Source organism: Enhydra lutris, unplaced genomic scaffold (genome assembly GCF_002288905.1).
Source record: "Enhydra lutris kenyoni isolate GAN:26980312 unplaced genomic scaffold, ASM228890v2 scaffoldscaffold24, whole genome shotgun sequence".
Taxonomy (NCBI): domain Eukaryota; kingdom Metazoa; phylum Chordata; class Mammalia; order Carnivora; family Mustelidae; genus Enhydra; species Enhydra lutris.
This window is the reverse complement of record NW_019154108.1, coordinates 28880352-29019118: the sequence shown is the minus strand read 5'-3', so window position 1 is coordinate 29019118 and position 138767 is coordinate 28880352. Positions and strand designations below refer to the sequence as shown.

General features: G+C 54.9%; 3 protein-coding genes across 3 annotated transcripts in view; 2 read left to right on the top strand and 1 right to left on the bottom strand.

Moving 5' to 3' along the window:
• The window catches only part of LOC111150917 (stum, mechanosensory transduction mediator homolog), a 48400-nt gene extending 36753 nt beyond the window's left edge, over positions 1-11647 (top strand). Inside the window, exons 2-4 of the mRNA XM_022508604.1 lie at positions 6806-6985; positions 10283-10291; positions 11284-11647. Coding sequence (XP_022364312.1) covers positions 6806-6985; positions 10283-10291; positions 11284-11318 — 224 coding nt within the window. The 3' untranslated portion in view covers positions 11319-11647. The remainder of the gene's footprint in view (positions 1-6805; positions 6986-10282; positions 10292-11283) is intronic.
• Positions 11648-27727: 16080 nt separating this feature from the next.
• LOC111150765 (inositol-trisphosphate 3-kinase B) lies at positions 27728-115391 on the bottom strand. Its single transcript, XM_022508356.1, has 8 exons — positions 115328-115391; positions 111886-114019; positions 40874-40973; positions 39436-39649; positions 35489-35693; positions 34216-34317; positions 32862-32933; positions 27728-30905 (listed from the first exon to the last, which is right to left on the bottom strand). Exons 2-8 carry the CDS (start codon positions 113809-113811, stop codon positions 30690-30692), a joined length of 2835 nt encoding a protein of 944 aa, XP_022364064.1. The 5' UTR covers positions 113812-114019; positions 115328-115391; the 3' UTR covers positions 27728-30689.
• On the top strand, positions 113945-115418 carry LOC111150701 (translation initiation factor IF-2-like). Its single transcript, XM_022508245.1, has 4 exons — positions 113945-113960; positions 114512-114622; positions 114790-115257; positions 115342-115418. Exons 1-4 carry the CDS (start codon positions 113945-113947, stop codon positions 115404-115406), a joined length of 660 nt encoding a protein of 219 aa, XP_022363953.1. The 3' UTR covers positions 115407-115418.
• Positions 115419-138767: the final 23349 nt, after the last annotated feature.

Here is a 138767-nt window from a genome sequence, read left to right as displayed (position 1 = left end):
CCCCGTCCCTGCCACTGGCTGTCTCTGCGGAAGGGGTCAGTCCCCCGTCCCTGCCACTGGCTGTCTCTGCGGAAGGGGTCAGTCCCCCGCCCCTGCCACTGGCTGTCTCTGCGGAAGGGGTCAGTCCCCCGCCCCTGCCACTGGCTGTCTCTGCGGAAGGGGTCAGTCCCCCGTCCCTGCCACTGGCTGTCTCTGCGGAAGGGGTCAGTCCCCCGCCCCTGCCACTGGCTGTCTCTGCGGAAGGGGTCAGTCCCCCGCCCCTGCCACTGGCTGTCTCTGCGGAAGGGGTCAGTCCCCCGTCCCTGCCACTGGCTGTCTCTGCGGAAGGGGTCAGTCCCTGGCTTCTCTTCCCTGAGTCGGCCTCCTGTGTTCAGGACCTCAAGCCTCACCCCTCTGACCTGTTCCTGCACCTTTGCGCCCTCGTCCCTTATACCCTCTGTCCTTGCTACCCAAAGATCTTGATGTCCCCCTGGCTCTGGCCTTGACCTTTCTTCCTTGAATTCTGTGCCCTCCCGGGTGATTTCCACAGCCTGCAGCCCACCCTCCCAAGTCGCCATTCATACTCTCCTGGCCCATGATCCCTGGGTTCCCCCCATTTCTTGGCTCCACCTTTAGGGTGTCGTGGGGGAAACCAGGAGCCCGCAGCTATCAGGGCCCCCTCCCTGCACCTTCTGCACCCTGCAGCCGACCGCCCAGTCCTGGGGACACTACTCTAACTCCTTGGGCTCCTTCCTACCTCGTCCCCGCCGCCACTCCTCCCTTCCCACCTCTGACTTGTCATGGGATCTTGGCCATGTCTCTCCTCCCAGCCTCATGCCTCAGCTGTTCCGCCCTGTCCTCTCCTTGGGAGTCACAGCGTTTGTTCTAAAATTAAAACCCGACCGTGTAATTTCCCCCATTGAATCCCTTCCCAGGAGCTGCCATCGCCTGGAGAGGGAAGCCTGACTCCATAGCAAGGCCCTTGGGGCCTTTCCGGTGTGACCATGGCCCACCTTGGCCCCATTCTTTTAATTTATGAAGGTGGTTTATTTTTCTTTATTATATATTTATTAATTTGTTAGAGAGGAGGAGGGGCAGAAGGAGAGAGAATCCTGAGCAGGCTCCATATGCAGCTTCGAGCCCGATGCGGGACTCGATCTCACGACCCTGGAATCACAACCTGAGCCAAAATCAAGTCAGATGCTTCACTGACTGAGCCACCCACACACCCCAATTTATTATTATTATTATTGTTATTATTATTATTATTTTTTTTTACCAAAGCAGGAGCCAGCCTTGTTTTCCTCGCTCCCCTCTATGTGCCCAGCTGCCCTGTGCCACCCTCTGGGCCACCGGACAGACTTGCTGGGTCGTATCTGGGATCCTCTCCCTTTCTTTCTTCCCTGGACCATCTCCGTCTGCTTCCAGACCTTTCCCCACCATCACGTACTCCTCTGTGAAATTCTCCCTGAATCAACCAAACAGAATTTGTCACTGTTCCTTTTGTGACCCTGGGATGCCCGCCGGAGCCCAAGCTCCCGAGCTGGGGGTGCCCCCCCGAACCTGCCTGATCGGGCTCTGTCCTGGACCTGGCATGGGCACAAGGTTGGTGCTCAGTGGGGTGAATTAGAACTAACACGGGGCTGGCCAGGGCTCTTTATTTAGCGGGTAAGACTCATTTGAAACAATTAACACCTCTTCACATGCAAATGTGCTAAAATCATTCTTTAAATTTACTGCTGAAAAAATTAAAATGATGTTTTTATAGTATAAACCCATCCACTCAGGCCTTACTTTCTGTGGCACGTGTAATCTTATACAGCAAAAGGGACCTGTTACCAACATTTCCTACTTAGTGAAATTATTGATCCTAATTAATATTAATTGATGTTTAATTTATCGAAGTGAATGCAGCTGCTGGTAACATCTGTACATATACATGTTGTACAAATCACTCAGGGTATGAGGTGCTTGTGTTTCTGTGCGTGTCCCAGAGTTACGCTGAGCATGTCCATGTGTACGAAGGAAAGGGGTGACCAGAAGTCCCCCCAACTCACACCTGTAAGTGTGCCCCCCTTTCTTTCCCTCCCTCCCTCCCTTCCCTCCCTTCGTTTTCTTTCTTTCTTTCTCTCTCTCCCTTCCTTCCTTCCTCCCTACTTTCCTTCCCTTCCCTTTCCTTTCCTTTCCTTCCTTCTTTCTTTTCCTTCCTTCCTTCCCTCCCTCCTTCCTTCCTTCAAAAGATTTTATGTATTTGAGGGACAGTGAACGGGAGGGAGAGGGAGAGAGAATCTGAAGCAGACTCTGCTGAGCTCCGAGCCTGATGTGGGGCTCGATCCCACGATGGTGAGATCACAACCTGAGCTGAAACTAACAGTCAGACGCTCAACCAACCGAGCCACCCAGGTGCCCCGAGTTTGTCTCCTCTTTCGAACACACCATGGGCAGGCCCGTCTCCTCCCAGCAGACGGGCCTGGGTCTTTGCTGGCGTCGCCATGTTGTGAGGCGCCATGTGTCCGCAGAGCGGCCGGTGCGTTGAGCTGTCCTCTCCCCTTGGCGGGCGGACAGGTGCGTGTAGATGCCTGGCGCCCTCTATTCAGTTTGGGGATTCTGGCGAGGGGGTTCTGGTGAGGGGATTCTGGTGAGGGTCCGTCTTTTGATGGTTGACGGACCAGATGGCTTTGTAACTGAGAGCTTGGAGCTCAGGATGGAGTTTCTCAGGCCCCCAGTGTCCGTCTACGCAGCAGGCCGAGCCGTAGCCTGACCCGCAGAGATGGGCACTTCGTGTGGCTCAGCCGAACGGACGTGGGCAGGCAGGCTGGCGTTCGGCCATAGGTCAGGGCCTCACTGCTCCATGGCCTCCCAAGGTTGACTCTGGCCGGAGGAGGTGGAGGTCCTCAGGGGTCTTTTGAAAATCATAAAGGATGATGTTTCTTTACTTACGTATTGCATCTTTTTTTTTTATTGTGGTAACATGTGCGTAACAAGAAATGGGTGTGAAGTCCACTCGCCCTGTCCTGCCGCCACCTTCAGCATCCATCTCTAGAATAACTGTCTTGCGAAATGGAAACTCTGTCCCCATGAAACTCTAGGTCCCCATCCCCCCCCCCCGCCCTCCCAGCCCCTGGCCATCACCTTCCTACTCTCTGTCCTTATGAATGCGACCCCTCGGGCGCTTCGCATAGACGGAATCATGAAGTATCGTTTTTGTGACTGGCTTCTTTCACTCGGCATAATGTCCTCAAGGGTCATCCTGGCGGTGGCAGGGGTCAGGATCTCCTTACTTTTGTGGGCTGAAGAACATTCCGGTGTGTGTATACACCATCTTTTGTTCATCCTCTCGTCCACCTGTCGGCACTCAGGGCGCTCTCATGCTTTAGCCGTTAGGAACAACACTGCTGTGAACGTGGGGGTGCACAGAGCTTGCCAAGGCTCTGCTTTCTGTTTCACAAACTCGGAAGTGAAACTGCTGGGCTAGCTGGGGATTCTAATTTTTTTTTTTTAAGATTTTATTTATTTGACAGAGATCACAAGTACCTTCTCTGGGCATTCAGAGCCCCTGGCTAGTGCCCCAGCAGCCTGCCACCCCTGCCCAGGTCACCAGTCCTACCCCCACAGCAACCTCTCTCTCCCCAGGGGAGGAGGCTGGGTTCAAATATCATCTCCATCATCCCCTCCTCTGTGAACTGGGGCACACCCCTAGCCCCTTCCTCCTCCGTCAGGTGGGGATAAGCAGCTTCCTCACTCATCTGGGGGTTCTGCAGGGCAGGCACCGCGTCAGGTGTCTGGGTGAGCCGCTGAGAGACTCCAGCCAGCCACAGCCTCCAGGAAAGAGGGTCCAGCCCTGCTCTGCGCCGCTGGCCCGGCTGTCCGTGGGTGTGAGAGGAGAACCACCTTCGGCTCCCAAGTCTCCCTGCTCTGTGCTGGTAACATGGAGGGGCCGCTTCCTCCTCACACTTGAGTGGGCATTTGTGTGGAGGGAAGAACTTTCCTAGAAATGTATATTCTTGCCCCCCCCCCGCCGCCCTGCTTCCTGCCCAGTGATCTAAATTTGGATTAGGTGGGACTTGGGCATCTGCATTGTTTTCAGCTTTCCTGAGAAGTCGTTGAGACCCACTGAGGTTCGAGGTTGAGGCGTGCAGCGTGATGGTTTGGCAGACGTCTGCTGTGAAGTGATCAGCACGGGAGGCTCTGCTAGCATCCAGTTGCTCCTACAGATACGACACAAAGACACAAAGCCCTTGTCTCCATGTGGCGAGAACTCAGGATTTTTCCGTCCCTCCAAGTCCCTCTAAGGGGCTACGAGACACCCCCTGGTGCTTCCTTCCCTTGCACGTGGGGTTTGGACCCTCTGACCCCCCCTCCTCCAGCTCTTCCATCCCCCTATAACCACACGTCTGATCTCTTTTCTTGAGTTTGTTTGTTGTTTTTGTTTGAGATCCCACGTATCAGTGAGATCCTGCAGTGTTTGCCTTTCTCCATCTGGCTTATCTCACCTAGCAAGATGAAGGCATCATGTCACGAGTGGTAGGGTTTCCTTGGTTTTTATGGCTGAATAATATTCCATTGTGCACACATGCACCACGATGTCTCTATCCATCCCTCCATCCATAGCCATGTCTTGGCTACTGTAAATAATGCTGCAGTGAACTTGGGAAGCAGATATCTCTTTGAATTAATGTTTTCATTTTCCCCAGAACAGGATTGCTGGACCATATTGTCATTGTGTGTTTCATTTTTGAGGACCGTCCATGCTGTAAATGGCTGTACCCATTTACAATCCCAGCAGCAGAGCACGAGGGTTCCTTTTCCTCCGCATCCTCGACAACACTGGGAATCTCTCGTCTGTGTCTTTTGATGGTGGCCATTCTGACGGGTGGGAGGAGGTAACATCTCGTTGTGGTTTTGATTGGCATTTCCCTGAGCATCTTCTCATGTGTCTGTTGGCCGTCTGGGTGTCTTCTTTGGAGAAGCATCTGCTCAGGTCCTTTGCCCATGTTTTAATTGGGTGGTTTTTCTGCTACTGAGTTGGATGAATTCTCTCTGTATTTTGGAGATTAACCTGTTATCAAACACACGGTTTGCAGGTATTTTCTCCCATTCCACGGGTTGTCTTTTCACTCTGTGGATGGTTTCCTTTGCTCTGCAGAAGGTTGTCCCACGTGTTTATTTTTTGCTTCAGTTGCTTGAACTTTAGGTATCACATCCGAGAAACCATCACTAGGACCAACGTCAGGGGAGCTTTGTGTCTGTGTTTCCTTCCAGAAATTCCGTGGTTTCAGGTCTTACATTTAAGTCTTTGATCCACGTCAGGTTAATTTTTGTGAGTGGCGTGAGGTCGGGGTCCAGCTCCATTGTTTCGCATGTGAATATCCAGTTATCCTGGCACCACTGATCAAGAGACCATCTTCTCTCCTGTTCAGCATCCTTGTCAAAGACTAGTTGACTGTACATCCCTGGGTTTATTTCCAGGCTCTCAGTTCTGTTCCACTGGTCTGTTTTTTGCCAATACGATATTTGTTTGCTTATTGTAGCTCTCTGTATATCTTTTAAAAAATTATTTATTTGAGAGAGAGAGAGATCGAGCGCACACAGGAGCTCTTCTGGGCAGACGGGGCTGTCTCATCCCTTGTCTGGGTGAGGGTAGGAGGCTGCTCTGGGCAACTCTCACTTCCCCAGACTCTCCATTTGGGAGGGGCCAGGAGCTACCCTCAGCCTCGGCCAGGAATTCATCCTCTTGCCTCTGTGGACCAGAGAGACCGTCCACAGCAGGCACAGGCTTTGCCCTGGGGGTAATCAGCTTGCCTGCCTGCCTCGGCACATGTTCCTTCCTGCCCTCTGGTCACACATGGCTGGGAGACCCTCTCTGGGAGACCGTCTCTGGGTGTCCAGTGTCTGGAGATTAGGGTGGGGAGCCAGTGACCTAGAGGGTGAGAACCTGTAAAGGAGGTGGTTGGGGGGTGGGCTCTGGACTGGGGGGGTCAAGTGCTAGCTCTAGGGACAGTTTGTCCGGGAGCAGCATGGGAGACAGGTACGGACGGGGGGTGGGGAGCAGACTAGCTTTTCTGCAGGGTGGCCGCAGGGCTCAGAGCCCACGGAGGACAGAGGCTGGCTCCGGGAAGATGTCACTAAGTGCAGCACTAGCACGTGCAGGGATCTGGGAAGTCCTACTGGCTAAGGGACCTGGACACACATGCTACGTTGCTTTGTGGCTTGTGGCTATTCAGCAAGTCTTGGGCCCCCTGTCCCTCCCTTTGCAGGTCTGGGGTGTCTAGGGGAACCCCGTCGGAGATGGGTCTCTAAACACGGGCACCGGCCTGCGCCTTCTCCACCCTGCAGGAACCTGGGGTCTCTGCTTCTGTCCCTTTGCAATTAGTGAGTGTGCTGGGGGTCACTTCCTGAATTTGCCTCCGTGGGTGGCTTCCGTGTCACCCCAGGGACTCTGGTTCCTACCTCCCAGCTGCTAGACCTTTACAACTTCTGCCACACAAGGTGGACGTCCTTCCCCCAGGCTGTTCACTGTCCTCACAGGGAGCTGCACTGTGGCTCCCTCATGGCAGGGATGGCTTATCATGGTTTCAGGACTGTGCTGGGCCCCAGGACTGTGCTGGGCCTGGGCCCACACATCCCAGGGCTGGTGCCTCGGCTCCCCCAGCATAGGGACCAGAGGCGAGCCGGGTCTGAGTGGGAAGGAGCTGGACACGGGCCACCCCTCTCCTAGCTCCCTGGGGGTGGCGTTGGATAGCGGGGCCCCCGGCTCGCTGGAAGCATGCGTGTGGCTGTTAACCCCCAGTGCACTCAGAAGGCTGTCCCCTCCGGCCTCTCACAGGCACATTTGTCTCAGCCTTCGCGGTGCTGTGCGGAGCCCGCACTGACCTCCCGGACAGGCATGTATGCTGTGTCTTCTGGCTCAACATCGCAGCGGCCCTCATCCAGACCCTCACGGCCATCGTCATGGTGGGCTGGATCATGAGCATCTTCTGGGGCATGGACATGGTCATCCTCGCCAGTGAGTAGCCACCCGTGCGTCGGGGGCTGGGCTGGAGGAGGGGCCGGTGCTGGATGGTCTGGGCCGTGTGGTCCCGCCAGGGGTAGCACCTTGCCGGGAGGTCTCCTCCTCCCCGGGGCCGGGCGCTCAGGAAGGCACACCTGTGTGCTGGTTACGGGAGTCTGCAGCTGCCTGGCAGAGGGGACCCTTCCCCTGTCCTATGACCCTGACCCTCCGCATGCCCAGCCCCATGCCTGCAGGGAGTCCTGAGCCCGAAGGTGTGAACGAGACAGGATGGAGCTTCTGATCAGCTCAAACACCTTGGGCATCCTCCTTGTTGAGGGAACAGCCCCGGCCCACCCTGGTTAGCCGGGGTGCGGTCCGTGTGCCTGGTGGTCCCAGTTTCCAGAAAGAAGGAGAACCCACGTGGCCTCCCTGCCCACGGGAAACCCTGTAACTGTGGGTTGTTGTGTTGTTGTGTTCAGTTTTTATAGCCAGACAGCACGGTTTTCTCCTTCCTTTGACCTAAGTGTGGCTCCTTCTTGAGGGCACCTTCGCCCGTCATTTAGCACAAACTTGAGTCAGACACGAAACTGTTTTGAGAAAGTGCCTAACGTTACAAGCTCACCGGATGGACATAACATCTGTGAAGTAACCTTGAGCTCTTAGAGTAGACACTGCACGTGGCCGGCGTTTTCACAAGTTCTGTCCACGCCACCGTGGACTCCCATGGGCAGGGACCGCATCCCCTCAGGCACGGCGTTGCCCTCTCTTCACGCCCCAGGCTCCTCCTGGTGTCCGGTGCAGCAAAGCCCCTCCTGGGCTGGCCTGTCAGTGCCAGAGGGTGGATGGGAGTTATGGGGACTGAGCTAGAACGATCTAGAATGACCTGTAGCTGACTCCCTCTGGGTTCAGGGTCCTCAGGGGAGGCAGGGCACACACAGCTGCCAGGCCAGGCCAGGCCTCCGGTCAGTGACCAGTCAAGCCACAGGCCAGAAAAAAATGCAGGACCCAGAGCCCAACTGGGGTCCCTTGGAGCCAGTTGATTGGGCAGACTGGCCACCTGGAAGCAGGACATCCAGCAACAGAGGTCCGGGAGGCAGTGGCAGACCCTGGGAGGCAGGGGCCAGCCAGAAGAACAGGAGGGGACCAGCAGGCCTGGCTAGGAGCTCCGGGGGTGGGTGGGTTGGCCCCGGGGAGGCTGCAGAGGGCTGCTCTCAGGGCAGGCACAGGGAGGCTCTCAGGGAGGACCGGGACCCTGGGAGGGGAGCAGGCAGAAGAGTCAGAGACCCAGGTAGGCCTGCCATGGGCGCCTCACCCTGTGCCCGGGACCAGGGACTGCAGAGCCCGAGGCTTCCCTGGGGGCCTGTGCGATGGCCTGCTGCCTCCTGACCCTTTCCCATTTGGGACCTGGGGGCCTTGCTGTGGGACACGTCCTCAGCCGTAGTCAGAAGGCCTGACCCTGAACGAGGCCTGACCCCTTTGACGTCTTCCTCCCGTGTGACCCCAGTGTCTGGCCCGGCGCTTGGGCACCTGAAGGAGGAGACTTTCCCCTTAAGTGGAACGCACCTGTGTCACCCAGCCCCCTTTCAGTGAATGGGTGCCTTGTTCCTAGAGCTTTCTGGTTGTTTTTATCTTGGTCTCCCTTAAAACCCAGGGGTTTTAAACACCACAGGGTCTGTGTCTTAGAGATAACTGGAAGGGCCCCCCCATCAGGTCCTAGACTAGGAAGCATGGACCCCGACAAGTCAGATGGGGCCTATTCCTCTTCCTCTCTTTGCATCACCCCAGACTGTGGGCTCAGCCAGGAAGCCTGGCCCTGTGGCTGGCGCTGAGAGTGTGGCCAGGATGCTTGGTGTGAGAAGCCGGGTTCCCACCCCGCCCCCGGGCCCCGGGCATTCGCTGTGGCCACTCAGCTTCTTGGATGTCTGCACGCTGGCTCCAGGGATGCTGGTTTTTTGCACCAGACTTTTCAGACTTGGCTGCAGGAGAAAACCCACCGCACCTCACCCCTGCCCCCCGGCTGGGCCGCCCACTGGACTCAGCCACATATCTCGGCAGGGGTGACTCGTTCCAGAAAGTAAACCTGCCCCGGAAGGGTGTGTAATCACTGCTGTTGAGAGGCCGCTGCAGGCTGGGGTGGCTCTGAGGGACAGTGGAGCACACACGTCCCGTAGGGGGTGGTGACTTTGCCAGGACGTCCAACAAGGGACTCTTCTGTCCTAACCGATAGTTGGATGGGGGCCGTTCTTTCTGGGTTCACTCCAGCCCCTTGCCGCAAAAATGAAGGAAACCTCTCAGCTGGAACAGTAGAGGATGATTAAAAAAAAAAAAGGGGTTTTACTTATTTATTTGAGAGAGAGAGAGAGACAGAGAGAACACAAGCAGGGGGAGTGGCAGGCAGAGGAAGAAGGAGAAGCAGACTCCTCGCTGAGCAGGGGGGCTTTATCCCAGGACCCTAGGATCATGACTTGAGCGGAAGGCAGACACTTAACGACTGAGCCCCCCAGGTGCCCCGAGGATGACCTTCCACACAGCACTGGCCAGGGGCTCATCAACACATACACCGACCAGAAAAGCCGCTAAGAGGGCGAGCAGGGAATTCCAGACCTCAGCAGACGTTAAAGTCCAGGACATAAGCAAGCCACTCTGTTGATAATAACAACGAGCCCACCACAGTCTGTCCTGGTCGAGGGTGGAGAAATATGGGGTAGTTCCCCACGCTCTCTGCCCCATGTCCACCCCAACACGACACCGTCTGCTTACCCATCTGCGTGTTCTCCACACGGGACTTCGGCGTCTCTGCCGGTCCATTGGGGTATCTGCAGAAGGAGATCTGTTTGCCTCTGTCTGTCCCCAGGCATTAGGTTGTATGTACAGGACTCCTGTCTCTATACGGGGTGACCACACAGAGCCCAGCTGGGGCCGGGAGGGAGCATCTTAACCTCCTGAGCATGTCCCGCAGCCGTCCCCCTGCAGGTGCACCTAGCACACTGAGCCCCTCGGGGTCCTGTGGCCGGCTTCTCCAGGCAGGTGGGGGTGAGCCCAGAGTGAGGGTCAGCAGGTGGCCCCAGGGGAGGAGTGGGCTCGGCTGAGTTGTGGGGCTGCAGGCTGTGAACCTGGGGTGGGGAGAGCTCTGGCCACACGCCCCTGCCCCAGCACCCACCTGCCGGTCCCCAGGACCCGGGCAGAGCGCTTACACATCCTGATGCTTTTTAGACTTCCGCCAGTTCCTCTGGTCTCTGTTTTCACCCTGTTTTCTTTTTCTCTTTTCCTCCTCTCCCTCCTGCGGCCTCACATCCCTGTGTTGCCCCCAAGTTTCCCAAGGTGAGTCTGCTGGTGGGCGCGGGGCCCCCAGCCTGGGCTGCCGTCCCGCTGCACACCACCCTCCCCAACACGTTCACCCCAGCAGGCCGCCGGGCTTTCGTCTTGTTTTTTATTTTTATCTATTTTCTTTTATTTCTGTGCTTCTGTATATCCTCTTTGTGTTTTTGTTTGGTGGGATTTCTAGCTGTAGTGTGGAAAGTGTTGAAGTGTAGACAGAAGTCTGGGGCCTAGCACACTGAGACCCTCAGGGCCTGCAGTGGCTTCAACAACACATGGTCACTCCTGTGTCATCTGTGACGTCATCTTTTTTCTGCATTTCCCGCATATGATTCGGACTTAAAATTGGTGAATAATTTGGTAAATAATGAGAGAAAACAACCGTTAGGTCCTCAGAAACTCCTCTGGGGCTAAGTTGCCAGCTCTCAGTGGGGTGGGAGGCATTTCGCCAATCCCAAACTCATAACTTCATCCATAAATGTTTCAGTGGCTCAGTTTCCCCAGTGGTCTTGTGACGGTCAACAGTGTTTTAAAGGCTCGGAGTCCTCGGTCATGTTTGTCTGTGTCCCAGACGTCCGGCTGATTGAACAGACACATGGTGACGGTCTTCTGTGTCCTGTCTTGCTGTTTTTCTTTCCGTCCTCCTCTCTGTCCACACGTCCCAGGTGCCTGACACTCGGGGATGGAGGCCCACCCGGCAGTCTCCTGGGCAGTGGTTTTGGGGCATGTCGATCACCGTGTCCCCCACCCCCTATCCCAGATGCCCTCCTGTCCCATAACCCCACTAAACCCGAAGTTCCACAGTTCTCCCTGCATCTTTCTGTTCTGGTTAAAAAGCCCATGCCCTCCAGAAAAGGTGGACCCTGAGTATAGCAGCCATTCACACTTTAGTGTGAATAACATTTCATGACCATATTGCAGTTTACAGGCACCTCCTGGAGAAATCCTGTAGGAAGTGCGCATCTCATTGTCTCTCCTCTTCTTCTTCCACACAGGCTACAAGGAGCAGGGCATCCCACAGCAGCTGTGAGTCGAAGGCACTGCCGAGAATTCCAGGGTCGTCCCATGAGGGCTGCGCCAGGCTGCAGCGGGCACCGGGACCTCACTTGCTCTTCTGCCATCTCCCGGGGTTGGAGTGGAAGAGGGGGATTTAAAAAACATTATTTATTTTGAAAACGCATCTGCTGTTCTTGGCAGGCTGCGAGGCTGCCAGCCCCTCCTCCTGCTCCAGAAAGACGCAGGCCCCCAGAGCATCTCAGGTGGGGTGGAGGGTGGGGAGTGGGGGGCGGGATCGCGGACAGCGAGGCTGGGATGCTCGGCTTGCCCCTGCCCTGCACGTCTCCCTGCCCCCTGCCAGGGTGCCCCAGAGCTGCCAGGCAGGGGCAGGGTTCAGTGGACCCTTCCTCTGGGTCCCCAGCCCCCATCTGAGTGTTTGGTCTCCCTGGGGCCGTGCCAGGGCAGGAGTGAGCCAGGGCAGGAGTGAGCACTCAGCCCGGTGTGGAAAAGTCTGCTGTGCCCACCGCCATCCCAGGGCTGCCTGGGGACGGGTCCCCAAAAGTCTCTCCTGGCCCTGAGCTCCCTTACTGCAGCCTACCGTTCACCCACCCCTGCTCCTCGCCACTGAAATCTCTGGACCTGGGTGTGTTTTGACCTTTGTTTCCCTAGACGGCGGCTGGCAACTCCATCCCTGGGCAAAACGGCTTGCCAGGTGTGTAGACGCAGGCTCCCCAGTGCAGGTGTGGGCGAGCACAGGCCTGCTGAGCCTTCACATTATACATAATACCACGCCTAGTCCATAGTCCTCCTAAAATCCTTGGGGCTGGATGGGTCTCCGAGTTCAGAAAACGTGTATCTGAGATGGAGTAAGACCCATTTACCATGCGTTTCCTAACACCCCTGCAGTCCGGGGCACCTCCCGACTGCCAAGCGCATGACTGATTTTGCAGAGAACCCTGTGAAAAGTCAGACTAATTGGGATTAATAAAAACCACGAATAGCCTCAGCTTGCTTGGTTCAGGTCAGATCTTGGCCTAAATAAGTTATGGAAGAAAACTTAGCATTCGAGAGCTTTTGGGGGATTTAGAATTGAAAAAAAAATTGGGGTGGCGGACTTGTTTCTGAAAATCCCTCTTGCAGGGCCTGGGACTCCTGCTGGGGTCACGCGGGGATTCCTCCCTTTGCAAAGGGGTGGTGGGGGCCTTCACAGCGCCTGCCTGCGTGGTTGTTGGGGAGTTGGACCCTGGTGGGGGAGGGACTCACGGGAGGTGTTGGGGCCACTGCAGGTTGGGGATTGCTCTGAAGTGAAGAGAGAGGCAAAGTCACGGTGGATGTCTACACGTCTGTTTTCATTTGCTTCCTAACATGGGAATGGCGAAACTGGGGGACTGGCCCAAAGCTGTTTACAGAACCCCTTAGACTCCCCGGGGGAGGGCTTTTCTTGTCACTCAGAGTGTGGCCAGGGCTGGCGAGGTGCCCTGACTGGCCTTTTCCTGTCGCTGGGTGGGTGTGCTTGGGGAGCCTGCCGCTGGACAGGCCTCCTTGCTCCCTAAGCCCACTCACCTCCCCCGCTGGGCTTTCTGATTCTCGTCCTGCCAGGGACGTGGGCCTTGGGCTCCCTGTGGGTTGGGTAGCTCTGGGCCACTGTGGAGACCCAAATCCCCTGCCCGGAGCTCGGCTGCACTCTCTGAACAGCTGGCTGTGTCTTTCTTCCTGCCCCCCTTGCCCCCCGACCCCAGCCAGGCCTCTGCTGCCGCTGCTGCTTCTTTTGTGCTTGGAATCCTGTGTGTTTTCAAGGCATGGGACCAGCTTTGGTTTCATCCAGAAAGCCAGAGCCTTTTAGAGTGTGAAGATGGCATCCCCTGCCCGGTAGACAGCAGGTGGCTGCTGGTGGCCCCCAGGAGGCTGTGTCAGTGTGGGAGCCTCCCCTGTAACCAGGTCGGAGGAGCAGCACCCCGCTGCCTTCAGCCCCCACATGCTTGAAGGGACCACAGGGAGGGACCATGGGCCTCGGGCACAGCCCCCGCGGTGGAAGCAAGGATCTTGCATTCCTTGCTTGGGTGGCTGCTGAGGGGGACAGAAGAGAGAGCAATTTATGGGGCGTGCTTAATGGTGATCCAGACCCAGGTGGGGGTTTCTTGAGTGAACTCTGGTGTGGGATGGGTAATACAAGGGTTTGTGGGCTCGGAAGGACGGCTCCCTTCGGCTGCCAGCTGCTTCCGAACTCGAGGGGATGTCAGCCTCTGGAGGAAGCCCTTCCCGTGGAGCTGATGTGTGTGAGGATGGGGGCACCCCCGTCCTCTGAACCCCCAGTCTGTGAGAACAGCTGCGCGGGAGAGCGGCTCGAGACAGCAGCTCTCTACATGAGACTGTGGCCTTGGTGTCACCGGCTGAGATGAGGGACAGGGGAGGTGAGGAAGGGTCCTGTAGAAGGGTGCCTTCCCTCTGCCACCCCCGAACCACGTGTCAGCCCCGACGACAAGGACAGCCTCCAGGTGTTGGGCCCTTGCCAGGCTCGTTGTGGCTCCTTGGACCGCCTATGACCCTTACCAACAATCCTGGCAGGGGGGACGTGAGTATGCAGAACTTCCAGAGGGCAGAGCTGAGGCGTTGGGAGAACAAGGCCCCGAACACGCAGCTCATGGCCTGTGGCAAAGCCTTGCTGCAGAGGGGATGGGATCTCTGGGCCAGAGGGGCCTCTGGATGGCCTTGCCACGCGGAAGGAGCAGGTGACAGGAAAAGCCTCCTCAGCAAGGACTGGATGGCTCCACCACACACTGTCCTGGGCAGTCTGCCAACCCACAGCCCAGAGCAGGAGTGGGAGCGGGCAGAGGATTGCTCCCAGCCCTCTGACCCCCCACGTCCCAGATGCTTGGCGGGGACTTCAGCCTTGTGCAGACGCCACGAGGACCGAGGAGCAGTGGGGAGCACACGAACTCAAGAGGGTCGAGGAAGCCACGCAGTCCGAATTTCCCCAGGAAGGACAGGGACCTCAGGAAAACCGAACACTGAGCCCCGAGGCCCCAGAGAACGCCTTCCAGAGTCCTGAGGTGCTGGAGGAGGAATCCTGGGATCCACAGAGGTGGTCCTTCTGCACCAGCCCAGCTTTTTATTTATTTTTTATTTTTATTTTTTTTAAAGATTTTATTTATTTATTTGACAGAGATCACAAGTAGGCAGAGAAAGGAAGGAAGCAGGCTCCCCGCTGAGCAGAGAGCCCGACGCGGGGCTCGATCCCAGGACCTTGGGATCACGACCTGAGCTGAAAGCAGAGGCCTTAACCCACTGAGCCACCCAGGCGCCCCCCAGCCCAGCTTTTTAAACCGCCCCCAAAATCTACTATGTTTTCTTTAGTGAACCCCATCCCCGCGCAGATGGGGGCGAGTTTGCGAAGGACACTTGGGGGGTGGGGCGGGGCCAGCATGGGGCGGGTCCGATGTGGGGCCCCATCCTGCCCCCAGCCCAGAGGCCTTCATGAGCTGGAAGGTTTTCTTCGGTGGTGATGTGGGCTGCCTGGGCCTATGGAATTGGCTTAGGGATGACTGACCTTGATGTGTCCCCTGGTGGGTGGCGCAGGCCCTTGTTGGCTCCTGTGGTTGGTTTGTTTGGGAGGCTTTCAACAGAGGGACTGGAGGTGGATGGGCACCCTCAGAGGTTCCCCAGCTGCGTTGACTGTCCCCAGAGACTGGGACCTTGCAGGGGCGGGGGTGCCGTGTGAGCTGCTCTCCATGAACCCGCCCGAGGCTGAACGGAGCCAGGGCTCCTTCTACTCAGGGGTCCCCCAGGCTGGCGCCAGGTAGCTCTTGCAGGCGGGGCCCTGTGTTCCTTTGTGTATGCAGCAAGCACTCAGCGGGCCTGCTGCGGCCTGAGGGGGGCTTCCAGGGGGCAGCTCCGGGGCCGCGCAAGTGTGGAACAGCAAGGTGAGCGGAGGCAGGAGGCCGGGCTGTGGGAGGGGAGGCTGGGGGCTGCCTGAGCTGGAGGGGTGCTGCTTGGGGTCCCGCGATTCTCACCTGTTGGGCTCTGAGAAGTTTTGAATGTCCGCGGGACACGGAGGCATGCAAGTGCGGCGGGACTCGCCAATTTGCCCTAATCTAATCCCTGTGCTGATGGGGAGCCCCGCGCCCCAAACACTAGGGCGAATTCCAGCTCAGTGCTTTCTCTCCTCCCGTTTTGTGCCTCAGCGGGACCATCTGTACGCCAGGCAGCCAACGCCAGTCCCGTTTCTGTCAGAGCAGAGGCCTTGGAGGATGGCCCCAGGGCCCGCAGAGGCAGAGGCTGAGGCCACGGGCCCCATGGACTGGGAAATGGCCACACCGGAGCTGGGACTCTTCCTAGTGACAGACACTGCGCTCTCTCCCCTCCTGATTCTGTCGCACGGGCAGGCGGATGACAGGGCCGTCTTTGCAGGTGTCCTGAGTTTCCAGTACAAGTTGTCTCTCTGGACTTAATCCCCAGTTCTGTCCCTGCCTGCCTGGATTTGCCAGCATGCCAGCCACCCCCAGGCCAGGCCACTGGCACCCTAGGCAGGCAGAAGCACAGACATATGCACACTCCCTTACACATGTGTATGTACTCCCCTCTGCCCCCTGCCAATGCATGTTCACAGCCCTTCCAGCTGCTGGGTGAGGGCAGGACTCAGGGTTGGGACCTTGACATCCACAGAGGGTTCCCTCACACTGCCCAGGAGCCGTCCCTCCAGCGTGGGCCCTGGCAGGTGGCACTTGTCCTTATCACCCAACACAGGGCCCAGAAGCACACAGTTCCCTTGATCCCGAAGGGCCCCTGTGCCTGGAGCCCTTCCTCCCAAGGTCCATAGCTCCACACCCCCAGACACCAAATCCGGCTGGCCTTCGTGGGAGGAACGACAGGGGTCTCCCAGAGAGGAGGGGATCATGATCCCTTTCTGGGCTCTTCTGTGGCTGCAGATAGTCCTCCCCACCGTCCCCACCGCCCCCCCTGCCCTGGCCTCAGGATGTGAAGCAGTGAGGAGAGACAGGCAAGGTCATACCCACCCCACTTTCTGGGTGAGCATCTGGCTAGTATTCCAACCAGGGAGCTGTCGGCAGTGGCCATAAGTGACCAGGGCGTGCCATGGGAACACTTGTTTGGCCCTTTGCACGGGCTAAGGTAAACGTGCCATTGTAAATGGTGCCAAATTTTTGAAAACAAAGTACATTAAAAAAAAAAAAAACACTGATTCTGTGCATATTAGCTGAATTTATATTTGGATGAGTGTTGTGCTGTGATTTATAGTTTTCAATACGTGAGTGACTTTGAGTTTCTCTTCCTCCTGTTGAAAGAATCGCTGTCCATTTCTCTTGTTCTCTGCCAAGATCCTCTCCCAAACCTCCCAGGGCTTCCTCATTTTACCTCTGTCCAGACCCATGGGGGTCACCCCCCACCCCCAGCCGCTGCCCCTGGGATCCTCGCCGGCCAAGGGGTTCTTCAGCCCATCCCAGTGACTGGAGCCTCCATCGGTTATACAAGAGGAAGAAATTCTCCAGCTGGGGACCTAGAGAAGCTTCCAGACTTGCAGTCTGGGGCCTAGGCCAGTCTGTGGCTCGACCTTCCCCGCACCCTCAGAACCCAGCCCCCCCAGTCCCCCCTCCCGACTGCCACTGGCCAGGTCCTCACAGCCCCTGGAGGCGCAGGGCAGGGTCCCGACCTCCCCGGCGCCCCACCAGCTTCAGAAGTCCCAGCTCAAGCCCCGTGGTCATCCGTGTAATGAGAAACAGCGTGCATGACCGTCTAAACCTGTGTGTACATATCTCCGTGTACATATTTATATTCTGATTATAAATATACAAAGCATGGCATCTCTTTGGCATTCCAAGTTTGTGTTTTTTTAAATCCTGGAAATACGGCTTTAGGAACTTTTTCTTCCTTTCCCTCTTTTCTATGTAATAAACATTCATGTGACCTTTCTGGTGGCTTCTCAAAGCCCCCGCGTGCTCTTTTTTCCAGGTGGTTGGACCTTGACTTACGTCCTCTCTCTGTGACATCTGCTTGTACAGTGGTCTCAGCACGAAGAATGTCCTTCCCCGGGGTCTCCTGGGGACCCCCATGTTCGGCGATCATATCCCTCTGCCGGTGGGAATCTGCCCACTCAGGCATCAGCCCCCCCCCCCCCCGGGTTTACCAGGAAGGCGGGGCAGAGTCTCCCCTCCAGCTCCACCGTGGACCAGCTGGGAGGGAAGCAGGTGGAAGCGTTAGGAAGGTTAGGAGGACTTGCAAGGAGCAGGTTGGCTGTAACTGGCGGACCTCAAGGGAGCTGGGAGGGAGGTGCGGGGCTCAGTCCTCGGCCGGGCTGGCATTTGCTAACGGGCCGGGACCCGCAGAGTTTGTGGAATCCGTGGATGAAGACAGTGGCTAGATCAGATGAGCACGGGGGAGCTGAGAGCTCCTGACAGGAGGCGGTAATCCAACCAGATGAAATCTGTGAGCCAAGGAGACAGCCGCCCTGGGCCGTCCTCACGCCCGCGAGTCAGGGGTGCACTACACTGCGTTCTAGAAGCCTCAGTCTGCAGAGAGGTGCACCCCAGGGGGCCCTTTCTTGATCCAGAGACTCAGATCATGGTGGGAACGCTGTCTGACAAGGAATGCTTTCCGCAGGCTGTGTGGCCGCAGAAGTGCCCCTTCCGGGGGTGGGGGGGAAGTTGGGCATCTACTCCCCAGAACCCCAGGCTCAGGGACAGTCTCAGACCTGCCTGTCTCCTCCTGCGGAGGAGGTGCCTGGAGGGCCGCAATTGGGTCCATGGACTGGTCATGGCCTTCAGAGAAGACCCTCCAGCCAGGTCGCTAAAGGCTTCTTACATAGTGACAGAAGCCAGGAGTTACTGAGGAGAAGAGGGGAGCCCCAGAGAAAGAGGAGACAGCGTGAGGGCCGCTCGTGTGAAAGGGGTGCGGGTTCACGGCTCGGGGTGGCTGGATAGCCTGGGCCCAGGGCCCCTTGAGACAGACCTGCAGGCCTGGCTGGCCCTGGAGAGGGGGCGGGCCTCTTCATCCCACCCTGGGTTCAGACCCCCAGAAGCTGGCTCTGTGGGGAGTTACCGGACCAGCAGGAGCCTGCAGCTGTCTTTCCCGTCAGAGCCATGGGGATTTTCATGTCAGGCAAAGAAACTTTCAAAACTGGGAGTGTCATTGGTGGAGGAAATAAGCCCTTCGAGAGCATTTGGACGCTGTCCACATCTCCTGAGGTTCTGGGTCAGGAAGGGGAGCCCAGAGGGCAGGGGCTGGGGGTCTTGCCTCTGCTCTTGGCTTCTGGGGAACCTCAAAACATATCCGGGATCTTTCAAAGAAGCTGAGGTGGGATGAATGGATTTTATCACCAAGAAACCCATGTCACTGCTTTGAGCATTGGGGGTCCCCAGGATCTGCACCTGCTCTCACCCCCCCATTCAAATCCTGGCTGAGCTCAAGAACAGCACCCCTGGGGTACCCTCTCACCCCGGGGAGAGACAGACTGCTCTTGCTTGCTCTACCCTCCACCCCTCTGCTTTGCTGGGGGGACGCTGCCCGTGGCTCCACTCACCCCATCCCAGCCCAGCCAGTAGCTCATCCCGCTCACTGAGTGAGCCTGTGAAGATGGAGAGCTTTCCTGAGACCTTGGGGATCGTCCTCTTCGGTCCTGGGGCTGTAGTTTATAAGCCTGAAGGCATCTCTGGCCACGGTTCCTGCCTCTTGGAGACGCCAGACAAGATACCGGCGTGCGGAGATGCAGAGAAGGTCTCAGTCCTGCCTCCCGGAGGCCAGTCTTCACCTTGCCCCTCCCACCACCAGCCATCTGTGCTCCCCGCCCTCCTGCCTCCTGTGCTCCTCCCTTCCTATCCGCAAACTGGTTCAAAGGGAACTGCTCTCGCTAATAGCAAAAAGCCCTAAAGCTATCTTTGCTCCAGAGAGTCTCCTCTGACCCTCTGTCTTCGCTGACACAGTCCCGGCTTTTGCACAAGACAAACACACCCACATGGGCACGCACCAGACCTGGGCATGTGTGCACTTGCTATCCACAGGTGACCAGCGAGGGACTGGGCCCTTAGACATGGCCAGCTTTCCTCCCCAGTCCCGGCCTCCCACCTTCCCTCTCCACCTGCCCCCTCCTGTAATGGGGCACAGTATTTAAAGAAAAAATTGTAGGGGCACCCGGCTGGCTCGGTTGGTGGCTCTTCATCTCCGGGTTGTGAGTTTGGGCCCCGCGATGACTTAAAAATAAACAAAACTAAAAAAAAAAATTATATACTTGCACAACAGTGCAAATTAAAACTTTTTTTTTTTTCCATATAAAGAGTTCCAGAACAGGTTAGCACACATGTAGAAATCCTTTCTCCTCCCATCACCCTGATGGCAGGCGTGGATGCCCGAGGAACATGCAGGGACAGCCAGGACCCCTGGAGCACGCTGGGAGTTGCTCTCTGGTTAGAACATTAGAAAGTCCCAGGACCGAGACCGAACGTCCACTCTGAGCCCATGCCAAAACCAAACCCCGAGGCTGGCGTCGCAAAGCCCTGGGGGGCGTTTTTCCACCATCCTGCCCCCTTGGTGGTGTCCTGCTATCCAGCCCTGCTGGGCTGCCCACCAAGCAAGGACCAGGCCCCAAGTCTCTTCGCAGAGGGAACCGGGGTTCTCAGACATGAAGCGCTCCCCCAGACGGTGCCAGGTCCTAGAATAGCTTTATATCCCTTGTGCCACCTGGCCCCGCTCCAGGCACACTTCGCCGCACAGGAAAGGTGGAATTAGGAGCGGTCAGTTGCCAAATGAACACACCTGCCCCCTTCTCCCGAAAATGGAAACTATTTTCTGCAGAGTCCTCTCTGTACCTACTATAGAAACAGGATTTGTTTCCATTGGCTTCCTGCCCGTCCGAAGTGTTGGTTACTTAGCCATGCAAATAAGCATGAGCTAACAGGCCTATGGGCTCAAAGAATTTTAGGTCTCAGAGAAGCCAGCCAGACAGAAAGAGAGCAAACATTTGGAAGAAGATGAACAGCCAAGCCTCAGGAAAGGTGGTGGAATTGGAGGCTCGACAGGATTTCCAAAACATCTCGCAATTTCAGTGAAAGCATTTCACATATGAGCTTTGCCCTGGCTTCCTTGTGAGACCCCAGGGGCGTCCTTCAATGGGGCCCCGTAGGGCCCCAGGTCATTTGGGGGCAGGGCTGGCAGCCACAACTGAGCTGCACCTTGCAGAAATGGGGAGAGCTGTGTGCCGGTCCTCATTGCTGCCGCGGCTCGGGGTCACCAAACTGCAAAGATTTCCCAGGGCCTGGAGCTGTGGGAATTGGGGTGGCTTGTGCTGTGGAGGGGGGCCACCCCAAGCGTGCGGTCAGAGTCCATCTCAGACTCTTTCTCCAGCTGACAGGAGTCTGGATTGGAGACTCCTGTACCGGTGGAGAAGGGGACACCCTCCAGCCCAAGACTCGCCTCCCCAGATTGCTTTCAGATTCACTCCTTGCCAATTATGCGCCCTCTATCCTCCTCCAGACCCAGGTGGTCCCCTGGATTTTGCAGAATTCGATTCGGTGAACTTGAGCTAGTAAATGTATCTTTTCCACCACAATAGCTATATATATTCATTAAAACATTTTGGAAGATTAAAAAAAGTTGTTGAAATAAAAGTGTATTTGTTGGCTGAAAATTACTTTCTAAATGGACGGCGGCTCGTCTGATGAACTACAAAATCTCAGGAGCATGGCGCCCTCTACCGTCTACCTTTTCTGTGAAATCCTCCACCATCTTCCAGGTAAATGGTCACAAGTTTCCGTGAAAGTCCCCCAAGACAGGGGCTCCCCACCTTCTCCCCACAGTCCTCTGCAGGATGTGAAGAACTCTCAGAGACACGTTGCCTGGGCCATGCCCTACTTTACAGCCACTTGTACTTGTTAGTCCCTGCGGATCTCGCCAGAACTCAGGACAGAGGGTAAGACAGGGGTGTGGGAAGTGCTCTCTGTCCCCCTCAGGACAATCAGCCCGTCTGCCATCCACCTCCCCTTCTCTTCTGCTCAGGAAACACCTGTGGCCCTTTCCACCACCACTCAGGAGGCCTGGCTTCCAGACGTGTCCTGTTCTGATGGAGGAATCCCAGCGTACACATTTTGGTTGTCAAAGAGTGTGTGTGTGTGTGTGTGTGTGTGTGTGTGTAGGGGTGCAGCATGGAAGGTCAGCACCCCGCACGCTGGGGATGAGGAAAGGGGCCTACGAGCTGGCTGAGCAGGAGTGTGGGAGGATATGGGGAGAACACTGAAGTGGCTGGACCCCACTCCTTCCTTACACATGCACAGAGTTCTGATCCGAAAGCATGCCGGTGGAGAATAGTTTGAAGACACAGAAAACAATAACTAAGAGAGAAAGGAAAACAGCTCGCAGGACTCTGAAGTTGACTTTGTCACTGAATGGGGTACTGTGAGCACTGTCCCACTTGGGCTCCCGGGGACTCGCTCTGGGACTCCAGGCTGCCCATCCGTCCTCCCCCAACCTTCCCGTGGGGCTGTCCGCTCTAGCCGGCTGGCAGTTGGGAGCTAAGCTCTCCTGCCCCAGCCCCCGCCCCAGCCTACAGCGGCTCAGACTGGGTGTCCCCAGGTGTCCCTCCCCACCATACAGCCATAGCCAGCACAGAGGGGTACCCACAAACCCCTTCACACCCTTGCAGCCCACGGCCTGACCTTGTGCTCCTCTGGCCAAGCCTCCTCACTGAGTCTCACCCTCCCCCTGGCTGTTGGCTGCCAGGGGGTTCCTCCCACATGCCCCCTTCTCGTGCCCTGCTGGGAGAGCCTTTGAGGACAGCTGCATGCCCCACCCTGGCACCCTGGTCTGTGGGGTGACCCTGTCCACCCCTCCAGCCTCACATCCACAGGGACCCCACACGGAGCCTCCTCTGACCACCTGCAGCGATGGCAGACCCTGCGTCCTACTAGTGCCGGCAGCATGTGATTCCCTCTACCCCTCAGCCCTTCTGGATAATTCTGGATAAATTGACCTTGGGGGACACCTCCTCTGCAAAGCCTCTCTGAAGGGTCCTCGTCCCTCTTGGGGGTCAGGTGCCCTGCCCTGTGCTGCCACCCCCAACATGACCCTCTTCCCAGTGCTGGGCACAAGCCCACTCACTGGTCCACCCACACCAGCCTCACACTGGGGCTCTGATCCCGACTCTGGTTCTGCCAGCAGCATGACCTTGCTCCTGTCTCTGAATTTACACCACACAGGTGATGGCACCAACCATATGCACACCCGCCAGTGGTGAGGGTTGGGAGGTACGGTGTGTGCGCTGGCTGTCGGGGACTCTGATGTCATTGCCAAGGCCACTGTGTCCCTGCAGGACCGAGACACCACAGTCTGGGGGTAGCCAGGAAGGTGAGGGAAATTCTGGGGGATGTTCTGGGGGCATTTCTGGGGGGCCTGGACAAGGCCGCAGAGCGACCTGTCCCGTGAATGAACTCCTGCCCCTCTTCCTTTCCTCCCGGAGGGCTGTCCTGCTCAAGGCTGTCCAGAAGGGGGCCCTTTCCCCCACAGCCGCGCAGCCGCCTCTGTGGGCGGCAGGCCTGACTTCCCTCCAGCACGTGTGCTCAGAAAGCATGACTAAAATTGGGCACTTGTTTTCCATTGAAGTAAAACAGGGTTGCTGCCGACAGCAAATTGTCCCAGTGAGATACTGTTTGCCCATGATTTGCAGAAACTATTTTTAAAATAACCCAAATACGTGTCGCCACATTGAAAACCACAGAGCTGAGCGATGCACTACCCCCACCCCCACAGCCCCAAACCGCTCTTTACTCATTCACAAGTTTGGAAGGTTCGGGATGGAAGGTGGAGCTGGAAACAGTCTGCCATGTTAGTGCACAACAGGGGCGGGGGCTGCCTTGTGTCCCGTCCCCCCCTCCCCACCACCACCCCATTCTCGTGCAGTGGGACTGTGTCTGGAGCAGAGCTGGCCACGTGAGGGTGTAGTGGAGCACCCTGCTCAGACGGGTGGGGGCCCCTGCGTGAGCTGGCCGTGGCAGAGCTCGCCCTTGGCCTTGGGCAATCAGTAGGAAGCCTGGAACGGGCCCTCCCCAGAAACCAACCCGCCAGACCTTGAGCTTGGACATCCAGCTTCCAGAACTGTGAGAAAATAAATTTGTGCTGGGGGAAGCGCTTCCCATCTCATGTTTTTACTGTCAGTATTATATCAGACTAGTTTTTTTCTTGTTGAAAAAAACCCAGAACTGCAAGCCTTCACATCCAGCTGAGGTGTGAAATCTCTCTTCTTGCTGGATTTTCTGCTCCCGCCTCCCTGCTCGGGCCCATCTGTGCCTGGCGCACGAACGACCAGGGGCTGGCCTCGGCCGTGGTGGCAAAGAGAGAAAGGACATGCACATGTGTCTTGGTGGCTGTGAGAATAGGATGCAGCTTCTGTCTTTCACTGGAAGGGCGTGTGAGCTGGCCTGCAAACTGGCAGTCCGTGGGGGGTGTCAGGGGACAATAATGACTCTGTATGTCTGTGTACAAGGGTCTCTGGGGGAAGGGAGGCTGCGGGGGGCTGTGCTCGCTTACAGGGTCACCTGGAGTCTAGAATAGACGGCGCTTCCCAGAGAGCTCCTGAGCCAGGCCGTCACACCCCCAGCTCAAATCCTCTGGGGCTAGTGGAAGTCCGGGTCCTGCCTGTTGTGGGGGCCAGAGCCAGAGCCTGGGCTCTGCAGCTCAGCCCTCACCCCACTGAGGGCCATGCTTGGGACCAACATGGCCTGGGCCTTGTCAGCTTTCTAGTCACCAGGACCCATGGCTTGACCACAGGCCACTCCCAAAATCCTGCGATGCAGCCGTGTGCCTGCACCAACCCTGCTGCTCGGTGGGGAGACTCAGTTGCATGGGGTCGTGGAAAAGGCTTGAGTCGGTCGCTTACCAGCTGTGTGTTCTTAAATAAGTTCCTCACCCTCTCTGTGTCTCTGCTTTCTCATGTACAAATGGGTTTAAAGCAGCTCCAGAGTTCTTATAAAAATTGCACTAACAGTCATGAATCCCTTAGCATGGTGCCAGGTAGGGAGTCATTCTTTCCATGGCTGTGGTTGGCGTGAGGTAGGGATTGGAGGACTTTCCCGTAAAAGGGCAGACAGTGAGTATTTCAGGCTTTGCGTCCACGGAATGCCTCGGGCACCTACTCAGCTCTGATGTTGTGGTGTGAAAGCAGCTATAGACAGTACATAAAAAAGTGCATGGCTATTTCCAATAAAGATTTATTTACAAAAATAGGTGGGCCGTAGTTCTAAGGTGATGCCTTTCAGAAGTCTGGATCGTTAAGGGAGGGGGAAAAGGGGGACAGCTGCCAGGCTGGCCTCTGATGACAGAGACGCCCTTGCAGGGAGGGGGTTGGGGAGCGTTCCCCTACCGGGAAGGGCTGTGACAAATCAAGCATTCTTTTTTTTTTTTTTTTTTAAGATTTTATTTATTTATTTGACAGAGAGAGAGAGCACAAGCAGGCAGAGTGGCAGGCAGAGGGAGAGGGAGAAGCAGGCTCCCCACCAAGCAAGGAGCCTGATGCGGGACTTGATCCCAGGAGCCCGGGATCATGACCTGAGCCGAACAAAGCTGCTTGACTGACTGAGCCACCCGGGTGTCCCAAACCAAGCATTCTTAAGTCAGGCCTGCCCACCACCTGGGGATCTATCCAGGGGCTGGTGGGGGAAGGGAGTGTCCAGGAGTCCCTGAATTCCTATATAACTTTGTGTGTATGCTTATGGGCATTTTTCTGGGAAAAGGGTTCATTGCTTCCTTTAAATTACCTGAGGCATATCATATCTGTGATCCCCAACGGTGAGAAACCACTGTGTTAAGCCAGGCGACCCCCCAAGACTTCAGTGAAGAACCTCAGTGACCTTGGGGCCCTGCCACGGCTCAGAGGCAGGCTTGGGTCTCCTGGCTCCCCTCCCCCACCCCAGCAAGCTTCCCACCAACTACCGGTTTTCAAGCTGGTTCTGGGAGGCTTTCTTGGGGGTCCCTGGCCTGAAGACAGCCCAGGCACGCCCCTGCCAACCCTGGGCAGACCCGCAGGGAGCTTCCTTATTTCCAGTTTCTCGTTCCTCCCCAGACTTCGCAGGTTGATGAGAACCCAACTTCCTGTCCAACTGGGTAAGGGGGTGAGATCATCAATCAGGGAAGTGCAAGGGACAGAATGGAGGACTGGCCAGCGGGGGCAGGATGGGCACTGCCCTCTGGTGTTTACTGGAAAAGCCTGGTCAACCTTGGTTCCCAGAGCACCCCAGACCAGAGGAGCCCAGCAAAGGCCTGTGTTGTTCCCATGGTCAGAGCCTCGGCTGCTGCCCTCACCATCACCGAGCTGACCCACACGGGCACCCGAGTAGCAGTGCCGCCCACCTGAGATGAGGTCCTGTGGACAGGGTAGCCAGTGGGAGGCAGAGCTGGGGGTGCTGGGAGAGTGGCTTACGCTTGCTGACTCTGCCCCTTGCTTTGTCCCAACCTTGTTCCACACACCACCCTCCACCCCCCACCATGCCGGGCCCCTTGGGATCGCTCTCCCTGATAAAAGCCAGCTTTTACCTGGTTTCTAGGGAACCCAGGTTGAGCTGGTTGGTGCCAGAGGAGACGTGGAAAAGCAATAGGGTGACTGGCCATCAGGTGTCCTAGGGCTCGGGATGGTCCTAGCACAACTGCTCACCGTAGACAGTAGAACCTTGGAGTGGGAGTTGGAAGTTGGCTAGCCTGTGGCTCTGAATGCAATGGGGCCCCATTGCTGGTGGAAGTAAGAGGGTGGTATCCCCATACCCGAGGCTTTCCTCTGACATTAATGGGAATGAGGTGCCAGGGGAGGGGAGGTGTGGGCAGGCCTTTGGTCCCTGTGGCGTCTTGTCTATGACTTAGTTCTGGAAGGGACTGCACTTCCCACTACAGCCGCAAGGGGCAGTCTTCTTGGGTCTGTGCAGATGCTGCTGTCCAAAATGCCACCGGAGATGCCACCAGGGCCCTCTGCTTACGGAGTCCATGAAATAAGAGTTTTGACCCAAGTCCCCTTCCCAGAGAGCCCAGTAGGTCCACAGAGCCACCTATGGTTGGTGCCCTGGTTCCCAGGAACATCACTGGGCTGGGTTTACCTGATGGGGCACAGACCTTCGATCCTCACTCGAGGAGAACAGACTCACACTTTCCAGGAATCCTGGTGAGAACCACCACAACAAGAGGGAGAGGAGCCCCACCCCCTCCCCTGCCCTGCTGGAGTGCCTTGTCCCCCCACTCCCACCCCAGACTACTGGGGGACCTGTGGGCAGCAGACCCTGAACTCTCTCTGGGCCAGCAAGCAGCCTGGCCAGGGGAGTTTGTCCAAAGCAGGCAGAAAGACCCAAGACCCCATTAAGTGAGCAAGGACAACTCTTTCCCCCCACAGTGGATGTCCATGTGTCCTGGCAGTGCCCAGGCTCCCCTCCACCCCTCCGCCACAGCCTGGGGTCCTTTTTCTAGGGTTGGACCTCTGGGGGATGTGGGGTCTGCTCCAGGTTGGCAGGAGGAGGGGGGCAGAAGCTGAGAGGGCCCAGATGCCCCTGGTCCCACTGATGACTGTGCTGGAGGAGACCAGGCTGCGAAGTCCTGGCTCAGGAAGAGCGGCAGGCCTGGGACACAGGTGTGCAGGGTTTCACATTGGAGGGGCTGGGGTGGGGGGGCGATCACCAAGCCCTGGGGGGGGTGCCGCAGAGGACAGAGTTGAGAGTAGAAGGGGGGACCAACGCTTACGCCTTCCAGCAAGCATTTGCGGGGTGCTCTGCTGACCAGTCAGGGCAATGACAAGGTCTAGATTAAGACCCAGAGGAGAGAGGGCCACAGGGGGCGCAAACCCAGGGGCCAGGGAGCCCACGCCAGCCAACCGTGAGTCTTTCTGCAGAAGGAAGGGCATCCACGCATCTGACCGCTGTGGTCACTGACAGTGCTCAAGGTCCCCCCCCCCCCCCCGTCAGCAGACATTGGCTAAGCACTTGTCTTGGGCCCGGCGAGACGCTGAAGAAACACCAGTCCCCAGGGGTAAGCCCCCGTCTTCAGGGTGACATCCCTCTGGTGTGGACACAGTGTAAATCCCGCGGGCGGCTGCAAACATTGAGAAGGTGAGGGTGGGACCGTTGCTGTGGGAGACGGTGGCTGGGGTGTCTCACTCTTTCCCGGAGCCCTCACCCCTCTCCAAGGGGCCAATATTGGAGCCAAGACTGTACTTTCTGTTCAGGTTCTCCAGGAAGCAACCTGGAGGAGAGGCGTATTTCCTACTGCTTTCTGAGAGCAAGCAGGCTGAAAAGACTGGATCTGAAGCCTGTTTTAAATCGTTTGCAGATCGAAACGTTACCCAATCTGAGCCCCATTCCTGAGGGGATTCTTGGGGCCCCAGCGCGATCTTCCAGTTTCCAAAGAGCGCAGTCCCCCACCCACCCCGAGGCGCTTCTCCAAGGCTCTGGGCGGAAAGGACCGCAAGGAGGCCAGTACTGTGGTGTCTCCGGCCTTTATTCAGGAAGGTACAGAGCGACGCGGTCTGTTCGACAGGCACTGCGCAGGTGGGTGGTTTGTAACAGTTTTCTCCAAGGGGTCACGGAGAAAGGGGTGCAGAGGGAAGGAGAACCCTCTGAGGAGTCGTCTCCTCTAGGAGAAAGGCACTGGGGGTGGGCAGGGAACCCCTGGCCTCTTCCCAAACCGGCGGCCTGGGTTCTCTACACATGGGGGAGGTGTAGGGGACGGGGTGGACTGGATGCGGGCAAACTCAAAGCTAGATACAGCGAACAGGGGAAAGAGTCCATGGGCGGGGGGGGGGGGGGGGGGGGCAGTGCTGTGTCCGGGCTCTTTCCACCGAGTGGGAAAAGAAGTTGAGGAAGAAGGCACAGCTTTAAAGGACACACAGAATCCAGCCTCCCAGTCTTAGTGTTTTGTGCAATTAAAAAAACCGGAAAAAATAAATATAACTTAAAAACTTCTTACACGACACTAAAGGCAAGAGAAACCTTCCGCTAACACGTGAAGCATGCTGCTCTCCGAGAACCCCCCCGGGGCACCGTGAAGACCGGGCAGGAAGGCCGCTCGTGCACCTGTGCGCATGCCCAAGCGCCTCGCTCGCCCCGCCCTCCCAGCACCTGCGCGGCCAGAATCCGAGGTGTCCCTGTGGGGACCAGGGCTGGGCAGGGAAGGGTTCCGGGAAATTCCACTCAGGATCCATCTACTCCTTTAGGACAAAGAGGAGGCAGGGAAGGGGGCACGCCAGTTGGAGAGAAGAGGTGCGGGAGAGGAGAGCTATTTAGTACGTACAGAACCCCAAGCCCTAAGGAAGAGAATAACACCGCAAAGATACCACTTTCGCTGATAGAACGTGCCCCAAAGCAACCTGTAGCCGACTTATCAGCAGTGCAGACCTCCTCTGATAAACACGTCCCTTGTATTTCAGCACATCGTTCGCAAACAATTGGTGCCTGTTTTAAAGTGCTTGGAAATTTTGTTCTCTTAAGTAGCTCAAGCTGGTCCCCTGCACTTCCTGTTCAGAGCATTCATTTGCTTTAGGAAACTTTCTACATAGATCGAGGGAGGGCGACTTCTGGCCAGCCTACAGCGCTGGGATCTGGAATCTGGAGGTCTGAAAGGACGATGTCCCTCCCCCAGCAGACTGCCAAGGCACAGATCACCAGGCGCCTTCTGAGCCACAGGTGACTCCAGCTCCAGAGGGAGGCCCAGAGCTGGCTGTGGTGCTCCTGCCTTCAGAGGGTCACATGCTGTCACGAGACCTCTTGCACTCAGCTGGGGCGGGGGTGACCTTTAGCATACCCCACATGGGAGCTCACCACTGTTTTCAACAAAAGCCAGGAAGTTTAAAAGGGATTTCCTTTAAAAAAAAAATCTGTACTTAAACATCCTCCTGCGACCCGCCCTCCGCCCCCACCAACCGTCACTCACCCAGCACGAAAAGGGGAAATGCTGGTGTCCTAGGGGGAGATCGGAGGTCCCTCCAGAGACCCTGGGGTGACAGGCGGCAGCCCAGGAAACTTCTGGACTGGTCCCTCTGGAGGAACTGACCCCAGCACCTGCTGCCTGTCAAGAGCTCAATTCTGGGCCCTCCTGTACCTCCATGGGCGAAGGAGGGCACCTGGGGAGCGCAGCTCTGCATGGCCAGAGAGCTGATAGTTTTGTTCTTACAAAGTCAGGCCAATTTTACATTCTTCTCCATAAGAGAGACGTTGCTTGAAAGTTAAAACAGTTTAGGGGCTCCTCAGTCATGTTCAAGCAACCTGGAGACTCCAGGGAGAGATGCCACCCCGTCTCCCATCCCCTATGCTGGGGGTTGCTCGCACCACATTTGGGAAATGTAGGTCTAACCCCTTCAGGCACTAAGAGTTACTTTAGTGGGGAGAGGAGGCCAGTAAGCCAGGAAACTGCTTCCTCCCTGCCCAGCACTGCCCCAGAGCCTACCTGAACTTTCTGGGGGCCTGATCTCATGAAAGAAGCCCAGGGAGATTGTGAGGGTGTTTATGTGAAGGGATGTACAGGGAGTGTGCTCTGTAGGTTCTGTCTTCTCCCTCCGGGGCTGGTTGTGTCCCAGCCCACCCCACCCGGGACCCCTGACCTTGCTACTGCAAGGCAGGGAGCTGGAGGCACAAGTGGCTCTAGGGGGTTAGGGGACATCCCTGGAAGCTCAGGTGTGTGGAGTGTCCTCTGAACTCAGAGGATGAGAATCATATGGAAGAATACAGCTCCTGCCTGCCCCCTCCTGTGAAGGCCTGGGTCGGAGAACATCTCCTGACTCCCAGGTCTGGCCCAAAGCTGGAGGATTTCAATACCAGATGGGTGGGGTGCCTATAGAAGGCCAACACCATCTGTGCGCGCCCCTGGGCTGTTAACGGCCGACACGCAGTTCCCAGTGGCTTGGTGCCCCAAGACCAGCAGCCCGCAGCCAGGCACCTGCCCAAGCCCAGATTCTTACAACGCCCCCCCATCCCTGCCCCCAGCAGGGGGAGGATGGCACACACACTGGCTGAGCTTGGCAGTGGCACTGACCGCATTGGCCACCAGGGGGCAGTAGGCCCCCGCAGGTGACCCATCCAGAGGCTGCACCTGGCTCCTGGGTTAGTGATCCACCAGTGAGTGCCACAGCTACCTGAGTCTGCTTCCAGACCTCAACCCACCAGAGCTGCCCTCCAGGCCGCCGAGCCCGGGTCTGGGCATTCCTCTTCTGCTGGGAGATCCTATGCACAGACAGATGTAGAAACCCCAGCTCCAAGCCCTTCATGAGGAAAGTGACCAGAAAAACTCTCATCTGCTCTTGGAACTCTCCATCTCGTCTCTACAAAGTGTCTTGTAGTGCAGTTCGGGAGGGTCGGCTCTGGGGCTCACACCCTGATAGACGCAAAGGGAAATGAAAGGAGAAAGGAAGCGGAGGAGTAGGAAGGGACGATGCGGGTGGTGTGGGGCCTCAGGCGAGTGGATTGTCCTGGCACATTTCTGTCAGGATGTCGATGAGGTTGTTCAGGCCCGAGAGGTAGCCATCCTCCCGGTTCCCCTCTTGCCAAGGCACATTGTGCTGCAGGGTCTGGCCCTCGGGCAGGGGCGTGGTTTTCCCGAAGTCGATCATCCACACCTTGGCCTGCTCCTTCTGGTCATGGATGAAGAGAAGCGAGCTGCCGATGACCTGTGGGGAGAGGGCAGTGAATGGGGAGCTGGGGAGGGCAGCGCTGGAGCCCCCAGAGCTCGCCCCCTGCAGCCAGAGTGCTGAGGAGCCCAGAGCTCGGAGCCCCATCCCACCTGGCAGAGCCCACCCAGGGTGGCGGAGCAGGGGGCAAAGGACGCCAGCCACCAGGACAGCCACCACCTTCCGTGTGGGCGGCGTCAGGGAGGACCTCTGGGGTGGCAGACCCTCGCCCCCACCATTCAGACCATGGCTAAAGCTTGGGGTCTCACCCTGCAATTCCTACCTCCTTATGGACCCGCCCAGTGCACAAACAGCCCCCCAGGAGGGTGGCAGGGAGGCCCAGACCACCCCCATTCCAGTAGCACGACCCAGGCAAAGCCTGAGCAGAGAGGCCCAGAGGGCCTCTGGGGCTGGTCTCTGCTATGGCCCCGCTCCGACAACTGTGGGCACCAAGGAGCCCTACCCTGTCCCGCACCCCCGCCACTCCCCCGCCCCAGCTCTGGGCCAGGTCAGAGCAATTGCATAGAGTGAGGCACTTTCCCAAATACAAATCCATCCCCCACACCCTCCCCCAGGTCACTGTGTGGGGCGGAAGGAAGTAAGAGAGTCTGGGGAGAGGGTGCGGGGTCCTTATAGCTCCCAGGACTGGGGCAGTGTGGTGCGGTCCCTCAGCCCAGTGGGCAGGTCCTGGCGTTCCGAGGCCCACGCACGGCCCGTGCCCTCTGGAGCAGGCAAGCAGGCTGAGGGGAAGGGAGGCTCCAGTGGGGCCGCACAAAGACCTTTTACTGAGCTGGAGATCCAGAGGCCCTGGGAGGGGCAGAGGGCTTGCACACCCTGGGCCTCAGTGTGGAGGAGGGGAGGAAAGGGCAACCTGGGGATGGCTAGGCCAGGGGCAGCTGCTCAGGGCAGAGCCCACCCTGTCTGCCCTCTGGGCACCCCAGTCCCTCCTCACGGGCAGTCCTACCCAGGCACCTGCCAGAGCCACCATGTGGGACAGGTGCACCCTGACCGAAGGACAAGTTAGGGATAAAATCGCAGGGAAAGCTGGGTTGTGTGCTTGGAAGCAGGGCCAGCTGTGTCACCTGCACCAAGATGCTGTGAGGCCTGGCAGGGCCTGCCCACCACCCCCCACCCCGCCCCCTGGGGAAGCTCCCACTGCCCTGGGGCCTGGGACCATCCATTTCCTGTTCCACCTGCTGCCCCCACTGTCCTCTCTGTTTTTCCGGGCTCAGGCTTAGGCTCAGGCTCAGGCTCAAGCTGAGGCTCCCTCTGTACAAGACCTTGAGAGGAGCTGCTTTTGGAAGGAGCTGCAAGGCTGTGGGGAGCGTGGGGTGCCTGCTTTGCCACGGCAGTAACCGTTTCTGGGGAGCGGCGTGCACAGGCGTGTGCATGTGGACATGTGTGTGTGCACACTCCAGCGGCCGGAGGCCTGGGATCTCTGACCCCACGGTCCTGCAGACCCCCCCAGGAAACCCTGTCTCGGGTGTCTGGGTTCCCTGGCTGCTGCCCCCGCAGACATACAGATGTGGAAGCAGTAACAGGTGGAAAGTTCCAGCCGGGCTCCCAGGGTGGTGCCCAAAGTTCTCTGGTGGTGATGGATGGCTGCTTCGGCAGCTCTGGGGGCTCTGCCCTGAGACCTGGGGGCCTGTGGGATGGAAGTCTCAGGAGCCAGGTGGGGCAGGAAGCAGTGGGAGGATGGATGACCATGGCCCTGAGGCAGGACAACCCTGCGTGGTCTGTCCAGGGAGCCTGGGGCAGACATGTGTGGACGGGGCTCCTGCCGGAAGTGAGTGGCCTGATCCCGGGCAGCCTGCCTCTCTGGCTGCGTGGTCCTAATATTTGCCCTCGGGTTTCCAGAACAAGCAGGCCCATGAGCGTGGGAGGTGTGCTCACCACTCAGGTGAGCAAACCCAAAGGTTGCAGCCACAACCCAGAGAAGGAAAGCCCGGTATTTACCTCGTGGCATTTGAAGAAGGGAGAAACTTCTAGAGTGGCCCGAATGTCTTTCAGCCGGTCCCGGTAGGCGATCTGGGGACAGAAAATGGCCAGAGTTCTAAACACTTGGGGGTGGAGTGGCTTTTTGCCAGGTGTCAGAGTGGAAGGGACCTTCCGCCTTGAGCATTTATTCCAAGCCCCAGGCTCAGGCGAGGCGGGCAGCCCAACTCCTGGTGCCACGCTTTGTCCATCCAGCACTCCTTTGTGAGCGGGAGGGGTGGGAGGGGAGGCCCCTGCTGAGCCGTGCAGCCCCTACGAGCTCTCACACAGTGGTGACATTCATTCAGCCCGGCCACCATGGGGCCTTCCAGAACACAGACCTCGTGCCCATGACCTTCCGAAGGGAAAGTGGGGAGCTTCTGCCAGGGGCCTCTCCGTGCAGCCCTCGGATGGGGACAGAGCTGCACCGGCCTCTGGGGTGCCTGCCATCCCGAGGCACTACGGAGAAGCCTGCTGTATGCAGGCTCCCACATCCCTTGATGCCCTCCTGCAGAAGGCCATGGCCCAGGCTTGGCACCACCAAGAGTGGGGCATGCGCTCTGTGGCAGGCAAACAGGGGGCTCGGGCCGTGGAGGAGCTCGGGGGTGCACCCCATGCCCAAAGCTTCCTTGCCAGGGGTTCAGGGAAGCCTATCCGGTCTGCAAAGGAGGGAGGGAGACCCTCGAGTCCAGCCAGCTCAGAGTCTGCTCAGAGATAACGCTGTCCGTGTCCACCCTGCTCAGAAGGAACCTGTCCCTGGGGGCTCCAGGGCCCATGTCCCCAAAGCACCTGGGTCTGTCCCAGGGCACCTTTCCCATGGGGTGCGGATGTTCAGTACACCCTACTTCTGCCTGGAGGGTCAAGGTCCTAACCCCAGAGGTCAGAGCCATATGTCCAGCTTGTCTACTGCTGCAGTGGCCTGCGTGTGAGTTCCCATTCTGTGCTTTTCTAGCTGGGCCTTTGACCCTCTCAGTCCCTCACCTGTGAAGTGGGGACAAGAAAGTCTCCCCACCCCAGCGGACTGCCCTGTGGATCTGGTGAGCCCACGATGGTTGGCAGGCACTGAGACTATAGTGACAGCAATCCTCTCATGGGAGGGAACTGTCCCCAGCGCCATTAGGGGATGGCAAGGGAGAGAGTGAGCCCACTGAGTGCCTCCAGTGACCCTCAAATGGGGCTGGCAACCGAGTCAACTTCCTCTGTACCTGCCCAGCGGGAGTTTGGGGCCGGTGTGTGGGCCTGGCAGCCCGGCTCCGTCCAGGGCTAGGCAAGCCTAGGGGGCCATGGGTGGTCCCTGTGCAGCCAGCCCCTCCCGGGGGGGGGGGGGCTGACTTACCAGGATGTTGCGGTTCCCCTTTGTGAACTCTCTGAAGGCCTCGGTGACCTGCTCCCTCGTTTTGGTCTTCTTGAAGTCCCGGTTCACGGAGCCGTCTTCTTTCTGAGAAGGACACGGACGCCCCGCAGGGGTGTCAGCAGAGGGCACAGGGGCTGACAGGGTGCTCAGCCACCTGGCAGCCCAAGGATGCCAGGCAGCTCACAGGGCTATGGACACCCCATGGTGCCCAGGTGCTGGGGAGGGAGGCAGGCGCCCGCACTATCACAGGGTCAGGGGAGGCCTGGGGTGTGCAGGCCGGGGATGGAGGGGTGGGGCCGTGGGCAGCAGGGGCTGGATGAGAAGGACGGGTTTCCACTTCACCCGGGGCTTTGCCCTCGGAACCTGAGTGCCCGCGGGTCCCTGCTGTCCATGCGGAAGACAGGGGCTCCCAACCCCAAGGTCAGCTAGGTTCCCTTTGTAATGTGAGATCCTTTATCGCAGGTTCCCTGGAGGCCAAGATGCTGTCTCTGCTCCCTGGCCCACTCCGGACAAGAGATGGCTCCCTCTTCTTATCCGGGCACTATGTCTATTCCAGGCTGTTCCAGGGAAGCACACGGAGCTTAGCTCCCCCAGGAGGAGCTCGCTCTTGGGGACAAAGGCTGAGGAAGGATGGCTCCATGCGGAGTCACCACACTTGGGGATCTGTGCACCATCAGGCCGGTCAGTGCAACGTGGTCACCTCGGAAAGGTTAAGCAGGACGCTGGGGTGGAGGAACAGCCAGCCAGGTGGACGGCCCATCTCTGGGGGACCCTTTCCTGGAGCAGGGGAGGGGTGAGGCAGGGAAGGTGCTGGTGGGGACGCTGGCCAGACAGTGACCAGAGGTCAGAACATCCAGGTGGAGAGGGAGAGGTGAGGGATTGGGGGGTCGTTTCACACAGATAAGGAGAGAAAAATGAGCACTATGGGAAGGGGGACGAGCATGAAATTTGTAGCCAGTCTGAGGGCTGGTTGCAGAAAGGAAAGAAAATGCTTGTTTCAGAGGACAGGGGGAAGGGCGAGTGGCTTTCTCACCCCAGAGCAGTGCCCAGGGGACCCTCTGCAGAGGTGCTCTCTGCCGTCAGGCAGCTGGTGGGCTGGGGGCTCCCAGCGAGCCAACCCCGACACTGGGGCCCAGAGTGCGCTGAGGGTGGAAACCCAGCCGTGCTGTGGGGACCACGACCTATGCACTCGTGACCCCACGGGGGCACGCTGGAACCCCTATCCCCTCCTCAGCCAGGCGCCTGCAGGACTCACCTTGATGCCCTCGATCCTAAAGCCGAGGGTGGCCGTGGAGCTGATGGTCTCCCTCCACTGCATGTACCGCGGCTTGGTCACAGCCCGCTGGGCCTTCTCCTCCTCGGTCGGGGCGTCAGGGTCCACCTCGATCATCTTCTGGTACATGTCCTTGCGGAGGCTGGGCTTCTTCCGGGCCTTGGTGAGCTCCTCCTCCAGGTAGGTCCTGTGTGGTGAGGCGGGTGATGAGGACCGCTGGTCAGACCGCAGCTCCAGCCTTGCCCGAGGGCAGCTCTCAGCTTAGCCCAGGCAGGTTGCCCAGAGGGACACACACGCACTCAAGCTGGGAGACCAGGGCTGCCTAGGGAATGGGGTACCCCACACCAGCCTCACTGGGGAAGCCTGGAGGAACCCAACGTCCCACCCTTCTAGGAAGGGTTTAGATGTCCTTGGCTCTCTCAACCCCCAGGCCAGAAGGTGGCCTCTGAAAGGCCCACAGTGGGGGAGGGGGAAGCCCATGGCCGGTACGGGGAGCCTGGGGGCCTCATGGCCAGTGTCGTATCGCAGACATACTGGCTCAGCCTGCCTCACCCACCCGTGCCCCCTCACACTGGAGCCCCCAGCCCGATGGGCCCCAGAAAACGTGGCCAACGCCTGCACATCGCCCTGCCATCTGCATGTGCGGGCTGGGGCTGCCGGCTCAACTGGCAGGGGTCCCCAGAACCTGGCGGGGTAATGGCAGTGGGGGCAGGACTGGCTGAATCCCTCACCCCCCTCGCCAGACTGAGGTGGACAGCCACCCCCACTGCACACGTAGGCGTACGCAGACGCACCCCTACGCCCCAATCACACCCCTCTCCCCCGCCCCCGGCTCCATGGCTGCCTGCGAGCCTTCCTGAAACGGAAGTCACAGCGCTGAGCTGCCGCGAGGGAGGTTTTCTGCGCGGGCCCCTTGTGGGTGGGGGCCCACAAGGTGGGCGGCTGTGACCGAGGTCCGGCCCCCCCACCCCTGGGCGTCCCAGGCCCTGCTCGGCCACTGCCCGTCACATCTGCTCCGAGCAGGACCAGAACAGATGGCCCATCCACTTGTGAGGTCTTTGAAGGATAAGGTTTCAGAAACCACTGTATCAGATACAAGAAAAGATCAAGTCCCGGGGTGTGAACATGGGCCTGGTCATTAAATGGCCTTCCGTTGTGCACACAGCCCATACATGCACTCTCACACACATACGCATGTGTGCACACTCACACCCACACGCCCACGCATGCATACACACCCCACACACTCACACCCACTCACCCACACACTCACGTGTGCACACTCACCTGCCCAACCACGCATGCACTCACACCTCTCACGCGTACACACCCCCGTGCACGCACACCCTCCTGCATGCATACTCACCCCCCACCATGCAGGCACATACACCCCCCATGCACGCGCACACACACCCCCCATGCATGCACACCCCGCTGGGCCTGCAGGGCCGGGCCGGTGATGTGTGGAGTCCCACTGGCCTGTGTGTGGCTGTGTGTGCATGCTGAGTGGCTGGAGCAGGCTGGCCATCCCCAGTGCTCCTGAGTGTCCTGTGGGGGCCTGCGGGGTGGGTGGGGGGCTCTACTTCTGCCAAGAGCTTTTATTAGTTCCTCAAACGGGAAGCTGCCTCAGCTCTCAGTCTCCTCTAACTGGGGCTTTCTTCCAAAGCAGACCCCACAGTCCACCCGGGGTGGAATTGCTCACCCTCTGGCAGAGGAAATGGTCAGCAGCTGGACAGTGGGGCCCATGCTCCCTGACACTGGCCCTGGGGGAAGGCGATACCTCCATCTTACAGGGGGGAGCAGAGGCCAGCTGCAGGGGGGACCGGCAACCATATGGAGGGCAGGGCGCCCCTCGGAAAGGCAGTGAGTCCGTGGGGAACCCACAGCTTCCATGCTAAGGCCACCAATGGCTTCAAAAGCTGCAGATGGTCCCAGTCTCCACCCGCCAGCCCCTGATTTGGATGTCAGAAGGGCGCTTCTGACTCTGCCTGGCAGGCCGCACAACACACAGGACCACAGGGTCGCATCTGAGAAAACTCGCCAGAGCCACATGAGCCTATGTCCATGTGGAACCCCAGCCCCATGAGGCCCCTGGTTTAGGACAGCAGGTGCCCAAGTCACCTGCTCCTTAGGCCCCCACCATGGCCAAGGCTATCTTTGCTGATCAGCCAGCCCGCTTCTTCCTTGTGGCAAGTCTCCACCTCTCAGGCCAGGGACTCACGCCTCTTCCCTCTGGCAAGAACGGGCCATACTTTGGGAGTGGCCACAGACTGCTGGTCTTAGGAGAGGTGGTGAGGTCAAGGATTCTGGATGGACAGAGCTGGGGAGGCAGCGCAGTCCCCGCAGAGACACAGGGCACCATGGAGCCCCCTCGGGGCCTGGTCTGGACACGCTGCCCTGCCTGCCCCTGCTGGGTCCCCTTCCCCTGTGGCATCAGTGACTCCTGCTCAGACTGGGCCAGGACCCTGCCTTCGAGAGGCAGGAATGCAGAGGAGCCCATCCCTGGCATCGTGAAGCAGGGAGGAGAAGCTGAGGCGGGACCCCTTCTGCGGAGACCCCCCCTCCCCTCCACGCGGACTCCGCTCCCACACCACGGCCGCTGCCTCGGGGCCGCCAATGGGGGGATTCAGGGAACAGGAGGCAGCCTCAGGTGGAGGAGGCCCTGTCCCCAGACAGGTCCACAGGGCAGCCTTTCGGGACCCACTAGCCGCAGGTTCTTCCCTCAGGCTATACTTTTTTGGCCACAGTTGAAGTGAACTCATCAGAATATTTATGCGTCTTCCCTGGAGGGGGTCCATCCTGGTGTACGCTGGGAGGGCCTCCCTGGGACAGAAATAAGACTCGGGGAGAGCAGTGGCCACGTGGTGCCTGGAGGGACAGTTTGTTTCCTCCTGTGGGCCAGAGCGGTGAGGGCCTTGGACAGAGGGAGGGAGGGTGGTCAGGACGCAGAAGAGCGGAGTGGGGCCTGGACCTCCCCCGCCTTGGTCCCTGCCTGGCAACAACGCAGAAGGAATGCAGCCCGCAGGGTCTGACTCGGTTGACAGTCCCAGGAAGGGTGAGGAGGGAAGGGAAACGGGGCTTCTTCCCTGGCGCCGGTCTCTATCACACACATAGAGACACACCCGTCTTTCGCATTCTCCCCTTGTAAGAAATAAATCTGCTTCCGCCACCCAAAGCAAACACAGGCCCCAGCCCAGACCTGCTTCCCAGGGCCCAGTCAGGCTCCCGGGAAGCAGGACGGGGCTTGCAGGACAGAAGGAGCCGCTCGGGGACTCCTGGGACAGAATGGTCCAAGTCTGAGAGGGACGAGGACACCATGCAGTCAAGACAGGACCCAGGCAGCAGACGGCATGGTCTCGGGCCCTCTCTGCTCCTGGCTGCTCCTCCTGTCTCCTTCCCTTCCAAGTCCTTGTCTCCCCGGGCAGACGCCAGGGCTTGGACCCGATTCCATGCACAGGCCCATTTGCAGCTTCTGTGCCTTACGTGGGTGCCCTGGAGTACCCCATGTCCGCCAAGGGAGCAGCTTCTGGGCTCCCCTTATACTCGAAGGGCAGGCGCACGTCTCTGCTGGCCATCCAGCACGTTCCCGTAACGGGCTCTCCCTACCCCAGGGTGTGGGCGCAGGAGTCACCAGGAAGGGCCTCTACCCCAGCCTCCCTATGCGGCCGCCCCCTTGCTACTCTGAGCAGCACCCCCACCCCTGCTGCCCAGAGAGGCAGGCAGTTCTCTCTGCCTTCCCCAGGGCAGCTCAGCACGGAGCCCACCCGTTCCTGGCCCCACAGCTATTGGCTCCAGAAAGGGGAGGAGACCGTGAGGGGCAAAGCCAGGGTCCCATCCCCTCTGCACGCCATGTGACAGGGCGGGGGCAGGGATGGGGTTCCCGTGGTCCCCGCAGACCCCCAAGCCTGCCCCGCACACGCTGGGCTCACCTGACACCCATCTTGCAGTCCATCACGCAGGGCGAGTCGAAGGCGGCCAGCAGGTCGTCCATCTGGTTGTAGCGCTCTCCGTCTTTCACCACGTCCCCGTGGTAGGCGGGCACGAAGGGCTTCAGCACGTCGGCCATCAGCCGGTCCAGGCAGCGCTGCTCACACTCGCAGTGCTTCTTCAGGATCCTGCCGTTGGCTGCCGCCTTGAAGCTCCCTGTGGGGTGAGGGAGGAGGCCCTTGGTCCCTGACCCCCCCCACCCCCAGCCCCCAGCCCCCCAGGGAGGTCTCCTGGGGCTGCCCCCAGGGTCCCCGCTTGTGGACCAAGCCTTTCCGGGGGCGTGGACGCAGGTCCTGGCGGCCAGCCAGTTCCCCGGCTTCCCTGACCGCAGGCTCGTCAGAAGAGGACCCAGGCATGTGCCGCTGGAGGGCCTGCATCGTACCTCTGGTGTTCCCGTGACCACCCCCAACCCATTGCTGGTCCTGCTTCTTGGGTGATGAAGCCGCCTCTGGTCTCAGGATGGAAGTCCTGGGAGGGCTGGCTTCAGTCTTGGGACAGGACACTGGCTGAGAAGCGGGGGTCCGAGGCACTGCCCACCTGCGCAGTGCTCCTCAGTCACACTGTCAAGGAGTGTTTATTTAGTATATGTGCTGCCGAAGCGAGCACAAGGAGTGTTTATTTAGGAAGGCGTCTGTCCAAGCACCTGGGCTGGGCCCAGGTGTTGGGGACATAAAGGAAATGTCAGATCCCGTGCTGGTCTGTGGTCGTGAAGGTCAAGTCTGGGGCAGCCGTCAAAACCTCCCCAGAGGATGATGCTCACCAAAGGCCCCCCACCTGTGGACTGGCCGGCTCTTGGGCTCTGGGGTGACAAGTCCTTCCTCCCTGGTTGCTGGCAGGTGCCCCAGCCAGCTACACCTAGGACCCTCCTTTGTTTGTGGGGTGACCTGCCTGCACCTTCCCCACTTACAAGATGGGGGACAGAGACTATGTTTCTAAGAACGTTGTGACCCCCAAGACTAAGGTGATTTGGGCATACAGTAGGCGCTCAATGAAGCGCTCGGTGTGGCCTCTTTGTCCAAGCTGATGCAGGAGTGGTTGAGCTGCAGGACTGATGATGTCACAGTTTTTATTGATGAGTCCAGGCAGAGGGGGAGAGAAAGCCCGAAGATGACAAGGATGGAGGAAGGGGGGATGTGCATGTGTTTGGGGAAGGGGCGGCACGGGCTCTGGACGGGGCAGCTGTCCCCAAGGCAGGGCTCAGGCCACACCTGGCAAGTCTGGCTGAGAATGCAGACACTGGGGTCTCAGAGAAGCTGTTCCAGACGCTTCCGTCCCCGAGAGTGTGCAGGACCAGACCCGTTCTGCCCACAGGCTCTGGGGGCCTCCCAGGGGAGCTGGCGGTCCGGCAGGAAAGCTGTGGGGCGAGGGGCGTGCCGCTACCTGCGTGTCCTGCCAGCTGGATCCAAGGGTACTTCTTCTTGAAAGACATGACAAAGGGAGACCAGTGAACCATGTTTTTTATTTTCCTCCATGATTTGCTCTAGAAACAAGCACACAGAAAAGTCTCCATTAGAAAGGGAACGAGTACTTTCCGGTTAGGATGAATTCAAAGCAAGGTAACTCACAGCCGGTGGCCCCCAGAGAAGCGGCACAGCCTCGGGGCAGGTGCCCTTGGCGGCTCCGAGGACCTTACCTCTGTCACCCACGCGGTGTGTGCGCCGTCAGAGGGAGCCTGGCAAGGCCTGCTGCCCAGCAGAAGGCCCAGATGCAAGGGCACCTTTAGGGCAAGGGTACAGGTACATTGTGGGAGCAGGAGGACACATGTCCCCTGTCCAGCGCCAACACCCCCTTTCCACTTCTCCAGCAGCGAACAACTAAACCCACCTCGTACCCTACCCTCCCTGCTCCTCTGGGGCCTCAGGCGCCTCCTCTGCCTAGTGAGGGGGGCAGCTGTTCCCCCAGGCTCCTTGCACAGCTGGACCCTCCAGGACTCCGGGAAATGGCCTCAGCGTCCCAGCAGGCAGAGGAGAGAGGGCTGTGTCACCTCACATTGTACCTGTGGGTGCGGCGGCAGAGGCACTGTTTGCCTGCAACAGACCTGAAGGGAGACTTTGCAGAGGGTCCCTGGGGAGAGCACCCTGCACCCCATGGCCGGGGCGCATAGGGGCGAATGTACCTGCAAGTCCCTGCTCTTCAACGTACTTCTCCTTCTTGGGTGTCTCTCAGGTAAAACCTGTGTGTGCACGCGTGCGCGGGTGTGTGTGTGCCCGTGGACAAGGAGCCGAGGGGCTCCTTGCACGAAAAGGAGAACTGACACTGATTTAGCGCCTTATTTTACTCTGCAAGAAGCATGCGGGGCCATCACTGTCCCATCCACGGGTAGAACCGGACCCTCGGAAGTCAGTGATGAATGAAGCTGGCCCGCAAACCTCCATGTCACACGCCCGCCTCACAAAAGTCCTCTCCTCCCCCAGCAATCCATGTTTCTCCAGAAACACACAGCCCCGCGTTCACTTTGGGACAGAATCGGAGATGGAGCGGGGAAGACCACGGGCCCCAAACACAGGCGTCCCTAGAGGGGGGTGGGAACCTGCGCTGAACAGTGCCACAGGTCCCTGAGAAAGCGGGTCCCCAGCCAGCAAGACCACAGCACGAAGCTACGGGGGGCTCCAGGGCTCTGTGCAGGGGAAGGAGAAGCTAGAGCTCTGTGGCGGGCGGGGGGCGAGGAGGAGGACTCCCACCTTGGCTGGGGGGACCCTGAAAATGAAATGTCCTGGTTCCCTGCCCCACAGCCGCCAGCTGTCACCCTGAGGACGGGGGCCGCATCCCTGCAGAGGCTGCGGGCGGCCAAGGTGGATTCAAGGTTAAATCAGCCGCCCCGGGGTTTTCTCTCTTTGCCGAGACTCAGCTGCTTCTGTCATCAGGCTTTCAAGTGAAAATCTGTTTAAGGAGAAGAATTCCTCCCCACTAAACCTGCCAGAAACCCTCACCCCGCCACCAAGACCTAGTCTATTCTTACGCCAGGCCATGTGACAAAAGGGCCGGGCCTCCACTGGCAAGGTTGATCTTCTAGATCCTTCTGATGGAGATCACCAAAGAAGGCTAAGAAAGGCAGAGGCGTGACTTATCTCAGCACCCAGAAGGTGGCACAGACAGCGCAGTGTGGGGGGAGCAACAACGGAAAAACCTCCTTTACAGGAGAGGAGCCGGGCAGTGGCCTGATGGGCCCGAGGGGGAGATGCTGAGGTCGGCCCCAAGCCAGAGCACACAGCCTGCCACCATGCAGGTGATGGGGGTGTGATAGGTGCAGCGTGGGAGCAGGAGGACACGTGTCCCCTGTCCAGGGCTGACCCACCCCACGCCACTTTCCCACCAAGGGACAACTAAACCCACCCTGCGCCACCCCTCCCTGCCCCTCTGGGGCCTTAGAGTCCTCCTCCGCCTACTGAGGGAGGGGCCGCTGGTCCCCCAGGCTCCTTGCACAGCTGGACCCTCAAGGGCTGGCGTCCCCCACAGGCAGTATGTCACCTCGCATTGTATCTGTAGGTGCAGTGGTGACAGATAACCCAGGGAGACCGGGTCCCATGGCTAGCAAGGGACATGCCAAGATGGGTGGGTGCTGGGAAGGAAGGCCTTCATGGAGGCTGTGACCGACAGAGGCAGGGTGGGGACAGACCTGGGGGAGAAGGCTCCTATAGGCCCATGGGATGGAACCTGGGTCTGGAACAGCTGGGTCCAGCAGGGGCTGAGGGTGAGCAGCCGACACCAGCTCTGGAGGCTGGGCCGGGAAGCCTGGAGCAGGGCAGCGTGACGGTGCAGGGGAGGCAGGTGGACCCCCCGCCCAGCCCGACCTGTCAGATGGGACCAGCACATGGGTTCCCCTGATAGCAGGAGCAAAAGTCACTCCATGAGGATGGGGTATGTGTGGGAGAGTCTGAGCCAGAGAGGAGGGGGGACTCGGGGGGGAGGGGGTCCTCAACAGTTCATGCTGAGCTCTTCTGCTCAGGCTCCTTCCCGGCATGAGGAAGCTGCCTCTCCCATGAAAAGGGCCAAGGCCACGAGAGTCCTCCCATGCCAAGTCTGCCCAGGGCGGTCGAGGGCGGTGGAACATTCTTGCCTGTGGGTTTGCATGCTGGGGGCACCCAGGCAGTGCTGAATGTGACTAGCACCACCCAGAGAAAGCACAGGCAGGTGGCAGTTGGGCCAGGAAAGGACCATGCAGGCCACAGCCGTGGGAGCGCCGGGAGATGGCGGGAATCAGCCCACCCCTGCCGCCACCGGGGGGTGGGTTTCCTCAAGATGGGTCCCCTGGGCGGTCAGGGAGCCACTCTGCTCAGGGTGAGTCTTTGGAGCCTCCTTTAGCAGAAGAGCCCAGAGCCTTCGGGAGACATGCCGTGCCTGGGCACCCAAACCCCAGATACCTCCCAGATCTGACCGGGGCTGGAGGGCTACGTTTGGGATGCTATTGGGAGCCCTTCACAGGAAAGGAAGAACCACGCAAGGCCCTCCCAGCCGAACAGGTGCAGTGCCCCAGGGCAGGCTTTCACCTGGACTCTGTGGTCAGCCGACCCAAGTGAGCTCTTTCAGGTAATGGTGCCAGTTTACTGAGGGGGGTGATACCCCGCGAAAAAGACCCCTCGCGGACCACCCCCCCGGGTCGAATAAGAATGATCTGGGTTTTGCTCTGTTTCCTCCATGAGTGCAGGGGACCTGCTGCAGGCTGTACTTCGCTCGGTGAATGCTGAGGCCTCGCTCTATGCTCCGGCTGCAATTTAGGAGGAAAGGACCCCAAACCAGCAGGACGGGGGAGGGGAGAGGTCTGGAGATGTCCGATGTTTGGAAATCATTCCAGGGAGTTCCGTCCCCTCGCACCTGACAGGCTGGGGAGAGGAAATGGGTCAGAGAATGTGGCACAATGTGTAGGGGGAGGAAAACCCTGAAAACAGACCCCTACCCTCTTGGTGCCTGAGCCTGGCCCAGCCCAGACGAGCCTTCCGCACCACAGCCAGCCTGTCCCAGCAGCTCAGACTTCGAGCACCTTGCATCACCAGCCGGCGGGAACCGGGATGTCTGGCACACGCGAAGCTGCTCTCTAGAGATGGGGGCCCACGCGGGCGGACGCCTTCATTGAGCCTCCAAGCACACAGGCTGCCCTAGCCCCAGAAGGGCCCGGAGCAGTCCAGAGCCCTCCAAGCGCCCAGGGCAGACATGGTCCCCTAGCCAGCGGGGCCACAGGTCCCTGGCCCGAGCCCAGGGGAGGCAGCCTGGCTAGCATCTGATGCGAGCCTCCCCGCGAGGCTTGTGGCTCCTGGGGAAACGCCATTCTCTGGCTGCTCCCCCAGAGGTCCCACTTACGCTGCAGGGGAGAACTGCCTCTGAAAGATGGAAGGGCTGACCAGGATCACCTCGGAGTCTGGCCTTCGTCTTCCACGAAGCAGACAAGGAAGATAGAGTGAGGAGGGGAGGAGGGGGCAGGGACCCAGAGCGGGACTGGGCGGCGAGGAGGAGCCAGGCCACCCACACAGGACCAAAGACATGACATATGGGATTCCTTGTCTAGAACTTCGTAAGACTGTCAACACGGGGATGGCAGAACCCGAAACAAGCGTGGGGCCTCTTCAAGGTGCTTTGTGGCCACCCAGCTCTCCCACTGGGGAAGCTGTCCCTGCCTCCTGTGGGGGCCAGTTGCTTGGCCGGTTGGCGGGAGCAGGTGACCTGCTGGGTCCCGACCTGCTCGGCCTTGGCCTATGACCATGGGCTGCACTTCAGTCCTGGGGGGAGGGGAGGGCTCCACTGTAGGTGCCTGAGACTCTCTTTGGGGCCTCACAGCAGCCTCCTCTGGAAAGGCTCTGCACAAGGGGCGAGGATGGTTACCAGTCAGCACTCCACTCATTCCCCTCCTGCCTGTTCTTTGGGTCCGGCCTTGCTCTCTCCTCCTTGGTGACCTCCTTCTCATGTGCTGGGAGGAGAGTGGACCTCATGGAGGTGTTCAAGCCCAGTGCCCAGCCTCCCTCACAGGAGCTGCCCACGCCGGGGCCCTCTGGGGCCTGCTCCTCGCAGCCAGCAACTGGGGTGGGGTGGGGAGAAAGGGCGGTGACACTGGAGGCAGACACTCCTTTTTCCAAGGACTGCCTCATGGGCTGCAGGACGTTCAGGCGGCCGGCACCCCTCCATCCCCCCATCCCCCCGTGGAAGTATGAGCAGCAGCTCACTAAATGTACTGTCCCCGGCCAGGGAGATCCTGCAGGCGAGCAGGGCTCCACACACCTCTCCCCACCCACCCACAGAAACCTGCAAGGGTGTCGGTCTCTGCCCTCAGGACTTCTCCCCAAGAATGACTGCGGAGGATTCTGCTAACCCAGCACAGATCGGACCCACCTTGCCCTGGAAGCCTGCCCTCTGGGTGTTTCCAGAAGCTCCTCCCTGTGCACGCATGCATACCAGCTCTTATCTGGACGAGGGTGAGCCTCCTGAGAGACAGACCCCTGACCCCTGGCCCCTGGCCCCACCAGGCTTTCCCTTGCAGGGGAGGGTCCCTGAGTGGACACCCTGGTCAGCCTGGCCTGCAGGCTGAGCCAAGCCCCACACGATTCCGGAGGAGGGAGACCAAATCCGACAGGCACGCGAGAGGCTGGGTCTGCCCCCTCGGGCCGTGGTCAGAGCCCCCCGATGCCAACTAAGGTTCCCAGGTAGCTGTGGACCTCCTAGCCGTGACAGCGAGCAAGCGTTTGAACCTGGACCCTTTGCCCCCGTCAGTGTTCTCATCTGCAAAGTGGGCTCAAGAACGTGACATGTGCCCTGCCTGCCCACACAGGGTGGCGGGGAGGACCAAGGACATGATAATACATGTATCTTTTTTTTTTTTTTTTTTTGTAATTGAACTAGTTTTCACTCCAAGGCAAGGCAGATGGGCAAGAACCCAGCTGGGCGCTTCCAGCAGGTCAAATCTTTGCCAGGGGGCAAGGAGAGAAGCTAACTATGTGACTCACTGCTCAAGAAGCTTCCCCCTGGGTGTTCCCGGCTGCTGGGAGCTCCCGGCCTCAGGGGACAGCCGGAGCCAGCCAGGTCCGGGCACCGACACCAGGTTCTGGGTCAGAAAATCAGCAAAGCTGCCAAATCACCCTATTTCACGTATGTAGACGTCTGCCAGGTGCCCTGAAGTACAGCATTTGAGGGGTAAGCAGTGAGATGGCTGCGCACGTTTCATTTTCTAACAAAAGGGGTTTTACAGACTTTTGTTAACTTTTTCCCACCGAATTGGTTCCCCCAATTTTCTGCTTTTTCCTCCAGCACTTCCCTTTTTATAGAAATAGTTTGGCCCGTTGGCTAACTTTTCTTTTTAGATAATTATACAGAGTCTCCATTTGTTTTTGTTCTAACGGTAAGAGAGACGAGGAGAAATCTCGAAGATGTCAGAAAAGGGGCTCTTCTCTGGACCCTGGGATTCTCCAAGACAACACTCCTGGAGACTGGGGGTTGGGGCATATGTGTGGGTACACGCGTGTTAGCGAGCGGTCCTAACCCAGCTGAGCACATCACTGATGTCTCCTCCCTCACCACACTGACCCAGCCATGTCTGTTCTGCACTGGAGGATAGGTGTTCAGAGAGGTTAAGGAACTTGCCCAAGGTCACACAGCTTCCTGGTTCCCACCATTTAATTCAGAGGATTTTGTTTTGTTCCAGCCAACAGGCTAACCAGCACCCACCCTGCTCCCCATCCTCTCTGCCTGTTCTGGGCCTATCAGCCGCTCCCTCAATTAACACAGCCTCAGATCAACAGCGAGGACTCTTGTCCCCAGAGCGACCTTGCAGGCAGGCCCACTGGGCCTCATTCTGAGCGCATTCCCAGCACCACCTCCCTGACACACACTTAGGAAAGGCCTGCTTCACAAAGTCCTGAGAGAGGAGAGCGAGAGACCACCCCCGCCCCCCAACCAGGGAAGGGCCCTCTCTGCCTCAGTGCCTTTGTTCTGCTCTTGCAAAAGGCTGAGCGAAAGTCACTGAGGTGTCCATGTTTGGAAGAATGCTTTCTTTCTTCCTTCTTCTTTTGGTCTCTCTGAAACAGCAGTTAGGGTTTCCCTGGTGATCCTTCCCTCCTTTGCTGGGGAAAACCCGCACTGCTCCCAGGCCCAGGCCAGCCAACTTTGTTCATTGTATTCACCCTGGCAGAGCCTCCGAGCAGGCAGCTGGCATGCCCGGGCAGGTAGGGGCCCCTGCCCCGACGGCTCTCTCCTGGAGCCCCGCTTAGAAACCTGGCTGGGGCCCCAAGCTAAAGCCGTCCCCTCCAGCAGTGAGCTGTGCGCCTGGGGGTGGAGGGGGGCTGGTGAGGGAAGATCTTCCAAAACCAAGACCCCGAGCGTCGGAAAAATTAAGCCCAAGGACTTGGCAGGGCAGTTAGCACCAGCTAAAAATAAGAGTCCGGGCTTTAAGACCAACCGTCATCCCCCACATTAACAAACAAGAAAATTCCCCTAAAAACCAAACGCAAAAAGACTTTTGCAAAAAGACCTGAGGAATGTTTTCTTTTATTCCCGCCTCCTCACGTGACGTTCTCCAGGCTGGGGGGTCAGAACACCTTCCCCAGAGGTCATGGCGGGGTATGGCTCTTCCTGCCTGCCCTTCCGAGAAGCCAGCAATGGAGGGTGGATTAAGTACCCGGAGTGCGGAATGGGTGGCTGGGCTGGGGCCGGACAGCAAGGACGGGCAGCCCTCTCTAGCCCCCGAGGCCTGCCACCTCGGCCGTTGCAGGTGTGAGAGGTGGGAGCTGGCCCAGGGTTCTCATCGTGAGGGCCGCTGAGCCCAGGGTCTGGGGTGGAAGGCCTAGTCGGGACCTCCAGCTCCTGCTTTAGAGCAGACGCTCCTGATGCGAGCTTGGCCCTGCTGACCCCGTGTGCGGGGGGCTGCCCCGGCCACTCAGTGCCTTCCAGCACATTCTGGCCGAAGCCAGGAGAACCCTGAATGGCTGCCCAGCTCCGCGCCCCTGGTGAGCTCCCTCCTTCCCGTGGCAACGAGAGGTCCTCGTCAGGGTGACTCTCTCAGATCTCAGCCAGGGGGCTGCCCTGGCCCAGCCAGTGAACGCCCCCTGCTGCCACAGGAGGGAGCTGGCCCCCCATAGACACGTAGCCACTCCCAGAAGCCTTTCCGGCCTCACGCCCGCACTCCTGCTCTCCGGCCCTCTCCCACCCTCTCCCATCCACTTGCTGGAGCCTGGATTTTTCCAGAAGCATCTCCACATGGGGTCTGGAGGAGCGCCCCCTCCCCTTCACTCAGGTCAGTCCACCCAGCAAAGAAAGCTCTCCTAACAGTGCACATTCCAGACCTACCCTCCTCCCCAGCTCCTAGCTTTGCAGGAGCTGGCATCCCAGGGACCTGCAATCTTGCCAGCTCAGCCTTGGTTGGCTAGCCAGGGATGGAGGTACCCTTCACTCAAAATGGAAATGTTCCTAACACTCCCTACCAGGCAGGGTCCATAAAGGCTCCATCTCTGGACTGGAAGGTCACTAACTTGGCTCCTCCTTCCTCCTCCCTCCTGGGCTTCATCCTCTTAAGAACTAAAAATAATAATGGAGGGCTAGAGGAAACACAGAGGAGTGGGGAGAAGTGGGGGATGGAGGGAGAAGGACACACAGAGGGAGACAGAGGAGGGAGGGAGGGGTAGAGGGAAACCTCTGAAGGCACAGAGGCCTAGTGCACCTCTCACACCAGGAGCCAGGGGGCCTCCAGGCTGTGGGACCTTGGGGGCTGGGAACCAACAATAGAAGGAAACTGGGAGAGGCCAGGCCAGGAAGGGCCCTGGGGTGGGGGAGGGCAGCCTCCAGTAGCTGACCTCCCAGTAGACAAAGCTCACAGGACAGAAGAGCTCAGCTTTTCCTCTGGGAAAGGGCACCCAGGGCTCTGCCCAGCTGGTGGGGGTGGGGGGGGCACACCCCTGTGACACGCACCAGGGCCCTTCCCTCCCTCAGCCTCACCCACCCCTCCCCAGAGACCTTATTTTCACTTTGGTAAAATGCAAAGACACAAAGCCCATTTACAGAGGGTGGAAATTTCCTGAAGGTCCTCGTTGCTCAGCAAGGAAGAGTAGGGCTACACAGCACCCCCCTCCCTGTGCCCCCTGGCGGGGGGCAATTCCTCACGGTGGGGGGGCCAGCCTGGCCCCACAAACTTGTTCCCACTTCTTCCCTGGCCTGGGGGCGCTGAAGGCCCTCAACCCCTCCTTCCCAGCTCCAGGAGACTAAGCGCAAGGCCCGGCAGGCCGCCCCCACGGCATGTGCACTGCGCCAGGAATGGAATAAGCAGCTAATAGGTACTGAGTATGAGGGCCAGACACCAGGCTCGGTAAGCATCATGGAGGTGGGACACCAGTGCCTCGATGCACCGCACAGGGACTCTAGTTCTCCTAGGTTATGGGTGGGGACACAGCTTGTCCAGGTTCCACAGTGGGTGAGTGGCAAAGGCAGGATCAGAACCCAGGCATCCTGGCTCCAGGGTCTGTGACCTCCCAGCTGCATAGAGCCAGGAGGAGAGGCTGACATTCCTGGCTGGCGGCATCTGGTGGGTCAGCAGCCTCTTGCTAGCTCAGATGCAGAACAGGAATCCTACCTGCCTGGCAGGATGGTTTTTAGGATGAAATTCCCTGCGCATAGCGCAGGCCCCAGACCCAGCACCCAGTAACCTAGTGATGTGATGACAGCACACCTCCGACGGGTCGAGTCTGGTCTCTGAGCCCCACAGGGGGTGCCTCTCTGGGGGATAAAACAACGGCAGGGGCTCCGTGTTGGCTCAGCAGATGTGATCCGCATGGCCTGGGCCCCTTCTCTTCTATCCCGCAGCACAGGCCTTCAGATCCCTCCTCCCACGAGGGACGTGCAGAGGGTGAAGGCCACGGCCGGCACGAAGTGGGTCCCCACAACGGTCCCATTCCCTGCCTCAAAATGAACCCTGGGGGAGCTTGGGCCGGCCTTCAACAGACTTTCTGGAAGTCCAGAAGGCCCGGGAGCTGTTCCTTCGGAAGCCTGGGGCTGGAGACAGCAGGTGAGAGGTGGCATGGCCTTCGAGCCACCAGCCTGTGTCCCCAGCAGACACTGCTCCCCGACCCCCCTCCCCCAGGGACCATGGTCTAAAAGAAGTCTCTTTGCTCCTTCCGGAAGCCTCCACTAGGCAACAGAGCTCAGCTGCCCGTTTTTGTCCCACACGGGGGTATGACATTTAGATGGCCAGGAAAATGCAGGGAGGTTTTCTGTACAATGTTGAGGGATCTAAAAGGTCATCGTCCGTCCCTGCAGTTCTCAGAAGCACAGTGCTGCTACCAACAGAGTCCTCCTGGCTTAGCAGCTCTCACACTCTCGGGAATTTGGAGATACCCTGAGATCGAAACTCTTTGGGTTATGAATCAGACCACTAGACAGAGCAGATGATTTCCTCAACCTTCAGCTTGCTAAAAGGTGACCTCACTGGGGGCATCTGCGGGGGCTCAGTAGGTTAAGCGTCTGCCTTTGGCTCAGGTTGTGATCCTGCGGTCCTGGGATCGAGCCCCAGTTGGGCTCCCTGCTCAGTGGGGGAGCCTGCCTCTCCCTATCCCTCTGCTCGTGTTCTCTGTCTCTCTGTCTCTCTCTCTCAAATAAATATATAACATCTTTAAAGGTTGCCCTCTCTGGGCCAAGAATGTTCACAGACACAATACTGCCTTCTAAGTAGCTTCTGAGCATCCAGAAGTGCTCGTAAGAGATTTGCAAAGGGGCTTAGTCTGGGCTAACTCCGAAGCCAGATTTTGGGAACTCCCACGTAAGGAATTTCTAACACAGGAAGAGCGCGAATGTCACACGAGAACTTCCACGCAGCATCAAATATCGAGCTGTATTTAGGAAGTATTTCCAAGCAAGCAAGATGTGTTGGTACAATTCATATTTCTGACAGAGCCCACGGATTTGCCTGGGGTTAAGCGGTGGTGAGCAAACGAGAATGTGGGCTTGCAGAGATGATGGTCAGAAACCCAGAGCTTGTTTCCAAAGCAGCACCCAGCCCTGGATCCCTCCTTGAGTCCCCCAGCCTCCTGCTCCCTCCTGGAGCCCATCAGGACAGAGCTGGGCTCCTTGGAGCCACAGTGCATCTGTTCACGCATTCGTCACTGCAGGCACAGGAAACAGGTTGCTGAAAAGACGCAGCAGCGAACCCCCAAGTATGAGCCAGACTCATCAGCTCTCAGAACACGGCTGTCCCCCGGGTCATCTTGACGTCTGTGCTGGTACGTGTGATTTTCATAAACAGACTGACTCATCGCCCTTCCCCGTGTGTCTCTGTCAACTGGGCCCCGAGTGCTTACTGAGCACTTTCCCCGCAGCCCGAGTCTGCGGGGAGAGGCAGGGAGTCCCCCGGACTCCCAGTGCCAGAGAAGCCCGAGGTCCAATCGGAGGGCACACTTGGGAGGTCCTGCCTCCAATCCCTCCCCTGGAGGCCTGCATGGGCCAACAGCAGCGGGGGGGCTCCCACCCTCCCCAAGCAGGGACATCCACAACCGTTGGCTTCACTTTTTGCTTTAAGCTACAGTGAGTTTGCATTTAGTTTATATGGAGATATCTTATAGCAGCTCGGATGGGTTTTCCCAAAGCTGCGGGGGCTCCTGCCTTCTACCCTAGCATCACAGAGCAGAGGGCCAAGAAACACAGCCCTTGCACCCTGAGCTACATGACAGCCCCCTGCAGAAAGTTTCTATTCCTCTCAGATTCCTCTCTCCTTCCTCCTGACTTGCGGGCAATAAAGCACGATTTCAGAGACGTGAGTGGGTCATCTGAAACATCAATTCTGGAAGGCCAGAGGCTGAGGACCGGGCTCTGAGTAAGTCCTTCCTGCCGAGGACTTTGGCCCTGAACCCGAGGAGCTAGAGAGGTGCTTGGAGGACGGGCTGCTCCGGGCAGACAGGGCGTGGTCTCCCCATGCTCTGGCCATAGGCAAGAGGCGGGAGCTGAGCAAGCGCAGAGCAGCCCTGGTGTGACCCGCACCTGCCATCCGCCGGGTGTCACGCGTGTCCTGGAGGAAGTCAGATAGAGTGGCCTCCATGAGGTGGGAAATCTGTCCTCCTGGCAATCAAGAGCCACCAGGAAGGACTCTGTCCCACAGAGAGGGACTCCGGAGGCTCACCATGGCCAAAGACCTCTGGCAGGCTCGGCTCCTCAGAGGCCTCTGGGGATGGCCCACATTTAGGAACTGTGACATCGCTTCTAGGGAACGGGACCAGCTGGCTGGCTTCTTCCCCTTAACTTTCAAGGCTATTATTAGGGCACATCTGTCTCTGAGCGAGGTCACTAAGGAAAAACCCGATTAAAGAAAATATTTTCAAGCAGTCGTCATTTCAATCTTGGGAAAAGGAAGCAAGGCACTAAACCAGCGAAGACCCCCAGAATTCAGGGTGACCCAGGAGGAGAATGGAGAGTATGTGGCCTGGGGATGTGGGTGGCTGGGCTCTGTACAGAGCTCTTGGCCAGCAGGTCGTGAACGGACCGGCAGCTTTGCAAACTCTTTCTTCCTTCCCTCCCCAAGCCAGGTCCGCTCCTTGCCCCGCCTGGGGGAGTCGGGTCAAATTCCCCTCAGCCCTCAGTCAGACCCAGAGTACAGCCACTTAGCAACACATGACCACATGATGTGGCCCAGAGATGCTAGCCAGTAGTCCTTTTCTTTGGCAACAATTTTTTTTTTTTCCGAAATTAGTTGCTGACACACACAAATGAGGACATTTCACACAAAAGCCCAGATCTCCAACCGTCTGTGTGATACGTGGTCTACCGTCCGGTGTGGCATCCCTTATGAGCTAGACCTCAGAGGACACCTTGAGATGGGTCACCAGACCCTCTTCCCACATTAGCAACTGCCCAGCGCCTGACAGCAGGTGTGTCGACCCGCTGGACTTTTTTTTTTTTTTTTTAAAGATTTTATTTATTTACTTGACAGAGAGAGATCATAAGCAGGCAGAGAGGCAGGCAGAGAGAGAGGAGGAAGCAGGCTCCCTGCTGAGCAGAGAGCCCGATGCGGGGCACGATCCCAGGACTCTGAGATCATGACCTGAGCTGAAGGCAGTGGCTTAACCCACTGAGCCACCCAGGCGCCCCTGACCCGCTGGATTTAAAGGCAAAGAGGAAGGGGACAAGCCGAGGATGGTCTCAGGACCTCTGCTGGTCCTAAGTAGTCCATTTGCCTGTCCCGTGAGTGTGGACAGACCCGTGACCTACTGCGCTGAGCTCTGTTTCTCCATCTGCACAAAGAAAGGAAACGCACAGCACTGTCCACGCCTCAGACCTCACGGAGGATGACGCAGGAAAGCAAGGGGACACTCTGAACACCTGACTGTACCATATGCAAAGTAGGACACTGGCCATTTGGGGCTAAAGGATCCAAGTATAATGCCCGAGGAAAATGCCTCTCTGGTTAGAAAGTCTGGGGAGAGGCAAGCGGGGCAGTGGAAGCCCACGACGCAGCTCAGTGGTCACCAAAGGGAGCTGAAATAGAAGCCGGGACTTCTGAGCCACCCGAGCATGCCGCCACGGTTGGGACTTCATTGTCTGCTTGCCAGAGAAGTGGAACAACACTGAGTCACGGCTGAGCAGCGCAGGCCCTCACTGGCCTCTGCCCCCCATCGGTAAGAGCAGAATTTAGAACTGGGGCGCCGGCCACTGGGGACTGCCAGCTGCGGCCCGGCCTGGGAGGGGAGACCCTATAGCGTCGAACTGGGCCAGGAAGCCCCGTGTTACATGTTGGCCATAAAACTCGACACTCAATGCCAGGGGCAAACTGGAGGGATCCATGCCTCTGAGTATCTACAGCCCAGCGGCCAACTCCACGGCTGACCCACGCCGCCAGGCAGGCCCTCTACATTTCAGCCTCAAAAACTTCCAAATTTAAATCTTAGCATGTCAATTCCAGGCGCCTCCCTGCTTTAAACCTTGCAGGCGGGGCGCCTGGGGGGCTCCGTTGGTAAAGCGTCTGCCTTTGGTTCAGGTTGTGATCCCTGGGTCCTGGGATGGAGTCCTACATTGGGGTCCCTGCTCAATGGGGAGCCTGCTTCTCCCCTTGCCTCTGCCTGCCTCTCTTGCTCTCTATCTCTCGTGAATAAACAAACAAACAAACAAACCTTTGCTGGCTTTGCTGGCTTCCCGAAAGCCTTCAGGATAAAGACCAGACTCCTACAGATGGTCCCAGAGGGCTCTTGCCTGCCCCCCCCGGCACCCCCCCCCCCCCCCCGCCATACTGAAGAAAAACCACCTGTTTGCTGAGACATATCAGACTGCTTAATGCTTCTGAGCCTTCTGGGCTGTTTGCTCTGGCAGAGACACCTCACGGAACGTGCCCAGAGAAGAAATCTTCATCCTTCAAAACCCCACCCAGGCATCACCTCCTCCTTGCGCTTTCCTCAGACCTCACGTCCCTTAGCCTGGTGCAGAAGCAAAGGGACCATATCCCCTCCATGGCCCCTGTGCCCCAGACCTCGCATGTCTGTGTGCTGCCCGTCTCAGAGCAGACTCACGTGACCGGGTTGTACCTTAGTGTCCCCTCCAGTGGAGGGAACCTGCCTTCAGGGCATCAAACGGCTAGTCCACCCCGAATCCCTCGGCCCCAGCACACTGCTTTCTCAGGCTCAGGAATCAACCAGTGCCTAGTAACTAAACCGCTGGGAGTCCCCCCGAGACTCAGCCTGGTCGGGAAGGCAGAAGCGGAGACTCACCAGAATCCCCAGCCCAACCCCGGAGTCTGACTTAAGGTTGGGGGGATGGGGTGAGGAGGGTGTTCCTGAGCCAGGGAAGGAAGGCTCACTTTTGCCCGGAGGTTAAGAGCTCAAGGCAGTGGCCTCCAAGGACCGGTACTTCAGGGAAAGAGGCAAATGCAGAGAGCAGGCAGCAGGGAGGAGCGGGGCTCGGGCACACAAGGAAGACAGAGCCCCCCAAAAGGCATCTAGGGAGATACTCTGCACATCAGAGCAAAAAGCAGCTGGAGTTTGCACCCCCATGCACCCAGACCACGGCTGAGCAGACAAGACTCAGGTCTCCCCACACCCAGGCTCACACTGGCCCCACAAACAGGCTACCTTCTTTCATGAGCCCTCCCTCCAGAGCTGCTGTGCCCTTCCCTGCCCCAGGTTCCCGGCCCTTTCCTGACGGAAGCAGGCCCTGGGACTCTCTCCTGAAACCCCAGATCTGCTGGCTCAGCTGCCTCCTCTTTGCACTTTGATGGTTCAAATCCCACATTCAAATCCCACAACGTATATGGTACGGGGTTCCGTGCTGTGTTCCGGGGAGCCACAGTCCACGGGGCTGAGTAACTATACAAGAGGGTCAGGACCATCAGTGACCTTACAGAGGCCCAGACATTGGGCCACAGGGACTTAGTTTCTTCGGGAGATGGGAACTAGATTAAGGAAGCCTTTGGGAAAAGGTGGCACTTAAGCTACACTGTGAAAGGCGAGGAAGAGGAGTGTGTGTGTGTGTGTGTGTGTGTGTGTGTGTAATTTGGGGCCTGGGGAAAAAACCTTGAGCAAAAAAACAGAGAAACAGAAAAGACCCATATAGAACAGCTCAGCTCAGCACCGTTTAACCTCAGAGGCAAGCAATGAAGAGGGCAAACAAAACTATAATGAAATGTTATCACCAGGAGCCGGCAACTGTGGACGAACACACGCCCACCTGCCTTCCCTCCCCATCCCCGAGCCTCCTGATTCTATACATCTGCTTCATTAACTATCTATATACATCTACTGTATTTATTTTAATAATACATGTAAGTTTCAAATTCCCAGCTATGTTAGCTATCCTTAATCACACCGCACGCCACCCCCCAGAAGGTCCTCCAGGAGCTCTCAGGTGTGAAGTCAGCCCCCCCACCCCCAAGATGCACATGGAGACTCCGTGCTTCGGGGCAAAGTCACAGGATTCGGAATTTGTTGTAGGGGACCCTGAGTGGGGCCAGCACGGCTGGCATCCCCTCCAGAGCCCCTCCAGAACGTCCAGAGCAGGCCAGAAATTGATGGTGAGAGCACAGAAAACAGACCGGGGCTCCCCCTCTCTGGCCTGTTGGTCAAGGACACTCTTGCAGCTTTAGGGACGTTTAAAATTTCTCATCAGCAGCAATGTTGCATCAATCCCGGAGAAACAGAGGCAAGGACAGTAGGATAATTTCCGGATTTACGGAAAGGGGCAACTGGTGAATTTCTGCCATGTTCATCTTCATGTTTAAGATGTTTTCTCTTTGTATTTCCCCTGCTTCTGTGGAAGGAAACTATTCAAAATTAAAATCAATAAGAGGTGCTCTGCAGTCCGCTATAAAGGAAGGCAGTCTGGCAAACCAGCTAGCTCTGTCCACCAAACATGGAACGAGCAGAGGAGATCAGGTCTTAGGAAGTCTGACAAATGTATAGGAGACTCAAAATAGAAACTAGAATGTTTCCCACAGACCCATATATAAGTGTGATTTCTCCCTTTCTCCTAAACATGCATTATGTATTTAACAAGTATTACACTGGGTGATGTAGAAAGTGTGGAATCGCTGTATTATATGCCCCAAAATAATATAAGCCTCTATGTTAACTAGACTGGAATTACAATAAAATTCAATTAAAAAAATAACAAGTACTAGATCCATTACCACCCTCCCCCACCACATACAGTTGTTTTGTTTTGTTTTACCAGCATGATTAAATATACAAAATTCAACAGAAGAAAATTTCACTGTCTGCAATCCTTTTCTGGCCTTCTTCATTATGTGGTTTATTTCTTGATTATTGCTGAAAATAATTTTGTCTTCCAGGAGAGAAGAGTGTTAGAAAAATCATCCACGCCAAGTGCCAGGTATGCAGGATAATACCACTGGTTCAACATCCCAGATGAGGTGTCAGGTGGAGAACAGAAGGTGAGGCTTCGGGAAAGAAAACCCAGCCAATTTCCTAAACTGACAGCCGGGCTAATGTCCTGGGGTCACAGTCCCTAGGTAAATGGGCAGAAACGAGGGAGCACAGTACTAGAGCTTTCTTGGACTATCCAAAATGTAAAACTTTTAAGGATCAAAGGCAAAAAAATCCACCAAACCAGAGTAAAAGCCAAATCAACTGGAGAAAGTATTTTATAAAATATATTACTGTAGAAGGGTTAATAACTTTTGTACATAACTCAAGCGAATGGGTGAAAAACCACTCAGATGCCAAGAGATAAACTTGGCAACCTACACATAGTGAAAACAACAGTGTGTTCTTTCCCTGTGAAATTAGCAAGAAACCAGAAAAATAGTAACAGGAGTGCTCGGGGGAGGGGAGGAGGACACACAGGAAGGACCAATACCTGCTGGTGACCCTCTGGAGGAAGCAGCCCAGGGATGTGTGTCAAAGGCCATCAAAATCCCTAAACCCTTCAGGAGCTATTTTCCCTCTGGAAATCTACTTAAGGAACTATGGAAAAAGTTACAAGCACCAAGATGTTAATGATGCCATTGTTTATTTCACAATAGCATTGAAAATAGCCTGACGCCAACAATAGAGGAATGATCAAGTAAATCTCAGGCACATCCTTGGTCTGATCATTAAAGTCCTTAGCGTTAGAAAGACACATGGAAAAGTCTGTATTAATATTCAGTGGGGAGAGGGGTGGGGAGAGTAGGAGGAAGCAGGATAGGCCATAAAACACGTACAGAGTTAATTTTTTAAAAAGATTTTATTTTTAAGTCACCCAACATGGGGCTCAAACTCACAACCCTGAGACCAAGAGTCAGCACACTCCACTGACTGAGCCAGCCAGGCATGCAGGGCACCCCGTCGGGTACATGCTTTTAAAAGGCTGGGAGGAAACACACCAATTTGTAAGAATAGCTATATTCATGTGCATTTCTACATACCATGTTTATACTGAGTTTGACAAAACTATTTGGTCTCTGGCTCTGATTTTTTAAGCTCTTTATTGTGCTATGCTGTACACAAATGGGGAAGCACCCTCAAATCTTTTTGAATTAAGACAGAATACATACTGACCGATTAATTAGTAATCGACAGAATCGTTACGTTTAGTTATGATGGTAGGATTACGATGATAGACACCCTACATTGTCTTTACATCGGAAACATCTACAACATGGTTAGTTTCCTTTATACAATTCACGGAATATACATAAAAAAAAACAACAACAGGTGACGTAAATAAATTCCTGCCCCCTCCTAAATGTCCCTTCATCTGAGGGAGAAGCAGGACTCTTTTCCCCTTTGTGCAGGTTCCATGAGGTCAGGATGGGACACTGTTCCTGAAAAGGAACCCTGCAGAATTCTAGGAGCCCAGGAACCTGAGCGGAGGGGCTAACAAAGCTGAAATCGTCATGTGGTGGCCCTCCCACTATTCACATAGCACCTGCAGGCCCTGGAGGGCTGAAAGGAATATGCAGAACCCTCCCACCGAGGAGAAGACAAAACTGAGCTCCTCCAGGGCAGAGCCAGTGGGATTCACCCTTGTCCCCGGCTGCAAACACGGGGTGAGAGAGAGCTGAGTAAATGCGTCTGCTAAGGGATCATTGTCCGCACTGCTGGACCAACGTACAGTGGGCACAGCAAAGTCCCTGACAGTCCTCCGTGGAAGGACAGACAGTCAAACATGGTCCATCTGGGGGCAGCAAGCATTTCAAAGAGCCTCGGCTCTTTCCGATCAAGGGATTTTCCAGAGCCCTATGCATGGGTGGGAAGCTCTGCAAGGCCTGCTGGAGCCTCTCGACACAGCCACAGGGCAACACGAAAGGCACTTCGTGTACATGATACGTGGCATATGTTTCAAATCTCTTGTCCTTTCCGCTCCATCCTCTCTATCCGCACAAAGTAGGAAGCACAACAAGCCTGTGTGCAATTTTGATTTCCAGCTCGGCTAGAGCTGTAGGGAGCTCCAGCTTCATCTGCCCAGCGAGCTCTGCCAGGCGGGCTTAGAGACCTGCTTTTCTATTGTTCTGTTTAATGATGTGTACAGCTGAGGCACAGACATAAAGAGGGGCTTTACTTCCCGTTCAGGCTCAGTCATGGTGTCAGGTGGAGAACAGAAGGGGAGGGAAAGGAAAATGCAGCCAATCTCCCAAGATGACCGCCGGGCTAATATCCTGGGGCCACAGTCTCTAGGTAAAAGAAACGAGGGAGCAGAGAGTCAGAGGTGGGATCTCCACATGTGCCTCAGCTCCACTGCTCCCTCCAGCTTACTGGCCAGCCCCCCAAAGCCAGGGACCCTCAGTTCTGGGCCACAAGAAGTTTGTCGTGCTGGAATCCATGTTTTCAAAGGCTCTGAGCAACACTGTGGGGGGCTGGTGGTAGGGGGGATTCAGAAATTCTTGTGACCCAAACCAGCCCTTATAAATAGGTCTTTAAAGCACTAAGGTATTTTTAAAGATATCTAAAATTAACAGCCTCTCTTGCAACTTTTTTACTCCCCCTGATCCCCCCCACCCCCGCTTGGCTTTCAGTTTCTTTAGAATCCCTGTTTGCTTCCTTCTCCTCATTACATGACCACCAAGTCCCGCTCTGCTCCCCTTGCTGCTTTCAGAAAACCCGCCGCAGTGTCCCCTGCGGGTCATGCCCAGGAGCCCACCCCGTCTGTACTCAGCGGTTCACCCACATGCCTCTGCCCCCACCCCCGCCGCCCCCACCCCACCAATGAATGACTCAGTAGTCCGACTAACTTGACTCCAACCCAGCTCCCCGCCAAAATGAAGCAGGTTGACAAAACACCTTGGTGAAAACCGCACCTGTCCCTATTTCCAGGGGGGCACTGCAGGGTACCCTGAAGTCTTTTTTTTTTTTAAGATTTTTTTTAAAGACTTTATTTATTTGACAGACAGAGATCACAGGTAGGCAGAGAGGCAGGCAGAGAGAGGAGGAAGCAGGCTCTCCGCCGAGCAGAGAGCCTGATGCGGGGCTCGATCCCAGGACCCTGAGATCATGACCTTATCTGAAGGCAGAGGCTTAACCCACTGAGCCACCCAGGCACCCCTACCCTGAAGTCTTTAAACCACAGAGACACAAGCCCAGTCCTTCAGAACCGTGTGTGTGTGTGTGTGTGTGTGTGTGTGTGCACTTAAAGACAAGAGAAAAAAAAAGGAACCCAGTGAGGCACTCAGAAGGGAATACTCAGCTGTAGCCGGTGTTTACCACGTTCCACTGGGTGCTGAGGAGGATGTGGTTACTGTAACCCCAGGAGGGGAAACGCTCACTTGAAACAGGAAAATGGAACTCTTACAATTTTCCACTAGCGGCGTGCAAGAAGCCACCACACTTGGAAATGCTTGCACAAACATTCCCCAGAGCCAAGTGCCCAAGACTCAGTGCAATTACCCCCAAGCCCCAAAGCACAGAGCAGGGCCTGGACACAGCTCTGCTCTTTTCCAGAGACATCTCAGCCCTTGGGAAAATGCTTAGCGTTGTTCCCCTCAGCCTGAGCCAACGGAGGGGCCAGGACCCTTTCTGGAAGAAAGGGTCAGAGGACCCAGGCTGGAGTCCCAGCCCAGCCATTTACTAGCTGTGGAAATTACTCAACCTTCCTGCTTCTGGGTTTCGACTTCCTCTCTACGAACGGTGATATTGTTAACCGCTCAGCTCACATCCTCGGTTGTTGTGAGAGTCATATGGAGGAATAAGGCATACAGTCGTTTCAGAAAGCTTTCTCAAGGGCTGGCCTCTGGCTCCCCGCTCATCCCTCAGCTCCGTCCCCGCCGGACTGCGTCCCCAGCTCAGCCTGCTGAGCCTTCTTCATAATTCAGCCCACAGTTCTGCAGAACGGCCAGCCGCCTATAGCGTGTGCTCAGCGGAGTGTGAGCACGAGCAGCGGGGAGCACTCAGTGACACGGGCCCCCCCGGTCCCACATGCTCTCCAATCCCAGGACCAACCAGCCTTCCCCTTCAATGACTAATTTGCCTGCTCGGAGGGTCAGGCCGGCTCTAGTTCTGAGTCATAGTTTCCATTTATTAAAATGAACATCTGGCTGCCTCCCTAATGCCTTGTGTACACAGACTTCTGGCCCTCGCTCACCTGCGAGGCAGTCTGATGTCTAAGGCAACGAGGACGGTGTAATCACGACTGCCCCGTGCTCTGACTCTGGCCCCTGACCCCGCATGACCTTGAGCAGCCTGCTCACCCTTCCCAGACCTTGGCTTCCTCATCCGTAACACGGGGATGACAACCAGACGGGCCCCGTCCGGCTCCCAAGGTTACAGTCACAACCACGGGAGGAGGACCCAGCTGTGAAAATGCTTTGTAAGCCACAGACAAGCACCAGGTGCTGGGTATCTTGCAAAAGTGCCTTGAGAATCAGCCCGGAACCTGAAGATAATTTAATTTAATCCATTCACGAATGGAGGTCCAACCTTGATTTAAAAAAAAAAAAACACATTAAGCTAACCGCCCAGAGACATTCTTAAACAATTTCTAAGTAAGTTTATCCAATCGAGTCACAAAAACAAGACCTTGGAGTGCTAAGTGCACTTTCAGACTTTTTTTTTAAATAGGGAAACTGTAATTCTTCCACTTTTCTTCCTCCATACATTTCTGCTTTAGAGCCTTGAAAAGGACAGATCGAGGCGTCCTGTGTTGTGTTGTAGGTAGAGCTGAAATAAATGCAGCTCCTTGGCCAAATATGCAAACCCTCCTTTCCTGGCCCCCGGGGGGCCACTTTGGAAACCCAGAGCTCTGTTTTCCCCAAGTCTCGAGGCCAAAGGCATCCCCATCATCCTTCCAGGAGGGTGTTACCCTTGGGGAGGGAGAGCAGGAGTTTCCAGGACACACAAAGGCCTATTCTGCTCACAAAGGATATTTACCAAGTCAGTCCCACAAGAGCTTGCCAGGATCCCGGTGCAAGAGCAGAACTGGGACGGGCCTTCTGATTCACGGCCTGGCAGATCTACCCTTGTCTATTATTAGCAGCCTAGGCAAGATGCCACCGGGCTGGGGAGAGACCTTTGTGTCAAGGTAGAGAAGGCAGAAGAGGTATGTGTGCAGGAGAGAACAACTCTCTGACATTTCCTCCAGAGTGAGGAAGGGGGAGAAAGTGTGTGTGGGGGGGTGGGGCTTCAAGTAGTCACTCCTTCCTTCTCTAACCTCATTTGAGCCTCAGACAAGCCCCCCAACCCCCGGACCAGAAACCCTGGAACTCAGCCCCACATCGCAGTGGCTCCAGGAGGCCAAGGCGTGGGCTCCCACTGTGCCTTTGGGCCCGGCTCCTCACGCGGTCGCCCACCTGCCCACCCCCCGTGGGCTCTGGGCCACCCCCGAGTCGTTAGGATGGAGGAGTAATGAGAAACAGTGGGAATGCTGAAGGAGCCCCTCCACACAGGGCAAAATCCAACCTACCGCAGCCCAAATGTGCACCCCCACATTGCCACCGCCATTTACAGAGCACCTGCTAGGTACACCGTCCTCTCTCCTTCATAGAAGGGGAGGTATCGTCCTCGAGTTACAGACTCGAAAACAATCCTGGGGCAGCTCAGCTGCCCAGGAAGAGAACACAGCTGGCGGGGATTAAGAGGGACGGGGTGGAGGAGTGGGTGATTAGCGTCACCTGCGTACATGTCCCCGCGGGGTATCCCACGTGTGCACCTGCTAGCCCAGGCGTGTACAGGCATTACTCGAATACTTGGGAAAACATCAAATGAAGGAATTAAAAAAAAAAAAAAAAGACATGCTGCCAGTCAGGAGGTGGGTGTCTATTTTAAAACGGATGGGTCCACCTCTACGCCTATCCAAAGCCGACACGGGGAATGGAAGTTGACAAAGGTTATTTAACTAACATTCTCCATACGAAAAATCTTGCAGAAGAACCAATCCTCCAGTGACTGTTACTCAGCATGACAAAAACAGCCGCTGGAAAACAAAACTGAACGACATAAAATGAAAGCTTGCCATCACATGGACTTCGGCCTGTGCATAGAAACCGACGCGGTGATGCAAGACCCCAGACTCCCACTCCAGAGGGAGTAAAGTATAAGCCGTGGGCGGATGCCTGTGGAGAAGGGAAGGGGCCAAGCCCTCGTGGGAAACCAGCTAGCCCAGTCTCCTGGTTAGAAACATGGAGACCTCAGGCGGGCTTGTCCCATCCATTTCCCCATCTATAGAATGAGCTTGGGACACTGTGAGACCCCATTAGATGGTTTGTAGGTGTTTCTTTTCTTAAAATCAGTATCTGTCTATTCCAAAATGAGCTAGGCCGGGCTAAGGCTTTGGTCAGGTTTTCACATGGTCTCCACACCTCACAATGCCCTTCTTCCAGGCTGCTATCCAGAAGGAGGTTTCCCATGTGACCCGTGAGGTCTCCCAGGAAGTGACAATGAAGGAGTCAATCCTCCCAGCAAGAGACAGACGACAGGCTCAGAGTGGATGCTGGAGAGAAGGGCATGCCAGGGGGCAAGTCCCAGGGGGAAGTAATATTGACAGACCAACAATTTGGAAAGGTGGCTGCCCAGAGGACAGACCAGCAGGAGCGGGCCCACGGGCAGGCCGAGGCTGCAGGCCAATTTCTTCAGGGATCCCTCCATGTGTCCCAAAGAACTGGGACAAGACAGAGCCCTCTGCCTCTCCATGCATTGACTTGCTGGTGTTTCCGACTAACAGGGGAGGGGGCTGTCAGGGGAGGGGGGTCAGCATCTACTTAGAATTTTACAAGATGTCGTTTTGTTGCCATTTGTAAAAAGAGTTTAGAATGTACCAAAATTCCAAATAAAACTGCCCCTTTGTAATGTAACCTCTCCCTTTCTCTGCCTTGCTTATTATAAATCTCCAATCGGAAGGGGCGGTCCTATTCTGTGCTCTTGGAGTTGGGGGAAGAGCCTGGCTTTGGGGAAGAGCCCGGGTTCTTCTGGGTCCCAGGTCTGCAGCTAATTCTGCACCCCCTAGCAAGTAATGTCACTTCTGAGAGTCAGTCCACAAAACGGAAGGATTAACCACATTAGCTCACAAATAATGGCTGGCCCAGAAATTCCATGGTTTGGGATAGTCTCAAAAAAGGCTGAATTGTAGGGACTGACCCGCATTCAGATTTTGCTTCCCTTTTGAAGTGGTTTTTAGGGAGAAAGTGGATCAGAGAATGAAGCTTTTCTTCCTTATCAGAATGACACAAAAGAGTATACTTAAAACTGCATTTTGACATGAAGAATTTTTTCAGTGCTTAGAAAAAATGCCTAACAGAGTATAGGTGATTTTTAGTTCTCTGTGGTTTTCTGGATTTATCCAATTATCTACAGTGGACATACAAAGCGTTTTGAACAAACTCACGAGTTATTGTGTTAAATTATATTTTGCTGCGGAGAGAATGAAGGAGAGGCTGATTTCTGATTTCTGAAATCCCTGTCTTCAACAGTGTCAAGTGTTCGTGCTCCAACCAGAGGAGGGTTCATCGAATCGATGCCGGAGGTGAAGGGGACATGCAGGAACCCCCAGATCTTGGTGCTTCCCACTGAGCTAGACACCTGGGCCCCGCGTCCGCGCCTGGGACCCGCTGGCTCCCGGTACCCACCACCTCCTGGCCTACGCAGGTAGCTGGAGGCACCAGGACCCCGCCGGAAACCGAATTCCAAGCAGGGGAAGGCGCCCAGCCCTGACCGCCGCCTTTCCCCGAAGCGGGGCGGGGCGAAGCACGAGGGGCGTGGCAGAGCGAAGGAAGGCGGGACGAAGCGGCGAGCAGGGGGCGTGGCAAGCTCGGGGAGGCGCGGCGCGGTGCGGGGGGCGTGGCGCGGTGCGGGGGGCGTGGCGAAGGACGGAGCGGAGCGTGAGGGGCGGGGCCCGCATCCTCGCGACCCCTGAGAGAGTACTCTGCTTCTTGAGATGTAAGTGGCATTTCTTGAGATCTGAGAGGCAGCACCGACGTTTTAAATCCCTTTTGGCAGCGGTGGAACGGAGGTAGGAAAGACTGAGGGCAGCCGAGTCTGGGCAGGAGGTACAGAAACTCTCCCCCGAAGAGAAAGATGGTGGTTTTAGGGTTCTTGTCCAGGAACAGCAAGTGAGCGCGCTCCTGCAGACTGGACTTCACCATGAGCCACTGTGCTAAGTTACTCACGATTCTTTGGCGTTAAAAAGGAAGCAAGATCTCACACTTTGGGGCAGGAGGACAAAGGGGGCCCAGGCCCTTGAGCAACGACGTTGGTAAAGCAGCCAGCACCGCGCTAGGAACTTTTCCCGGAACAGGCTCAGCTTGTTAAGATGCAGTCAAGCCCAAGAAAAGGCAGATGGAGGGAACCACTGTCCAAGAGATTTTTAGCGCCTTCTCTCCCTTGAGGATTCACGCTGCCCTCCTACCTTGAAACCTACTGGGCACCAGAGCTAGCCTGTCGGTGGGAGAAACAGAAAGGGAAGACGTTGCTCCTCGTGCTGGGTGAATGCAAGACCTCACCCCACCCACAACACACACACACGTGTACACACACACACACGTGTACACACACACACACACACGCCCCTTGCAAGTAGGCTAAGTGGGCGTGTTCCTCCATAGCCACAAGAAAAAAAATCCCCAGATAGAAAGTGGTCAGCCCAGGACTGAAGGTCTTGGACCTGTCACCAGAATTCGCCCAGGATGGCAGGATGATTTCACGCCTTGGTGGCCTCACAGCCGAGCACCTTGGTCCGAAAACTGACTGTCTGCCTCCTCTCCCCACCTTAGACCAGGGGTCTAGTGAGAAGACCAGGGCTCTAGTGAGAACCCCATGGGCTGTTGCTGGTTCCCCGGCAGAAGCTGGCTGGGTTTCTTCCCAGCCTGAGGATCGCGCTCTGGCCTAGACAGGGGCTTCTGCTGCTCAGGGGCGCTCCTTCACCATGAGCCTGGCAGCAAGTTTCCTACAGCAGAGCATCTTGAAAATGGGAAGGAAAGGAAAGGGCAGGAATGCCCGTTGTGTTGGGCACATATGGTGTGCCTGGCACTGTGCCAGAGCTTGAATCCAAGCTGTCTTTACACCCCCATGGGCAAAAGCGCAGAGCTGAAGTGTAGAAACGGATAAATCTGTAGCGAAGATCCAACCGAGGCCTCTGCCTGATGTCAAGCAGCCGTTCCCCAACTGCCTGCACCACACAGAGGAACTCCACCATCAAGGTGAAAGATTTGATTTAAAAATTACGCAGGCTTTTATTTTAAATACCAATTTGCACAGCTTTGCATCGTGTGCATCTGGGTCCGTGCTTTGCCCTTTCCCACCTGCAATATTTAAATGCCACAGCCTAGGCACTGAAAAAGGGTCAAGTGAGCACAGGGCTATTTGCAGACCGTCTTTTGGCAAGCCTGCAGAACTCAGCTCTCCTGACGATACCTCACTTCCCCCTTCAAAACAAATGTCCGTATCCTAGCCTCTGTCACCCAGGCCCCGGCTGGGAGTTCAGATACCGCTTGGAAACTCACAGGAAGAAAGACACCATCAAATAAGAACTCATTGCAGAGCTATCTGGAAACAGTTTGTAGCCAGGTAGGCAGGCCACCCAGAAGGCTGGCTGAAGGCTCCCAGGCAGGTGCCATCATCTTTGTTACTGAAAGGAGCCACAGGAACACCACCAGCTAGAGACGGGCGGGTGCACGCAGTGGTCCGTAACCTCCGCTACACACGAGCGTCACCTCTGGGCTTTCCGACCGCTGCTCCCTGGGTCCCGCTCTCAGATTTTCTGACTTAAGTGGTGGGGACTGCAATCTGGCGTAGGATTAGTGAAGGCCCCCACACTCCCACCCTTCCCAAGGTCCCACATGTTTCCTAGGGGAGAACCACTGGGCTGGTGTTTGGTCACAGTGGCCCCAAAAGAACCAGGAAAAAGTGAGTAAACATTCAACAAGCCACGCGGGGTTCTTGAGAACAGAGGAAGTCCCGAGGGACTGCTGTTGATTGGCAGTAACCGGCAAGGTAGCAAAGGAGAGCAAAGAAAGGTTTTTGGAGCCAAGGAAACGGAAGTTTCAATCCCGGCTGCAGCACTTGGCCAGTGTGTGAGTGAGGCCAAGCTGCTGAAAGGTTCTGAGCCTTACTTTCTTCATCTGTAAAATGGGGGCAATAAGATATCCCTCACCGGGGGCGCCTGGGTGGCTCAGTGGGTTGAGCCTCTGCCTTCGGCTCAGGTCATGATCTCAGGGTCCTGGGATCGAGTCCCGCATCGGGCTCTCTGCTCAGCGGAGAACCTGCTTCCTCCTCTATCTCTCTCTCTGCCTGCCTCTCTGCCTACTTGTGATCTCTCTCTGTGAAATAAATAAAAATAAAAAAATCTTAAAAAAAAAAAAAAGATATCCTTCACGGGACTGTTTGAAGAACTAGCCATCCCAGGATGCTGCCTGGCATGTACTACGTCCTTGGTGGATGCCGCCAAGGACTGTGAACAACTACATGCACTGGGGCTTAGCCCGTGTTTGATCTGAAGAGGAGGGAGGCCGAGGGCTACTGTGCCCTTTGGAGGGGACCCTGGGAGGGAGGGAGAGTCACACTTCCTTGGGGAGGAGCTGTGCAAACAACAAAAAGCCAAACGTGGTGTGGGAGATGGGCAGGGCAGGAACTCAGCCTGCACAACACTCCAGATGTGGTTCCCCACCCCCAGTCCCCTCTCCACGTCTAAGATCAGCCTCGGGAGGAGGTGTAGACTTAGAGAGAGAATATAAGTGCTTTTGGCCACAGCTCTACCTCCCAATGTGGTTGGTAATTAGACAGGATTGTGTCACCCCAAACAGCTCTGCCCAAGACAGGTCTGTCTACCCCGGGACTCACGCCCATGCTCTCCCCTCCCACTCAGCCGTGAGAGGCTCTGCTGGCAGCCCGGTTCCAGAGGGGCAGACACCACACGGCAGCCTGGCCCCTGTTCCCTACGAACACGGACAAATCTGGTGGTAGAGCTAGAACTTGGGAATCTGTGACAGGTGTCCCAAGGCAGAGAGGATGGGGAATCCCAACTCTGGAACATCAGCTCCCCATTGGTGCTCCGAGCAGCCCCAGCACAAAAGACCCAGATGCCAATGTGTGACTCTTTCTTTTCCTTTCTCTCTGTTCTCCTTTCACAGTGGTAGGCTTAGGGGATGCTCAAAAGGACCCAGTGAGGCAGGTGACGTCAGGGGCTGAGATGCCCCGACTCACCAATAAAAACACAGAGGCTCAGCAGATCTCCTGACTTGCTCAGGGTCACAGAATTCTCTGGAAGCATAAATGGGACTCGAATCCATATCTGCATGCCGAGAACCCATTGCTCTCCACCATGCTATGGCCCCTTGCCCTCTGCCCATTTCTTCCTTGTTTGTTGTGTGGTTTCCAAACTGGGAAATGGGGGGATGGAGGAAGAGGTGGCTGAGTGGATTCTCAGTCCTAAAAGTGTGCACTTGGGTCACACATCATTCCCTCTTTTCTGTGCCTCTCGCTTACCCTCACAGGAGAAATGGCAAGCCACCTGGTCAAGACCAGGGTGTAGGAGGACTACAGTCCAACCATCAAGCTCCTCACAAAGTCTATGCCCCCAAGGGCAGCTTTCATCTGAGCAACCTTCCTGCTGGAGGGTTTATACATCGCTGGTCCAAAGTGGAAAGTGTTCCACTCCAGCCCAAGAAGGCACGGGGATCCTGTTGATACCCTGTGGTGTGCTGAAAAACCACCTAGCTTTCTGGTCTCTGGGAAATTTCCAACAGAAAGAATAAAGGGACCCAGAGAGAGGTAGCCAGCCCTCAACTTTGGCAAAAGGTGCTGGCACCAGGGCTCTTAGGAACAGGACCAAGTGGAATGAAGGAGAACCAGCGTTAGTGTTTCCCAGGAAGGGAACGTGGACGGAGAACAGCATCCCCCCACATCTCCCCAAGGAAGTCATGGTGACAGAAAGTCCTGCTCATCTGTTACCAGGTGCTGTGTGGCAGGCCTGCCTGGCATGAGGCTCCCAGGAGGCGATGAGCCCCAGCCAGGGAGCAGAACAGCCAGCCTGGAGACCCCCGTCCTCTCTCCGAAGCCTGTATGGAGTCACATTTGGAGTCACAAAGCAGCCCAATGGTCAGCGAGCAGGGGAGGGGATGATAAAACGGAGCCGGTTTAGGTTTCTGTTTTGTTTTGTTATATTGTTTTTAACTTGACAGTGGTGCCTACAGATTCAATCCATACAAACCCGAAATCATTCCTGTCCCAGAACCGGGATCTGTATGAGCCCACCTCGGACAGAGAGTCCTTCTCACCACAGAGGAAGCTGGAAGCTATCCTCCCCGGGGACACAAGTGAATGCCTGAGGATGTTTTAAGAGCCTCATGCTCTTAAAAGGACATTGTCATAGGGCATTTCTTGTGCTCTTCTTGGAGCTTTCAGAAGGCAGGCATGGATCCAGAAAGAAGACGACCCAGGCACAGCTGTGGGGTCAGAGTCCAGAGGCCCCAGGGCTCCCGTGCCACCCATCAGGTTGCCCCGCCTTCCGCCCTCCACCCCCACACGCGGAGGTAGGTGCAGAGACCGCGCTGGAAGATAGGATTCAGCACCAGTCCTTCAATGGGAACAGCTTCGTAAGAGGTGCACCCCCAAGTCCCTGTCCTCAGTGATCACCTCTCTATGCCTAGATTTGCTGATGTTGCCTTCCAAACCTGACGTGTCCCCTTGTCATCCACAGGACGTTTTTGTTTCCCAGGAGTGCCGCCCTCCAAAGTCCATTCGCGCTGTGCTCCATTCAGGACACCAGCTCTGGTCCGCAGGCCCCAGCTCCCCACCCCCTTCCCACGGCTCTCCCACATCCCACTCACCACTTCCCGGTTCTGCCACATTGCCTTGACTTTGGGCTGTGCGGTCTTTCCACCTGGAATCTTATTTCCTTCCCTGTCCAGCCACAGGAGTCCAAGCCCACAGTGAACCCCCGGCTCGACCGTCCCAGCTTCTGGGACACAGTCTGGGATGGCTGCTGGGGAGCCTCCCTGCCCGCCCAGGGCAGGAGTCACCCCTCCCTGGCAGAGCCACGCCGCCCTGCCCCTGCCGCTCCCGGGGCCCCACCATCTGATTGCACAGCTCCCCGACGGCTACACCCCCAGCTCCTCCACAGCAGGTCCTGGGGCTCGCTCGGCTGGAACGTTTAGCATGTGCAAGGTATTTAGATCACTGTCTGTAAAATGAACCAACGAAAAGTCCAAACACACTGTAGAAGCTTAAAAAAAAAAAAAATCCCCTTCTGGCCATGAGGCTCTAGATCTGGGGAGTAAGGGGCTTGCTTCTGAGCACAAGGAGCGCGAGGGGCTGGCGGGCAGCCAGGGGGATGTGGTTCTCCCCTGTCAGATGAGCACGGGGTGAGGGGGCGCTGAGGATGGTGTTGGCAGCGGGCGAGGAGTGGGACAAGGATGGAGAGGCACCAGCTCCACATGGGCAAGGCTGCTGCTCCGGGCCGAGGGAGCAGTCTGGCCACGTGCTCCGGGAGGCCCACGTGCACCCCTCACCAGAGAACTTCTGGAGAACCCAAGGGAGAGCCAGGCCGCAGGCATCCTGACCGGTTTTGTCTGCCGGGATGGGGAGGCAGCAGAGACGGGCGACCAGGGGCCCAGTGTTCTCAGAAGCACCTGCCCTGGGATCAGCAGTGGCTCTGCCGGCTGAAGGTCTCCAATTCTCCAGCCGCCTAGAGAGTCTAATGTCATCTCCAGGCACCAGTGGTACTGACTAGAAAGGGGGTTGTGGTGAGTTATCCAGAGACGGGAAAATCCCTCTAGGTTCACAGAGACACAGTTACTGACCTCGGGGCCCCTATTGCATCTCCGAGCCGGAGCTGGGGGTCCACTTTGGGCTCCGGGGAACTGGGGACAGATTCTCAAGGTTCAGCCCATCCAGGCCTCCTTCAGCTTGGCGCAGAAACACAGAGCTTCCGCACCGCCCCTCCTTACCCTTTGAGAGGCCCAAGCCTCCTCCAGCCTGAGGTGTGACGTGCCCTCCGCCCAGCACAGACTGACACCAACGTTAAACCTCGTTAAACGCATTGGCCAGGGAACTCTCCCGGTGTGCGCCTTCTAACTAGCATTCCTTCTTGAAATGTAGCAGGTAGCTAGGCCCGGTGTCAGAGGAAGCCATCCCAAAGGGCCCGGGTGTGTGTCCAGCCCTCCCGAGGCTTGTCTTGGGGGGTGCTGGTGGCAGGTGTACACGGCGACGCCTGTCTGCTGTGTGCCACAATAAGGTCCCCCTGGAGCAGCCAGCCTCGGGCTGGGGTGCCAGAGTGTGAACCCGCAGGGAGCAGGAAGGCTTGGATGCAAAAAGGAATGACCTAAAAAAGGAATCTCTCCGTAAGGTCATTTGCACGTGGGTTGAAGTTAAGCTCAGCACGGAACAAACCACATTCTGCTCAAGAAGGGAAGGCAGAAACCAGGGCAGGGTGCTGCCCCAGACTTAGGCCACGGGCTGCAGAACCATGAGCTCTCTGTGAAGAGCGCTCATTCGGGGCCACGAGCATACGGCTCCCATCCTTGGATGAAAACAGACATTTCACCCCCTGCCCACACAGGGCTGCCAGAAGTGGGCCGAAGAGAGGGGCCAGGAGGGCCTGGGGTCTCCTCCGCCACCAGCGCGTCACTCCCAGCTGCCAGGTTTCTGTTCTCCAGCTCAGCTGCCAGCCTAGGGAGCAGACTGCCTGGTGCGCCTGGAACAGCTTTATGCATGGAAGCCACTGGCACACGAGTGAGCTCAGAGTTCCCTGAAGATGCGGCCCCAGCAGATCCATGCACCCGGGGGGCCTGGACAGCATGCCAGTCACTCCTCAGCTTCAAGGGCCCCCTGTATGTGGCCCTCTGCTCAAGGCAATGCAGACCTAGGTCTCAAGACACAGTCCCCGCACCAACCTGGGGCACTCACCGACTCCCACAGGCATCTGGGGACAGGGGAGAGTGCTCCCACGAACCAGGTGTCTGCCAGGACCAGCAAGGTGTTTTTGCAACGACCTTTCCCTGCCTCGTATAACAACAAACAGCAGAAAGCCCCCAACCCCCTAAGCTTTCCCTTGGATAAAGAGACCTAAAGTGGAACCGTATCAAGTCTGGCCCAAGTCCAAGGCCAGGAAGGAAAAACACGGGCTCAGTGCTTCGGAGAGTCTTAACTCTTCTGACAGCTCTAGGCAGTGAATCAGAGCCCCTCTGAAATGGCAGACGGGGCCAATGAGGTCACTGTCACAAAGACTCCTGCAACCCTTGGGGGGTCCCAGGCAAGAACGCACCCCCCTTCTGTGACAGGTGCACTGCTGTACAGAGCTACTCCTGGAGATCCCAGGTTCTGCCAGCCTAGTTCCACCTGTTTGGGATCCCCTGTAAGAGAAAGAGAAGAGCCCCCCTCCTTCGCCATATTTGATATAAGATGGTAATGAGCCACAAAGGGAAGAGAGGAAGGCTCTTCCTCAGCAACCCAGGGCTAATGAAGCCCCCCACCAAGGGCAGCTACCAGGGAGCCATGGGGCCACATGGGCCACGGAGCTGGTGTCATGTTCCTTGTGCCGCAGCGCCCGTCCAGTCTAGGCTGGAGCTTTTAGGCAGGAACATCTCCTCTGCCGTTCCAGCTGATGTTCAGAAACCCACCCACAGGCCTCATCCCTGTCCTTCTCTCCGCCTGAGCCACAGACTACCCACAGAGGCTGGGGTGATCCGCGGGTCCAATCACAGACACACGCCCTTGAGTGGACTGGGGATGGGGTCTGGAGGGAAAGGTCTGAATGCGCTTTGCTTCTGCGAGCAACCATTAAATCCCCCCCATACCCAAGGCCTCCCTACTTCAGGGACATGTGCATTCCAGGCCCCTGGCTCACGACCCCCCAACCCCCAGTCTGCGCTCCCACCTTCTCGGGGCACGTTTCTGTGACTCGATCCAAACAGCCCTCTCTGAGCAGAGAGGTTTAGCTCTATGAAGATTCCTAAAGCCATCGGGATAGGTTTTCTTGCCAAGACATCTGACAACTGGCCTATTTTTAAAGTGCCAACCAATAATTTTTAAAAAACACAGCCAAGGAGACAACGACCAAAAAAGTAATGGGGCCAAGATGAGGTTTCTGTTTTCCAAACAAGCCAGAGTCTACCCATCTGAATATATAATAGTTTCCTCAAAGCGGTCCCCTTCGGAGGTCTTGCCCTCCATCCACAGAGCTGTGTTTGCTCAATACAGGTTTGCAAAGTCCTGTAGAATAGACTTTGGTTGGCACAGAGCCTTGAGCATAATGTTCCCAAGTGTTCAAGTGGCAGCCCTACTGTGTGCTGGGTTCCCTTTAGGCCCCGGTGGTCTGGAGGTCAACTGAATATGACCTTTCCCGGCAACACGCTCTGGGCAGAGAAGGGAGGAGGAAAGAAACACTGGATTTTTTGAATACGCATCGACTGGCCTGTGGGCTTTCAATGTGTTGCCTTTGATACGCAGACGCACAAAAGTCCTCCTCAACACAGAGGCTGAGAGGCCGAGGGGCTGAACACTTAGCCAGAGTCACCCAAGCTGGAAATGACAGGGCTGGAGCTGGCCAGGGCTGCCGCCCCACCCCTAGCTGCCCACCTCAGCCGCCCTCCCGCCGATTGGCTCGGGGGGGCTCCATCCGCCTCTGGGACCCCGGGTAGGAGCCTGCCACGTGTGTGTCCTACTCTGAGTCTGACATCCAAGTGCCTCCTGTTTACCCTTTCGTCAAGAGCCTTTCTCAAGCCAGGCGGCAGGGAGAGCTTCTGCAGATATGAAACAGGCCTCTTCTGCCCTATTCACGTCAACGTCGACAGACATGCCCCCAAACACATCTGCACGTACCTCACTTAGTCATAAAGGAGATCGGCCACCGAGACCAGTTCTTACAGGAGCTGAAAGGCAGAAGCAGCCCAGGTGTCCTCGCAGAGAAGAGTGGGTGACCCGAGGGGGCCCACCCACACCCCGGAATATTACTCAGCCTCCAAGAGGAAGGAAGGGCCACTACTGCCGTAACACGGGGAAACCTCGAGGCCTTTGAACCAAAAGCAGTATAAGCCATTGTAAAAATAGATCCCGCGTGATCCCACCATGGGAGGCACGTGGAGTCAGCCACAGAGTCAGGAAGCAGAATGGTGGTTCTTGGCGGGGGAGGGGAGGGTGGCTGTTTCCCCCAGGGCCGGGTTTCTGTGGGGGGAGATGACAAGGTCCTAGGGGTTGATGGTGGTCAGGGTTACACAACACTGCGGACGCATGCAGTGCCACGGAAGTGCAGGTTAAAATGGCTAAAACGGTTAATTTTTTTTAAAAATTTATTTGACAGAGAGATAGAGAGCACAAGCAGGCAGAGCGGCAGGCAGAGAGAGAAGGAGACGCAGGCTCTCCGCTGAGCAGGGAGCCCGACGCAGGACTTGATCCCAGCAGTCTGGGATCATGACCTGAGCTGAAGGCAGCCACTCAACTGACTGAGCCACCCAGGTGCCCTAAAACGATTAATTTTAGGTTATGTATATTTTACGGTTTTTAAACCCTAGCTTCTTCTCTTTGGGGGGCAGGTTCTTGCCCCCAGAGTTACGGCAGACACTTTTGTACGATCGATTTTATCTACTCTCTTCCCAGCCTCAGGCCATAAGCCCTCTGATAACCTTCAGAGGACCTTCAGGACCCGCAGGCTGTGGCTGGGCGGATCTGGGGAGGGCCTGGTATGGGTGTGCTAAAACCAGCCCCAGGAAACCCCCGAGTGCTCACGAATACCTCAGCCTGGGCCTGAAATGAAGAATAGCAGACACCCCCCGCCCCCCGCAAAGCAGCACCTTGCCTGGCGCCTTTGGCCCAATGCAGAGCAGAGCCAAGAATTCTAATGGAGGAGGATGAACAGACACCTGCTCACCTGAAGGCCAGTGTCTTTCGGAAAACTGCTCTCGAGAATGACCCAACCCATAATAATGCCATCAGGCCAAACACCCTGTCTACACTGCTCCCTCTCTCCCCACCATGTCATTGTACTGAATGAGTTCAAGTCTCAAGGACCCCAAACCAAAAACCAAGCATGGAGCAGCAAGGGGAGCCGCCCTAGCTCTCAGGGGCCCCCATCCTGAAGGCCCAGCCCCCCTCCCCCACCGCCGGCCTCTGCAGCACTATGTTCTGGCCTCGAAGCCCCAGGGGGCTACTAACCAAAGGCCAGTGGGGAGCAGTAACAGCCCTGGGGAGACGGGGATAAAAGGCCTGCAAGGGGATTAGTGCTCATCGAGGACCTACTGTGCGCTAGGCGCTGTACCTTTATTCCTCACGGAGCCTTCACATCCTGGGATTGTCACATTTTTAAGAAGAAATTCGGCAATAGCTACCGGGCAGAGAGCTAGGATCCCCCATGAGTCACCTGACCCCGAAGTTTATACTCTTTCTAGGACGCTCAGTGGCCTCTCAGAATGAGCTGTTCTGGGGGTTTTTTGTTTGTTTTGTTGTTTTGTTTTGTTGGTTTGGGGCTTTTTGGAGGGGAAAATCCCAAAGTTCTCCAAGTTTTCCACAGACTGCGGCCCAGACCAGTTTTCCATGTGGGTAAAAAGAACATGATCATCTCAGGGCTGCGTCCCAAGTCATGTGCGGTGGTGGGAAGCGATCTCACAAACACAAGTCCCAAAGCCTCTTTAAATAAATAAGAAAGTGGAAATCACTTTTAAAGGGGTAAGCTTCAGCAGAAAGCGCTCTGGCTCCCCAGCCTGGAATCCTTAACGTAAACCAGTGCGGATGCTCCTCTCCCTGCACCCAGTGGCCGAGGCTGGGTTGGCTCCTCCGAAGCCTGCGACCTCGGGCCTCGTCCAGGGCTCCTCCCCGTGCTGGCCGTGTCCACTTGCAGCCTCCTCAAACCACCTCCTGGCTTACCCTCAGGAAAGAGAGCTGGAAATGCCTGTTGTTCAAGAGATTTATCCTTGACTGTAGAGTTATCGAAGCCCAAAGTAGCCACGGAAATCTTTAGGTTTCAGGAACATGTTAACTTCTTTAATTGGAGGGAAGGAAAGCAAGGAAGGAGGAAGGGAAGGAAGGAGTGAGGGAAGGAGGGAAGGAAGGAAGAGGGGAGAGAAGGAAGAAAGGAAGGAGGGGAGGAAGGAGGGAGGGAAGAAAGGAAGGAAGGAGGGAGGGAGGGAAGGGAAGATAGAGGGAGGGAAGGAAGGAGGGAGAGGGAAGGAAAGAAGGAAGGAAACAGTCTCCATGCAACAACGCTGTTTTACGTATTTTTATCAACATGAACACTCTTTCATGTCTCCTTTCCTCTTTTCCCAATGAACATCAGCAATCAGTAGACAATCAAGTCTCCACAGCTGGCTCCTGAGTCCACAGCTCTGGTCTTGACCTGGGCTGGGGTGGGGGTGGGGGGCTGGGGGGAGCACAGCAGCAAAATCCCTGATGAGCTGCTCCAGGCCCACCTGTCGCAGCGCCTGGCTGTTTGGGGAACAAAGCAGCGTCTAGTACTGATCTTGGCGCCGCTTCTTTGCGGGGACCTCGGAGCCCGTCACAGTGACACCCCGCATCAGACTCTTCTGGGGACCTTCTGGGGGCGGACAGTCCCAAGCCCTGTTTGCTCAGAAGGGGGCTGAATGGGTGCTGAGCATGGAGGTGGGAGACGCTGAGACTGGACAGCCTTGGGCTACTGGGGCCCCTCCACCAACCCCCCACCCAGAGGCCTCACCTGAGCATATTGGGAGTGCAGAGATGACCCACGTTGAGAGGCACGGTGGCAGTTTAATTTCTGCACTTGAGAACCACTTCCTATGTGGGTCTAGAGACCTCTGTCTGCTCTTACCCAGCCTTTCACCGGGACACACTGTAAGCAGTGATATCATGAGTTGCCCGTTATGCGCCCCAACACACTCATGCACACTCACGCACGCACACACACACACAAACTGGTAACTGAAGTCTCGCAAACCAGGACGTCGCACTGCTCTGTGCAAAGGCCCCTGAGAGGTCCATTCTGCGCTCCTGCATGATCGCCCACTGGCTATGACCACGGGATTCTGACCCCATTACAGGGTCACCATCTGTGGTTTCACCACTGCTTTGAAGGCTCCTGCAGCCAGTCCCACCTTTCCGAGCTAACCTTGTGGGCTGACAGCATGGGTCAGACCGAACGTACCCATCAGGGGGTTGGTTTCTAGCCCATTCCCCGGTTCTGGACAACTCCTACTTCCCCATAGAGCCCCACACCGGTGCTCTGAGAATTCACACCATCTGGAGGCCCTGTCCCCGTGGGTTCCCCCGGCACACACGGCTCCCTTTCTTTGTCTTCAAGGGCAGCCGTGAAAGACCTCAACTGTGTGTTCCCAGAACCATTGATAGCCGCCTTTAAGACAGTGCAGAGGATGGGAGAAGGGTCAGAAGACTAAAGACGGGTAAATATTTGTCTCCTGCTTTTTGCTACACTGGACTCTGGAAGTTTCTGCTGGTTAGATTATAGAACAAGTGATTTGTGAACATTTACAAGGAAGAGCAGAAGTCACTGACAGTCTAAATGGGTTCAGTAAGGAAACGTCTCAACAAATCAACCTCATTTCTTCTTCTGCAGCAAGCTATAAAACCAGAAAGAATACCACGGGGAACGTGTTTGGATCTCCTCGAGTTGCACGAGAAAACAGACATGATTCTGCATCAGAGTGGGGCTGCACAATTTTGAAGGAATCTGAGCTACACTCGGGAGGCAGCTGATTCCAGATCGTTCATTAGGAGCCTTGCGGAATGCTTCTTGGAGGATCCCAGAAGGTTCCTTGCTGAGTCTAATCCTGGTCACCCTCTCTGTTGCTGACTCCTCTGATGGGTGAATGAACAGCTGAAGTCCTGATTGGGGTGGAGTGCCTTTGATCATGACTGATAAGAGGCCTTCACAGTTCTTCCAAGGCCATTTATGTAGCTCACCTCATTCCAGCCTCCCAAGCCAGGGGGCCACGTCTCATTAAACTCAGGATTTCTCAGCGTCCGCCAGGTTGACATTCTGCAGGGAGGACTTCTTTGCTCCCCCACCTACTGTAAAAGGTTAGCATAGCTACACCCCTTGCCTTGCCCCACAAAATGCCAGCAGCGCTCCCCTTACAGCTGTGATGGAAAAAGAGGTCTCCAGATACTGTCAAATGCCCTGGGTGGGGGGGCAAAATCACCCTGGTTGAAACCCAAGGTCTTGGTCGAGGTCTAGAGTTCAAAAGGTGCTGGGCCAGTTTCTGAATCCAAGGCTCACTTCTTCCTACGCTCTCAAAAAAGCTGGGAGGAATGATGGATAAGACGAATCGTAGAAACCAAGACTCAGAATGATCTTGACTGAAGTGCCAGGCCAGTATCAATAAGAAAAGAGCGCGAAGGTGCTGGTGTGGTAGTAGTTAGGGACGGCTGACTGCAGGGGAAGGGACGGGGGTCAGACTCCAGCTCTTGGGCAGCAGTCCTGGCATCTCCCCCTACCCCCAACCCAGCCCCTCCTTGCCCACAGCAGCCAATCCCCAGACACTTGCAGACCCCTCACTTCCCCTGGAGAGCCTGCCTCTGCCCCAGCCTCGCCCCGCCCTTTTGAGGAGGCCGCTGGGCAGTAAACTGGCAGACAGATGGCAGGAAGGAAGAGAGGCGACAGGGAGGGAGGGGTCTGGGGAGAAGCGTGGGCGGGAAGTGGAGAACCCTGGGCAGGGCCCACAACAGTGGGTGAGGCCTGCAGGCACCCCAGGGAGGGTAAGGACGAAGCAAGGAAGAAGGCAGGGCAGAGGAAATGCAAAGGGGCCCAGACCAGGAAGAGGGGGACAGAAGGAAACAGCGCAGGGGGAGGGCTGGCCTCACCCCAGCCTCTCCCCAGCCCCCGATTCTCATTCCCACCTATACTGTTGCCCTCTCCCCTGCTCGTCCCGCTCCTCCTCCAGAGCACCTGCTGAGCCCAATACCCACCCAGGAACATCCCACCTGGGAGCCTTTGGAATCCAATACACTTGGTTAAAATCCTGGCTCTACCCATTAGTGGGATTTGGAGCCAATTATTTAATCTCTCAGAGCCCTAGTTTCCGTTTCTAGAAATGGAATACAATAATACCACCTTCCTAGTTCTGCTCATGGGATTAAATGAGAACTAGATCTGCTCTGGGCAAGTGTGCGCTGGTACCTAGCATCAGTTACAACGGGAGGCCCCGGTGGGCCAACCGGGACCATATGTCACTACCCTGAAAGTCAGTACCGCCTGGGACAAGGTGAAGGCTCGGAGAACGCAGGCCGGGCCCGTACTGTCTCTTCTCTTTCCCGAGGACACCATTTTCTCATTGGGAGCATACGCTGCTACTATGTCTCAGGGTCCCTTTGGTGACAAAGTGGCCATTAAAGATAACAGACTCCCTTCAAAGAATTCACGGCCGGCAACGGCAATGAGAAAAATCCACAACGCGAAAGGTTAACATCCGGTGAGGGCCCTGAAGAGTTTCTAAGTATTTGTCACACCGACTAAAGTCACAGAATCTCAGAGCTGAGACACCACAGAAACGAGGTGGCCTGGGCCTCCCCAGGAGAACTGAATACTGTTGGTGGCTTCCCCACCTCCTTCAGGGGGGCTGGACACCCCCTGTGCCCACTCCCAGGAAGATATCCCAGGCATGGATCACAGTCAGTGGTGCCAGTCTCCTACAGGAAGGGTGGGGACAATGTCCCCAATTAAAGAGAGGACATATCCTGATGTTCGTTCATCCAGGCCTCCTGGGAACAACCCATACACTAAACAAACTGGTTCACTCGAATTCGGAGGTGTTATTGTATGAGAGCAACTAAATACGGCCCATTGGACCAGAAGACACGGGCAAACACAACTCAAAGCTGGTAGGTCCAGGAACAAACCCGCTGAGTTCAGGCTGCGTGCCCGTCACAACTTACTTAACCTTTTGGGATCTGTTTCCTGGTCTGATAGATGACGGGGATCGACGCAAGGCATGATGCATTTAGTCTTTGGCCAACAGTCAACAAACATGAGGTGTCTTTCCTCTTTCCACCCCCCAAGAAGCAAATCTGAAAACATCCCAAGTACACAGTGCAGAAAACACGAGAAAGAGCACATCCCCCTTTCAGGCAAGTGAGCGCTGCAAAGGAGAGTTGGGTAGTGAGGGAGATGGTTTCCTCCTCTCGCCACCCCTCGGCCTGAAGTCATGTGGGGGGAATCCCTCTGCACCTGATTACCCAACTCAGCAAACCAGGGCTGCCATGACCACACCTGGAACCAGCCATGCCCCGTGCCAGGGTGCTAAGCAAGGGCTGGTGGGGGGGAGGGTCTCCCGGGTGACCTCACACAGCCCTAGGCGGTTAGGACAGAGAGGTGACGGGCTCCCCACTCTGAGCGCTCAAGAGGGAGAGTAACCCCCAAAACCAAGCCCCAAAGGGAAGGCAGAATTTGCCAATATGGCCAGCCCCTGCTACGCGCTCCCCTGCAAAAGTGCCTTCCCTGCACCCACGAGAGCTAAAGCATCTCTCCAGAGATTGCTCCGGGGAGGGTTCTCTGACTCTCTGTCAGGGCAAGCAAGAAGAGCCAGCAGATGTGCCTTCACCCCTGGCTGCTAAGGGATCTCCGAGAGGCAAGAGCCCCCTCTTGGGGCAGCCCCAGGGGCGGGGCTCAGGAACGACGCTCTGCAGACCACGCACCCGTGACGCTAGCCAGGGGCAGGCCAGCTCTGTGGGCTGAAAGCAACTTTGGGTTTGTCTGGACGATCCCCTAAATGTCACGGGGGTAACTGTCAAGGAGCCAGAGGGCCCACCCGCCTTGCCCACCAGCCAGAGCCCCCAGCACGGTGCCTGGCATATGGCGGGCAGCTGGGACATCTTGGCTGATGCAAAAGCTGAGAAAGGTCCCGGGCTCCTTAGGGCCCCTAAAGCAGTTACAGCTCCTTTCTGGAGTGAACACAGCTGACCCGAGGGCCCAGGGCCCAGGGGACGAGAGCCTCCGTTAAATGCACGTGGGCTCACCCTGGCAGGACCACCAGGCGGGAAGGTGCGTACCTCTGCATTTCCTTCTGCCTCTCCTGGACTCAGAGCGGGACCCAGCTAGAACTCGCCTGGAAAAGACAAGAGGCCTAGGGGACAGGCACTGCTCCCTCACAGGTGAATGGGTCATTACCAATCCACCAGCAGCTGGAGAAGAATGGCAAAGCAAGACTCTTCCTCTGGGAGGCCCAGCCCAATGCGAAGGAGCTGATTGAGGTCAGAGCAGGAAGAGGAAGAGCATCGCCGGCAGGCCGTTCTGGAAAGCAGCATCCCCGATGAGGCAGGCTTTCACTGCTCAGCTCTGGACCTGGCTTCTGCTCCGTTCAGCTGACTCAGGACTCACTCATCTGCTGACAGTCTGCAGCCAGAGCCCCAGGCTGCTGCCTTGTCCAGCCTGTCGCCCTTACTCGATGAAGAAGTCTGAGTTTGGCAGCTCAGGGAAAAGCTGGAAAGCCAGCATCAATCTGGAGTCGTCCGGAAGCTGCACTGGGGGAGGCCTAGGGAAGAGCGGATGGCCAGGAGCACTGCCTCCTGGTCTCCTCGGGCTCCGTGACCTCGGCACGGCCCTCCGGCCCCCTCTCCCACCCACCATCCCCTAGAAGGAACAGCCTTGGCTTTCTTCTTTTTTAAAAAAGATTTTATTTGAGAGAGAGAGGGAGAATGAGCAAGGGGGAGCAGAGGGAGAGGGAGAAGCAGGCTCCCCGCCGAGCAGGGAGCCCACCGCAGAACTCAATCCCAGAACCCTGATCATGACCTGAGCCAAGGGCAGACGCTTCACTGCCTGAGCCCCCCAGTCACCCCCACCCTTGGCTTTCTAACATGCTGACAGTAAGGACCCATGAGACCAGGAGGGCAGAAAAGTGTCAGCCAAAGGGCACGTACCCACGGGGCCATCTGTTGAGCAGTGTCCTGGTCAGAGTGACAGGAGGGCACAACAGGACACTGGGAACAGGACCTGAGGTTCCTGGCACCACCAGGGCCCTCATGCACCACTGATGACGCCCACTCCAGAATCTAACGGTCTGCCCTAGGAGGCACAGTAGGGCACAGCACTTAAGGGCCCAGACTCTGGTGCCAGGTGGCCTATGTTCACATTCTAGAATTTTCTCACACTTGAGAAGCTACTCAGCCTGCCTCTGTTTCCTCACTTGCAGAAGAGTTATGTGAACAATGCTTCCCTCACAAGGCCTTTGTGAGGACTGCAGAAGCTACAATGTTTGAGCACTTAGCATGCTGCCCAGCATGTAATGGGCACTCGACAGTTAGCCGTTCTCATCTGTTGGCTCTGAGAGATGCCCTTGCCGGGAGACTCCCCATGGTACCTGGTACAGCACAGTCTCCGTGTAAAAACAAAACAATCAGAACCACTTACCACGTGGGCGAGGCACTTTACACAGACCCAAGTCAGGACAGATTATCACAGAAGATGAGTATCTTGCCTAAAATGGTATTAGTAACTGCCCAGGCCAGGATGGAAACTCAGCCTCGGACTACAGAGCCTGCCTCTTCTTCCCATCGGCTAACCTGCCCTGCCTGCTGAACACAACCTCCTCTGCACAAGGCAGAGAGGGGCCCATACAGCAGCCAAGCAAGAGAGAACGAACACAAAAGGAGAAGCTGAGGGGCATCAGCAGAAATTCACTATCCTCTACAGGTCTGTGTCTTTCTTTGGACCTAGGTTAGTCACCTGCAGCTTACCCACTGCCCCTGGGTTTTTTTAAATTTTTTTATTTTTTAAAGATTGTATTTATTTATTTGAGAGAGAGAGAGAGAGAGAGAGAGATCACAAGTAGGCAAAGCAGCAGGCAGAGAGAGTGGGAAGCAAGCTCCCCGCTGAGCAGAGAGCCCAATGTGGGGCTCCATCCCAGGACCCTGAGATCATGACCTTAGCTGAAGGCAGAGGCTGAACCCACTGACCCACCCAGGCGCGCCCCCTCCCCCCCCGGGTTTTTAGATCACACAGGGCATCACAGGGTTGCACAGAGCACCTTTGAGAAGACACAGTGATGGAAACCACGGGGCAGCGGGGCAGTTGGAAACTGGGATTGTGGACATTAGAGGGGGATAAGCCTTCTCGAGAAGCCCCAGCTGATTCTTCACGTGAACACACCTCCAAGAACCTCATACGTTCTTGGCACTCCGATCGGAAGCCAGTCTCTGCAGGCCTGTGAGGCTTCCTGCTAGATCTGCCCAACTCCCGATGCTGGAAGAAGGATCACTTCTGTCAACAGAAGGGACCAGCCCAACAGGAGAACTCCGACCAGGCTCCGGATGCTCTATGGTCTTGCTAGTGGCTCTACTTCAAAAAAAGTTGACTTTTCCCATTTTCTCCGAGGACCTCAGGTCTTAAGATCCACAGATGTGGTAGACCCACTCAGTATAGTGTCCGCGTGGCCAAGATTAGTAGGGCTAGGGAACCTTGCCAAAACCCGCTGCTGGCCGGGCCTGAAACAAGCTCACCGCAGGGGCCCTCCCGGACTCACCCGCTTGGGATAACAGGGCTCAATGTCACAACCCACTGAACCCTGCCACCTGACTTCACAGCATCAGCACCGAAACACTCCCAAGTTCTGTTGGACAGTCAGTGCCAAAGAACCATTTCCGCTCACCTCACCAACTGCTCCTTTTATCAGAAATCTACCACTCCCCTCTCCTCTAACACTCCCTGCACACCCAGCGAGGCTCAGAAAAGGAGGGAAATACTTCCCTAAGACCAGAGAAAATACCTGGAAGCAGAAGGAAACAAGAACACCCGCACCTGGTGTACGTTAAGCAGGGAAACTACTTCCAAACAGAAAGACCCAGGCGATGGGCCCCCATTGCACCACAGTGAGGCACCCCCAGAACCACCTTGCTCTTCTTTGGGCCTCACGATCCGTCCCCCAAACAGGCAGGACAACTGGCGTCGCCGGCCACACTTACACGGAGACCACAGCCCAAGGGCCATCAGCGGACTCCAGGAAACCCAAGCGCTGCACTGGGGCTTGGGCAGTCGGCGGTAAAGCCCCCTGAGCGGGACCCTGCCCTCGGGGAGACTGGACAGGGGGCCGCGAGGAGGCTGGGTCACTGCAGCCAACGGGGAGCACATTTTGGGGGCGCATTTTCCTGTGACTGGCCCTTACCCCAGCCCCCGGTCTCAAGGGACCAGGACTGGAACGACCTTACTCCTTTCTAATCACTCCCCGCGGAGGGAGAAGCTGGTCCCTGCGAGAGGTGGTTTAATGTCACGACAGTAAAATCCCGCAGCCTAACATGCCCTGTTTCAGCAACTTCCACGCTGCGGTGTGACAGAGCCGAGGGCTGAGCGAGCACATCTGAGCCACAGGGAGCGGGCCGCGAAGACGCAGGGGGCAGTCCCGGGTAGGGGGCAGGTGCGCGCAGAGCCCCCGGCCCCGCCTGCACCTCAGCCCCTGCCCCAGAGCAGCGGCCTGCGGCCCTGCAGCCCTACAGCCCTCCGCGGGTCGGGGGTTCCGGAGTCGGGGGACGCGGGCCAACCAGCGCCACCAGGGCCTTCCGACCCGCGCGGTCCCCGCCCCTCCCTCTTCCCACCGCCCACGCGCGAAAGCCCAGCCCGCGCGGCGCCGCCGCCTCCCGGCATGCTCGGCGGCGGGGGCGCGCGCCCGCGTGGTCACGTGACGGGCGGGCGGCCGGCCGGCGACGCGCGGTCACGTGACAGGCCCGCCCACCGCCCCCTCCGAGGTCTGTAGGGTCGCGCAATGTTTGTAGTGTGCAGCAAAGATGTCTGTGGCGTCCCCACCGTCGGTGGGCTAGCAGCCCCCTCGTTTCAGGCCACGTGGGCCGAATTACTCAACGAGTCCCCGGGTCCTTCCCAGTGCCTCCGAGTCCCGGGGCCGCGCGGGTGGTGGGTCCCGCTACGAGCCCCAGTGAGGCCAGAGACGCGCACCCACAACCCTGATCCTGTCTCTTCGGGTCACACTGCCGTGCAAAGGCCTTGGGCTGCAGATTTGCGTTGCGGGGGGGAGGAATAAAGCTTGCTCACTGCCTGTCCCGACCCCTCCCACACACCCCATGATCTTGGGAGAAGCCCAGCTTAGGCTGAAGTCAACATTCTTTGCCGTGTAAAAAAAGGAGCCAGGAAACCAATGAGTAGAATAAACATTAACAGCACAAGCACCTCAGAAGAATCTGTTCAGCGTGCCCCAAGATACCAATGACCAATTATTAACTCCGCATATGTTAACTCTTAAAGATCATTGTGTCATCTGGGCTAGCCACACCCCAAGAGCCAGCAGAACTGGTCCAAGTGGTGCCCATATCCTTAGAGGAGTGAAGCTGGAGGAAAAAAACCCCTGCTAGTTTCCCCCCCTGGGTCATTATGAAAATGTGAATGAAATTCGTCTTCCTGAGAGGTTTTCTGGGGAAATGCAACATTTTGTCACTCTGGAGAAACAAACAGAAAGACTGTGACAAATGTCCTGGAGGCGAACAACAGGACCCGGAGACAGTTCACACTGGCTTGAAACAAAACAGTGCATCCTTCTGGCAACCTTAACCTCCAGCCTTTTTTTCCCAGAGACCGTTGGCTACTTAAACGTTCCCTGATGGATGGTCAGCAGCTTAGTGCCCAGGCCAGTGTGAGGGCCTCGGCCTTTGCAGGCCACACGGGACAGCCTGAGACTTCTCACAGTTTCAACCTCATTTGGAACCTGGAGTTGGAATACATTTTCTTGAAGTTGTTGACTCCTTTCGCACTGTGACCCAAACGCCTCATCAAACTTAAGAGTTGGGAAGGAGAGCTACCAAGCAGGACTGTTTGCAGGGCTCTTAAAAAGAATCACAGCCTGACTCCTGCTTGGTCCAAAGTGTTCCATGTTCAGAGAAACAGCACAACACCAGTCACTATGGTAAAAGCAGACCCACAGGCTCCCTGCACCCGGTTACTCTCCATACCGCAGAATCAGCCCAAAATTTCATAGAAGATTGATCAGTGAAGTCCTCTACTTCTCACCCCACCTTTTACAGAAACCTGGCAGTGAGAGGGAGGGAAGAGATTTCATAAACAGAAAACTAGGGTTTACAACTTTGATTTTCTCCCCCTGCCTTCTGTGTCCTGTCAACTTCCTGAGTGAAATCCAAATATTCCGAAGCACGTCTGTGCCTATATGTGCACATCCCTCCAGCCTCCGACCAGAAAGACCTGTATCTGTGACTGCCTCCACCCCTATTCCAAGAGGCTGGGCTGGCCTCGATGCTGGAGGCTGCGGGTATCTCCCCTCCAGCAACTGTGAAACGAGGCTGTGAGGTTTCTCTTGACCCTGAGAACAGATCTTTGAGCCGCTCCTTGCAACTCCCTCTCAAACAGATCATTTCAGGAATTTGAAAAGTCCTTGGAATTGAAGCAAAGCCTCTTAACCAAGCCCAGAAGTGCTGGGAAAATACTTTGATCAACCAGAAGAGATTTTCCACCCTTTCTCCCAACTCCTGAGCACCCATTCACTCACAAAACATCACCCTACTCGCCTGTTCTCTCTTGTTCCCAGCAGTTGAGGGCTAAGGCTGTTAGTGGCTGGGGCATCTGGGTAGATGTTCCCCCTCCCCCTTTCTGTGACTCCAAGGTCAAAAAGCATTCACAAGCTTCCCCCCCCCACCCCCACCCTCCCGCCCCACAAACCTGAAAGATTTCAATTGTTTCAGTCAGAGGGGGTGCAAATTTTTTAAAAAAGTCAGGTTCAGGGATACAACGCACTATCACAAAGTTAAACTCAACCCTGAAAAATAATAAACAGCTAACAAATAACAAATACCTGATAGTGAAACCCTTTGGGGGCTGGACAGCTGTTTCCTCCAAGTAAATACCAGTAGCTTCCTTTCCCCCGTTTCCATCCCTAGGTTCCTTGACTGGAAAGTTTCTACAGCTTGCTGAAAGGGAGTTCAGAGATCAACAAGTCTTTGGGTTCTAAGCCTACAGACTGTAGCTGGAGTTGAGATGGGCTTTCAGCCACAGATGTCCTAAAAGAGCCCACAGAATGGTCTGTGAAGTATGCATTTCTCTAGAGGGGAGGGTACACCACTCTCAACCACTTTCCAAAATGACACAAGAGCTGAAGGGGGTTTAAAACCACTGACCTGGTCTAGCTCTTGGGTTTCACAGAGGAGCCCCAGAAAGCTCTGTGGAGGGCTCCAGGTGACCGAGCAAATTATATGTCATCTCTAAAGCTGGTTGGGGCCCGTGGGAGGAGGAGGACACCACAGGAGCCAACAGGCCTTTTCCCTTACTAATTACAAGGATTCCAAGAAGTTTCCAGCCGCCACTCTGTCTGGCTTTCAGGACCTGGGTGTGTCGGTCGCTGCCCTGTTGCCAAGGTGTGCAGGAGACTGGGGGTGGCTGGATGTGGCTGCGAGCCCACTAGCTGACAACTAGGCACCTGCTTGGAGCCTGGTGCTTCCTGGGAATTCAAAGAGAAGTTTTTCAGAAAACCCTTTCTGAGGGCAAGGCCCAGTCCAGGCCTCTAAGAACCCATCCCAAAGGTTGGCTGCATAAGAAACATGAGTCAAAACCATCTCCCTCAAAGACTAGCGTGTCCCTACTTTCAGGCCAGCATCATTAAGACCAATTTCACGGGACGCCTGGGTGGCTCAGTTGGTTAAGCAGCTGCCTTCGGCTCAGGTCATGATCCCAGCGTCCTGGGATCGAGTCCCACATCGGGCTCCTTGCTCATCAGGGAGCCTGCTTCTCCCTCTGCCTCTGCCTGCCATTCTGTCTGCCTGTGCTTGCTCTCTCTCCCTCTCTCTCGCTGACAAATAAATAAATAAAATCTTTAAAAAAAAAAAAAAAAGACCAATTTCACAAGGGGCAAAACAAGGTCTATCAGAGTTAAGTCTGAACGGAAACACAGCCACCAATAAAGCAAGATTTTAAGAGCAAACCATAGAACAGAAAAATATTTGTAAACAGCAGTCGAGAGCTTGCTCTATTGAAACACTAGCAACTCACGCTGCTGCTACCGGAGGGCAGTGGCTTGGTGGGAAGCAGCAGGAGTTTACACAGGAATCATTAAAGGCCGTCATTGCAAGGAAGCATGGAGAGTCCCACTTGAAAACTCCAGAATTACACAAACTCGAAGGGACAATCAGACAGCAGCAGATACAGAGAAAAGCCAGTGGTGCTGGAAGAATGACTTTGCGTATGGGCCCGTCGTTGGTCCAGTCATTCCGGGGAGGACGGGGACACCAGGAGGCGGCTGCTCATTGTTCTTGGGTGCTGAGGACAACATCCCCAAGCGGAACACTTCCCAAGGAAGCAACCATGGGGAGAAGAGAAAGGTAACGTTTACGAAAATGCTCGTGGCTGCCCACGGCAACCGGGAGCTCGAGGACGTAACTGTAGCAGCAGAGGTTCAAGCCCCGGCTTGGGAACCAGACGGCACCGAGTTTCTGGATGCTCGACTGCCTTCTCTGAAAATGGGCAGCTACAAGATTAGGAAAAGTAATCCACAGAAAACACTCAGAGCTGTGCCTGGCACATAAGCACTTGGTAAAAATTTGGTGCTGGGGTGCCCAGGGGGCTCAGTTGGTGAAGCATCTGCCTTTGGCTCAGTTTGCAGTCCCAGGGTCCTAGGATCGAGCCCCACTTTGGGCTCCCTGCTCAGCGGGGGAGTCTGCTTCTCTCCCTCTCCCACTGCGCTCTCTCTCTAAAATAAATAAAATCTTAAAAAAAAAAAAAAAAAAGAACGGAGGGGGAAAAAAAATCAGTGAAACAGCCAGCCCTTTCTAGGACAAGGAGGGGGATGGAGGGAGGGATCTGATTTTGTTTGGGCACCTCTATCTCCCCCAAGGGAACTCAGAAAATGTGTGTCCTGAGCTACTGCTCAGTGCTAATGGTCTTGAGTCATTCTCCTGCCTGAGGCTGACTCGGGCACAGCGTGTGATACAGGGATGCCTCCCAGGGCATGCTCTGGGAAAGATGCTGAGACACGAGGAAGGGCCATCCCTTCCTCTTCCTCCACAGGATGCTCCAGTGTCCACACGGTCTAGACTAGCGGCGGCCATCCTGCGATCCCAAGAGCAGCTGAGGCAAAGGACATGGGCCCCTGAGTGACTCTGAGCAGCCCCGAATTACGCAGTGCTGGGGTGGGGGGGAACCTCTGCTGGGACTTACTCATGAAGGTGTAATAACACGTTTGCTTTGTTGTTCAAGATGGCAGAGTGGCAGTTTTCTGTTCTGTGCAGCTGGGTGCATCTTCACAAATGAGGCAGGGGTCCTAAGCAAGCCCCTCCAGTCTCTGGGCCTCACGGGTTCTGCCGGGACCGATCATCAGGTCCCATCCTGGGGGACAGCTGAGGGGCAGTGGAAGAAGGAAAGACACCGTATGTCCCCACTGTACCAGCCTAAGGACGACCTTGGATGGTATGGCGAGCTGGTGACAGCACTGGGCAGCAGGTCCCCAGACATCTGGCCCCCTCGTAGGGCACCTCCTAACCCCCAGCGCTCCCAGTTCTGGAGTCCCCCATTTCACAAAGGCTGTGACAACTGTCCTCCAGAGCGGGCTGCCGGGGAGAGCACGGGACACCTGGGGGAGTCTGAATTGCAGATGAACGATAAGGCCCTGCTGGGTACAAATGTGTCCCCCGTGGGAGGCTTTTTTGCCTCTGCTACAGCTGTCACTCTCTGCCAGGTACCTGCCTAGGGACAAAGGCCCCCTTGGCATCCAGGCTGTCCTGGGCCTGTGTAGCCTCGTGGGGTCTCCAATGTGTCAGAAGGGCTGGGATGCATTTGATAGCAATAAATAAGAAGTGGTTGATGCTGGAATTGAGAAGGGGCGGTGGGCGTCCCTGGGACCCTGGGAGGTTAGGGAACCATGCACAGTGGCCCCTGACATCCAGTGTCCCCCAAGAAGGTCCTAGATAAAGCATAAGACCTGATGTTACTCTGACCTTACCCTGTCTAGATGTGAAGCCCCCAAGTCTGTCCATGAGCCACAAAACGTGGCACTGGGTTTGGGGGTCCCTCACCCTCACCTGTCCCCCGACTGGGCTCAGTCTTTCTCCATGGTCTCCCAGGCCAAGGACAAGGTCTGTGTCATTTGCCTTGTATGGCACTATCCACCTGCTCACCAACAACTCCTGAATGGAGCTTGCCCGAGAGTCCAGCCTCGTTTCCTAGAACCTTGCTTTATGGTCCTGTCTGGGCTTCTTCTGGCAGCCTGGCCCGCGCCAGCCCCAGCCCACAGCTGGTCCACAGCAAGTACCTGCAAAGAAGCAGCTCACCGGCTACGGAAGATTCATGACCAACCGGCCCCCAAATGCAGCCACGTCCTGGGAAGGACAAATTTCCCAGCCCTGCCGCTCTCTGGCCACTGGCTCACAGGCTCCTGGAGAAGATGCTGTGCCAACAGGTGTGGCCAGGAAGGCAGCTGGGGCTGGGGCTGTCAGAACAGAAGGGACCCTCCTGTGGCGATCCCTTGCCGTCTCTTGCCTTTGTTCTGTCCAGAGACTCGGGGAAAACTAACCAGACGCTGCAGGTGTGAACGAGCTCCAGGCCGAGCAGAAATGCAGGAAAGAGCAGGCGATAGGGCCACGAGGGGCCGTCAAATAGAAATCGCTCTTCCGCAGGTTCTCACTCACCCTCATAGTGTTGCTCCTTTGCTATTTGATATTTCTGGGTGAATGCAGACCCTCAAGGGACCCATATGCCTTACCCCATCGGGGACCCTGGCCAGGGGCAGGGCATCTCCCCTTTCCCGCTGGAAACCTGGAGAGGGAATGACTGGAGGCTCATTTTATGGCTCTGCCAGCCTGGGGTGGGGCCGGCCAGCATGTCTCACCTGGGACACCAGCGGCAGGGACTCAGGAAGCTCTCACCCGGGCCCCTGGTGAGGCATCAGCAGCCGCTGGGCCAGCTGGGGCCTGAGCCCAGGGGCCTCCTTCCTGCTCCCCTGTGCCACTGGACTTCATTTATGAAACTCACACTCAAAGAATTATTAAGAGTTTCAAGGGACGCCTGAGTGGCTCAGTAGGTTAAGCGTCTGCCTTCGGCTCAGGTCATGATCTCTGGGTCCTGGGATGGAGTCCCACATTGGGCTCCCTGCTCAGTGGGGAGCCTGCTTCTCACTCTGCCCCTGCTCCTTCCCCACCCTGCTTGTGCACTCTCTCTCTCTGACAAATAAATAAAAGAATCTTAAAAAAAAAAAAAAAAAAAAAAAAAAGAATTTCAAGACGGTGACTTCACAGCATTAAACCCCAAGGGTTTGGCCCTGGACGAGAGGGGCCCACATTATGCCGGTCACATACAGGGAAGCAGCCCAGATGTGACCTTGCTCATTAGGAAAGAAGGAAGGAAAAGAAAGAAAAGGAAGGAAAAGGAAGGAAAGAAAGAAAACCAGCCCAAAACATTCTCTGGCAAACTGGTGGTGCTCCACAGCATTAAAAAATCAGGCCAACACCCTGTCCCAGGTATAAGACATTGCTCAGTCTGACCTCTCCCACCTCCCCCCGACCACCCCTTCAGGTCTCCCCTCTCTGCCTGCTATCCTCTCCAGATCCTGCCAACGTAAAGACTTCCTCGCTATGGCTGTTAACCAGAAACCGCCTGCCCAGCCTGAGAGGGTGTCTGGATGTTCAGGGAGGGGGGCACAGTGATGACGCACAGGTGCTGGGCAGCCCCAGTACAGAGCTCTCCTGCCCCAAATGCCAACAACGCCCTGCTTGGGAAAACTGCACGAGAAACACTGAAGCTTCACAGAGATCTACTCATGGGGACCTCCCCTCGCTTGTCAGGGAGGTGACAAGTGCCAACGGCAATCTTTCAGGACGACCGTCCATCTTCTCTTCAAGCGCTGAACTGAACCTACCCGGGTCTCTGCCACACCCCCCTTCCTACCCCTACCCCAGAGGCCAGAAGGGGAAGGTGGGGCTTCACCGCAGTCTGGGGCCACTCTGTTCCCCCAGATCAGTTACTGGGAGTTTCCTCGTGGGAGGATGGTGTTTTTCTAGAAAGTAGTGCCCCTCCCTCTTCCCAAGCAAGCCGTGCGACGGGCCTTCGGGGGGGGGCGGTGGGAGGGATGTTCAGTCTCAAGTGCCCCCCAGCCTGGCCCCAGGGGCCTGGGAGAAGGGCTTCAGGAAATTTCTGCGGTGATGTACAGTAAGCCGCCAGGGTGGAAATGTAGCAAGAGTGAGATAGTCGTCGTGGTTTTATATTTAGTACCTGTGTCTTCCGGAGACCTCAAAGCCCGGGGTAAGAGCAGGGTGAACCACCTTCCTGCCGCTCCGGGGGGGGGTGGGCAAGGCTTGGGAGGCAGCCCTTCTCAGAGCCTGATGCTGGGAACTGGGGGGCCCTGGGGAGGTCCACAGCAGTCCGGATCCCTGCTCTCCCAGCCGTCGCGGGCACAGTCCCAGCCCCAGGGGAAGTGAAGGGCAGGCGAGTGCTTGCGGTGGCCCCATGCAAAGTGGGCAGTGGGCAAAGAAGGTGAAGGAAGCCGAGCCACAATGCCACCTTGGGGGCCTTCTTGATGGAAACAAATTCCCAGAGCGGGCACATTTGCAAGCAGTTCCTGCTCAGCTGAAGCTGTGTGCCCATTTTGCAGCTGCAGAAGCAAAGGTGTGCAACGGACAGTGGTCTCGGTGGAGGGAGCACTGGTTTAGGAGGAGGGACAGCTGGCCTCACTCTGGCTGCCCTGGCCCTGTGTTCAGCTGTCACCTGTGCCTTTCAGCCCACCCGTCTGTTCAGGCTCCTTCCAGTCTTCCATTACCCAGTCCTGCTCAGCCTTTGGAAGCTTCTAGAAGGACAAGATTGCTTTGCCGCCCTCAGAGTGAGAGAAGAACAGTACAGACTGGGGGTGTGGAAAATGCCAGGGAGCCACGGCATCCTGGTGCCCTGGGGTCCCCGACGGAGGAGGGGGTAGTGCACACAACCTGCTTCGGACAGCAATCAACAAACCACAGGCAGGTCCTCTGCATACCTTTCACCGCAGCCCTTCCCTGGGGGACACATGCATCCACATCTAGGCCCACCCCCCCCACACACACACATATGCACATACCCACGTGCACGCTCCAGCAAGCCTCCCCCCCACTACGGGGGAGACTTGGGACCCAGCGGGCTGCTCCGGGCTCCTCCCGTCTCTGGAATGCCCCTAACCTCCCAATTCCCAGACAGTGGCTTCCTAATTTTGTCTCCCTTTGAATCAAGCCTGTGCCCACACCCGCCCCCACTTCTGTCCACCTCACTTGCCCTAGCTCCCTACACACCGTGGTGAAAACCAGTTCAGAAATTGAGTGGAAACCAGGTTTGGAGAGAGCGGGTCACTGGGGAGGGACATAGCCAACAGCTGGTATTTTTAGTTCTATTTTTCTAAGACCTCTGTGCCCCCTATCAAGGGGTGTCAAGGCCTGTGTCCTTCCCACAGGTTTCCGGTTTTATCCCATTTTAGATCCACCACAGCCAGGCTCTGTCTCTATCTCCATACTCCAGGGCCTGGGACCGAGTCACGGTCTGAATGAGTTTCCAACGAGGAAGATGCTTCCTGGTTTTATAAGGAATTTGTTCAGGCCTTCTGAAAGCATCCTGAAGGGCGTCGGTCACGTCTGCTCACGCCCAGCGTGTTCTACTATCTCAAAACAACCCGTAAATCTATGGTTCACGAAGGACACCATCTTGCTCAACCCTTGGCTTGGGTTGAAAGCCGCTCTGCTTCCTACAGTAACAGCCAGGGAAAGCATCTGGGGTCTAAGTAACCACGGATGTCCTGATCCACTACTCCCTCCTTATAGACACAGCCCACTGCATCCAGGCCCTGTTTACTTGAATACTTTCTCCCACGCCCAACATCGTAACTCTAAGAACGAGGGCTCACGACCTGGTCCTAACCCATGAGGATCTCTTTGACTTATTTGGAAAATCAAACTGTTTTGGAATCCTGATGGTCCACTTTTCTCTTTTTGCTCAGCAGTTTGTCACTGAGCCTGGAAACAGGCCATTCATTCTTTGACGCCAAGCTGGGAGTCTCTCAGAGCCAGGGCAAGTGGCCCACACTCCCACGGCTCAGGTACAGGCTTTGGACGTCAGGGCTGTCCACCAGATATTTCTAGCTCTTCTCTTGGGCAAATGGTAGGACTCAATGCCCCCATCCCCTTCAAGTTAGGTGAGGACACACACTTGCTTGTCCAACTTAATATGAGCAGAAGGGGGGCACCTGGGTAGCTCAGTTGGTTAAGCATCTGCTTTCGGCTTAGGTCATGATCTCAGGGTCCTGGGATCGAGTCCCGCTTAGGCTCCCTGCTCAGTGGGGAGTTTGCTTCTCCCTCTGCGTCCCCCACCCCAGATCATGCTTTCTCTCTGTCTCTCAAATAAATGACTAAAATCTTTTTTTTAAAAAAAAAGGAAAGAAAAAAATATGAGCAGAAGAAATGTGCCACTTCTCTGAGCTGAAGCTCTCTGAGGCAGCATGTGAATCCCCATCTTCTCACTCTCTCTGCCACGGTGACCAGCACTGCTCCAGACAGGGGCCGCACCGTCAGCCTAGTGTGCAGCATGAGGACGCAGCTGACCCGGACCAGGCATGCGGTATGAGCCAGAAGTAAACCCCTGCTGTTGGCAACCACTGACTGTGGGGCTGCTTCTTACTGCAGCAGAGCCTCGCCTGTCCTGACCGACACAGACCTGTGACTGGAAGAATTCTCTAGCTGCTGGGAACTGGCTCATGGCTTGAAAGGAGGGGATGAGAAAACAGCAAGAGGAGGGAAGCAGAGGGTCCACAGCAAACTATCTGCCATTCTGTAAAACTGCCTTGTCGGTCCTGCTTTTGTGCCTGTGGAGGGGTCGGTCCTTCTACTCCGGAGATAGTTCCCCTTTCTCTGCCCCAGTGAACTCCACCAAAATTCCACACAAATAACAACTTCCCTGCCATTTCTCTTCCTGGCAGCCCCGGAGAGAGAGGCCTCTGTCCTCTGTTTCCAGCAGGACCCTGGTCGGGGACCCTGGCTGGACTCCCCCCTCTGCACGCATGGACATGGTTCTGCAGCATCTGCCCTGGAAGGCAGTGTAGACTGCTTGTTACGGGACAAGCTCTAGAACCCCGGCTTTTGACCCATGACGATCTGCCCCTTGGGGCACCTCTGTCAATGCGTGGAGACACTTCTGGCCACTGCAATCAGGGGCAGAGGCTGCTGCTGAGGGAGGCCGTTAAACACCCTACGGTGTGCAGAATAGCTCCCCCAAACCAAAACGTGTCTGGCCCCAAATGTCCACAGGCTACATTTGAGAAACTCTTTGTTACAGTTAAAAGGCCTGAGTTTGGGTCCTGCTTGTTCTATCGCTGTGATTTTCGACATTTGCTTAACCCCTTGCTCAGTCTACCAGTCTACCAGTCTACCAGTCATAGATGCACCAGAGACGTGAGCTATTGCAATCTGCCTCCTCCCCGAGCTAAGATTCCCAGGAGGCAGGAGCTATGCTCCACTCACACACAGATCCCTACCTGCCACCATAATCCAGACTCAGCCAGCACCCAGTACATGTCTGTGGACTATTCGAGTCAAGAGCTGACCCTTTCCTCAAAGCTGCCTGGTTGCAGTTCGTGGATAAAACCTTCCTCTGGTCCCCAGAAGACAACGTCTGTGCATTTAGCAAAACCTCTGCTGGCTTGGGCATCCAGTATCTTCTAGTTCACTGCAAAGGACGAAGGCAATTTACAGTATCTCCCAGTTAACCAGAATATTTAAGAAATGAGACCGACACACCCCACTCCGGAAGACTGCAGGTTCACGGGAAATAAATTTTATAACTGTGATGTTATCTGCAGAAGTGACTTGAATCAGAATGAACGACTCCCCAAGAGCCATAATGCATTTTATTTATTTGACCTCAAACCAAACACAAATATCAAATTTTAATTCGAACCAGGACCATAACAAGGGTGTTTTTTTCTTCCTCCTCTTCCCTCAAGACTATCGAACCAGTTCAACCAGAATGAAACCTAGGCTTTCAGAAAGTACCAAACCAGAAAAAGATTCTGAACCAAACCATCATGTGATTCAGCTGCTTCTTTGATCTTGGGCCCCATCAAATGACTGCTGTGATGTGCCAGAACGTTCTAGTACGCCACAGGGACTGGGTGGAAAGCCTGTGATCACCTACCTACATGAGACCATCTCCCCCACCCCGGCTCAGAGCCTCCTGTAAAACTCCTCGCTTGTTCTCCATAACTCCTCTAAGCCCATGTGGAAAACAATTCCTTCTTTGGGACAGAGTGTTTGTACCAATTCACTGAAGGAGGGTTTGTAAATATTAGACTTCATTAGACCAAGGAAGAAACAGCCACGCCTTCTTGTTTTTTAGGAGTCACTAAAGGGATGATGAAGGATGAGCATTTCACACACTCCAAGTCCTTCTCGAGGCAGAAGAGCAAAGGCAAATATGTTCTTAAAGCACGACGACACCCGCCTCCCCCCCCACCCCGCCCTGCTTCCCCGTGGAGACAGAGACGGAACCCTCTAGCAGGCCCTCAAGCTGGCAGCCGCCCCATTAACACTCCAGGCCACTTCCTGCAGCCCCTCCCAGGTGGGAGGCGAAAGGCAGAAAACCAGCAACACTGCCCATCATCCCACAGTGCGGGCTGCGACTCCATGCTACTTCCATAGGGGAAAAGGGACTTTGCTCACCACTGTTTGGAACCGTTTGAAGGGATACATGCACTTTTTCTTTTCTGTTTCATGAACACAAAAAAGGAAGCATTTCTGGGACCTTCAGCACAACTGTGTTGCAAAACTAAACCCCAAGTGCAGGCCAAGCCGAAGAGACCCAAGGGGAAGCTTGGAGGGGAGGCTAAGCCTCAGCCCCATGTCCTCTCCTCGGGGAGGCCGGGAGAGAGGCCCAGCAGGTGCCCGGGAGACACTCCCTGCTGGTGCCTGCTGTTGCTTTACTTCAGTGAAACAACCCCAGGGGTGGCGTGGGGGGTGGATCCTGAGGCCCTGGGGCGGTGAGATGATGGTGTGAGTGGGGGCCGCTCAGAGGGGAGGCTACTGGGGGTCACCACTCTGTTCTGAGGTCAGAGAAGTTGGGCGCAGAACGGGACCTCGGGGGTGACCACGTGCCCTCCCTGGGGTGGGAAGAGGCACAGCTCCCTCGACAGGGTGGGTGCAGGTAACGAAGGCACAAGGCTTTACACACCCTGTCCGTGTTCTGCAGCACCTCTGGGGAATATTTTTTTTTAAGCCAAATCATTTCACTGAAGAGGATGTACTGGTGGCAGATACGCACACGAGAGGACGTTCATCACCGTTAGCCATCGGGGAGAAACCCACTAAAACCATAGGGAGGCAGCCCCACGCAGCTTCGGAGCAGCTAAAGTAGAAAACCACAGCCACTCTGCATGCTGGCACGATGCAGGGAACCAGGATCGCTGACACATGGTCGCTGGGAGCCACCGAGGCGCGGTCACTCTAGAAATGGTCTGGCAGACTCTTAAAAACTAAGCAAGTTCGTGACGACCCTATGGCCCAGCAGGTGCACTCATGGGCACCTATCACAGAGAAGCGAATGCCTACGGCTGCATAGGACCCTGGACACGCATGTCCGTAATGGCCACACGGCGCATGCAGCACAGAGTCCCTTCCTAAGAGGGACAGCTGCGTCAGAGTCTCCGAGGAGCGTGGGACGAGGCTGAACCATCCTGGGGCATGGTGCTCACTCTGCTGGGGCCGGACGTGGCCCATGGTGGCCGCTCGCTGCCCCTCGGGCACCTTCTCCGTGCTCACAGAGGCCACCACCCCGTGGTGACACTGCAGTCCCCTGTGTAAGTGCAGCCACGGCATCTGGAAGCTCACAAACTCAGACACAGCTCTGCCCACCGATGCCATGCAGAGCAGGTCTCTTCTGGCAGGGGAGGAACCCGGGGACGGCCACCTATGGCAGCGCAGGGCCCCCTGTCCTGCCTACTGGCCCCGCTGGAACAGACCTTCTCTTCTTTGGTCGTCCCGTGTCTCCTAACAGAAGTCTGCAGGCAGGAATCACCATGTGATGTTGCCTGTTCCAGCCCAGGTGCTACTGGCATGTCTGCAACTACCACGACAGGTGTTCACCTGTGTCACTGAGAAGGATCTGGAATGCTGGGGTGCCCTCCCCTGCTCCTCCATCAGGGGGTCGCTGCCCAGCTCCGGGCTTCTCTGCTTCCCTCCCCACCGGGCCTGGGAGCTTCGAGGCGGCTCCAGAAGCTCCCTTTTGCGGCTGTTCCATCAACTGAGTCTGTGTTTCTTGCACAAAGGCCCATTCATTGACAAGGAAAAGAATCCTCTCTTAGTTTCACCTCTGAGAATAGAAAATTGATCTTGAACTAGACTGAAGCATGACTCCAGGGCAGCGACGCGAAGCCAACTCTCTCACCCCACAGATGGGGTCTGTCCAAGGCACAGGTAACCGAATGCCCTCAGCGGCCCATCTCTAAGGCTTCTGCACTCGACACAGCCAGCCCCGATCCCCCTCCAGCCCAGGGCCCAGATCTGAACCGCGCCCTCCCCTCGCAGAGGACACCAGCCTCCTCCGTCCTCCTGGTGACAGACCACAGGTGGCAGGGAGGAAGAGCTGGGGGCCGAGGCCTGCCACTTACTAGCTGTGCTGCGGATCCGTGGTCCACCTGCCGTGGGAGAAGGAAAATAGAGACCTTATAGAAATTCAGTGAAGCAATTTATAGACTGAGCCTGGCACAGAACCGATAGGCCAGGAGTCATAGCTGCTCTTATTTTATTATTACTGTGTCTTCCAAGACAGCTCAGCACTTTTAACCACACAGTCAGTTTACAAGAATTTGTAGTAATGTTGTCACTCCCAGTGAATTTCCCAAGAAGTATAGAGAGCCACATTGCCTCCATCCTGTCCTTCATGGGCCGTTTTTTTTTTATTTTTTGTTTTTTGTTTTTTTAAGTAGGCTCACGCCCAGCATGGAGCCCGACACGAGGCTTGAACTCACGACCCTGAGATCAAGGCCTGAATCGAGATCAAGAGTCAGATGCTCCACAGACAGAGCCACCCAGGAGCCCCGAAGTGACTGACTTTTCGAAACCTCCGTTGAGGACTCCCATTCTCTTCTCTAACACCTGGTTATGGGGTCACAGTGAACTATTTCCTGAGGTTCTTAAAAATCCTCTTTCCGAAGTCAGTGTCCCGTGTCCCCAAAGGCCAGGCGGGAACACTCAGGGCACTTCCCTGTGGGCCAACCCATACAGACCCCAGGGCTCCCAGCCGGTGCAGCTCCTGGGTGAGCCTCTCCTGCCTCCCCCTGCCCCTCCCTGCCCCGGGGATGTGGTATCGGAGGCCACCAGAGGCAAAGGGGAAACAGAGGCCTGCACTGGGGCGGGAGGTGGCTCTCCCAAGGTAGCAGACTCACTTTCGATGTGCCGTGTGAGACCGCAAGGCAAGCAGAGTCCCAGATGGTGCTCCGTAAGGCTTCAGGCTGCGATGGAAATTAATTACGACGCCGTGTACATTTCCAGGTCGGGGCAAAAAGGGAGCTACTGTCCTGCACGCGGCCTCTGAGGTCAAGGCTGCCACAGGCTAACAAGCTCTTTCAGTGGTTCCATTCCTCCCAGACGCCGGCCTCTGGATCCCTGCAAAAGCTAGGAATCTGGGGCTCAGGGAAGATGTAAGCCAGGCCAGAGACCCATTGTTCCAGAAGGGGACACAGTGCCTCTTGAAGGAGCTGATGGTTGAGTGCCTGGACACTCTGCCCAGAGGCCTCACGGCCATCTTGGAACACATGGAGGTTCATGGGACCAACAGCAGGCAGGAAAGACGGGGATCCCAAGGGTTAGCCAAGCAGGCTGCTCACCCCACACTAGAGCCATAGGGGAAGGAAAGATTTCCACATCCTGCGTTCAGTGTGGAGTGAAGCAGAAGTCTGTGTTCAGCAAGAGGGGTCCCCGGGACAGTGTCCACGCCTGGCCAAGGGACGGCCCGTGCTACTCTGTGGGACCTGTCACCACACAGCCCCATCTCCCACCAGAGCCCACACAGGGTCCCCCGGCCTTTGCCGGGGCTCCGACATGAGCTGGTACACTCGGGGTCCGTCCACCTGACCCCTCTACCTCTACACCGTCTGCCACCCCAGCCCCAAGGAGCAGTCCAGCAGGCTCCGCACAAATCAGCCCGGACAACAGCCAAGAGCAGCCGTGTGACTCGGGAGGTGCCAGGAAGGCTGTCCTCCGCTCCCATCGCGGGAGGGGGGCATAGTGCAGAGAGGCCCCGAGACCCACCGGCCCGGTCCTCAAGGCCTCAGCGGGGTCCACGGCAAAAGAAAGAGCCCACTGTGGCAAGCGGGTGCCCACCCCACTGGCAGAAAAGGCACAGGGGAGGCCAAGTAAATCACTTTTGTTCAGAGACCTCCCAGGCCCCAGGAGCCGCAGCTGTACAGAGCAGGGGACAGAATAAAGAGAGACTGGTCCCGGGGGAATAACCTGACACCCCTTGCCAGCAGCTGAATGCAGTGGGTTGTTTTTTCAACGTCAAGTTCTGAGCCCCTGGTAACAAAGCAGGTCTCTCCCCCAATGGAGAGATCTCTCTGGGAAAGTGAATCCTGATGCTTTTTGTCATCCTGCAGGAGCTGTACCTGGGATGGGGTTGGGCCCCCCCCACCTTAGCGGAGGTGACCCCCACCCACGCCTGCCCAATGCCGGGCCCACAGGCAACGCCTGTCACCGCATCTTCTCAACAAGTCAGGAAGGCGCAGAGAAGTGAAGCACCCCCAGGGACAGACTCTGGGACTGAAGGAGGGTGTGAATTTGGATCTGCAGGCTCTCCTGCCCCCACGTCCTACTTCTGTGCTCACCCGAGCAGCCCTCCCCACAACTTGAAGGTGGTACCGTCCATCCCACCTTACAGACATTGAAATGGAGGCAGAAAGGAAGGTATTTCTCCAGTCACAAAGCTCACACTCAAAGCTCACACACAAACCCAGGACTCTGCCCTGAGGCCACATCAGGGCTCGCCACGCCCCAGCCTGCCCCAGGGCCCTTGCTTAGATTCAAGTTCAGTAAACACAGACGTCCCTTTGTGCCAAGCTTTCCATGCCAAGCTTCCTGATCACGTTCCTCTGGTCAGTTGGGGTGGGGGTGGGTGGTCTCCTGAGGCCCCCTTCAAGGCACATTTCCACGTACTGCATCAGTCTTCATGGAGTTCAGTGCAGGGTGTTAAGGCTTGGGGAGGGGGCGCAGGGGGCGTGTTCCCTCTTCCTTTCCAACCTCCTGGAACTTTTGGATCCAGAACAGTCCCTTTGCTTGGTGCTCCTAACAGAGGTAGCAGCCTCCTCAAGGTATCACCCAGACTCCCTCTCCAGGGGCCAGTGCCCAAATTCAGAACCCTTCACGTGGCTGCTCAGTACACACAGAAGCCCCCTGCATGGGTCACACAGCAACACCGACTCTACGTATTAGCTCCTCTTTAATGAATGTGCTCGTATTCATGGCCCTACACCTTGTTCTTGAGTTTCGCCACTCTCAAGTTTATCTGTTGGCCTCGGCTTTGCCTCCCAGGTCAGGACCCCAGGGACAGGCAGAGCATCCACCAGGCCGTTCTCTTCAGCACAGGTGCCTGCAGACAGAGCCGGAACGTGGCTGCCCGACCTCTGCACAGCTGGGACAAATGTCTGCTTCTCAGTATGGGTGGCCCCCTGTGTGCCCAGGATTCCAGGTCTAGCCCAGGGCCCAGCCATACTTAGGAAATGCCCAGTTCCTATCTGCTGATTATTGCATCTGCTCGAAAAATTCTAGCTTTTGCTGGATTCCTCCCTTTCACTTTCCAGAACACAGAGAGAAAACCACTGTGTGGTACTGGAAAAAAATCGATGCCCCCGTTAGGTACCCTCCAACTCTAGACAGAGCACAGTTGCCTCTCAGTTATGCAGGAGCTCAGAGCCTGCAGATTCAGTGTGGGGAACACTGGGGAACACTGACCCTTGCCTCGCAGCCCCCTCCGCACCCACTCCGGCTTCTCGAACTTACATCCCATCTGCACCCCACCTGCGCACGGGACAGCGAGGCCCAGGAAGTTTCGTCCACCATCCACTCTGGCCGAGATGCTGGCACAAGCAACGTCTTGGGTCAGTCACACCAACGTGGGGCATCTTGCACGCACGCAGTGCCTGACCTTGTCCATCCTCTTTTGGGAAGGCGTTCAAAGCAGTGTCCTGGTGCTCACGATTAAAACTAGTTTAGGCGGGAGAGAATCCTACTCTCTCAGAATGCTCTCCCTTGAGACTCGCAACGACTACTGAAGTAGAAAGGCTTTATTAATATACCCATTTCACAGATAAAGATCCCGCATCCCAAAGAGGGCCAATGCGGATCTGAGAGGCGCTGGCTCTTCTAGCACCCTGCACCCCAGAAGTGTGCCCAACAGTTTCCAGAGGAGGCCCTGCGCTGGCCACCTGCCGAATGACCTGGAATGAGCCAAGTGCTCGATGCTAATGAGCTAATGATCACTGTGATGGAGGCAGGGGAAGTGGAGGAGGCGAAGACACCAACTATACAGCATTGAAAATGTCTTAGACTAAAGTGCCAACTACAGGGACGCCTGGGGGGCTCCACTGGTTCAACTTCTGCCTGGGACTGAGCCCCGCAATGGACTCCTTGCTCAGCAGGGAGCCTGCTTCTCCCTCTGCCCCTCCTCCCTCATGTGCACACGCGGGCGTGCGCTCTCTCTCAAATAAATAAATAAATATCTTAAAATAAAATACCAACTACAGGGCATTCAGACTGTCCCCCACATTAGCCATTTCTGCATCTGTGAGGATTTTCCAACAGTTTCTCAAACCCCAACCCCCCGGCAGCCCCATTTCCTACCCTCGGCTCAGCAGCCTGGGTGTGAGGCTTGGCCGTCCCAACAAGACGTCCTAGCCATTTCTCAAGCTACCGGCTGTGGTTGGATTTTCCACTTGACATTGTTAAGAGATCAAACTGTCTCTGACATTGTCATACACAGGCCTTTTCAGTTTCCTGCTGGCAGATTCAGGTTAGATAAGCATTTTAAGCATTAGAGAAGTGATACTCCCAAGTTCCTCTCCCTACCCCAACCGGGGCCCCCGTCTACCCATCGTGAAGAGGTGCACTGTATTAGATCTGCTCTTTGGGGAGTGAACCTGTAAAAACACGACACAACCGGACACGCCCACGCATAGCAGAGGCTTAGACAAAGGCCAGCTCCCAGGCAACTCTGGAGGAAGCCCTTCACGGGAGATCCTGCAGACTCACACACTTGACGACTCAGTCATCAATTGCCATAGAGAAGAAGAAAACAAATTGAGCTGAGCCTGGAAAGAATGTCCGTGAACTTGGAAAAGCACTTGCTGGAAACTGCCTGGGGGGTGCAGTGACCTCCCCCTGGAACTGCCCAGGCCCCACCAGCTGGCGGCCTACCAAGAGAGACTGCAGATCTTTATGGGGGATGGCCAGCCACCATATCCCTCCTTCCCTGCCCGCAGAGTAGGAAAGTGGTAAAGGCCAATCAGAGAGAAGGTATTACAGCTTCTCCCTGGAAAACAGGACCATCGGTTTATTTGTTCTGATTGGAAGTAGTGAGGGTGGGGTGTGTGTGTGCAGAAGGCAGAGGACCCTTTAAAAGGAGTGAAGAAAGTAAACTGCTCTCGGAGCCCCCAATGCTGAAGGCACAAGTCTCCCATCCCTGCTCTCTGATGCACCGAGATCAACTTTGCAAACTTGGGCAAAGGGAGAGCCCATGGGAGGAGCTCCCCGGGCCTCAGTGGGGGTGTGTGTGTGCACCCCACGCCAATAACACACCATATCACCTCTAAATTGGGCCACCCCTAATCTTAGTCACCAGGTCAACGGAAATAATCTCCAGGCCTCTGTTCGAGACGCTATATCATTTCATTTTCCCTTTCCACCCGAACCTTACCACAAAAGTAAAATGCTAGATGAACAGGATAACCGTGACCTTCACGAGGGAGGCTCTTCTTGAGCTGAAAATTCACCACCACCAGCTCAGGCCGGGTGAGGAGTTTTCTGACAGATTCTGAGGTGGGGTGGGGGTCACAGCCTATCCCCCCCGCCCCCCATTAAGCTATACGTAAAGATGAACTACAGAGGCTCGTTCTATGCGCTTTCTGGTTCCTTGTAAAACTTAGCTGTTTTGGTGCAAAAGAGAAGCAAACGTTTCAGGAAATAAAAAATGTGTAGTATTGACAAGAGCCCTGCAGAGGAACCTTCTACTGAATGGCCCTCCACGAAGTGATACCAAGTCAATCAAACGCTCAAGTAAAGCTCAGCAGCCGGGAAAGATCCGACTTCTAGGGGCGCCTGGGTGGCTCAGTGGGTTAAAGCCTCTGCCTTCGGCTCAGGTCATGATCCCAGGGTCCTGGGATCGAGCCCCACATCGGGCTCTCTGCTCAGCGGGGAGCCTGCTTCCTCCTCTCTCTCTGCCTGCATCTCTGCCTACTTGTGATCTCTGTCTGTCAAGTAAATAAAATCTTAAAAAAAAAAAAAATCTGACTTCTAACAGCCAGCTCCAAATGGAACTGTCGAGAAACATGCCCGACCAGTTAGTCGGTCAAAGGCCTGCGTGCTGACCTAGGACAAGTTGCTCCTGGTCCGAGAAGGCCTGCCGGGTCCGCCTTCCCACGAGAGCACGGGCGTGGTCTCCCCCCTGGAAACGCCCTGCGATGGGTGCATGTCTTCGGCGGAGCTGTTCACCTGGTGTCTCCTGGATCCTCAGCGGACTCCCAGCCTCGAGACCGAACCAGGGGCACCCACTCTAGGAACCAGAGAAAGAAGGGGCAGCCGGCCTTGTGCCCGATGTCCCACCACGTCCACTGCCTGTGATGGCTTCACAGCTGGCCTGGGGAATCCAGCTTTTGAGAAACTGATTGTATTCCACCCCTGTTGGCTGCGGGAGAATCGTTTCCCAGGACTGGACTGGGACGCAAGCAATCTGGGGACTGCTACAGAGCGTTTCTTGCAAGGGGCCCGGGGGATTTTCCAGGCAGACATTGCCTCGCCAGTGCAAGCCCACCTCCACGACACCTACTGAGCCTCTCCCACGGGGCAGGTGAGGTGCTGGGCACTCAGCGGCCCGTGAGGGCACGTCTGCTCTCTCCACCTCCCACGGGACCTGCGGGCTGGCTGCAGACGGGCACCATCACCCCCAAGCCAGCGAGGTCACAGGGAGAAGCCGTGAGCTCGCCTTCCTCGTTCTTTTTCCCCTTTCTTTGTTCTCCACCTTCTAGATGGTTCAGCATCTCCTTGGTGGGTGGATAAGGCAGCAGAGATACCGTCACTCAGTCACTCATCCCTCCCTCCCCTTGATGAACCTTTCAAAAGCATGAGCTGTGTTTAAAGCCAAGGACGCTCTCCCAGGGGGAGTAAGGAGCTTATCCACTGATCAAGTTCTTTAAGCGAAAAGAAGAATTGTAAACATAGGTATTGTCACTGTATTGAACCATCTCTGGCCTTGCATTCCTTGTCTCTAAAACGTGGGTGTTGGAGGAAATGAGCTTTAAAGCCTCTCCCAGACCCAGCTTTGTATTACGCCAACTACATACACTGTAGAAAAGTTCTTGTTATTTTTTTAACACCAAGAACAGAGGCTCGGCTTCCTAATGGGATCATATATATGCATGGTGTCTTTCAGCTGAGGAGACCCGAATTGTCTTTATTTATTTATATTTTTCACACGTTTTATCCATCTATTTGAGAAGGAGAGATAGCATAAGCAGGGAGAAGGATCAGAGGGAGAGGGAGAAGCAGGCTCCCTGCTGAGCAGGGAGCCCGACACGGGACTTGATCCCAGGACCCTGAGATCATAACCTGAGCCAAAGGCAGACGCTAGACCAACAGAGCCACCCAGGCGCCCCTATGTGAACTGTTCTTAAAATAATAGTTGTCTCCTGAAAAATAGCATGACCAGGGTTCCGGGAGGCCTGCAGTGGGACTCAAGGTTGGCATCAGAACTGTAGCAAGTTGCATGTGTCTGGAGGGTCCTGGGACCAAGACAATGGGTTCTTCGGACCTCTGTGGGGGCTCTACCATCAGGTGCACTGGGGCCACTGGTCTGAGGGACAGCTACGATGCTGGGTGCTCCTGCTCCATGTGCGGAGACCACTGATAGCGCCAATGACCTCGACTCCCCAAGTCAACAGTACCCCGACCCAGGAGAGGGCACATGTGGTCTCGGGAGAATGGGACATATAAAATCCCAAACATCCAGTTGTTCAAACGGCGGTTGGCACTCTACATGGCTTTTCATAGGATGCAAGAGCTCACTTTTTGGTTGTGTTTGATTTCCTCAACAGTGTGCTCCCCGATTCGTGAAAAATACATCTTTCCCTGGGGCCAATTCTAATTGGCCAGGAAAAAAATCCCTGCAAGGCACACTCTGTCCTGGGTTTGAGGGTCCGGCGTGCACAACCTGCCATGCTCAGGTTCTGTCTCTTGTCAAAACTAGAGAACCTTCTACCCTGAAGGTGTGGCCACAACACAAGCTAGGAGTTCCTGAGTTAATTCCGAATCAGTTGCCTGTTGATTACCAGAAGTCTATGCAGTTTTCTCTACCAAGATCTAAAACTCTTTCCATCAAATACTTTATGATTCTGCCTTTAGCTAACTACGTTGAAACCTGCCAAAATAAAGTAAGCTTTTCAAAATGTGATGAACCCGTCTTCCGGCAAAGGGAGGCAGATCGATTAATGGGTTGTAAATAAAAGCACAAAATAAAATGTGCCCAATTTGGGCCTCGGGTCTGAGAGGTCGCATGTTCCGACACCATGACGCGGACTTCACAGATGCCGGGTTTTATTTCAAGTTTAGAATTTTACGACCACTGAGCTAAACAGACCTCCAGGAGATCATCTTCACGCAATACACACATTTTAAAAAGAGGAAACTGAGGCACAGAGGTTGTCCTTGGGTCTCTGTGCCTCTGAGTCTTGGTTTTCTTATCCCTAAACTGAGCAGAGGAATGCCGAAATCTCACCTAGATGGCTCAAGGGTCCTCCCAGATCGCAAAGGTGAGGAGGCCTTGTCAGAAAGATCCTCTCCACGGACTGAGAAAAAAAGTGGGTCCCATCTCAAGCAAACAGCATGTATAACCTGAACCCCAAACCCCACCGGTCCAAGCCTTCGAGATTCTCATCCAGAAAAGAATTCTCTATTTAAAGGTTCTCACCATGACATCCATTTTTTGGTACATAACCCTCTAAGGCTTTTACATTTTCAAGTGTTATACTTTTCAAAACCACATAAACCATTTTAACTTTTTAAAGAAAAATTGTTTTTAAGCAAGCTCCACACCCAATGTTGGGCTCAAATTAATGACCCTGAGATCAAGAGTCATGTGCCCCATGGACAGAGCCGGCCAGGCGCCCCCACGTAAAACCATTTTAAACTGTCTGAATTTTTTACTGCATGTGTGAGTTTTTCACACACACACACACACACACACCCTGAAACAAACACAGAACTGGTCACTATTTTTTTTTAAAGCAAAGGAAATGAAATTCCAAGGGCCCCTAAGAAATTGTAAGTACCAAGAAGGCCAGAATTCTATATGATACTTCTTTATGGATTCCCCCAGGGAAGTAGGCCAGCATTTTGCTTTAGCCTCTGTACGCATAACTGATAATGCAATTTTGAAGTAAATCAATAAAATCTATTTTTTAGGTAAGATGCATGCATATTTTAACAGACCCTTGAAGCCTGGTGTTCCCAAGGCCCGCATACTCTTAACAGAGTGACAGAGGGAAGGCAAGAAGTGCTGATGGGATTTTTAGCTTCTTCAAGAACGGCAAGCAAGAACACCAGCTTTGCTCAAGTGCAATTCATTTCTGTTCATACTGCAGAGAGCAGTAAGTGTGAAGGTGCGTGTATTTAAGCCCCAGACGTAAGGCGTGCAATACAGTTGCTTCTGAGTGAATTTCGAACGTGTGAGCCTTTATAAACAAACAGGTGCAAAGCCTTGGAGCACTCGACTTCAGGGCCGGGCCTGTGTGTCAGGCTCATCAGGAGCAGAAAGCCAAAGGCAAGTGCGTGCGCGTGAGACTTCTGCACAGCTCCTGCATGTGGAAGCGGCAGGGCGGGGTGGGGGGAGACCAGCCTTCCGACCACATTCCCTCCTGGTAAAAAAGCCACGGTTCATTTGCATCATCTAAATGGCTAAGTGATTTTCAGAGTGTAATCCCAAACAACTTGCTTTGCACTTTGTTTTTAACCACAGGGAGGGCTTCTGGATTCCGGTCCACGGGCTGTGGGGTTTCCACCAGCAAGCAGTGGCAGGGGGACCTGACAGCCGGAGAGTGAACAAAGCAGCCTGTTTCAGGCTTCCCTGGGCTGTCACCTCTGCCTGCACAGTATCACCCACAGTCACTCCTCTGTAGGAGGAAAAAACGAGCTGCACAAGGCACAAAAGGCTTAATTCTGGGAAAAGGCAGGGCAGGGGAAAAAAAGGAAAAATTAAAAAAAAAATCTCAGTGTGGGGCTGAGGGCCAGGGATTGGTTGCATGACTGGAAGGCTGAATATGCAATTTCAAACCTGTAGGCGTGAGTGGGTGTGCAAGCGTGTGAGGGTGAGTGTGTATGAGCGTGAGCACTTGAGTGCATTGTGAGTGTGAACATATAAGAGTGAATGAGTGTGAGTGATCATGTATGAGCATGAATCCGAGGATGTGAGTGTGAGAATTTGAGTATGCACGTGAGCATGTGAGGCCTGTGAGCATGAACACGAGGGGGCAAGGGTGAACGCGAGTGTGTGAGCAGGTAAGTGTGTCTAAGTGGTGTGAGCGTGAACGGTGAAGGTGTGAGTGTGAGCACATGTGAGCATAAACAGCTGGGGTTGTGAATGAGCACATGTGAGTATGAAACGGCTGAGGGCGTGTGTGATTATAAGCGTGTGTGAGCACGTGCAAGCGTGACTGGGTGAGGGCGTGTGCGTGTGAGCACGTGTGAACGTGAAAACGTGGGGTGTGTGTGAGGGTAAGCATGTGTGAGTGTGGAACGGCTGAGGGTGTGTGTGAGCTCTGAGCGTGAACACGTGGGGGCGTGTGTGTGTGTAAGCATGTGAGCATGGAGTGGCTGAGGGTGTGTGCGTGTGAGTGCGTGTGAGCGTGAACAGGCTGAGGACGTGTGTGCGTGAGTGCTGTGAGCATGAACGCGTGAGGGCGTGTGTGAGTGTGAGCACGTGTGAGCCCATGTGCGCATGAGCCAGTGAGGCCGTGCGTACCTGCAGCGCAGCGCAGCCCCACACACAGGAGCAGCCGAGTGGGAGAAGAGCAGGGGCGGCGGCAGGGGCGTCCCTCAGCCACCCCGCGCAGAGTGGTCTACAGAGCCGAGTCAATCAAGATGTCAGGCCTTCTGTAGACCAAATATCATTATCAGGTAACCAAGGGATTTTTGACCCAATGAGCAGAAGTTTTGGTGTCACAGATAAGGCTCCACCATAACAAGCTGTACAAGAAAAAGAAAACTTGGCTTATCATGCAAGCACTCAACCAACAGCTGAAAAGTCCCTAGGATCCCATAATTTCCAGTTGGTTACCCACCCTTCCCCCACGGGCGCACCCCCTCCGCCTCACGTGACTCAGTGTCGCTGCCCGGGATTTTTCCCTGGCTCTACTCTGAGGGTGTCTGAAAAGCTGTGTAAAGGGGTAGGGAGGGTGGACAACAGGCAGGCCTCATTTCTTTGTTATTTTTATTTATTTTTAAACAAGGAGCTTGAACCCAGGACCCTGAGATCAGGACCTGAGCTGAGATCCAGAGCCAGAGGTTTCACCGGCTGAGTCCCCCAGGTGCCCGGCAGCCCTCATTTCTACCCGAGGACCTGCTGGCTCACAGAACATCGCTCAGCCATCTGGCCTCTCAGTTGGCATCCCTCCAGCAAGTGAAAAAAGAAAAAAAAAAAAATAGCACCTGTCCTTATTGATCTTCCCTTTAACTGACTTCCAGACAACAGCCCTTTTCAAAGGTTGGGACACAGAAGCTGCTTTGAGAGACAGCCAATAGGAGCTGCTAATCCGCCCCTAGAAAGGCCGAATGGAAAGCTGGAGAACGAGTTAAAGCCACTTGGCTGTGCCAGCGACGCGCCAGGGATTTAAAAGCAAATGGGAAGGGCAGAACCGAGGACTGTCCTCTCCAGAAGGCCTGTAATTGTGGGCAGGAAGGCAGAGAGACGTGAGCCACACCTGCATCCAGAAGCCTGTCCATCCCATCCCAGGTGCACCATTCCTCCCCACAAGCCAGTATGCCTGTGCCCACAGCCCTATCCCCTCACAAAACACCAGACTGATCGGGGCCAGATTTTGCATACACATTTGCCTCCCCTTCATCGGCAGAAAACAGAGTCTCATGAACAGGAATGCTCAGTGTTCAAAAATTCAGACTGTGATTACTAAAGTGGGAGTCCGAAAGGGACAGGCTTTGAGGTCCAAAATACCTTTGAGAAGGAGGCCAAGTAGAAACATAAAGTTCTGGGCAGCTGCGGTTGGAGTTAATGCGGTAAGACACATAGTATTTGATACTCAAGATGAAGTCAGAAGGCTACCTGCTGTAATAAAATGCAGACTTTCCCCCAGCATAGCACCAGAACCCCTCCCCTTGCACACTGAACTAGGAAATTCCCCGTACTCTGGAAAAGTAAGAAAAAGTCCAGACCTTTTCAGAAGTGTTAGCTTCAACTCTTAACATCTTCCGTAAGACACTCTGATTCTCCTAAGAGTGAAAACAGCTTGGGACTGAGATTAACTATGTAACAGAAATAAACCCCCATCTCCTGCCAGGGCCAGAGCAAGATGTCAGTATGATTAATCAAAACGAATGTGGCTCAGGGGGCTGGGCTCTGGGTCCTGGGATCAAACCCCACGTGCTGTTCCCTGCTCAGTGGGGAGTCTGCTTCTCCCTCTCCCTCTGCTCCTACCCCACCCCCCGCTCATGTGCATGCTCTCTCTCTCTCTCAAATAAATAAATAAAAAGTCTTAAAACAAATTCACTTAATAACATACCTGAAATGTACTTACACCAGCCAGCAAGCATATGTATCGGGAACTTTAGCTTGGGCAACATAACCAAATATAAAGTTCTATTATTTTTGAAAATTGCATAGCTCAAAGCATGGTGTTGTTTTAATTCATACCATCAAACTGTATCTAAGTTACATGGATCCCACAAATATCGTGCTGTCCTCTTCACCCAGGACACCTGGCCCCAGCACAGCCCCGGGATTCGGAACCTGTCATAGAATCCCATGGCTTGTTTTCTTGGCCCATGAGTAGAAGCCGAGGTAATTCCATGACCTTGTCAGTCTTCTTCTGCCCCAAGGTATCACAGAATTGTGTTTTGCCTGATCAGACAAAAGCTATACTCAGCAGCTCTGTTCATTATCTTCGGGGACTCGGGGAATTTCTGGTAACGTTCATGAACATTGTCTCCCTGAGAAAGGAGTGATGACCTGCCAGAAATGTACCTTAAATATTGTATTTTAAGATGTACATAGAAGTAGTAAGTGAAGTGACTGACTCACTGTCCGAGCTACCGAATACACAGCCAGTGCTCGGCCACCTCCCCGGCAAACACACCTGGAGAGGATAGTGAAGTTATAACCGGCCCAGGGCCCTGATCGGAGTCTTCGTGACTCAGGAGAAAGTAACAACAACAGGGGCATGCAAACGAGTTGACGGAAAATCTCAGAACGAAACTTACCACTCTGGGCTTCTGCTGGTCCAAGGTATGCAGGAAGGCGGAGTTGGGGTCCAAGCAGCGCTCGGGGTCACTGGAGATGTCCTCCTCCGAGTCTTCATAGGAGGAGGAGAAGCCAGTGGAGGAGGCAGATGAAGAGGACAGTTTCCTCAGGGGCAGGCTACCCCGAGGGCTCCCCTGGGCCTCCTCCAAGGTCCCGTCCTCCTGGGCACCCATGTCTGTGATGATGACCGCTGGTATACTGCTGGGGCTGCAGGCCTCTCTCGGGGACGTCTTATCCTTCTGATCTGGGGAGAGCAGCTCCAGGCTGGGGTGGGCAGCTCCGTCCCGCTGAGGGCTTCCCCAAGTGCCCTCTGACTGCACCCCTGTGCCACACGTCCAGGCCAGCTGGGCTGCCTCCATGGGGCCCAGCCAAGCCCCAGAGCTCCCAGGCTGCACCCCCAGCCTGTCCCCAGGAAGGCACGGTGGTTCTTTCAGCTCTTTCGCAGCTCCCCAGGAAGGGAAAGTCTCCAGCATTCCCCCGGAGGGAATTCCTGCCTTCACCTTCTGTGTCCCTGGCTGTGCTAAGCAACTGCCCCCAAGCAAGCCTCGTGTTGTCAGAGACCCTGCATCCACTCCTCTGGAGCTCGCTAGAGGCTCCCCGACCATGGGGGCCCCACCCTGGGTCACCTCCGGCTTTACGGAGCCCAGGTCTGGAGGTGGCCTGACCCGGTTGGGGGCCTCAGAAAGCTCAGAGCTTTGTGGATTCACAGTCCTGTCCTCTGGACTTCTGGCTTCAGGAACCCCAGGGCCCCCCAGGCCACCAGGCAGATCTCTTTTCCCCACCTCCCCAGGGGGCTCCCCGTTTTGGGGCCCTTCCCTCTCTGGGGCTGGGCTTGTCTTGCTGCCCAGAGGCTGCCCCTGTCTCTGCACCAGAGACTCCTGGGGGTGCACACAACTGAGTTCTCGGGCCCTCTCAGGCCGCTCAGTGAGGTCAGGGTCGTGTGGATGGTGTGGCCCACTGGATGTGGTGCTTGCTGTCCCCTCTGTGGCCATCCCTAAGTTCACGTGGATCAGCCCCAGTGGGGAAGCTTGGCAGCTGCTCGTTTGGGAAGGCAGAGAGACCGTCTTGTCGATTTCCATAGCTCTGGGCGAGCAGTGGGGTCTGGCAGGGGTCCCCTTCTCCATTCTTGCAGAAGCCGCTGCACCCTGAGCCCCTGGTCCTGACGGGGCCCCGGGGCCGGGGAAAAGTGCCACCCCCTCGTCGCCCTCTGAGAGGCACAGGCCCAGCGCCCTTCCTCTCCGGCGGGAGGAGCCGGCCTCTGCAGTCTCTAGACATTGCTCCCCCCACGACTTTGTCCTCCGTTCCTCACTCCGAGCCAGGGCCCTCCCTGGGGGCTGACTGCTGCTGCGGAGGGGGCAGGGAGAGGGAGAAGGAGCCCTGCCCAGGCGCGGGCTGCGGGCCACCTGGACGGCGGAGCTCTGCGCCTGGATGTGCGCCTCGAACATATCCACTTTCTGGTTCACCTGCACATTCTGCAACTCGCGCTGCAGGATTCGAAGCTTCCTCTGGGTCTCCTCCGGCCCCGGAGGGGAGAGGGATCCTGCGGTCACCACCTGCTGCCCGTCCCCTCGAGCGCGGCCCGCCCAACTCGGGCTGCACACGCTGCTGCTGCTGCTGCTGCCGCCGCCGCCGCCGCCGCCGCTGCTCAGCCTGCGCCGGCCCCGCCAGCCCCCGGGGCTCCCGGGCTCTTCGGGCGACAACGACTCGGCGGGGGGGAAAAGGAAAGAGGCGCCTCTCCCGGGACTGAAAACGCTGCCGGGGCTCAGCGCGGCCCTCCCCCGCGGCGGGGGCGTCTCGCTGCTGCTGGGCCGGGGGCCGCCGCTCTTCACCTGCTCGGCGCTATTCATGATCACCAGGCTGTTGAGGGCATAGCAGTACACAGCCATAGTACTGGGTCCGCCGCGCTGCCCGCTGCCGCGGCTCCCGAGCGGGCTCCGCCGCCGGCGCCTCCTCCTAGCGCGGCTCCCGGCTCAGCCCCGGATACCCAGCGGCCGCGGCTGGGCGCGCCGAGGCGGTGGCATGGCCTGGGCTGCAGGCGGAGGGGCAACACGGAGGGCTCAGCCCCGGCCCAAAGCTCCATACATGACAGCGCCGCTGTAGAGACACAAGAAGGAGAGTCAGGACCCCGGAGGGCGGGGGAGGGGGACGGTCGAGGGGGAGTGCAGGGGGGGAGGTGGCGGGAGTAGGGGCGGGGCGGCCCGCTCGCGGACGCCGGGTCTGTCGGGGGTCCGGGGCCACTGGACCTCTCAGGACCGGAGTACGCTGCTCGGCGCGGACACCAGCGCAGCGGCGGGTGTGCGTTTCCCGAGTGCGCACCCACCCCTCACCCCCAGGGTGTGATGCGCTTTGAGGTCCCTGCAGAGTCCAAAATCTAAAGCCACGCGGCGGGCGGGGGCCCACGTACGGCTACTTGGTTCCTAAGTGTGCTGCGTGAAGGCTCGGCTGAGTCGGATCTCCCCGAGGGTGCGGACACCGCATTTACCGTCTGCGAGTCTCCTCCGGCCGAGCAAACCCTGCTCTAAGCGGGAGGAAGGGCAACCCGCCCCTGAGCCGCAGCATCTGCCGCTCCACCCTCTCTGGCCTCAGGCACCGGCTGGGGAAACCTGAGCGGGACCTGCCTCCCCAGCGGCTACCTGCGCGGGGCTGCGGAAGGACGCCTGCGCGCCGGCCGTTTACCTCCCCGATCCCGAGCTCGGGGTGGGTCCCTCGGCCTACCAAGGCCTGGGCGCGCGGCGGAGCCGCAGCCGAGGGATTTTTCAGCACTGGCCTTGTCGCCTGTCCCCAAACAAGTGTGTTTTGTGAGTGTGGGCGCGCCTGCGCGCGCCCGGAGCCGAGGCGCTGCACGTCCCCTGTACCGGAACCAGTACTCGTCGCCCCTGTCGTCGCCCCCCGCGGAGGCGTGTGTGTGTATGAGCGCGTACAGGGAGCCAAGCCTCCGCACCCCCTGTGCCCCAAGACGCGGCTGCCTCTGAGGCTCCGGGACCCGCGCCCACTCGGAGGCACCCGAGGGCCCGCGCGCCTGCAGCCCGGCTCGGCACCCCGCCCCGGCCCGCGCTCCGAACGCCGGGCGCCGCGGCCGAGGACCGGGCTCGTCCGCATCCTGGGCAGTCTCGCCCGGCGCCAGCCCAGCGGCTTTGCTGCCCGAGCCGGGGACGCCCGGTGTTCGCGCGGAAGGCGGCCGGGCCGGCGGCCCGGAAGACGAGCGACTGGGACGCCCCGAACCCGTCCCTCCTCCCCTTCCCACACCTCGGCTCCAGCCGCCCTCCCGGCTCACACTCGGTCCGCGTCCCCGCTTCCCACCTCTCCGTCTTTCCAGAACCCGGAACGCCCAGGTTGGCTCCCTGGCAGGGGAGGGGAGGGAGGGCTCGGAGGCGAGAGCAGTAAAAAAGCCGCCAAACTTACCTGCAATTTCTCAGCTGCCCGGACCCGAGCAGACTATATGGCCCAGGGACACAGACCTCGTAGGAACAAGATGGCTTGAAAAGTGAAAAAGCTCAGGATCGACCTCCCCAACGAGCTCTGGAAGACAAAAAAGGGGAGCGCGAACGCTGGGGGAGAGCTCCCGGGCTGGGGCCGGCGATCGCGCGGAGGCTCCGCCGGCCGGCCCTGCACGCCCTTCTGGGCCGTGCAGACACTACCCCTGTCAGTATCTGCTCTGGCTACTTCAGTGTTTGTTCAATGTGCGATTAAAAAAAAAAATGGGGGGTGGGGTGGGGAGGAGGGAGGAGGGAGAAAGGCGGGGGTTTGGGGGAGGAAAGCAGGAAGGAAGTTGTGAGCCCGTCTGGGGTTGAACTCAGCGGAACAAGTTTTTCTTTTCTTTCTTTCTTTCTTCTTTTTTTTTTTTTTTTTCTATTGCTTGGCAAGACCGAGAAAGGGAAACACTTAAAAAAAAAAAAAAAGTTTCCATTGTTAGCTAACAGCAAAAAAAAAAAAGCCTTTTGACTTCTGCGGGTTAAAAGATATACGATCCATTTTCCACCCTTCCCCCGAGCCTTGCTGATGTCTTGCTTATTTTTGAAAAATGTTTTTAATAAAGTTTTGGGTGTGCATTTAGACAAAGCAAATCGTGGGGACCTTTTTAGCATTGAAGACCAGCTCAAATCCTATATCAATGTGATGTGTGTTCTCTTACACAAATATGCAAATTCAAAGAAGGTAGTTTGTGGGCGCCCCCTCCCAACTCTGCAGATTTTAAATATGCATCACATAGTATTTTGGAAGATTGTTGGGCTGTGAGCTGTTGATGGTTTTGCAGAGCAATTACTAGTCGTATAAACATGCCTGGACTTTGCACGCTTCTCTGTTACTAAAGGTGCACAGCAAATGGGAAGCTGACATAGTTTTGCATGTAATGCTCAGTTATTTTAAGAAAAAGGATAGTGCTGAAGCTAAGAAAGCCTGAGACGCTTTGCTCAGTCTCTTCCAGCTGGATCATTTTTGAGAGCCATCAGCAAAAAAAGGGGGGGGGGGCAGGGATAGGTGCATCAGTCAGTACTCCCAGGCGGGGAAACCCACCCCATTTGAGCTCTGTTGCCACTGGTGTGTTTTTCATAATTCCCTAAATCCTAAACCGCAGCATTTAGTACAAAGAGGGAAAACACAGCTGCCAGGCTCAGGAGATTTAAAAATCTAGAACCTGAATTGGTCCTTATATTTCTATTAGCTAAAATTTAGATGGAAACTTTGACTTTGTTTGTAGCGAATGCCTCTCTTGCCTGTTTATGGAACAGTACCTTTCCAGTGAGCAAAACAGCCTGCTGCTCAATCAGGGAAAGACTCTTGTCAAATCTGAAACCAAGAGATCTTTTAGCTAAGAGCTTCTGGGAATCAGATGCTTCGAGTCCTTTCTAATTTTTTTCCAAATACGCCATGAAAGTATGGAGCCTTATTACTCTCCCACCCACAGCTGGGCTAAATAAAAGGAACCTAGACTGTATTCAGGTGTTGACTTGGGATCTGGCAGTTGCTAAGGCAGAGGTGCCAGGCCAACCCTTGACCCTGATTTGGTTCCCTAGTGGCTAGTTCCCTGAGGAGCTGCTAGTTCCCAGGAGACCCATTCTATGGACTTGGTTCCTGACTGTTCTACAAGAAGCAAACACCATGTCCGGTGTCATGGTGGAAGCGACTGGAGGACCTAGCAGTGCACACTGTGAACATGGAAATTTAGCTTCCCAGTCCCTGGGAAATCTCACTGTCACCTCACGGCTAGATATCATCAGTCTTTCCCAGAACTGAGAAATTTGGGCTTCCAGGACCTACAATTAGCCTGGAGAATTTTTGCTCGAAGAGGAGCCAACAGCTGGTCAGGGGTGGCACCCAGAAGGAATTCCTGCTTTGGGCTGGAGGTAGAGCCAGACAACAATTCTTCCTGTCCAAAATTCTAACTGTGCTACCAAGAGCATGATGGACTGGGGAAAAGATGGAGCAAAACCCGTATCTGGAAGTCAGCATGGCTGGCTTTCTTCCCAAAGCAGAATCTGGTTGTCTTCCATGATTTTAAATGAATGTAGGGGAGAAAAAAACCATACAGCAAGTCTTAGAAGTCACGCACTGTTCACATTGTAATCTTCAGAACAATCCTATGAGCTAGATACTATGATTATCCCTATTTTACAGGTGAAGGAAGTAAAGCACAGTAATCTCCCCCCTAAATCCCACAGCTGGCAAGTTGCAAAGGCTTGGATTCAAACCTGTGCAGTCGGGATCTAGCTTCCGTGCTTGTGACTAATTTCTCCATATTCTATACTAAATACCCACCATTGTAGGTATCCGTAGGGAAAGTTTGCCTAGCTGTCTGGGGTTTCCATCTTCCCACATTTGAAATGGAATTTCATTTATTTATTTATTTATTTATTTATTTTTTTAAAAGATTTTATTTATTTATTTGACAGAGAGAGATCACAAGCAGGCAGAGAGGCAGGTAGAGAGAGAGGAGGAAGCAGGCTCCCTGCTGAGCAGAGAGCCCGATGCGGGGCTCGATCCCAGGACCCTGAGATCATGACCTGAGCCGAAGGCAGCGGCTTAACCCACTGAGCCACCCAGGCGCCCCTATTTATTTATTTATTTGCATTCTTATTTATTTGTTTGTTTAATTATTTATTTATTTTATTAACATACAATGTATTATTTGTTTCAGGGGTACAGAAATGGAACTTTAGTATATGCGCTGCCAAAGCGAGCACCAGAAATGGAATTTTAAAAATCATAGCCATGAAACTAAGAACAGAAAGGCAACTTCGTCAGTTTGACAAAGGGCATCTATGAAAAAAACCTACAGCTAGCATCATACTTAGTGGTGAAAGGCTGAACTGGCTTCATAGGACCAGGAGCAGTTAAGGGTGTCCGTGCTTGCCACTCCTATCTAGTACGGTACTGGGAGCCCTCGTCAGAGCAGTTAGATGAGAATAGAAATAAAAGGCTTCAGATTGGAAAGAAAGAAGGAAAACTCTAGGTACAGTTGATACGATTGTCTATGCAGAAAATCCTGTGGAGTCCACAGCAAAGCTTTAGGTGAGGTTAGCAAGTGTATTGGTTAGCTAGGGCTGTGGTAAAAAAGTACCAGGGCCCAAGTGGTGTGAACAAAGAAATGTACTGGTTCACAATCCTGGAGGCAAGAAGTCTGAATGAGGGTGGTGGCAGGTCTGGCTTCTTCTGAGGCCTCCCTCCTTGGCCATCCTCTCCGTGTGTCCATGTCCCACTCTCCCACTCTCCCACTCTGATGAGGATGCCAGTCATATTGGATTAGGGCCCACGCAATTTTAACTAAATTACCTCTTTAAAGACCCTACCTCCAAATACGGAGACATTCTGAGGTACTAGGAATTAGAAGGTCAACACATAATTTTTTTTAAAAATTTCATTTATTTACTTGACAGAGAGAGAGAGCACAAGGAGGCAGAACAGCAGGCAGAGGGAGAGGGAGAAGCAGGCTCTCCGCTGAGCAGGGAGCCTGACATGGGGCTCGATCCCAGGATCCTGGGATCATGACCTGAGCTGAAGGCAGTCGCTTAACCGGCTGAGCCACCCAGGCATGCCGGGATGCATTAATTTCAACACATAAATTTTAAGGGCACATAATTCACCCCATAACAGCCAGGTTCCGGGATACAAGATCAATAGGTCGAAATCAATTGTAGGTCTATAGATTAGCTATGAATGATCAGAAATCAAAATTTAAAAGAATAATATTTATAATAGCATCAGGAACTATGAAATACACAGGTGTCACCATAAGAGAAGGAGTGTAAGACAGTAGAATGAAATCTACTGAACACCACTGATGAAATTCAAATGGAAAGATACCCCACATGCATCAACCAAAGACTTGGTATTGTTACGATGTCAGTTTTCCCCAAATTAGTCTGCAGAATCAGTACAATCCTCATCAATATCATTCCAGAGGGGTTTTTTTATTGTTGTAGAAACTGACAAGCTGATTTTAGGTTTCAGAGGGAAATACAAAGGATCTAGATTCACTGGAACAGCTTTGGAGAAAAACAGAGTGAAAGGACTACCACTTTCACATTTCAGGAATTACTATAAAGCTGTAATTACCAAGACAGCATGGTATTGGCATAAAGTTAGACAAATAGATAAACGTGACAGAATACACAGTCCAGAAATAGACGGATATTATAGGGAGGATTGATTTTTGATACAGGTACACAAAAGGAATCTTTTGACAAATAGCGCTATAACAACCTGATATCTTTATGAGATTCAATCCATATCTTGTACCATCTTCAAAAATTGACTCAAATTGACTCATAGGTCTAAATGTAAAACCTAAAACCATAAAACTTTTATAAGGACATAAGAGAGAATCTTTGGGACCTTCAGTTGAACAAATATTTCTTGGATATGACATCAAAACATGTTCCTTAAAAAAAAAAGCTGACAGATTGGACTACATTAAAATTAGATGTTCTTCTAATGAAAAGAAAACCAATGAAAAGACAAGCTACAGACTGGGAGACAATATACGCAAAGTGTATATTTCAAGATTTGTTTATTTATTTGAGAGAGAGAAAGAGAACGAACAGGGAAAGAGATAGAGGGAGAGAGAATCCCCAAGCACACTTCCGCTGAGAGTGGAGCCCAGCCAAGGGCTCCAACCCAGGACCCTGAGATCAAAGGACCTGAGCTGAAATCGAGAGTCAGCTGCGCAACTGACGGAGCTACCCACATGCCCTGCAGAGTGTGCACTTTGATTAAAGGCGTAGTATCTAGAATATATAAAGAACTCTTAAAACTCAATAATCAGAGAAGGTAAAAAATGGGCAGAAATTTGGGCTGACACGTCCTTTAAGGGTGTATGAAAGTGGCAAATACGCATTGAAAAGATACTCAGCATCAGTAGTCAGCAGGGAAATGTGATTTAAACCACAACTAAATATCCTTACACACCTATTTGAAAAATGTATCTGGTGATGATGTAGGGGAAGTGAGTTCTCATATGCTGCTAATGGGAATATCAATGACATCACCACTTTGCAACACAGATGGACAGTTTCTTAAAAAGCTAAACATACAGAGGGACCTGGGTGGCTCAGTCGGTTAAGCATCCAACTCTTGATTTTAGCTCAGGTCGTGATCTTGGGGTCGTGAGATCAAGCCCCACATCTGGCTCTGAGCTCAGCGAGAGTCAGCTTGAGAATCTCTCTCTCTCTCTCTCCCTCTCTCTTCCTCTGTTCCTTTCCCAACTTGCATGCGTGCATGTGCGCTTTTTCTCTATCAAAATAAATAAAATCTTAAAAAAAAAAAAACACTAAACAGATACTATTTCACTCCTAGGTATTTACTCTAGAGAAATGAAAGCATATGTCCAGGGGCCCCTGGCTGGTTCAGTCAGTAGAGTGTGCAACTCCCCATCTTGGGGTTGTAAGTTGAAGCCCCACACTGGGTGTAGAAATTACTTAAAAATAAAATCTTAAAAAAAAAAAAAGAAAGCATACAGCCATATAAAGGTTTGTACACAAGTATTCACAACAGATTTATTTGGATTGGCCAAAAAGTGAGGAACAGCCCAAATGTCCATCAACACGTGAATGGATGAACAGATTGTGGTACCTCTATGCGGGGAATCCTACTTGTCAACAGAAAGAAACCAGCCATCGACAGACACACAGCATGGATGAGTCTCAACAGGGTCACGTGAGTAAAAGAAGCTAGATAAAATAGAGCACCCTCTGTACAATTCCATCTGTAGAAAATTCTAGAAAACACCAGCAAATCTATAGTGACGGAAAGCAGATCGGGAGATGAGGAAGGCAGAGGGGCACAAGGAAACTTTGGGAGGTGATGCCGAGTTCACCATGTTGGTGGTGGGGGTGATTTCACAAGTGAAAACTATCAGATCCTACAGTGTTGAATGTGTGCACTTGATGGCATGTGAATTACAACTCGACCAGTATGGTTCTTAAAAAACATAGCAAACATAGCTGTGAATAGGTACAGCCCTCCATTTGGCTGTTATGGGCCCCATTCTAGTGCCAAGCACAGTGTCAGGCACAAAATATTCTTTGTGGGTAAACGTTAAATCCTTCATTCGGTGATGTTCTCATAAAATTTTATGGACTAACTCTGCGTTCCACTTCCCCATCATCTGTAACTCTGTAAAACTATCTGATGCACTGTGTGATAATCTTCATCTCCCCACCTTTGTTCCCTTGCAGACAGTGAGTTCTTCAAGGAAAGGGCCTCAATCTATGTATCTCTTCAGCCTTAGGTTTTAGCCTCACACAGAGTCGATCTATACATATTTATCAAATCAAAACAATAGATGAATCAAGCAGTCAATCAAATCATTGTGCCAAAAAACCCCAAAAACACAACAAAACGAACCAACCAACCAAACAAAACCAAGGAATCAGCACCACCAGGAAAGCAGCCCAAGGCCTGTCCACCATGGAGCTTGGCTGGCGGGAACAGGCAGGGGAAGGGTCTTCCCTTTACCTGTACTCCTTGCTTGAAATCTTAGTTCCAAAGTTCCCAAAAGGCCATTAGCCCAAGACATGGCTGCGGCCAAGTTGTGTCCCTAAGAGAGGTCACCACACCTTCTCCCATCCACCACAGGCTGAACGTGACCAAGGCCACACACAAGGAAGGGTCCTCATATCGCCTTTCATCCCCGCCCAGCCCTCTGGAAACGTCTTCACTTTTCCCTCACCTTCCCCTTGATCTGGGTAAAGCAGCCAATAATTCATCCATATCTTCATGTACTGGCCTGTTGAGCTATGTGAGCTATGCATCAGTCCCGTGGGCTCCTAGGGATGGAGTGGTGAGGCTCCTCCCTGCCCCCAGCCCATGGGGAGAACCCTGAGCCCATCGAGAGCTGGCTGTGCCCTCCTGGGTGTTGCTGCCAAGGAGGGGTGGGGAAGGCAGCTCGGTTAGATCTGAGGTTCTTACAGGCTCCCCCATATACCACTGCTGTGTGTCCTGAGGCAAGTACCAGAAACTCTCTGAGCCTTGGTTTGGAGCTCTGTACATGGCAAGGATTATAACATCCAATGCACAGTGTTCTTATGAGGATCCAAGAGCAATGCACGGGTAAGCGCTCCAGAAGATATATTTTCTTAAAAAGTAGTGCTCAACCCCTTAGCATCTTGTACCAAGAAAGATCCAAGGCTTAGTTGATCTACGAATCTGCCCCACTCAGGCAGGGATCCAATAAAACGTTGGTTCTACGATGAGCTTCCTCTGCACCCAGAGACCTCCCTTCCTATACCAACACCGCTCTTATCCCCATCACCAGTGGGGGGCTCTGGGGGCCCTCTGAGCATTTTCTCTATGCTCTAACTTCCAAAACTCTGAAGTCTGATGACATCCAGATGGCTATGCCCACACTCATAAAACAACACAAGGGATGCCTGTTCGAGGCTCACAGGCCCTTCCAAGTGGGTACGTCTGCCCCGCTCCCTAGTTAGAAATGCTGGTATCAAAGGGCCACTCTGGGCTTCTTGCTTATTAGGCTCGGGTGCACAGGGGTCCCACCGACAGCAAGCCACAGGCTGGCTGATGGCCAGGCGTGAAAACAGGGGGGCTTTCGTGGGACTTGGGAGTCCTTACTCCAAGAACCCAGCAGAAAGATCAAGAGGTCGGCCTTATAAACGGGAGCTGAGATGGAAGGACCAGGAATGAGCAAAGGGTGTCTGGGTGAGCACAGGCGTGTGCGGAACAGTCATGTCCCCACAAGAAAACCCACAGCACCTGGAGCAGCCATGGACAGAGAGAGGCAGAGTGTCACCTGACTTGCAGGGGGCTTCCCAGATCCCATTCCCGGGAGGTTGGCAGGCTCTGTGTCTGCCCCAGATTATGTGAGCTGCAGATGGAGTGTTTCTGTGAACAACCCTTCCCTTAGCCACTTAGTACCTTGCCTTACACATCGGTATTTTATTCACGAGTAAGTCCTTGGTGTTTAAAAAAATACTGGTGTTTAAAAATATGACCTTATTATTTTTAAAAATATTTTATTTATTTATTTGACACGAGAGAGAGAGAGAGAGAGCACAAGCAGGGAGAGCAGCAGAAGGAGGAGAAGTAGGCTCCCTGCCTAGCAGAGATCCTGCTGCAGGCCTCCATCCCAGGACCCTGGGATCATGACCTGAGCCAAAGGTAGACGCTTAACAACTGAGCCACCCAGGCAAACCTTGGCATTATTTATTTTAAATGCCCAGAGTCTTGCTGCCCTTTGCCACTACCAATCCATGACTGAATCTGGAAGGGCAAAAGGCAAATGGCAAATGTTATGATTCTAGGTTGACATGAAGAAGAAGACTTGCTTTTTTTTTTTTTTTTTTTTTTAAGAGAGAACACATGAGTGAGCACAGGTGGAGGGACAGGCACAGGGAGAGAGAGAGAATCTCACACAGACTCCATGCTGAGCACAGAGCCTGACACGGGGCTCGATCTCACGACCCTGAGATCACAACCTGATATCAAGAGTCAATGTTTAACTGACTGAGCCTCCCAGGTACCAGGAAGAAAGGTTTTATTGTAACACCCGCAGTCCTAGTTTGTGTCTTCCGGAGCACACACCAGAGTACTGGGGTTTCCCCCTATAATGCATATTCTTCGTTCATTCCTTCTTCTAACGTTTACTAAACACCCCCTCCTCATTAGGGGTGCTCTGTTGGAATCTGCCACTTTTGGTCTCCTTCCCTTGGAGGCAGGGAATAATAAAGTCTTACCCCAATTTGCATCGACAGTGCCCGATGTAAAGAAGGCTGATAAATATTTCTTTTTTTTTCTTTTAAAGATTTTATTTACTCATCTGACAGAGAGAGAGCGCGCATGCACAAGCAGGGGGAGAGGCAGAGGGAGAAAGGAGAAGCAGACTTCCCAGTGAGCAGAGATCCCGATGCGGAACTTGATCCCAGGACCCTGGGATCATGACCTTAGCTGAAGGCGGGAGCGTAACCGACTGAGCCCCTCAGGTGCCCCTGGTAAGTATTTCTTGAATGACTGATGTCTGGAACTCAGGCAAGAGGAACAAGTAAAGGATTTTTAAGTCTCCTGTATCCGGTTATTCAGACTGGGGCTGAGAAGGGGCCAACATGCAGACTGGAAACACTCCTGCAGTAGAACACAAGAGAACGAAAGGTGTCCTCCTTCCCCGTGTAGACACTGAGACATACTCTGCTTTCAAACTGACTCCTCAGCCACTCGGATAACAGATTTCTGCGCAGTTAGCCTGGCTCTGACCCAAGCCCGGAGACCCCAAAAGCCATGGATCAGCCATTATCTGAGCCAGTGGTTTTTATGTACATACATTTTTTTTCCATGGTCTGGAATCAACCATGAACTGATAAGACAGAGATTGAAAAGATGTTCTCCTGCTTTTCGTGTCTAAATGCGAACACCGCCAAGCCCAACCCTCGTGTGAAAACGTGGTGTCAACAGCTCGGTTAAACTGAAATCGAGTCACTCATGGTTGAGAGGTTGGCTGCATGGTTTTCACTGCACACGTCCCTTCTCCAGGGACCCCCCCCACCCCACATGCCAGGCTGTCTTTGACTTAAGGCTGGTCTCCTGTAAGCTTAAATGGGGACAGGGTCAGGAACAGTATCTACACCCTTCCCCTGCCTCCTTCTCTGGATGACTGGATGTGGGTGACATCGGTGTCCCCCTCTCCACCTGGGACAAAAATAAGTGGTGAGAAAAAACATTGTTTTACAATTTTAAGTCAACTGTACTCAACCTGGGGCTTGAACTCATGACCCCGCGTTCAGGAGTCACAGCTCCACCGACTAAGCTGACCCTATGGCCCCTTCCATGAAATTGAGAAGCGTTTTTTTTCTGTGGTTTGGATACCAAGGCTTGAGTCTGAGCGGTCACAGTCGACAACCCCAGGAGAGCCAGAAGGCTCGACTTTGAGTCAAGCTCATCACATCATTTAATGTTTTGGGGACAGGAAGGAAGCGCAGTTCACATGCTGGGTCTTTAAGAGCAAAGTCTCAGGAGAGGTCACTCTGTGATGTGCTAGCACAGAGTAGGTGGCTCTCTCTAGCAGAAAGAGGAAGTCTCGGGTCCCCGGCCTGTCCCTCGCCGTGAAGGGACAGTATCAGCAACGTGAGATTCTATCTCCGGTGATTGCTGACCTCCCTGCACTCACACCTCGCGCATCTACAGAGCTGGTCCTATGTGCCCACTGCCCTCGGACTCGCGAGAGCCTCCCTTCAGCCTTGGGTTTCGTTAGTAATGCCCTGTGTTTACTCATCAAGCCGCGTTTTCCAGGCAGAAAGAATGGCGAAGAAAAGGACATGACGAAGGAGACAAGTGTATCAAGTTCTACAGAGAGAACTCAGACTAGAAAGGGGGCTGAGCTTAACAATGATTATAATTCAGTGTGACCTGTGGCGTGCCTGGCATTCAAGGCCCCAAGAGAGCGCAGTGGCAGGCTGCCCTCGGCTCAGGGAGGAGGTGGGAGGGCTTCAGGAGAAGGGGCTATAGAGGATGGGTAGGAACTCACCAGGCAAAGAAGAGAGACCTTCTTCTGCGGAGGGTCACCTGGGGAGCAAGGGCTCTGACCCAGGGGAGCAGCTGGGAGGGCGGCGGTGGGGAGGGGCTGGAGCACAGGGTGGGAGGGGGTCAGCAGCAATGTCCAGAAGAGTCTGGCATAGCAGTTTGGCTGAACTTAGCAGGGATGTTCCTTGATCGCTAGGTGACAGAGTTTGGATTTTTATTTAAAATGATAGGGAGAGGGACGCCTGGGTGGCTCAGTTGGTTAAGCAGCTGCCTTCGGCTCAGGTCATGATCCCAGCGTCCTGGGATCGAGTCCCACATCGGGCTCCTTGCTCAGCGGGGAGCCTGCTTCTCCCTCTGCCTCTGCCTGCCATTCTGTCTGCCTGTGCTCGCTCTCTCTCCCTCTCTCTCTCTCTCTGACAAATAAATAAAAAAAAAATAAAATGATAGGGAGTCACCAACAAGACTAAAGAGGAGAGTGACACAAGTGAATCAGAGTTTCAGAACGATCTCTCTGAGGCAGTGTGGGGGACACATTGGACGGGGAGAGTCAGACCTGTTCTCCGGGGCACCTGTGTTCCTGCTGGGCAGGCACCAGAAATGCAGGGGCTTAAAGCAACAGGGATCTGAGATCTGTCCTCAGCCTGGCCCCTTGCTTCATCAAAGCACTGGTCTGCCAAGACTGTCCCAGGAGTGACGGCCGCCTGCTCTGCTCTGCTCTGGCTGAGAAGCAAGACCCAGGTCCCACCCATGCCCGAGGAGAGGGGATCACACGGGGTGACCACCGGCAGGCTTAGCAGCGTCTGTCTCTACGGACTTAGATCTTACACTGTCTCAGAATCACCCGGGAAGAATCAAATAGGGGTCTTCTGGTGTGTGTGTGTGTGTGTGTGTGTGTGTGTGTGTGTGTGTGTATGTGTGTATGTGTGTGTGTGATCAGAGTTTATCTGTATCAATCCAGTGGTTATGGGGTTGCTTTCCCAAGCAGGGGTCCCATACGAGGTTATCACTATGGTCTTATGAGAGGCTGAAGAGCTTGACTTCTCCTCTTCATCTTTTTATTCCTATTACCTATGAGGTCCTTGGGTTTCAAAGTCTGTGATGGACACAGACTTGAACTCCTGCCCTGCCAGGTACAGCTGGAGCCATTTGGAAGTGTGGTAGCCCGTCTGAGCATCACCAGCAGCCTCACTGGCAAAGCCAGGGTACAGCGGCTCACCCTGTAGGCTCTCGAGGGCAGACAGAGAAGAACGCAGCCCGGGCCTCGCCCCGCGGAACTCCCCAGTAACTCAGGCCTTGTTGTAGCCGAGCCCCATGGCGCAGACCAAGGTGGACTTCAGGCCTCGTTCAGGGTCACGCACAAAGTGAGCCCTGCCGTGGAGGGCTGGGACCAAGGCTCTGGCATCACACCCAACAGCCAGGCTGCCGCGGTGGGAAAGGTTGATGGAGCAGCTAAGGGTTTTGTGCGGCCACTGCTTCCCCGGAGGCTCCCTGTTCCAGCTGTCCCCACGCATCCCTGCGTGTCCCCACACATCCCTGCGTGTCCCCACCCCCCCGCTGTGGGGGCTGGGACTCGTTGCTGCCCAGCATCATAAGGCACAGCCTTGTGCTGGACAGGGCTCTTCACGGCCAGCCACAGAAACTGTGAGTTTTGCTCCCATGAGCCGAAGGCCAGGATAAAACGGTACAGGGTCTTGGCGAGCTCATTAAACCATGAGCAGCATCAGTCCACCAGGTTCAGGCAGTGCGGCAGGAAAGAGGGAGGCTCCCAGGCCCAAACTGCCTGAGGAACAGTCCAGCACCACACAACACACATGGACATAGCTCGTCCTGCTGCACCCCAGAGCGGGACTCGGCCACCAAGGCCACCTGCCCGGTCACCACTGAGGCTTTCCGTGTCCCTACCTCTGTGTCACGATCCCGTGCACGTGCCTGATAGGCTTCTTGTGTCGATAGCTCGATAAAGTGTTTTTTTTTTTTAAAGGTGTTATTTATTTATTTGAGAGAGTGAGAGAGAGAGCACAAGCAGAGAGGGAGGGAGAGGGAGAAGCAGACTCCCCCACAGAGCTTGGAGCCCAACGCGGGACTCGATCGCAAAACCCTGAGATGACGACCAGAGCCGAAGGCAGACGCTTAATGACTGTGTTCCCCGGGCGCCCCTTTCCTCCCATTTTTAGCTGATAGCTGGCAAGAGATGCATTTTACTGAAGTAATAAATGTGTGAACATGTTTCCTCAGAAATAAAATGAAGATGACAATGTGTCCTTCAGGACTCGTCATGATGGGTAGGTGAGATCACGCATCAAAGTTAATCTATCCCCAAGTATTATAAGTGCATAAATAAGAATGATTATTAGCTATAGAAAAATTGGTATTAATTCAATAATAAGTAGCCTTCCTGTGATTAGTGATTATAATTGTAATTTTCTCTGAAGCCTCGGCTAGCTGACTGAAGGATAAGGATTCATAAAACAGGGGTGTCTGGGTGCCTCAGTCAGGGAAGCAGCTGCCTTTGGCTCAGGTCATGATCTCGGGGTCCTGGGATCGAGCCCAGCGTTGGGGTCCCTGCTCAGTGGGGAGCCTGCTTCTCCCTCTCCCTCTGTGCACTCTCGTTCTCTCTCAAATAAATAAATAAAATCGTAAATTAAAAAAATAAAAGACTTCATAAAACAGGAACGCCTACCTGCCTCCTGGAGGAATGCTTCCTGGTTCAGATCTGCTCGGGCAATTCAGTAACAAAAGCCCCTTGGAGTCCAGGGCAACTCCGCTTGGCCCTAAATCCCCGATGTCTCATTCCCATGATGATGTCCTGCCCGGGAGGCCCAGGTCATGTGGCTTTGCACATCGCCCGCAGAGATGGGACTTGAACTGAGGATGAAGTCATCAACTCAACCCTGAAATAAGTCCCAAGCTGTAGGGCCAAGGGGGTGGGGCAGGGCTGGGGGTGGTAGGCTGGGAGATCCCGGGAAGCATCCCCAGCCCCAAGTCTGAGTCCCAAGCCAGGAGACAGCTGACTCCACTGGGGTCACCACGTGTGCTGATGTCACTGTTTCCAGAGGGTGAAGTGTAAGCCTTCCTGGGATCTTCCCTCCCCCTACACTCAGCATTTCTTGCCGGCTGTTGTCTGCCCCCCCCCTTCACTTTGCCAATTAGGGTATTAAAATGCCTAGTTCCTGCAGAGTTTTCAGAACCTCAAGTGACTCATACTGTGCCCTTGAGTGAGTGCAAAAAGAATCGAACCATTCCTGTTGCTAAAGGCAGCGGTTTCACATTTTTGAGATGATCTGAATCTGCATTTTCTTTCTTTACTTTGCAAACACTTGTGAGGGGTGAATAGTGGGGTAATAGAGAAGAAGGTGGGCCTGCAGGAAGTCAAACGGGGCACGAACGGAGCACACATCTGAATAGTCATTTTTCCTGTCTGGAAACATTTTCTGGGAGCTGGAGCTTCATGGAATCTGATTTCTTTACCTCTGGTCCCTCCCTCATTTTAATGCAGGTAAGTGGTTCAATCCCCTGCCCCACTTTCTTATCTAACCCCCGTGCGTCCACCTTCACCCTAGCTGATGACGCCCTAGATTCTGTCGAGCACTGCTCTTTCCTGAACATCAGTCCTGTGGCCAAGGCCATCCAGTGTTATCAGACCCGGCAAGTTCAAGGTGAACCCAGCATCTTTTGCTTCTTCTCTCAGTGCAGAACCTAATGACATCACTTGTTCATCCAAGCTAGAAACCCCAGGGTCTTCAGTTTACCTTGATGAGTGGATTGTGCTTCTTATTCACTCCCCCTCCCCCACCCGGGATACATGCTCAGTTCTGCACCCCCGCCCCACACCGCCTCACCCCGCCCAGGCTTCCAGGGTATGTCTAATCCACCCCTTCGCCCCCCATCTCTGCTGCCATCAGTCAGGCTCACATCATCCTTGCATAAAGCCACGGTGACCGCCTCCTAATTGATTTCTTTACTTTTCCGTCTGTCCATCCATCTCTCCTACAAATATTTATTGAGCACCTACTATATGCCAAGCACTGTTTGAGGACTTGGGGACACGAATGAACCAAACAGGAGTCCGGCCCCTGTGGAGTTTACATTCTTGTGATGTAGCCAGAAAACGTGCAACAGATAAAGGACTTCTGAATGTGATGGCAGACTGGAACTTTCTTGTGGACTTTGTTCTGCGAATACCTCAAAAATGGCCAAAACAAAGAGTAAGCAAAAAAAAAAAAAAAAAAGTCATCAATGGCAATCAAATAAGGAATGAGGGGCAGCTAGTACAATAAACATCACAGTTAACCAAGATGAGAAACAAGATGCTGGATGGAATAGAGAAAGCCCCCCCAGCCCCCTGCCCAGGGTGGTGGTGGTGAGGGGCGTGGCTTGGCTTCTAGCCAAGTGCCTCCTCCCCTGGAAACTGTGGCAGAGAATCTAGGTCCTGAGGATTCTCATGGATTCTGATGAGCACCCCAAAGCCCTGAGAAGCCGAGCATGTAGGTATTTATATGCATTTCATGTAGGTATTTATATGCATTTCTTCCGTGGACTGAGAGGTAGTAGGTACGGGAAGAAAGGGGTAAAGTGCAGGGAATGCAGAGAGGGGCTGATTCTGACCACAGTGAAGGCTCCAGGGTAACCAGCCGAACCCTGCAACAATGTTACTGCCCAGCTCAGAGGGGTAAATCCTGACACATCTCCAAAGTCATAGAGAGAGCAGACCTCAGCTTTCTACGGTCAGCACTCTGCCCTCTGAGCTTCCTGTTCCCCCCAGGCTCCCTGAAACCCTGCAATGATGCAGAGAGAGAAAAAAACCAAACTGACCTCAGCTGCAAGAGGGAAGAGTCAAGAAGTCACCCACCCTCCATCAGAGCCAATTAAGCAAATGCCCCTCCCTGAGCAGGGACAAATGGGAGGGGAAAGCAGCACAGCTATGAAAGTAGGCCACGGAGGAAAAAGGGGGGACACAGCCGGCAAAGGCCAGGCTCCCCGTGAGCAGACATCATAACTGAAGCATCAGAAGAAAATTCCAGAAGACAGGAGTTTCTTTCTGCTCTACAGCTCAATGAGCGCAGGAATCCAGTGAAACTAGGACTCAAAGATGAGGAGGGAAACAACAGGAGGAGAGAAGGGAGATTTCAGATTTAAGGCAACAAATAAAGGACAAGGTCATTATAGGATTAAAATATCATTTCTGGATATAGAATTAAAGTATCAACTGGAAATAAGAACAGAAGAGATACTGTTGACATTTGAATTATGATGTCCGGGAGAAGCTCACAATCATCACAGTGAATGTAAATGAGAACAAGAAATAAATTGGTGTTGGACAGAGAAAAACAGGATTAAGTTGAAGGATAATTGGGCCTGAGTGGAGAGCCTTACACGCAGGACAAAGGTGTGTTCAAACTGCAATCAGGTGAATTTCCTTCAAAGGAAGGGCTGTGTATACAAATGAGCGGGATAAACCATGTTCCAACAAAATGTAAGGCAGAAATTAGTGGACTTTGGTGATAAAGAAAAAATTCTTCAGGATGCCTGGGTGACTCAGTCATTCAGCGTTTGCCTTTGGCTCAGGTCTTGGTCCCAGGGTCCTGGGATCGAGTCCTGCGTCTGGCTCCCTGCTCAGCAAGGAACCTGCTTCTCCCACTGCCCCTGCCCCTGCTTGTGCTCTCTCTCTCTTTGTCAAATAAAGAAATAAAATCTGTGTCAAATAAATAAATAAAATCTTAAAAACAAAATTTTCAAGCATCTTCACAGAAAAAGCAAACCACTCCAGGGGATCAATAGCTGAGGGGACTCCCCTCCCATATGCAGCGACATTCCAGGCTGGGAGCTGTAGATTTGGATGGAGGGATGGGGGCGGGGGGGGGGGGAGGCCATCCATGGTAATTGGCTTGTTTGACCTCTAACTATCTGGCATTAGCTTGCAAACCTGAATGTGCACCTCGGCTGCAATCCTACGGATTTCACACTTGGCTACTTTATATATTCTACAAAAATGATTGCAGGGGCACCTGGGTGGCTCAGTGGGTTAAAGCCTCTGCCTTCAGCTCGGGTCATGATCTCAGGGTCCTGGGATCTAGCCCCGTATCGGCTCTCTGCTCAGTGGGAAGCCTGCTTCCGTTCCTCTCCCCCTACCTGCCTCTCTGCCTGCTTGTGATCTCTGTCAAATGAATAAATAAAAATCTTTAAAAAAAAAAGATTGCAATTATGCTGGAAGTCAGGCACAAGAATGTTCATAACAGCACTGCTTGTAATAGGAAAAATCCAGAAACAATCCAACTCTCAGCTGAATGGGTAAGGACATTGCAGCTTTTTCCAAATTCATACACTGAATTTAGAGCAGGGATGACAAAGGAACCACAGCCACACACATCGATGTCGCCAAATCTCAGAAACATGCCACATTTAGCATGTTAAAAAGCAAACAAAATTAGGTGGTGTATCCCTGGAGGAAATTTCATGGTAAATCTCAAAAGAACTAGGGCTGAGATCTCCTGGGGGGAGCTGGGGTGGGAAGTTACCACTGGGAGGAGCGCAAGGAGAGCTTCACCAGTCCTAGCAATGCGCCAGGGACCCACTGGGTAACGAGTTTGTGTGTTGTATTGTGATAACTTACGATCTATACAGTATGCATACTTTTGCAGGTGTCAGTATTTCCGGAGAATAAAGGGAACAACATTCTGAACATTTTTGAAGTTTTTTTTTTAATCACCTAGGGAAAGAACTAAGGAAAAAAAAATAGAGCACCATAAAGAAAGTGTGATCGAGGAACGATGGCTGGACTAGGTGTTTGCAAAGGGTTTGCAGGTGTTTGCAAACGGCTCAGGGAGCGTGGAACCCTGAGTGCTTCCCGAAAAACCAAACCAAACCAAACAAAAAACCCCTGCTTGTTATAAAATCACACCTGTAGGGAAATGAATGAAATGAAGAACTCGAGAACAGGGAGATCACTGTAAAAAGACTTAGGGAGAATAGCGAATCCATTTAAATGTAGAATTGTTGTTAAAAAGAAAAGAAAGGGATGGAATTATGGTGACCCAACAGAACATCCATGCTTTAAACCTGGACTGTGCGTAAAAACAACAGTAGTAATTTTCTACTGTACACCAGGGATGCGCTTTCCTATTGGCCATGTCGGAGGGACAGGTCTAGAAACAGTGGTCAGCTTAAACAATTATAACAGTGGGCAGAGGATGAGACACCTGTTCCCAGGAACTGGACCACCAGCGACATGGGGGTGAGGTCCTGGAGAGCTGGAACACACACAGGTGACCCCATGTTCCCCTGGGGTTCCTTCTCCTGGGGACAACCTCTGAGCCCCAGCAAGGAGATGCAGAGACAGGGGTTCTCAGTGACCTGGGTGGGGGGAAGCTCAGAGGTTGCTGAGGGCCGTGGAACTCATGGGGCAGAGATGAGGAGAGGAGGGGGACCCAGCTGCCCAGAAGTCGAGGTGCCTGGCCCTCTGGCTGAGTGTGGTCTTGGACAGAGGGTCGACCTTAGGGGGAGGGCCTGGCAGGGAGCGATTGCCATGGGCTAAAAGCCACCCAGAGACCCCCGAGGTGGAGCAGAGCTGTGAGCAATTGGCCCTCCCGCCAGCCAGAGTGTACCGACCCTGCTGAGCACCTGCCCACCCAGCTGGACCCTGGAAGGAAAACAAGCAGAAGTGAAGGTGACATGGCCGTGGAAGCCACTGATGATATAATATCTGACCTTGCCAACGCAATATTGATTCCAAAGGCAAAACTTACATCAGGGCGAGAGGCACAATGCTTTCATCATCAGACAGGAAGCGAGCAGCGTGGATGGAGCCTAGACCAGTGGTTCATCCAGCATCAACAAAAAAAGTGAAAGGTCTTTTTCTGCCTCGGGAATGCATGTCGTGAAACGGAGATGGAACCTATTCCTTAAGGCACTGAATGTTTTCTCTGTTTAAATGACTTGTGTTTGGTATTTATTTTCTACATATCGTCCCTCCTTTCAATGTTCTTTACTACAAACATCTACTCGGACAGAGATTTTTTTCGTTTTTGAAATATGTAATCTTAACAAAAATAAATTGTACATTTATTGTCATATCTTCTTTAAAATAGCCAGCTTCTGAAGCTTGGTTTATAACCCTACCGCAGAAACACAACTCCGTTTGTTATTACGTCACTCAGTAACATTTAAAAACGAGTAAATAAAGTGTTGTAAAAATGTGGAATATGATTTTGGGAAAATCCCAAGAATTCCTGGGAATGATGACTTGTGCCTGAATCCCAAGGATTAATGCTACTTCTTTATCTGCTGAAACCCTGCAAGTTCTTCAAATTTCAGCTCACGCATTCCCTCTTCTTTAAAATTTTCTGTATTTAAAATCAGCCAGAAATGTTCTATGTTGGCCAAAGCTCATTATTGTGAATATCTGAAATCCAATACAATGTAGTCTAGGCAGAGGAGTGCTTTATTGGCTGTAGCTTCAGGTATAGCTTGATCCAGGGGTTTAGAATGCCATGATTCCTCTCTCCCTCTCTCTCTCTCTGGTGTTTTTGTTTTTTGTTTTGTTTTTGTCTCTCTGTCTTTCTCCTTGTGTCCCAGCTTTTTCTCTGACATAGGTTCAGTTTCTCTCAACTTACTGTTGAAGATATTCACTGGGAGCTCCAAGCATGCATTTTCCTGAAAACTCGTGATCCTAGACCGAGAGAGAATGAATGCTTTTCTGGGAGGTTTGATAAAAGTCCTCAGTAGCTTTCTGATTGTCCCCATGTGTGCCATCTGCTCAGCCCTGACCCCAGATTGTCATCAGGGATGTGGATATTCTGATTGGCTATAAATGGGTCACCTGCCCTCATCTGGGATCAGCCCTACCTGCCTAATGGAAGGGACGCAATTCTGGGTGTAGGGGAGCCACGGATGTCCACCAGACCTTCCAACCTTCTCTCCTTCCCCAGAAGGGATCAACATCTCTCTGTCTACACCCCCATAACTGCTCCTCTGCCTGTATTATATTATCTCCCAGAGTGTACTCCCATGTGCATGTCTGTCTCCCCTCCGTCCACTCCACATCGTCTGGCTTTCCTCCTTTTGGCATTCTAGCATCTAGCGCGTGCCTGGCAAGCAGCAGGTGCTCAACAGCTCAAGTTCATTTTCTTGTCAGGCACCACCCATAGTTCTATATGAACTGCTTACTCTTCCCAGCCGTACTGTGAGGTAGGAATTATTAACCCCCATTTAAATATTTATAGAATAAGTGAATACAGTTAAGTCATGGTTTAAAAAAGTTACAAACCGAACCACATTAGAGAAGCCAAGGGCTGCCTGTTGCCGTCCAGCAGACTCGGAGCTGTCAAAGGGATCTATTATCTTGTGGGCACTTCCCAGAAGGTAGCAAGTCTGACCGCAGAATGAGGCTGGGATGACCTCCACCGGAGAGGCTGGGCCGGGGCCAGCCACGTGGGCCCAGAGGCAGAGGGTACTGGCTGCCAGTCACCTCTGCTGCCCATAACATCATAAAATATCTGAGCTCCCCTCGAGGCCAACAAACAAAAGAACAACTGCCTATTAGAGTAAGTCATCCTGACACTGGACCCCGTCCAAGACACACAGAAGGAATCCCTCTGGCAGATCCGAGGTGGAGTTACAAAGCCAGAGGGACATGGACAATCACCCAGGACTATACTTTTGTTTTCCAGATGAGGAAGTAGAGGCCCATAGAGGTTAAAGCAATCGTCCAAGGTCGCACAGCTGGTTAGTACCGAAACTAGAGGCTGGAAGCCGAGCCCAGATCACTTTCTGTGCTCCCCAAGGCTCCACACACCTGAAGCTTTCCTTGGAGGTGTCATGGCCCCGGCTTCAAGCCTGCATCCCCAGGCAGGCAGCCTCCATGCAGCATGCCTAGTTCCTTGTAGACACACTCTGGAGGGGCCTTGGCTCTGTGACAGTCAGCGGTGGGATCCCCAGGACACAGCTCCGTAGCATAGAGTGGGGGAGCACTGCGCCCAGGACCTGGGCAAGGTCCCATTGGAGAGAGGTCCATGGCATGTCCTCCAGAGCAGGATGGCAGAGGGCATTCAGCTGATGTCTGGATCAGCAGGGCAGACGACCCTCTGTCTCCACCAGCCTCCCCGAGCATCATCTCCTGCCCCCACCATGGCCATCACATATTTTGAACCCTTCCACTGCCTCTACCAGCGACCTGCTGGGGGGGCTTTTCCCAGCACTGAGATGACATTTAGCAGGTCATTGGTCACTTCCAGCATATCAGCATGTCTGCTGGGCCGGCTGCTGCTTTCTTTGGATGCCGATACCCAAACACCCCAAAACCCTCAGTCTCCATAGGAGCAGACCCTCACCTGATGCATGTAGGCCCCAGATGGGAGCACAAATGGAATCCCACATGCTGTGTGTGTAAATAGTGAGAAGCAATAAATAACACCAGTAAACTCCTAAAGGAGACACAATCCACCCTCCTGTACTGATAGACTCATTTTTATAGCAACAACATTTTAAAAGATGTGTAAAGTTATTATTTTTATGTGACCACAAGTCAACAGGATATCAAAGACATCTAAATTTAATTATTGTAGGATATACCTGGTGTTTGGTGATGGGCTGGCAGTTTCCAGACAAGTAACAAAATAAAGACACACAGAAATCACATATTATCATAGTACTTACTCTATGGAAATGGGGTTTTAAAAAAGATTTTTATTTATTTATTTTAGAGAGAGAAGGTGGGGCATGACCAAGGGAGAGAGAGAGAGAGAGAATGTCAATCAGACTCCCTGCTGAGCTCGGAGCCCAATGTGGGGCTCTATCTCACGAACCTGAGATCACGACCTGAGCTGAAACCAAGAGTCGGACCCTTCACTGACTAAGCCACTCAGGCGCCCCTCCATATAAATTGTTTTTATTGTCTTCATTTTAGCAACATTATTCATTATAATTGTAATTAGATGTTCACATAATTTGTTTTCCAAACAGTAATGATCTAAAGAGTACATCATAAGAGCAATTACATTCGAAGAACACAACATTTCAATGTTTTCGCAAAAGTATAAAGAAAACATAAAATTAAAATGGCATGTTTTTTAAAAAAATTGTTTGTCTTTTAAAATATTTAAACTTAAGGGTGCCTGGCTGACTCAGTCAGTAGAGTGTGCGACTCTTCATCTCTGGGTTGTGAGCTGAAGCCCCACATTGGGCACGGAGCCTACTTAAAAAGCTAAATAAATAAAATAAAAAAGAAATATCTTTAAAAAAAATAGAAAATGAAAAAATAAAATATTGAAACTTGCCTATTAAAAGTAGATGCCAAACTGTAAATTATAATTCATGAATATAAAAGTTTTGATCAAACTCATTTAAGTAAAAATAAGATTTTTATCAACTCTTGAAAATTTAATTAAATCGTATTACAACTTTTTATCAAAACAAAACCTTTTGCCTCTTAGCCTTCGGTGCCGGGCTAGTTCATACACTATGAAAGGTCAGCGTCTCACTTCACACCAGCCGTGGGGACCCCACCCGTTGAATCCTCCTTATTCGTGATTCTGTGTTTAGGAATTCAGCCACCTGCTACCATTTTTGGAAGCCCCTGATCAGTTCTTGGTGCTTCTCGGGGGATTTGCAGACACACCCTGTGTGGGGAAGCCTTTGCTCGCCTGACACACGAGTTCCAAGCTGAGGTTGAACAAGATGGCCCTTCGCCCCCTTGTTTCACCTCTCACGTGGGGGAAGCAAGTGTCCTTCCTATGCTCTCTTTAGCACCACGTTTATCAAATCTCTGTGCTTTTCTGGGGTGGCTTTGTGGTCGGAAGTGGCCCCCAAGCACAGGGCAGTCTGCCGTCCGGTGATCCCGAGCCCAGAAGGCTGTGAGATACCTGCAGAGGAAGGGGGTGTGTTCGATATACTTTGTTCAGGCACAAGTTCGATGTTCGTGAAACAAGCATGTATTGAATGAGGGGCCTGTATACAGAGACACACGTAAAACAAGGTTACGTACTCATCGGCTGACAAAGACACTGTGAGCAGAGGCACGCAGGAATCGGACCCTGTTTTTCCTGTAGGAACAGCATTCGGTGTTGCTCACTCAGTGCTTATGGGGATTTTACAGACCCTGAACCCTGCAAGTCATGAGGACTGCCTGTGTGTATGGATTTACGAGTTGTTTAATGCTGCACAATGTTCCACGGCTGGCTCACGCAGCTGTGCCCAACACTGCCTCCAGGGCCACGCCAGGGAGGCCATGGTCCGTGGGGGCCCTCCCAACACATGCTGCTTCTCCGCTGGCCAGCGCATCCCACCCACGCCAGGAAGAGGGCTGAGCCCCTTAACTCCTTTGTGTCTGACCCACAGTCTTCCATGGCTCAGATCTGTCCCCAGGATTGGCAGTGACCCAGCCCACAAGCCCACGGCATTCAGATGCAGTCACCATATGTTTTGAAAATACAGGGTGAGAGGAGTAGAGAGGACTTTCTCTGGGGCCTGACCATTGTCAGTCAACACGAGGGATGTTTAGGGTTACAGATCCCACCACATCAGCCCTGAGCTCCAGAGCCCAGTGACAAGCGTCTGTGTGTTGTTGGACGTGCTGCACTGTGTGTGCACACGTGTTCGGGGCAGAGAGAGGCATGGCCTGGGGACTGTCCTCCCCAGTGGCCTGCAGCTCGGCGGGGAGCATCCAGAGGACGTGGGTCCCCATCTGTCACCACAGCCCAGCGCCATCAGCTTGGAGGCTCTGGCAGGGCAGGAGACGTCCTCTGAGAGTTTCTCCAGAAGAGTATGTTTGTGTTTGCGGTCCCCTTTTTATGCGAGGAAGTTCGTTTATTGTTTGGGAGCAGGGACAGCAGATGTTTTTTTCTGGTCTTCCAACCAATGGATTTTAAAACCTAGAGTGCTTCTT

Excerpts from the sequence above, each read along its gene's own strand:
- LOC111150701 (XM_022508245.1), top strand. Across the intron at positions 114,623-114,789 it reads TCCCCGATCCCGAGCTCGGG|TACTCGTCGCCCCTGTCGTC; the intron begins GTGGGTCCCTCG and ends TACCGGAACCAG. Across the intron at positions 115,258-115,341 it reads CCAGAACCCGGAACGCCCAG|CTGCCCGGACCCGAGCAGAC; the intron begins GTTGGCTCCCTG and ends GCAATTTCTCAG.
- LOC111150765 (XM_022508356.1), bottom strand. The coding sequence starts at position 113,811 with ATGGCTGTGTACTGCTATGCCCTCAACAGCCTGGTGATCATGAATAGC. Across the intron at positions 35,694-39,435 it reads GACTGCAAGATGGGTGTCAG|GACCTACCTGGAGGAGGAGC; the intron begins GTGAGCCCAGCG and ends CTCACCACACAG. Across the intron at positions 32,934-34,215 it reads AGGGGAACCGCAACATCCTG|ATCGCCTACCGGGACCGGCT; the intron begins GTAAGTCAGCCC and ends TTCTGTCCCCAG.